We start from the raw sequence: 137,178 nt of genomic DNA on the forward strand, positions 1-137,178 counted from the left end.
TAGCCTTAGTCGGACATTTCTATGGTTACTGACAGAGAATTTTACTAAATAGAATTATACACATTCCGGACATTATTGTTACGTGTTACAGAACCACTCAGCACCCAGAATATGTTGTGCAGTTATATGTATGTATAATAGGTTCTATGTGAGATGCATGTCCCTAATGCATCAGTTCACAGGCTGTGCCCCTGGCCAGAGGGGACACGATATTCTCCTTTTGTCCACCCCACCCACCTTTGTAATTCCCACAGTAAACATCGGCGGGCTCCGGCCACCTGCGGCTTTTGTAATGCATGTCTGGCCTGCCGCTTTTCTATTGGCTGGCCCTCTGTATCTGTGTGATATATTCTGTGTCCTGTGAGTAAAGTGTTGTCAGACTGGAAATACGTGGAGAAGCAGTGATCTTTTATATACGCCCATGTAACCAAGGAATTCCAGCCAGCGTCATTCATTCAGACTCCAGCCAACGCAGAGCGGACCTCCGAAAACACGGAGTGGTACTGAAAGAGGTACCCCGGCATGGTAGACCCCGTTACACTGGTGGCAGCGGCGGGATATGATACCCCTTCTACAGGAGGAAAGGAATGAATGGAAAACAACTACGAGAAGTTAAAGAGGACTACATTAACAGATCTGGTGGAAGCCCGAGGGTTGATCGCCAGCAACAAAACAAAAGCGGATTTGATAGCAGCCATCATGGAACACGACAGTGCAGCGCCCCCCCAATGTGAACGTAGAGGAGACCGAATTCCAGAGGGAGGTAAAGAACAGATTGGCGTTCTATGGCCCAAACCCTGCGGTAGAGATCGTACGAGAGGTGATGGCTGATGTGCGTACTGATCTGAAGGAAAAGATGGCCGAGCGGACCAGGATAGAGCTAGCCAAGATGGAGATGGCAGAGCGGACCAAAGTGGAGCTGGCCAAAATGGAGATGGCAGAGCGCAGAGAGGAGAGTCAGCGAGCAGGGGGAGCTCTGGCCTTCGACCAGGTACCATCGACAGTAAGCCACAAAAAGATCCAGTATAATGCCTTCCGACAGTTGGGGGAGGCAGAGGAAGACATTGATGGCTTTCTGCAGGACTTTGAGCGGCAGTGTGCCCTTCATCAAGTGAAGCCGGAGGAACGGGTTCAGATTCTGGACATCAAGCTGACAGGCCGGGCAGCGGACGCCTATCGCACGGTACCTGATGAGGACTGTATGGACTATGAGCGGATCAAAGAAGTGATCTTGGCCTGGTATGCGCTGACACCAGAGGCATACCGCCAAAAGTTCCGCAGACTTATAAAACGCGTAACCGATACCCACGCTGAATGGGCCTGTAAATTACGGCAGTCACTGCTACAGTGGGTACAAGGGAGCCAAGCAACCACTAAGGAGGACGTCCTCCTGCTCTTCTTGTTAGAATGATTCTTTAATGGACTAACACCCGAGACACAGGAATGGTTTCGGGACAGGCGGCCATCGACTCTTGAGGAAGCCGCTCATCTGGCCGATGAACATCATGATGCCAGGAGGCCGCAGTTGTCCGGATCAAAGATGGTCACTAGGGGCCCTCCCATGGACCTGGAGGGCCCCAAACCACCGACGATTGTAGGGGGACCAGCTAGAAACCCGGCTTACCACAGTCCCCCTGGGTTGCGATGCCACACCTGCCGTCAGCTGGGCCACCTGCAAAGACAATGCCCCAACCGGACTCAGTATACCCAGTGGCCAAAGGCAGGAACAGCTACCTTCAGCCGGGCTGCTGTACACTGCTACCACGGTGAAGCTGACCCGACATTGAGGGCTACGACTAACTAAGGGGTGGAAGAGATGGAGGAAGTGCTGCATGAAGTAGACCCAGTGCAGGCAGCCCGGGCAGATAATCGACAACAGCATCGACAGGTCGTGTGGGTTAATGGGAAACGTATGCAGGGTCTAAGAGATTCCGGAGCAACTTTTACCCTTGTGAAGTCTCATCTCGTCCGGGACCGAGAGAAGACGAACCGGACAGTGGCAGTCCGTGTAGCAGGGGGAGCCATACATCGACTGCCCACTGCCAGGATTCACCTGAACTGGGGAGTCGGGGATGGCCTTGTTGAGGTCGGCTTGATGGAGGATTTGCCTGCAGACGTCTCGCTGGGAAATGACTTGGGGCCCATGTTGTCTGCATTCTCGGTGGCCCCTCTGGCTGAGACCTATCCTGTGACCACCCAGAGACAAGCTCGAGCTGCGGAGGCGGAATCACACTCAGAGGAGGCCCAGGTAAGACATCCCAGCCCTACACGTATTCCAATAGCCAGACACATTTCTTGTGCCACCCCACATGAATTTAAGAGGGAGTTACTTGAGGATCCTTCATTAGAGGGGTATCGTGGGAAGGCACAGGAGGGGAGAGGGGCACTGGAAGGGGAACAGTTTGTATGGAAGCAGGGACTCCTCTACCGTATCACAGAGCAGCACCACACAGGGATGAGCCCCACTATAAAATGACAGCTGGTAGTTCCCAAGAAGAATAGGCAGGAGCTACTGCGAATCTCTCATGACATACTCTTAGCCGGGCACTTCGGTGTCAGTCGCACCAGGCATCGTCTGACACAAAACGTGTTTTGGATGGGGGTAACCTATGATGTTCGTCAGTACTGCCAGACCTGTGACAGTTGCCAGCGCATTGGCAAGAGGGGGGATCGATGCAAGGCCAAATTGCGCCCACTCCCCATTGTGGAGGACCCATTTAGCCGAGTAGCGTTCGATCTGATAGGGCCGTTAGCCAAACCCAGTCCGTCAGGGAAAAAGTATTTATTGACAGTGGTAGATTATGCCACATGGTATCCAGAGGCGGTTGCGTTACCTAACATACTGGCAGAGACGGTGGCGGCCGCCCTGCTCCATGTGTTCTCACGGGTTGGATTTCCCTGGGAGATTATCTCGGACCAGGGTACCCAGTTTACAGCAGAGGTGACCAACCAACTGTGGAAGCTGTGCGGCGTAAAGTCCATTAGAAGCGCCCCGTACCACCCGCAAACCAATGGGTTGTGTGAACGCTTTAACGGGATATTAAAACAGCTCATTGGGACTCTTACCAGGACATACAGGGACTGGGAGAAATTCTTGCCACACCTCCTGTTTGCCTATTGGGAGGTGCCCCAAGAATCCACGGGGTTCTCCCTGTTCGAGCTGGTATACGGGAGACGGGTAAGGGGACCCCTTGACTTAGTGCTGGAACACTGGGAGAGGGAGGGCCTCATAGAAGGGGCACCTATTGTACTCTATGTGCTGGAATTCCGGGACCGCCTACAGGAGCTGACCTAGGTTGTACGTGAGAACCTGCAGGCGACCCAGCGGCGCCAGCGCGTATGGTACGATCGGAGCGCCAGAGAGCGTACTTTGTAAATAGGACAGAAGGTCCTGGTGTTAGATCCCACTAAGCAGAATAAGCTTCAAGCTGCATGGCAGGGGCCCTACCAGGTAGTGGGGAAAATAGCCGACACAACCTATAATGTCGCCGATTGTGACGACCCCAGGGTTATCCGCATGTTCCACGTGAATATGCTGAAGCCCTACCGGGAGCACCCTGAAGAGGTAGTGGCCATCTGTGCACCTGAAGCAGAGGATTTAGCCAGACTTCCCTTGCCGGATGTCTTAGGGGAAAGGACTCTAAAACATGGGACCAGGTACACTTGGGTGAAGACCTAGGCCCCCGGGAGAGACAGCAGGCGGAGGAGTTGTTGAGGCAGCGACAGAGCATGTTTTCGGGGAGACCAGGGTACACTCGCCTGGCACAACACAAGGTTGAGACCCAGGATCAGACCCCCCTGCGACCAAACCCCTTCCGCGTCTCTGAGTCTGTACGAGAGGGGATGCGACAAGAGATACAAGAGATGCTGCGTTTAGGGGTCATTGAAGAGTCAGATATTCCCTGGGCATCCCCCGTAGTGTTAGTGCCCAAGAAGGATGGGACTACACGGTTTTGTGTAGACTATCGTAGGCTCAATGAGAAAACAGTGACCGATGCATACCCCATGCCGCGTGTGGATGAGTTGTTAGACCGGCTGGCGGGGGCAAAGTATTTGACCACCATCGATCTATGCAAAGGCTACTGGCAGATTCCCCTTAGTCCTGACGCTATTCCCAAGTCGGCATTTGTCACCCCGTTCGGCTTATTTCAGTTTTGAGTTATGCCATTCGGGATGAAGAATGCCCCGGCGACCTTCCAAAGGCTGGCTGACCGGCTTCTGGATGGTCTCCAGGACTATGCTTGTGCCTACCTGGACGACATCGCCATCTACAGTGCGACATGGGAAGAGCATCTAGTTCACCTAGAGACAGTATTGAACAGGATCCACCAGGCCGGAATAACCCTGAGCCCAAACAAGTGTCACGTGGGAAAGCAGAGGTTCAGTATTTAGGGCATTGGGTGGGAAGTGGGAAACAGCGACCAGAACCAGCCAAGATTGAGGCCATAGCCAAGTGGCCCATCCCACGCACTAAAACCCAGGTCATGGTATTTCTAGAGACAGCGGGGTATTACAGGAAATTTGTTCCCAATTACAGCAGCGTAGCCAAGACCCTCACTGATCTGACCCGTAGGAACCAACCCCGCCAGGTAACCTGGACCTCAGAGTGTGAGCAAGCCTTCCGCCAACTAAAGGATGCCCTCACCAATACCCCTGTATTGGCCGCACCCGATCCAACTAAACGTTTCCTTGTTCACACAGACGCTTCTATGTTTGGATTGGGGGCAGTACTGAGCCAAGTCGGGCCGGACGGCCAAGAACACCCGGTAGCTTACCTGAGTCGGAAACTACTGCCCCATGAAGTAAGCTATGCGGCCATCGAGAAGGAGTGCCTGGCGGTAGTATGGGCACTCAATAAGTTGCAACCATATTTGTATGGACGACAGTTTTCCCTCCTAACGGACCATAATCCCCTAGTCTGGCTTAATCGGGTCTCCGGAGACAACGCCAGATTGCTGCCGTGGAGTTTAGCCCTACAACCTCTGGACTTCACCATCCACCACAGACCCGCCAAACAAAACGGTAACGCCGATGGACAAAGTCAACAAACGGAACTTGTACCAACCCCATAAACTTCGGTCATCCCCAAACCGATCCGTTGAGGATCAGACTGTGTATGCCGATCGCGTCGCTGAAAAGGGGGAGCCGTGCTACGTGCTACAGAACCACTCAGCACCCAGAATATGTTGTGCAGTTATATGTATGTATAATAGGTTCCATGTGAGATGCATGTCCCTAATGCATCAGTTCACAGGCTGCGCCCCTGGGCAGAGGGGACACGATATTCTCCTTTTGTCCGCCCTCCCCCCACCTTTGTAATTCCCACAGTAAACATCGGCAGGCTCCGGCCACCTACGGCTTTTGTAATGTATGTCTGGCCTGCCGCTTTTCTATTGGCCGGCCCTCTGTATCTGTGTGTTATATTCTGTGTCCTGTGAGTAAAGTGTTGTCAGACTGGAAATACATGGAGAAGCAGTGATCTTTTATATGCGCCCATGTAACCAAGGAATTCCAGCCAGCGTCATTCAGTCAGACTCCAGCCAACGCCAGCTTGGTAGACCCCGTTACAATTATTACATAATATTGACAAATCCATGAAGTTTCTGTGAAGCCTCAATATTTCCACACTCCTGCCCCTTATCCTCCACACTCCTGCCTCTTATTCCCCACACTCCTGCCCCTTATTCTCCACACTCCTGCCCCTTATTCATCACACTCCTGCCCCTTATTCTACACGCTCCTGCCCCTTATTCTCCACACTCCTGACCCTTATTCTCCACGCCCCTTATCCTCCGCACTCCTGCCCCTTATCCTCCGCACTCCTGCCCCTTATTCCCCACACTCCTGCCCCTTATTCTCCACACTCCTGCCCCCTATTCCCCACACTTCTGCCCCTTATTCTCCACATTCCTGCCCCTTATTCTCCGCACTCCTGCCCCTTATCCTCCGCACTCCTGCCCACTCCTGCCCCTTATCCTCCTCACTCCTGCCCCTTATCCTCCGCACTCCTGCCCCTTATTCTCCACACTCATGCCCCTTATCTTCCGCACTCCTGCCCCTTATTCTCCACACTCCTGCCCTTTATCCTCAGCACTCCTGCCCCTTATCCTCCTCACTCCTGCCCCTTATCCTCCGCACTCCTGCCCCTTATTCTCCACACTCATGCCCCTTATCTTCCGCACTCCTGCCCCTTATTCTCCACACTCCTGTCCTTTATCCTCCGCACTCCTGCCCCTTATTCTCCACACTCCTGCCCCTTATTCTCCACACTCCTGCCCCTTATCCTTCACACTCCTGCCCCTTATCCTCCACACTCCTGCCCCTTATCCTCCACACTCCTACCCCTTATTCTCCACACTCCTGCCCCTTATTCTCCACACTTCTGCCCCTTATTCTCCACACTCCTGCCCCTTATTCTCCACACTCCTGCCCCATATTCTCCGCTCTCCTGCCCCTTATCCTCCACACTCCTGCCCCTTATCCTCCACACTCCTGCCCCTTATTCTCCACACTCCTGCCCCTTATTCTCCGCACTCCTGCCCTTTATCCTCTGCATTCCTGCCCCTTATTCACCACACTCCTGCCCCTTATTCTCCACACTCCTGCCCCTTATTCTCCACACTCCTGCCCCTTATTCTCCACACTCCTGCCCCTTATCCTCCACATTCCTGCCCCTTATTCCCCACACTCCTGCCCCTTATCCTCCACACTCCTGCCCCTTATTCCCCACACTCCTGCCCCTTATTCTCCACACTCCTGCCCCTTATTCTCCACACTCCTGCCCCTTATCCTCCACACTCCTGCTCCTTATTCTCCACGCTCCTGCCCCTTATCCTCCGCGCTCCTGCCCCTTATCCTCCGCGCTCCTGCCCCTTATTCTCCGCACTCCTGCCCCTTATTCCCCACACTCCTGCCCCTTATTCTCCACACTCCTGCCCCCTTTTTCCCACACTTCTGCCCCCTTTTCCCCACACTTCTGCCCCTTATTCACCACACTCCTGCCCCTTATTGTCCACACTCCTGCCCCTTATTCTCCACACTCCTGCCCTTATTCTCCACACTCCTGCCCCTTATTCTCCACACTCCTGCCCCTTATTCCCCACACTCCTGCCCCTTATTCCCCACACTCCTGCCCCTTATTCCCCACACTCCTGCCCCTTATTCTCCACACTCCTGCCCCTTATTCTCCACACTCCTGCCCCTTATCCTCCACACTCCTGCCCCTTATTCACCACACTCCTACCCCGTATTCCCCACGCTCCTGCCCCGTATTCTCCACGCTCCTGCCCCGTATTCTCCACGTTCCTGCCCTGTATTCTCCACGCTCCTGCCCCTTATTCTCCACGCGCCTGCCCCTTATTCTCCACGCTACTGGCCCTTATTCTCCACACTCCTGCCCCTTATTCTCCGCACTCCTGCCCCTTATTCTCAGCACTCCTGCCCCTTATCCTCCGCACTCCAGCCCCTTATTCACCACACTCCTGCCCCTTATTCTCCACACTCCTGCCCTTTATTCTCCGCACTCCTGTCCCTTATCCTCCGCACTCCTGCCCACTCCTGCCCCTTATCCTCCTCACTCCTGCCCCTTATCCTCCTCACTCCTGCCCCTTATCCTCCTCACTCCTGCCCCTTATCCTCCGCACTCTTGCCCCTTATTCTCCACATTCATGCCCCTTATCCTCCGCACTCCTGCCCCTTATTCTCCGCACTCCTGCCCCTTATTCTCCGCACTCCTGCCCACTCCTGCCCCTTATCCTCCGCACTCCTGCCCCTTATTCTCCACACTCCTGCCCCTTATTCTCCAAACTCCTTCCCATTATTCTCCGCACTCCTGCCCCTTATTCTCCGCACTCCTGCCCCTTATCCTCCGCACTCCTGCCCACTCCTGCCCCTTATCCTCCTCATTCCTGCCCCTTATCCTCCGCACTCCTGCCCCTTATTCTCCACACTCCTGCCCCTTATCCTCCGCACTCCTGCCCCTTATTCTCCACACTCCTGCCCTTTATCCTCCACACTCCTGCCCCTTATCCTCCGCACTCCTGCCCCTTATCCTCCACACTCCTGCCCCTTATTTTCCCCACTCCTGCCCCTTATTCTCCTCATTCCTGCCCCTTATTCTCCGTACTCCTGCCCCTTATCCTCCACACTCCTGCCCCTTATTCTCCGTACTCCTGCCCCTTATTCTCCGTACTCCTGCCCCTTATTCTCCGTACTCCTGCCCCTTATTCTCCGTACTCCTGCCCCTTATCCTCCACACTCCTGCCCCTTATTCTCCCCACTCCTGCCCCTTTTTCTCCCCACTTCTGCCCCTTATTCTCCACATTCCTGCCCCTTATTCTCCACACTCCTGCCCCTTTTTCTCCGCACTCCTGCCCCTTTTTCTCCGCACTCCTGCCCCTTTTTCTCCGCACTCCTGCCCCTTTTTCTCCACACTTCTACCCCTTATTCTCCACATTCCTGCCCCTTATCCTCCACACTCCTGCCCCTTATCCTCCACACTCCTGCCCCTTATTCTCCGTACTCCTGCCCCTTATTCTCCGTACTCCTGCCCCTTATTCTCCGTACTCCTGCCCCTTATCCTCCACACTCCTGCCCCTTATTCTCCCCAATCCTGCCCCTTTTTCTCCACACTTCTGCCCCTTATTCTCCACATTCCTGCCCCTTATTCTCCACACTCCTGCCCCTTATCCTCCACACTCCTGCCCCTTATTGTCCACTCTCCTGCCCCTTATTCTCCACACTCCTGCCCCTTATCCTCCTCACTCCTGCCCCTTATCCTCCGCACTCCTGCCCCTTATCCTCCGCACTCCTGCCCCTTATCCTCCACACTCCTGCCCCTTATCCTCCGCACTCCTGCCCCTTATCCTCCGCACTCCTGCCCCTTATCCTCCGCACTCCTGCCCCTTATTCTCCACACTCCTGCTGCCTGGGCATAATCCTATATAAGTCCTTCTTTAACTCAGATTTACCGAGTTGTATTAAGTTATAATCGGTCATACTACTAATATGTGTAGTTGAACTCTGACTTTTGGTGCGGGGTTTAAGCTGACTCTTTTTATACTAAGACTTGTCCAAGTTTGTTGACATTATTTTCGTTAATTTGGGACAGTCCCTGTAAATTAAATTTAGGACTGTTGGCAACTATGTGATGATAAACTATAAAGCTACAACGTATCCTTGTTGACTATTGATTGTGCATCAATTAATGAAGATCATCTGCTATCTACAATATATGTTCTGCTCCGATCACAAAGTGACATCAGCAGGATGACATGACGGACATGGGATCGCTCAGTGATGATGTAAGTCCTTGCGTGCGACTGATATTTCAATGTGAGTATCTTTATGTGATCCCTGTATAACCGGTCTGCAGGATGAGGATGGTCATGTCAAAAAAGTCTGCAGAAACTGCCCAGATCAGGAGAAAAGACAATTTCTTGCTCCTTTGATCTTTTGTGTATTTGTTTTTCTGTTTTGCTTTTACCAATACGTTATTTCTACTTTTCATAAATGTCAGACTAAGCCCCGGGGCAGATTGTACTCAGTATGAGGCATCCATAAAAAGCTGAGAGGAATATTAATGAAAGTCAGTTATAGCTCCTTTACCACAAAGTGGTCTCCAGGTATCTCTATGGATGTAAGGTTGGGTCCATCAATATGAGGACTTCTGGTTGTGGAAGGCAGATTCACCCAGGGGCACAACGATCACGGTTGTAGGATCTGCGACTGCAACTGGGCCCATGGTGGTAGAGTCCAGCTGATGCCAGCACCGTTTTCCGCTGAATGTTCGTCCTTGGTTGGACATTTTGCTGTAATGTATTGAGATGCAGTGAATCATCAGCTCCCAGCACCACCATCACTATACCGCCCCCCGACCAATAGTAGACCGGCAGCTGCCGTTGGCGTATCAGTCGCAGAAGAGCACAAAATGGAAGACATTATTCATAGGATAGTGGTCAGGACGGGAGACATTATAGCAGGATGGGGGCCAGGATGAGGGACATGATTATAGGATGGGGACATTACTACAGTAAGGTGCCAATATGAGGACATTACTACAGGATGATGGACATTATTACAGGAAGGTACCAATAAGGAGGACATTACTACAGGATGGGGACATTATTACAGGAAGGTACCAATAAGGAGGACATTACTACAGGATGGGGACATTACTACAGGAAGGTGCCAATATGAGGACATTACTACAGGATGATGGACATTATTACAGGAAGTTGCCAATAAGGAGGACATTACTACAGGATGGGGGACATTATTACAGGAAGGTGCCAATATGAGGACATTACTTCAGGATGATGGACATTATTACAGGAAGTTGCCAATAAGGAGGACATTACTACAGGATGGGGACATTATTACAGGAAGGTACCAATAAGGAGGACATTACTACAGGATGGGGACATTACTACAGGAAGGTGCCAATATGAGGACATTACTTCAGGATGATGGACATTATTACAGGAAGTTGCCAATAAGGAGGACATTACTACAGGATGGGGGACATTATTACAGGAAGGTGCCAATATGAGGACATTACTTCAGGATGATGGACATTATTACAGGAAGTTGCCAATAAGGAGGACATTACTACAGGATGGGGACATTATTACAGGAAGGTACCAATAAGGAGGACATTACTACAGGATGGGGACATTACTACAGGAAGGTGCCAATATGAGGACATTACTACAGGATGATGGACATTATTACAGGAAGGTACCAATAAGGAGGACATTACTACAGGATGGGGGACATTATTACAGGAAGGTACCAATAAGGAGGACATTACTACAGGATGGGGACATTATTACAGGAAGGTGCCAATAAGGATGACTTTACTACAGGATGGGGGACATTATTAGAGGAACGCACCATTGAGGAGGACATTACTACAGGATGGGGACATTACTACAGGAAGGTGACAATAAGGAGGACATTACTACAGGATGGGGGACATTATTACAGGAAGGTGCCTGCCAATAAGGAGGACATTACTAGAGCATGAGGGACATTATTACAGGAAGATGCCAATAAGGAGGACATTACTCCAGGATGGGGACATTATTACAGGAAGGTGCCAATAAGGAGGACATTACTACAGGATGGCGATATTACTACAGGAAGTTGCCAATAAGGAGGACATTACTACAGGATGTGTACATTACTACAAGAAGGTGTCAATAAGGAGGACATTACTACAGGATGAGGGACATTACTACAGGATGGGGGACATTATTACGGGAAGGTGCCAATAAGGAGGACATTACTACAGGATGGGGACATTATTACAGGAAGGTACCAATAAGGAGGACCTTACTACAGGATGGGGTCATTACTACAGGAAGGTGCCAATAAGGAGGACATTACTACAGGATGGGGGACATTATTACAGGAAGGTACCAATAAGGAGGACATTACTACAGGATGGGAGGCAATATTACAGGGAGGTGCCAATAAGGAGGACATTACTACAGGATGGAGAAATTATTATAGGAATGTGCCAATAAGGAGGACATTACTACAGGATGAGGGACATTATTACAGGAAGTTGCCAATAAGGAGGACATTACTACAGGATTGGGACCATATTGCAGGAAGGGGCCAATATGGAGGACATTACTACAGGATGGTGGACATTATTACAGGAAGGTGCCAATAAGCAGGACATTACTAGAGGATGGGGGACATTATTACAGGAAGGGGTCAATATGGAGTATATTAATACAGGATGGGGACAATATTACAGGAAGGGGCAAATATGGAGGACATTACTACAGGATGAGGGACATTATTACAGGAAGTTGCCAATAAGGAGGACATTACTACAGGATGGTGATATTATTACAGGAAGTTGCCAATAAGGAGGACATTACTACAGGATGGGGACATTACTACAGGAAGATGCCAATAAGGAGGACATTACTACAGGATGGGGGACATTATTACAGGAAGGTACCAATAAGGAGGACATTTCTACAGGATGGGGACATTATTACAGGAAGGTGCCAATAAGGAGGATATTACTACAGTATGAGGGACATTATTAAAGGAAGTTGCCAATAAGGAGGGCATTACTACAGGATGGGCACATTATTACAGGAAGGTGCCAATAACGAGGACACTACTACAGGATGGCGATATTATTACAGGAAGTTACCAATAAGGAGGACATTACTACAGGATGTGGACATTACTACAGGAAGGTGCCAATAAGGAGGACATTACTACAGGATGGGGGACATTATTACAGGAAGGTGCCATTAAGGAGGACATTACTACAGGATGGGGACATTATTACAGGAAGTTGCCAATAAGGAGGACATTACTACAGGATGGGGACATTATTACAGGAAGGTACCAATAATGAGGACATTACTACAGGATGGGGGACATTATTACAGGAAGGTGCCATTAAGGAGTACATTACTACTATATGGAGGACATTATTACAGGATGGGGGACATTATTACAGGAAGGTGCCAATAATGAGGACATTACTACAGGATGAGGGACATTATTATTAGAAGGTACCAATAAGGAGGACATTACTACAGGATGAAGACATTACTACAGGAAGGTACCAATAAGGAGGACATTACTACAGGATGAGGGACATTATTACAGGAAAGTGCCAATAAGGAGGACATTACTACAGGATGGAGGATTGTGTGCAATTTTGGACGCCGGTGCTCAAGAAAGACATTACTGAACTTGAAAGGGTTCAAAGGCGGGCTACTAAAATGATAAATGGAGTTGCTTCACTACAATACCCAGAAAGGTTATCAAACTTAGGTCTATTTACTCTAGAAAAGAGAAGACTTAGGGGAGACCTAATATATATGTACAAGTATATCAGAGGGCAATACAGAGATCTCTCCAATGAACTGTTTGTACCAAGGACTGTGACAAGAACAAGGGGGCATTCTCTTCGTTTGGAGGAAAGACAATTTCTGCACCAGCATAGAAGAGGGTTCTTCACGGTAAGAGCAGTGAGGCTCTGGAATTCTCTTCCTGAGGAAGTGGTGATGGCCAACTCACTGAATGAATGTAAGAAAGAAATGGAGGCTTTTCTTGTGAGTAACAGTATAGAAGGTTACGAATAACAGAATATTATAGGTAGATGGGTGACCCAGCTTAGGGGAAGGAATTTTTTTCCCTATGGAGAAAATTGGCTTCTACTCTGTGGGTTTTTTGCCTTCCCCAGGATCAACAATGCAGAACAGCTGCACTAACAATAGACTGAACTAGATGGACATAAGGTCTTCCTTCAGCCTTCAAAACTATGTTACTGTGTTACTATTAATTTGGGGTTCAAAAGGCAAACAACAGAGTGCATTTCTCTTGCACTAGTTCTTTTTAGCGGTGTACCTATGGTACCTACCCAGCATTTCTTATCATGTCATTTCTAGGGAAAAAAAATAAGTTATGTAAAAAAAAAAAGTTGAAAAAAATAATTTTAAAAATGGTAGACATTCTGTGTGGATGTATGTTTTTGCTCGCCTGTTTTAGGCTGGTTTCACATTAGCGCATTTTCAGCGCGCGCATGGCCGGGGGGTAGCTCCGCCCCCGAGCCGGCTCTCCGCCCGGCGTGCCCGCCCCTTGCTTGTAGCGCCGCCTACTAGCGGACAGCGGCGCCTGCGATCGGCGCACCCTATCTTTAGCATAGGGTGCGCAGATCGTGCGCAGGCCGTGCGCTAGTTGCGCTTTGACCTGCGCTGCGCACTTTTGACGGTGCGCCGTGCGCGCCAAAATCCGAAAAGTTTGATTTTGGCGCGCACGGCGCACCGTCAAAAGTGCGCAGCGCAGGTCAAAGCGCAACTAGCGCACGGCCTGCGCACGATCTGCGCACCCTATGCTAAAGATAGGGTGCGCCGATCGCAGGCGCCGCTGTCCGCTAGGAGGCGGCGCTACAAGGAAGGGGCGGGCACGCCGGGCAGAGAGCCGGATCGGGGGCGGAGCTACCCCCGGCCGTGCGCGCGCTGAAAATGCGCTAATGTGAAACCAGCCTTACAAGGCCAATTTGACAAATGCATTAACCACCCCTAGACCACAGCCCGCTGCCACATTTTGTCTTCTGTTCATGTAATAACCCAGCTAGCATTTTTTGTTCTATCCTCTTGGCAAGGGTTGAATAAGGGGGTTGAAAAGATTGTCAAAAGTTAATTATAATGTACAAAACGTACTGTATGAAAAGGCAAAAAATTGCAATAGATGGGGAAGTGTACAAGATATTTGTAAAACATACCCCGGCTAGGAATCCGGGAGCCACTAGCAGCAGCAGAGACGCCACCAGCCGTCCGAGAAGGCATTTTTTCCCATTGGCAATTTTATTAGTGGGGAAGAAGTGGAAAATATGGAACGTGTGTCACATGTGTCTCCAACAGCAGGGTAAAGTTACCTCTGACAGCAACACCATCAGCTTCGGCCACAACAGTGTGGATCTACCTTATCCCAAATGACAAACAGGAAAAGATTTTAGACAGATTTTTTAAAGCAAAAAAAAAATATAAAGAGTCCGTCTGTGCAATGTGTTATTAAATATGCTGTTGGCTCCACTTTTCCACCCTTTGTGCACTGAGGCCACTTTCACAGTACTGTGCTTGTGTTAAGGTGTTTGTCTTGGGTTTGATGGAGTCCCAGGAGACCAGAGGATGTTACACATGGCGAACTCTACCAGTGACTGAATTCTATAGTCATCCATTTACGGAAGAATAACTCTGTGCAATGGCTGATGAAAGCCATCTGTAAAAAATAATTCGATCCAGGGCATCCGGTAATGTCTTGTCTGATTCGGCCTCCATGACAGCTTCCTCTGGCCACAATTTCTCAGAGTCTGTTCACATTGCATTTCTGCTCCCATTCAGTGGCCCCGTCTGGGTTTGAATCAGAACCCCCCCCCCCCGCAAAATGGGACGTATGTGCCGACAGGGCCGTAGACTATGATGGTGCCGGGAGAGTGAACGGGCGCTCTGATGTGCCTCATTTTCAGGATTGTGTGCCTACAGGAGAGAGACAGCCAGATGCAGTCTAGTGTGTCCGAGTGTTCACCTCCAGCAGGCGCACACTCCCGAAGACGATGCACGATCGCTCTGGTCCACGGCCCTGGCCCACACATATGCCCAAATCCCACTTCACCCGAGTCAGACTTAACCCTCGGTGGGGCCAAGGAACAGGTGCAGAAACAATGTGAAAGCATCCGAATAAATACTGTGCATGGACTATCTTATGAAACAGCAGGGTCATGCGTGAAGCACCCCAATAATGATAGCACCGAGAGGAGTTCCCCAAAATCAGAGTGCTAACAATGAGTGTGGCGCATAGTTCTAACATAAAAGAGCCCCCAACAATAATGATGTACTGAGCAATGCCGACCTACACCAGCACATATAACGCTGACGTCCTGTCGCCTGCAGGAGAGCGGCGGGGACAAGGTCAGGGACAAGGTCAGGGACGTGCCCCCGATGGCCGCACGGCTGCTTTTAGAATAATTGCGGCACTTGTAGCCTCTGTTTTGTGTTTGCCACTATGCTCCGCCAGTCCTGTCCGGTGGGATGCCGTCATGTGTCTCTTCCGAGACTGTCATCTTCCCTGATAGAAGTATCATGGCCTCATGTAATGGAGCTGCACTCAGCCAGGAACTGAGGGGGCCCCAAATTCACATGTGACCCCCAACATGAAAACCAAATGCGTGCAGGACCCCACAGAACTCGCTGACCTCCCCCAGATCGCCACTCAGGGGCTTCTGAAGCCGTAGACACTAAATTGTGACAGATGTCAATCATCATAAATAAAGATGATGAGACAATGATTGCGGAGTCGTGACCTCCCAGTGAGACGATGGCTACGGGGGGGGAATGGGTCCAATTACTTTTATTAGGTGTAAACACATTCGCTTAGTCAGTGAGTTCAGTGGAACATCCCCATAATAAGGGCAGATATAGGGCGGGACGGGAGCATAATAAGCTATAAATGTCCGGCTCTGAGGCCACGCCGGTCATAGACCGCAGGACCTGATCACGTGAGTACTGCACTGTATACGAGGGAACTGCAGGAATTAGTCGCTGACCGTGAGAAGGTCTCCATTATTCAGGGACACAGGCAAGCTATTATCCTCTGTTATCAGTCACTCCAGACTGAGAACATGATAACATTACATCAGGAGAATACAGACTATTGCTCCCTGTTATCAGCCAGAGGGTTAATGCAAGATGGGGCCACAAGCGGAGACATTATAGGGTTCACACTTTTCTCTCATTGGTTTCTTGCTGTTTTTGGTCAATAAATCTGATGTTATCGGCTCTTTTAGCACGACATAGAATCATAGAATTGTAGAGTTGGAAGGGACCTCCTGGGCCATCTGGTCCAACCCCCTGCTCAAAGCAGGATTCGCTAAATCATCCCAGTCAGATGTCTGTCCAGCCTCTGTTTGAAGACTTCCATTGAAGGAGAACTCACCACTTCTCGTGGCAGCCTGTTCCACTCATTGATCACTCTAACTGTCAAAAAGTTTTTTCTAATATCTAATCTGTGTCTCCTCCCATTCAGTTTCATCCCATTGCTTCTAGTCTTTCCTTGTGCAAATGAGAATAAAGTTGATCCTTCTACAATGTGACAGCCCTTTAGATATTTGTAGACAGCTATTAAGTCTCCTCTCAGTCTTCTCTTTTGCAAACTAAACATTCCCAAATCCTGCAACCTTTCCTCATAAGACAGGGTTTGCAGACCGGTCACCATTCTGGTCGCTCTTTTCTGAACTTGCTCCAGTTTGTTGATGTCTTTTTTGAAATGTGGTGCCCAAAACTGGACACAGTATTCCAGATGAGGTCTGACCAAAGAGGAGTAGAGGGGTGGTAGTAGTGCTCTCCCTCAGGGGCGGACACTGACAGCTTGGGCCCCTGTGCTCAGTGCACTCCCTCAGGGGCGGACACTGACAGCTTGGGGCCCCTGTGATCAGTGCGCTCCCTCAGGGGTGGACACTGACAGCTTGGGGCCCCTGTGATCAGTGCGCTCCCTCAGGGGTGGACACTGACAGCTTGGGGCCCCTGTGATCAGTGCGCTCCCTCAGGGGTGGACACTGGCAGCTTGGGCCCCTGTGATCAGTGCGCTCCCTCATGGGTGGACACTGGCAGCTTGGGCCCCTGTGATCAGTGCGCTCCCTCATGGGTGGACACTGACAGCTTGGGGCCCCTGTGATCAGTGCGCTCCCTCAGGGGTGGACACTGACAGCTTGGGGCCCCTGTGATCAGTGCGCTCCCTCAGGGGTGGACACTGGCAGCTTGGGCCCCTGTGATCAGTGCGCTCCCTCATGGGTGGACACTGACAGCTTGGGGCCCCTGTGATCAGTGCGCTCCCTCAGGGGTGGACACTGACAGCTTGGGGCCCCTGTGATCAGTGCGCTCCCTCAGGGGTGGACACTGGCAGCTTGGGCCCCTGTGATCAGTGCGCTCCCTCATGGGTGGACACTGACAGCTTGGGGCCCCTGTGATCAGTGCGCTCCCTCAGGGGTGGACACTGACAGCTTGGGGCCCCTGTGATCTGTGTGCTCCCTCAGGGGTGGACACTGGCAGCTTGGGCCCCTGTGATCAGTGCGCTCCCTCATGGGTGGACACTGACAGCTTGGGGCCCCTGTGATCAGTGCGCTCCCTCAGGGGTGGACACTGACAGCTTGGGGCCCCTGTGATCAGTGTGCTCCATCAGGGGCGGACACTGACAGCTTGGGGCCCCTGTGATCAGTGCGCTCCCTCAGGGGTGGACACTGACAGCTTGGGGCCCCTGTGATCAGTGCGCTCCATCAGGGGCGGACACTGACAGCTTGGGGCCCCTGTGATCAGTGCGCTCCCTCAGGGGTGGACACTGACAGCTTGGGGCCCCTGTGATCAGTGCGCTCCATCAGGGGCGGACACTGACAGCTTGGGCCCCTGTGATCAGTGCGCTCCCTCATGGGTGGACACTGACAGCTTGGGGCCCCTGTGATCAGTGCGCTCCCTCAGGGGTGGACACTGACAGCTTGGGGCCCCTGTGATCAGTGCGCTCCCTCAGGGGTGGACACTGACAGCTTGGGGCCCCTGTGATCAGTGCGCTCCCTCATGGGTGGACACTGACAGCTTGAGGCCCCTGTGATCAGTGCGCTCCATCAGGGGCGGACACTGACAGCTTGGGGCCCCTGTGATCAGTGCGCTCCCTCAGGGGTGGACACTGACAGCTTGGGGCCCCTGTGATCAGTGCGCTCCCTCAGGGGTGGACACTGACAGCTTGGGGCCCCTGTGATCAGTGCGCTCCCTCAGGGGTGGACACTGACAGCTTGGGGCCCCTGTGATCAGTGCCCTCCCTCAGGGGTGGACACTGACAGCTTGGGGCCCCTGTGATCAGTGCGCTCCCTCAGGGGTGGACACTGACAGCTTGGGGCCCCTGTGATCAGTGCGCTCCCTCAGGGGTGGACACTGGCAGCTTGGGCCCCTGTGATCAGTGCGCTCCATCAGGGGCGGACACTGACAGCTTGGGGCCCCTGTGATCAGTGCGCTCCATCAGGGGTGGACACTGACAGCTTGAGGCCCCTGTGATCAGTGCGCTCCCTCAGGGGTGGACACTGACAGCTTGGGGCCCCTGAGGAAGAAATGTGTCTGTGCCCCCTCCCTGCCCGGTATGCTGGTTATGATGATGGCAATCTGGCATTGGGACCCTGGAGCCTCGAGAAACAAGGCACATCGCCCTCATTATTACTGCCCTGCAAGCGGGGGCGCACACAGCAGTCACAGGGCCCCATAATAAAAGTTCTATTTGGGCCCCAACCCTCGAAATCACATATTTATTAATGCTTTTCACTGAGATGGAGATATATATCCTGTGTCTGTAATGTATATATATACTGTATGTATGTGTGTAATATATATAGATATAGAATCATAGAATCATAGAATCATAGAATCGTAGAGTTGGAAGGGACCTCCTGGGCCATCTGGTCCAACCCCCTGCTCAAAGCAGGATTCGCTAAATCATCCCAGTCAGATGTCTGTCCAGCCTCTGTTTGAAGACTTCCATTGAAGGAGAACTCACCACTTCTCGTGGCAGCCTGTTCCACTCATTGATCACTCTAACTGTCAAAAAGTTTTTTCTAATATCTAATCTGTGTCTCCTCCCATTCAGTTTCATCCCATTGCTTCTAGTCTTTCCTTGTGCAAATGAGAATAAAGTTGATCCTTCTACAATGTGACAGCCCTTTAGATATTTGTAGACAGCTATTAAGTCTCCTCTCAGTCTTCTCTTTTGCAAACTAAACATTCCCAAATCCTGCAACCTTTCCTCATAAGACAGGGTTTGCAGACCGGTCACCATTCTGGTCGCTCTTTTCTGAACTTGCTCCAGTTTGTTGATGTCTTTTTTGAAATGTGGTGCCCAAAACTGGACACAGTATTCCAGATGAGGTCTGACCAAAGAGGAGTAGAGGGGTGGTAGTAGTGCTCTCCCTCAGGGGCGGACACTGACAGCTTGGGCCCCTGTGCTCAGTGCACTCCCTCAGGGGCGGACACTGACAGCTTGGGGCCCCTGTGATCAGTGCGCTCCCTCAGGGGTGGACACTGACAGCTTGGGGCCCCTGTGATCAGTGCGCTCCCTCAGGGGTGGACACTGACAGCTTGGGGCCCCTGTGATCAGTGCGCTCCCTCAGGGGTGGACACTGGCAGCTTGGGCCCCTGTGATCAGTGCGCTCCCTCATGGGTGGACACTGGCAGCTTGGGCCCCTGTGATCAGTGCGCTCCCTCATGGGTGGACACTGACAGCTTGGGGCCCCTGTGATCAGTGCGCTCCCTCAGGGGTGGACACTGACAGCTTGGGGCCCCTGTGATCAGTGCGCTCCCTCAGGGGTGGACACTGGCAGCTTGGGCCCCTGTGATCAGTGCGCTCCCTCATGGGTGGACACTGACAGCTTGGGGCCCCTGTGATCAGTGCGCTCCCTCAGGGGTGGACACTGACAGCTTGGGGCCCCTGTGATCAGTGCGCTCCCTCAGGGGTGGACACTGGCAGCTTGGGCCCCTGTGATCAGTGCGCTCCCTCATGGGTGGACACTGACAGCTTGGGGCCCCTGTGATCAGTGCGCTCCCTCAGGGGTGGACACTGACAGCTTGGGGCCCCTGTGATCTGTGTGCTCCCTCAGGGGTGGACACTGGCAGCTTGGGCCCCTGTGATCAGTGCGCTCCCTCATGGGTGGACACTGACAGCTTGGGGCCCCTGTGATCAGTGCGCTCCCTCAGGGGTGGACACTGACAGCTTGGGGCCCCTGTGATCAGTGTGCTCCATCAGGGGCGGACACTGACAGCTTGGGGCCCCTGTGATCAGTGCGCTCCCTCAGGGGTGGACACTGACAGCTTGGGGCCCCTGTGATCAGTGCGCTCCATCAGGGGCGGACACTGACAGCTTGGGGCCCCTGTGATCAGTGCGCTCCCTCAGGGGTGGACACTGACAGCTTGGGGCCCCTGTGATCAGTGCGCTCCATCAGGGGCGGACACTGACAGCTTGGGCCCCTGTGATCAGTGCGCTCCCTCATGGGTGGACACTGACAGCTTGGGGCCCCTGTGATCAGTGCGCTCCCTCAGGGGTGGACACTGACAGCTTGGGGCCCCTGTGATCAGTGCGCTCCCTCAGGGGTGGACACTGACAGCTTGGGGCCCCTGTGATCAGTGCGCTCCCTCATGGGTGGACACTGACAGCTTGAGGCCCCTGTGATCAGTGCGCTCCATCAGGGGCGGACACTGACAGCTTGGGGCCCCTGTGATCAGTGCGCTCCCTCAGGGGTGGACACTGACAGCTTGGGGCCCCTGTGATCAGTGCGCTCCCTCAGGGGTGGACACTGACAGCTTGGGGCCCCTGTGATCAGTGCGCTCCCTCAGGGGTGGACACTGACAGCTTGGGGCCCCTGTGATCAGTGCCCTCCCTCAGGGGTGGACACTGACAGCTTGGGGCCCCTGTGATCAGTGCGCTCCCTCAGGGGTGGACACTGACAGCTTGGGGCCCCTGTGATCAGTGCGCTCCATCAGGGGCGGACACTGACAGCTTGGGGCCCCTGTGATCAGTGCGCTCCCTCAGGGGTGGACACTGGCAGCTTGGGCCCCTGTGATCAGTGCGCTCCATCAGGGGCGGACACTGACAGCTTGGGGCCCCTGTGATCAGTGCGCTCCATCAGGGGTGGACACTGACAGCTTGAGGCCCCTGTGATCAGTGCGCTCCCTCAGGGGTGGACACTGACAGCTTGGGGCCCCTGAGGAAGAAATGTGTCTGTGCCCCCTCCCTGCCCGGTATGCTGGTTATGATGATGGCAATCTGGCATTGGGACCCTGGAGCCTCGAGAAACAAGGCACATCGCCCTCATTATTACTGCCCTGCAAGCGGGGGCGCACACAGCAGTCACAGGGCCCCATAATAAAAGTTCTATTTGGGCCCCAACCCTCGAAATCACATATTTATTAATGCTTTTCACTGAGATGGAGATATATATCCTGTGTCTGTAATGTATATATATACTGTATGTATGTGTGTAATATATATAGATATAGAATCATAGAATCATAGAATCATAGAATCGTAGAGTTGGAAGGGACCTCCTGGGCCATCTGGTCCAACCCCCTGCTCAAAGCAGGATTCGCTAAATCATCCCAGTCAGATGTCTGTCCAGCCTCTGTTTGAAGACTTCCATTGAAGGAGAACTCACCACTTCTCGTGGCAGCCTGTTCCACTCATTGATCACTCTAACTGTCAAAAAGTTTTTTCTAATATCTAATCTGTGTCTCCTCCCATTCAGTTTCATCCCATTGCTTCTAGTCTTTCCTTGTGCAAATGAGAATAAAGTTGATCCTTCTACAATGTGACAGCCCTTTAGATATTTGTAGACAGCTATTAAGTCTCCTCTCAGTCTTCTCTTTTGCAAACTAAACATTCCCAAATCCTGCAACCTTTCCTCATAAGACAGGGTTTGCAGACCGGTCACCATTCTGGTCGCTCTTTTCTGAACTTGCTCCAGTTTGTTGATGTCTTTTTTAAAATGTGGTGCCCAAAACTGGACACAATATTCCAGATGAGGTCTGACCAAAGAGGAGTAGAGGGAAATAATGACTTCACGTGATCTAGACTGTATGCTTCTGTTAATACATCCTAGAATTGCATTTGCCTTTTTTGCTGCTGCATCACACTGTTGACTCATATTCAGTCTGTGATCTATTAGTATACCCAAGTCTTTTTCACATGTGCTGTCACTTAGCCCTATTCCTCCCATTCTATATATGCTTTTTCCATTTTTATTGCCCAGATGTAGTACTTTGCATTTCTCCCTGTTAAAAACCATTCTGTTAGTTGCTGCCCACTTCTCCAGTTTATTTAAATCTTTTTGAATCCTCTCTCTCTCTTCTCTAGTATTAGCTATCCCTCCTAGCTTTGTGTCATCAGCAAATTTAATCAGTTTACCCTCAATTCCTTCATCTAAATCGTTGATAAAGATGTTGAACAATACAGGGCCCAGGACAGAGCCCTGTGGTACCCCACTTGAGACATTCTTCCAACTGGATGTGCAGCCATTTACGACCACTCTTTGGGTCCGATCACTAAGCCAGTTATGAATCCACCTAACAGTTGCCTTGTCCATTCCATACTTACTCATTTTTTCAATAAGGATTGTATGAGAGACTTTGTCAAATGCTTTGCTGAAGTCAAGATATACTATATCTACAGCATTTCCTTGATCCACCCAATCAGTGATACCGTCATAGAAGGAAATTAAGTTAGTCTGACATGACTTATTAGTTACAAACCCATGCTGACTCTGTTTAATCACTTCATTCTTATCCAGGTATTGACATACATGTTGTTTAATAATTTGTTCAAAGATCTTTCCTGGTATAGAAGTCAGACTCACCGGCCTATAGTTGCCTGGGTCCACCTTCTTCCCCTTTTTGAAGATAGGAACAACATTTGCTCTTCTCCAGTCTTCTCGCACTTCTCCTGTTCTCCAAGAATTTTCAAAGATTATAGAGAGGGGTTCAAAAATTTCTTCTGCTATCTCCTTCAGTACTCTGGGGTGTAATTCATCTGGACCTGGAGACTTGAATTCATTTAGGCTAGCTAAGTGTTTCCTCACTATCTTTCTGTTTATAGATATCCTGGATTCTTCTATTCCCTTAATAGGACAGTGAATAACAGTTGATGTTACATTTCCTTTCTGAGAGAAAACAGATGCAAAATAGGAATTTAAAAGTTCAGCCTTCTCAACATCCTGTCTTACCATTTCATCATTTTCATCCTGTAAAAATCCTATAGCATCTTTGACTTTTCTTTTACTTTTGACATATCCCCAAAATCCTTTATTATTGCTTTTGACATCTCTTGCAAGCCTCAATTCATTTTCAGCTTTAGATAATCTGATTTGTGCCCTGCAGGTTCTGCAGACAGCATTATATTCTTCTTTAGATATGCCTCCCTCTTTCCATTTTATAAACATTTTTTATAAAAAATACGCTTCTTCATGTAATGACATATAACACAACATGACAATGCTCCCGGATTAGACAACACGTGGTTCGGCCTTTTATACTGTGGTATCAATTATACAGAGGTTTTCAGGACACAATTCTCCTCTCATAAAGTCGCCCTTTAGAAATTATCCACATCAATTAATAGAAGGACAGGCCATGTGCGTCTTATAAACATCTCTAGTTATTTACATAGTTTTATTAAAAATTATTTGATGAAATGCACCATATTAGTGTTCTATATATTCTTTACTGTTATGCTGCCACCTAGTGGTACAAAAATACATTATCCTTCTACAAAGTCATGAGTATCCATCTTCATTTTATTTCCTACTATTCCTCATACATGAAATCAAAAACCCTTTAATCATCATATGGCGTATGAAGGAACAGCAAGTCTATCCTCCAACTCCAAAAAAATGCATAAACTCAAACAATTCAATAAATACCAGGAGAAAACACAGAGCATGCAATAAAAATTGTAACAAATTTTATTCAAGTAAAGTACTAGAAAAGACATGTATATAATAGTATGCATTTATTGTATAAAAAACAGACAGTATCCACCCACAGTGCCCCACACCTCCATGTTGATGGAAAATAATCCCAGACTATGTCCCCGGGGAATACTTCAACCCCACAAGCAATGTTAATACATAGTACCCAGGCACAGTGGCCTAAATGTAATTACAATAAAGTGAACATCACTCAAGGGCATAAGTGTGAGAAAATAAACCGCAGTGTAAAATTGCGGTCTAAACATGGGGAAATGAAGTCCCAGGGGCACTTACCGGGAGTGGAGGCAAAGGGGAACCAGGCTGTACCACCCCCGACGCGCGTTTCGCGGCGTCTCAGGCCGCTTTCTCAAGAGGGATAAGAAGTATTCCCCGGGGACGTAATATTTTCGCCCAAATTATCAGATATTTATATATATATATATATATATATATATATATACAGTAGTACTCGGCTCTGCTATTCCCAGCGCAGTCAGACCTGCTGTCAGGTGACAACTAGCGTCCGCTATCTCAGTGACTAGAGCACTGCAGACGCGGCTGACATTCTAGTCGGCAAATGTCAGCAAGTCTGCAGAGTGCCCCCTTGTGGTTACATGATTACTGCTGGAACCGGCAGAGGCAGACTATATGTATACTATATTACATTATATGTCTGGTATCTGTATCATCTGGTATCTGCTCTATTCATTGTCTACAGAACTGATGGAAATAGCCGAGTGCAGCACTCAGCAGCTCTCCAGAGCAGAGCCTGGCCATGTATATTTTACATTACATTATATGTCTGGCGTCTGTATCTTCTGGTATCTGCTCTATTCATTGTCTATAGGACTGATGGAAATAGCCGAGTGCAGCGCTCAGCAGCTCTCTAGGTAATGGAGAGAGCAGATCCCGACCATGTATATATTATAATACATTATATGTCTGGTATCTGTATCATCTGGTATCTGCTCTATTCTTTGTCTATAGGACTGATGGAAATAGCCGAGTGCAGCGCTCAGCAGCTCTCTAGGTAATGGACAGAGCAGATCCTGACCATGTATATATTATAATACATTATATGTCTGGTATCTGTATCATCTGGTATCTGCTCTATTCTTTGTCTATAGGACTGATGGAAATAGCTGAGTGCAGCGCTCAGCAGCTCTCTAGGTAATGGAGAGAGCAGATCCCAACCATGTATATATTATAATACATTATATGTCTGGTATCTATATTATCTGGTATCTGCTCTATTCATTGTCTATAGGACTGATGGAAATAGCTGAGTGCAGCGCTCAGCAGCTCTCTAGGTAATGGAGAGAGCAGATCCCAACCATGTATATATTATAATACATTATATGTCTGGTATCTATATTATCTGGTACCTGCTCTATTCATTGTCTATAGGACTGATGGAAAAAGCCGAGTGCAGCGCTCAGCAGCTCTCTAGGTAATGGAGAGAGCAGATCCCGACCATGTATATATTATAATACATTATATGTCTGGTATCTGTATCATCTGGTAGCTGCTCTAAAAAAATATTCAGGATTGAGAGTCCTCAGTGGTTGATGCCTTTCAATAGATAAGACAAGTGGCAGGAAGCAGAAATGTATCATTGCGAGTGATAAACAGTTGTGGCATAATTATTGGAACAGATCATAGATAAGGAGTCGATGTTTTATTGTCCTCTGATTGGGGTCTGGTTCTGGGTTGTGTGATGACCCCATAAGGTCCGAGGGGCAAATTCCTTAATTGATGTAGAAAGGCATAAATCCATGTGACACATTCATTCCTTTGAGTGTGTCACAGGTCGTCATAAGTTTATACTCCCAGACCCTTCTCTCTCTCTGAGATGTGAAGTTACCTTTCAATACCAGTAATTTCATGTCCTTGGTGCTATGACCGGGGATGCAAAAATGTTTTGCCACAGGTAGATCCATTCTTTTTTCTCTTATTGTGTGACGATGAGCATTCATCCTTGTTCTAAGCTTTTGCCCTGTCTCCCCCACATACAGACCCCCAGTTGGACATTTAGTACAAATAATTAAGTACACCCCATTAGATGTGATGCAGCTGAGAGTACCTGGGATCTTGCAGTCCTGATGTGAGTTGGGGATCTTTATCTTGTCCGTGGTCATTATAAATGGACAGGTTTTACATTTTTTCTGGTTGCACGGAAAGGTTCCTGCAGCTGTTGAGGACAGGGAGCTTCTGACAATGATGCTTCTTAGATTTGGGGGCTGCCTAAAGCACAGCAGTGGGGGGTCTGGAAATATGGATTGTAATCGGGCATCTTTTTGTAGTAAAGGTTGTAATTTCCGTGCAGCTCCAGATTTGGGTTGTAGGTGACCACTAGAGGCACTCGGTTATTTTCATCTTTAGCTTTGTAATGTAGCAGGTGATTCCTTGATATTCTGGTGGCTTCTCCTTGGCAATCTGGAACATGGGGATCTTCCAGTACCCCTTTGTCAGATCGAGGGTTGTGATGTACCTTGCAGGCTCAATGAATTCATCCACGCAGGGCATCAGGTATGCCTCGAAAATAGTCACCTCTTTGATCCTGCAGTAGTCATTACAAAATCGCCACTCACCACTGGCTTCTGTACGAGGACAATGGGACTTGACCAGCCACTTCTTGACTCCTCTATCACCCCAAGGTCCAGCATTCTTTTCACCTCCTTGGAGATTATCTCCCGGCGTACTTTGGGGATTCTGTAGGGTTTGAGATTTACCCTTACATGCGGCTCTTTTAGCACGTGATAGAATCATAGAATCATAGAATCGTAGAGTTGGAAGGGACCTCCTGGGCTATCTGGTCCAACCCCCTGCTCAAAGCAGGATTCGCTAAATCATCCCAGTCAGATGTCTGTCCAGCCTCTGTTTGAAGACTTCCATTGAAGGAGAACTCACCACTTCTCGTGGCAGCTTGTTCCACTCATTGATCACTCTAACTGTCAAAAAGTTTTTTCTAATATCTAATCTGTGTCTCCTCCCATTCAGTTTCATCCCATTGCTTCTAGTCTTTCCTTGTGCAAATGAGAATAAAGTTGATCCTTCTACAATGTGACAGCCCTTTAGATATTTGTAGACAGCTATTAAGTCTCCTCTCAGTCTTCTCTTTTGCAAACTAAACATTCCCAAATCCTGCAACCTTTCCTCATAAGACAGGGTTTGCAGACCGGTCACCATTCTGGTCACTCTTTTCTGAACTTGCTCCAGTTTGTTGATGTCTTTTTTAAAATGTGGTGCCCAAAACTGGACACAATATTCCAGATGAGGTCTGACCAAAGAGGAGTAGAGGTTCAACGACCTGTGTGCGCCCGACATCATTGCTTCTGGGCCGGTGTTAGCGTCTCAGAAATCTCGACTCCTCAATCTTGACTTCAGGACAGGCCCCCAGGCAAGGAGTTTCCAGCAGTTCACGGTCCCGCCAAGGTTTGAGTAAGTTGACCTGGTATATGGTGTGGCTTCCTGTGACCGGGCTGGTGTACCTTTTTATTCACATCCCCGCGTTTTTCCACAATCTCATATTGGTCTTGCCACTTGGCCAAGAACCTGCCCTTCACCATAGTGATAAGTACTAGCACGTGGTCCCTGGGATGGAATTGCCTTAGCCACGCTGATCAGTTACACACCCTCACTGGGGCCTCCTGTGCCTAGAGAAGGTGTTCCTGTACGATAGGCATTACGCGTGCCATCTTTTCCTGCAGCTGGGTAATGTGCTCAATTACACTCTGGTGCGGCGTGACCTCGACTTCTCAGGTTTTTTTGGCGATATCCAGGAGCCCTCGTGGATGTAGGCCATATAAGAGCTCGAACGACAAGAAGCCAGTGGAGTCCTGTTGGAGTTCTCTGATAGAAAAGAGCAGGAACGGGAGCAGATAATCCCAGTCTTGACCATGTTTCTCCTTGACTCTCTTGAGCAATGCCATCAAGGTCTTGTTGAAGTGCTCCACCAAGCCATCGGTCTGCGGATGGTACACGGAGGTTCGCAGCTGGGCGATCTGGAGGACTCTGCACAGCTCCCGCATTAATTTGCTTATAAAGGGGGTACCCTGGTCCATTAAGATCTCCTTGGGCAAATGGGTCCGGGCAAAAATACGGACAAGCTCCCGGGCGTTACTTTTAGCCGAAGAGTTCCTCAGTGGCACCGCTTCTGGGTACTGGGCCGCTAATCCATTTCCACTAAGACATACAGATGGCCGTGTGAAAATTTAACAAAGGGACCTATGCGGACAACATATATATCCCAGAGAGCTACCAACTTGGGATATATATGGTAACTCTCTGGGATATATATGTAGTCTGCATTGTGTCTGTTTTTCTATTTTTCTATGCTGGAGTCACTTTTTTTCTTCATTCTTTGAAGAATGACAGGATGGATAAAGTTTTTTACTACCCCAACCTCATGGGACATCACCACAGTCTGTTCCCATGGTTACTTTGGCTTTGGTAGTCCTTGGCGTCTCCATGTATGCAGTGATGCCCAGAATCTTGATAGGGATTAACTGGTGGGGCAGTGCTGCGCAGAACAGGGTCTCCAGACTTTCAGAGTCCAACAGTCCCAGAACCATCATCACATTGATGGACGCGGCACATGACTGAGGCCCATCAACAGGCTAGCAGTTCGCGCTGCAGACCAGATAGGCTTAATAGGAGCAGCGTCTGCTTAGGCTATAGTCCATGGGTTCAGGGGACATATGACCCCGGGCAGCTACGTGTCCCGGATTGCAACACAGCCAAAAGACCACATCCATCATAAGCGCCTTAGATGACCCCTTAGCAAGGTTGGGACGCCCAGAATTTGTGGGTCTAGCCATCCTCCAACCTGCCCCATGATCCTGAAACATGCGTCTCCATCCTGCCCCAAGTTCCCCCCCATTTGTCTCCATCCTGCCCCATGATCCTGCACCACGTGTCTCGATCCTGCACCACATTTCTCCATCCTGCCCCAAGTTCCTCCCCATTTGTCTCCATCCTGCCCCATGATCCTGCACCACGTGTCTCCATCCTGCACCACGTTTCTCCATCCTGCCCCAAGTTCCTCCCCATTTGTCTCCATCCTGCCCCATGATCCTGCCCAATCTATCTCCATCCTGCCCCATGATTCTGCACCACGTGACTCCATCCTGCCCCAAGTTCCTCCCCATTTGTCTCCATCCTGCCCCATGATCCTGCCCCATCTATCTCCATCCTGCCCCATGATTCTGCACCACGTGACTCCATCCTGCCCCAAGTTCCTCCCCATTTGTCTCCATCCTGCCCCATGATCCTGCCCCATCTATCTCCATCCTGGCCCATGATTATGCACCATGTGTCTCAATCCTGCCCCATATGTCCCATGATGTTGCCCAATCTGCATATATATTGCAGCTTGCCACTTTCAATTAAAAAAAACACTTTCTCCCTACCTGGCCACGATCCAGCGTTGTCATCTCTACCATCCATTTGAAGCGTGGACTCGCCGGCATATGACAGTGCCGTCATATGCCGGCGACGTGTGCGCTGACGTCCGTGCTTTTGTGCCTTACATATAAAATTATATAGGGATGCAAAGGGATTAGTAGCACACTGTCTATTCTTAACATAGCTAAGCCCCTGATAATAAATAATAATAATAAATTTTATTTTTATAGCGCCAACATATTCCGCAGCACTTTACATTTCAGAGGGGATTTGTACAGACAATAGACATTACAGCATAACAATAATCACATACAGTAGATTATAACAAATACCAAGAGGAGTGAGGGCCCTGCTCGCAAGCTTACAGTCTATGAGGAAAGAGGTAGACACGAAAGGTGGGTGGTAACAGTTGCCCTGATTGTATGGACCAGCCATAATGTTAAGTGTGTAACAGTACAGACACAGAGGGCTAATGGATGCATAAAGCATGTGGGAGAATGATGCGGGGAACCTGGTTATGGTAAGACTTTTGGCTCTGCCACACAGGGATAGATTAGGTTAATGTGTTGAGGCGATAGGCCAGTCTGAATAAATGCGTTTTCAGGACAAGCTTAAAATTGTGGGGATTGGGGACTAATCGTATTGACCTGGGAAGTGCATTCCAAAGAATTGGCGCGGCACGTGTAAAGTCTTGGAGATGGGAGTGGGAGGTTCTGACTATTGAGGATGCTAACCTCAGGTCATCAGCAGAACGGAGGGCGCGGGTAGGGTGGTATACTGAAACAAGGGAGGAGATGTAGGGTGGTGCTGAGCCATGGAGGGCTTTGTGGGTGAGGGCAATAAGTTTATACTGAATTCTGGAGTGGATGGGTAGCCAGTGTAATGACTGGCACAAGGTAGAGGCATCGGTGTAACGATTGGTGAGGAATATGATCCTGGCTGCAGCATTCAAGACAGATTGGAGAGGGGAGAGTTTGGTAAGAGGGAGACCGATTAGAAGAGAGTTACAATAGTCCAGACGAGAATGAATAAGAGAAACAGTAAGAGTTTTTGCAGAGTCAAAGGTAATGAATGAAGCCCTGATGAAGCCAACACGAAACACGCTTTGGGGCCATTGGCACTGTGTCTCCTTTGGGCAATAATGGGTTAGAGCTCCTTGTAACTATATTTATAGATGCAATTGGTATGTTAATTAGGATTTGCTCTTTTGACTTGCTGTGTTGAAAAGTTTACATACCCCGGCAGAACTTTTGCTTTCTTGGCCTTTTTGTCAGAGAATATGAATGATAACACCAAAACTAATTCTCCACTCATGGTTAGTGGTTGGGTGAAGCCATTTTTTGTCAAATTACTGTGATTTCTCTTTTTAAATCATAATGACAACCCAAAACATCCAAATGACCTTGATCAAAAGTTCACATACCCTGGTGATTTTGGCCTGATAACATGCACAAAAGTTGATACAAATGGGTGTGAATGGCTACAAAAGGTAACATCCTCACCTGTGACCTGTTCACTTGTAATCAGTGTGTGTGCATAAAAGCTGAGAGAGTTATCCAGACAGACTCTTGCATCTTTCATCCAGCCACTGATGTTTTGGGGAAGTGTGAGCTACAAAGGCACAGGAAACTTGGTCAAAGTTGAAGGAAGGATGAATGCAAGACGTTACAGCAAATACTGGAGGCAAATTGGCACTCATCAGCCCAGAAGCCGCACATGGGACATACTTGGACGTTCCAACATGACGACGATCCAAAACACAAGGCCAAGTTGACCTGTCATTGGCTACAGGAGAACAAAGTGAAGGTTCTGGAGTGGTCATCTCATTCTCCTGACTCTGGGGAGATCTCAAGCGTGCAGTTCATGCTAGACAGCCCAGGAATTTACAGGAACTGGAGGCTTTTTGCCATGAAGAGTGGGAAGCTTTACCATCTAAGAAAATAAAGAACCTCATCCACAACTACCACAAAAGACATCAAGCTGTCATTGATGTTAGAGAGGGCAATACACAATATTAAGAAATGGGGTATGTGAACTTTTGATCAGGGTCATTTGGATGTTTTGGGTTGTCATTATGATTTAAAAAGAGAAAACACAGTAGTTTGACAATAAATGGCTTAAACCAAAAACTAACCATGAGTGGGGAAAAAGGTTTGGTGTTACCATTCATATTCTCTGAAAAAAGGCCAAGAAAGCAAAATTTCTGGCGGGGTATGTAAACTTTTGAGCACAACTGCAGAGGTGTATCTAGGCTTTCTGGCTCCCGGGGCAAGAATTCGGTTCGGCGCCCCCCCCCCCCCCCGCCCAAGTACATATGCGACTTGCACACTTAGCCATGTACCTGCGAGCTGCTCCTCCTAATGCTCTCAATGTTCAGTAAAAAACTGAAAGCAGGATGAGAAGCTCGTTGTCAAGTATGAAAATCGCATATGAGTGAAGTGTCCGTGTGATGACTACTGGAACCTGCAGAGCTGAATCCTGACATTGCAGCTTCTGAATTCTCACACCTATTGCACTGCACACTTTTAGGATTCTCCCTTGCCGATGTACAGTCATGTCAGCACAAGTATGTGATTTATATACTTCTGGCCACATTCCGACTAGACGTGCCCGGCCTCGCTCTGTTCATTATCATTGAGTGAGGCCACACATGTCTAGTCAGCATGTGACCGTATGTATGTAAATTACCGGCACGAGAGAATCCTGACAGCGTTCAGTGAGCACTGTGAGAATTCAGAAGTCTGCAGTCACATAGAATGTCTGCAGACTCCGTACAAACACCTGGACAAACCCTGTAATGTTCCTAACAAATAAAAACATGAGAATTAGTGTCACAAATAACATTTACATCCAAGTACCTTATAGATGACGTCGTCTCTGCAGTCGTTCTCCTTTTCTTCTAGACCCCATGATGAGTTTTCTCATCACCAGCCGTCTCTGCAGACTTCCATCTTCTCCGATCTTCTGCAGCAAATCTCCACACGACGCCCTTAAAGATAGAAGTGTCATTATAATGCTCCTGAATAAAAATGTCTGCAATATACTGTCACCTCACACTATTCCCCTCCCTCCTCATACTGTCTCCTCTAACATCCCACCTGTTCACCATACTGTCTCCTCATATATTTACCCCCTCACTGTCTATACTGTCTGCTCACACATATCCCCGACTCCCCATACTGTGTCCATCCACATACATTAACCGATTCGCTCCCCATACTGTCTGCACCAATCCCCCATACTGTTTCCTCATACATACTCTTTATTTTGTGTCCTCAAATCTCCCCACACATTAAATCCCCCCATCCCCAATCCCCAACACACATTAAGTACCCCCATCCCCATTCCAAATCCCCCCCACACATTAAATAACCCCCCATCCCCACTCCAAATCCCCCCACACATTAACCCAATCCCCACTCATTAACCCCCATCAGCACTCCAAATCCCCCCACCCCCACTCCAAATACCCCCACACATTAACCCCAACCCCACTCATTAACGCCCCCATACATTAACCCCCATCCCCATTCATTAACCCCCGCACACATTAACCCAATCCCCACTCCAAATCCCCCCACACATTAAATAACCATCTCCACTCCAAATACCCCCACACATTAACCGCCATCCCCTCTACAAATCCCCCCCATCTCCACTCATTAACTCCCCCTCATCTCCCATCTTCGGTGGTTTTTTCAGCTCCACAGAGGAGCACGCTTACCACCAGCGTTTGCTTTTGGCGCCGGGGAGTGACATCAGCAGCGTGATCACATGACCTGATCACGCTGCTGACGTCGCTCTGGCCCGGCGGTCAAAGCTTCAATTGTACTGGCTTCTGTATAGACACCAGTACAATTGTTCCCTGGGAGCCGGCACACGCTCCTTCTCTGCGCCGGCTGTCAGCTTGACAGCTGACACAGAGAACCGCCGACTCTCAGGCCGGGGGGGCGGCAGAACGCAGCCGCCAGGGAGGACATTGCGGACCGCTGCATTAGGCGGCCCGGACTGCGCCCCCCTGCTGGCTGCGCCCGGGGCAACTGCCCCGGCTGCCCCCCCCTAGATACGCCCCTGCACAACTGTATACTTTTCCATGAAAGGCACAAAAGCACTAGCACTTTATATACTGCTCAAAAAATAAAGGGAACACTATTCCATTTTCAACAGGTTTTTTGTGTTCCCTTTATTTCTTTGAGCAGTATATTTGATATATACTATCTGCTGCTGCTCTTCTCGCTCCTTCTTTATATGAGATATCTGCGTTTATTTACCTGGTCTTTGCTTTAATAATGACTTTGTATTGATATGTTTTTATCTCTATATATGGACTTTTAAGTCCATGTTTATTGTATTTATTCTAGCAACTAAGTTATATCATCTGCAGTGTCTGGTCTAATTAACTTGTGTCAGAACAGAACTGACCATTATAAAGCATAGCATGCTCCTGCTCTGGTTCCTGATCTGGCTCCTGCTCTGGCTCCGCCCCTGCTCCGCCTCCTGCTCATGCTGTCTCCGCCTCCTGCTCTGGCTCCGCCTCCTGCTCTGGCTCCACCTCCTGCTCTGGCCCTGGCTCCTGCTCTGGCTCCTGCTCTGGCTCCTGCTCTGCCTCCTGCTCAGGCTCCTGCTCTGGATCTGCCTCCTGCTCAGGCTCTTGCTCTGGTTCCTGCTCCACCTCCTGCTCTGGCTCCTGCTCCACCTCCTGCTCCGGGTCCTGCTCTGCCTCCTGCTTCGGGTCCTGCCCTGGCTCCGCCTCCTGCTCTGGCTCCTGCTCCACCTCCTGCTCTGGCTCCTGCTCCAGCTCCTGCTCTGCCTCCTGCTCTGGCTCCGCCTTCTGCTCTGGCTTCGACTCCTGCTCTGGCTCCTACTCCAGCTTCTTCTCCAGCTCTGGCTCCTGTTTCTGGATTGCTTTGCCTTATGAAACTCCCATAGTGGGGCTAAGTAAAAATGTGTAAATAAAAAAGGTAGAAAAGTTGTAAAAATATCTTTTTTTTAAATCACAAAATAATAAAGACAAAAATTAATATAGCGTAGCCATAAATAAATATTTTTATAAAATAAAAAAATACACATTTGGTATCGCTGCGTCCGGAAAGACCCACCCTACAAAAATGTCCCACTACTTAACCCCTTCAGTGTCATTAGATTGGTAACATATTCCAAGAATCACTTATCAGCCAAGTGAATGCTGCCCCGGTTGCGATCAAGATCAGCAAAGTAAATGATTTACAAATCTTCTCTTCTATGGATATTTTGTAGCTTTTATTCCATGTCTGTTCCTCTTCTTCCCCAGAATGAACCCTCTGCTGTCTCTGATTCTGCTGGGATCTGTGGTTCTGGCTCTGGGATGCGCTCCTGCACCTGGAGGTGAGATCCTGTCCACATCGCGGACTACAGGGCGGTCATATGTCTGTACACGGCAGGATTGTATCTGTACCACAGAGCAGTAATATATATATACACAGGGTGGGGTTATATCATGAGCAGAGGGGTCAGAGGCTCTGGAGCTGCTGATACTGAGATCTCCATCACATGCACCAACGACGGATAAACTTTGTAATATATTAGTAATTCTACATCCTTAGTATTTGGCAGCTTTGGGCTAGTTGTCCCCTGTTTGACACTGTTACGCTGATACAATATAGTTTACTCCTTTGGTTTTTGGAAGAATGTAGAGCCGCTGAAGGCACCATGTCATCCTGGAGCCAACATCTCCACCTTTATCATCCATTTCCTGGTCTATATTCCTTGTCCTTCTGACTTTTCTGGGATTGAATAAGTGATGGGACTATGGACTATGGACTCACATATCACCTCCATATACTGAAACACTTTTCTGGTCTTATTTCCTCAGGCCTCAATATAGCAAGAAATGGAGATGCCTCACAGGTGTCGGTTTTACAATCTCGGATAATGGGATATGCCAAGAATGCCATCGATGGCGTCAAAGCTGTCCGTTACGACAATGGCTCTTGCACTTTCACCACGAAAGTAAACAATCCCTGGTGGAGGCTGGACCTGATGCAGACCTACAAGATAATGAATGTCGTCCTGACAAACAGGATGGACTGTTGTTCGGAGCGACTGATGGGGGCCGAGGTCCGAATCGGGAACTCCCTCGACAACAAGAACCCAGTGTAAGTTCATGTCTGCTGCCAATAATTCACTATCCTCTGACATTGCATCAAACATCCACAATCACCATCTTGCCCTTCCGCGTTGTCCTGTTTCAACATAAGCCTCATCTTTTATTTTTACTTAAAGTTCTGTCTCGTTTTCCTCTAGAATGTGACATGTTACGTATCTCCAGAACATTTGTGGAATGCTTGTCCACACTCCTCCATCTAGTTTCCTCTACATTGTCCTTTCTCTGTTGCAGTTTTTGTCTTTTTTATGTATACAGTGGGGCAAAAAAGTATTTAGTCAGTCAGCAATAGTGCAAGTTCCACCACTTAAAAAGATGAGAGACGTCTGTAATTTACATCATAGGTAGACCTCAACTATGGGAGACAAACTGAGAAAAAAAAATCCAGAAAATCACATTGTCTGTTTTTTTTTCATTTTATTTGCATATTATGGTGGAAAATAAGTATTTGGTCAGAAACAAGCAATCAAGATTTCTGGCTCTCACAGACCTGTAACTTCTTCTTTAAGAGTCTCCTCTTTCCTCCACTCATTACCTGTAGTAATGGCACCTGTTTAAACTTGTTATCAGTATAAAAAGACACCTGTGCACACCCTCAAACAGTCTGACTCCAAACTCCACTATGGTGAAGACCAAAGAGCTGTCAAAGGACACCAGAAACAAAATTGTAGCCCTGCACCAGGCTGGGAAGACTGAATCTGCAATAGCCAACCAGCTTGGAGTGAAGAAATCAACAGTGGGAGCAATAATTAGAAAATGGAAGACATACAAGACCACTGATAATCTCCCTCGATCTGGTGCTCCACGCAAAATCCCACCCCGTGGGGTCAGAATGATCACAAGAACGGTGAACAAAAATCCCAGAACCACGCGGGGGGACCTAGAGAATGAACTGCACAGAGCTGGGACCAATGTAACAAGGCCTACCATAAGTAACACACTACGCCACCATGGACTCAGATCCTGCAGTGCCAGACGTGTCCCACTGCTTAAGCCTGTACATGTCCGGGCCCGTCTGAAGTCTGCTAGAGAGCATTTGGATGATCCAGAGGAGTTTTCGGAGAATATCCTATGGTCTGATGAAACCAAACTGGAACTGTTTGGTAGAAACACAACTTGTCGTGTTTGGAGGAAAAAGAATACTGAGTTGCATCCAGGATTAATGAGGGTGATGGATCCTAGGAATGCTCTATCCTCCATACTCCTGCAGTGGAGGAACAGTGAGGGTCCAGGATTAATGTGGGTGACATCTCCTAGGAATGCTCTATCCACCATACTCCTGCAGTGGAGGAAGAGTGAGGGGCCAGGAGTAATGTGGGTGATGGCTCCTAGGAATGCTCTATCCACCATACTCCTGCAGTGGAGGAACAGTGAGGGTCCAGGATTAATGTGGGTGATGGCTCCTAGGAATGCTCTATCCACCATACTCCTGCAGTGGAGGAACAGTGAGGGTCCAGGATTAATGTGGGTGACATCTCCTAGGAATGCTCTATCCACCATACTCCTGCAGTGGAGGAAGAGTGAGGGGCCAGGATTAATGTGGGTGATGGCTCCTAGGAATGCTCTATCCACCATACTCCTGCAGTGGAGGAACAGTGAGGGTCCAGGATTAATGTGGGTGATGGCTCCTAGGAATGCTCTATCCACCATACTCCTGCAGTGGAGGAACAGTGAGGGTCCAGGATTAATGTGGGTGACATCTCCTAGGAATGCTCTATCCACCATACTCCTGCAGTGGAGGAAGAGTGAGGGGCCAGGATTAATGTGGGTGATGGCTCCTAGGAATGCTCTATCCACCATACTCCTGCAGTGGAGGAACAGTGAGGGTCCAGGATTAATGTAGGTGACGGCTCCTAGGAATGCTCTATCCACCATTCTCCTGCAGTGGAGGAACAGTGAGGGTCCAGGATTAATGTGGGTGACATCTCCTAGGAATGCTTTATCCACCATACTCCTGCAGTGGAGGAACAGTGAGGGTCCAGGAGTAATGTAGGTGACGGCTCCTAGGAATGCTCTATCCACCATACTCCTGCAGTGGAGGAACAGTGAGGGTCCAGGATTAATGTGGGTGACATCTCCTAGGAATGCTTTATCCACCATACTCCTGCAGTGGAGGAACAGTGAGGGTCCAGGATTAATGTGGGTGATGGCTCCTAGGAATGCTCTATCCACCATACTCCTGCAGTGGAGGAACAGTGAGGGTCCAGGATTAATGTGGGTGACATCTCCTAGGAATGCTCTATCCACCATACTCCTGCAGTGGAGGAAGAGTGAGGGGCCAGGATTAATGTGGGTGATGGCTCCTAGGAATGCTCTATCCACCATACTCCTGCAGTGGAGGAACAGTGAGGGTCCAGGATTAATGTAGGTGACGGCTCCTAGGAATGCTCTATCCACCATACTCCTGCAGTGGAGGAACAGTGAGGTTCCAGGATTAATGTAGGTGACGACTCCTAGGAATGCTCTATCCACCATACTCCTGCAGTGGAGGAACAGTAAGGCCGGGGTCACACTGGCGAGGAATACGGCCGAGTGAGAGGCGCTAAAAGCCCGCATTAGACACGGACCAATGATTCTCTATGGGGTCCCTCGCACCAGCCGTATATTTCTCATCCGTACTCTACGGTCCGTGTCAATCGCAGCATGCTGGGACTGTCAGCGTACTACGCCAATGCAAGTCTATGGGTGCGCAAAAAATACGGATTACACACGGACCACACGTGTGACTTGCGAGAAATACGCACCCGGTGTCTTTTAGCAAAGCCGGCAATTCAGTGCGCTATACAGTAATCTCACACTGACAGGTTTAATAAAGAAACAAAAGAATAGATATAGACACATAGAATATATATATATATGCATTCTATGTGTCTATATCTATTCTTTGGTTTCTGTTAGAAACCCTGTCAGAAAATCTCGCCATACGGATGCTGACATGCGCAAAATACGCGACCACACCTTGATTACGGATGACATGCGGAGCAGTGTTTAGGGGCCATTCATCCGTATTACGCATGTAAAATACTGAACATATTTTGCGTCGGTTAGTGTGAACCCGGCCTAAGGGTATGTGCACACGTTGCTGATTAGCCGCAGATCCGCAAGAGATTTACAGTACAATGATAACCTATGGGGAAAAAAATTGGCTGTGCACATGCTGCGGAAAATTCCGCTTGGAATCCGCAGTGGTTTATTTTCCGCAGCATGTCGATTCTTTGTGTGGATTCCGCAGCGTTTTTACACCCATTCCATTGTGGTGTTTGCAGGTACGCAGGATGCAGTGACGAGTCACGAGACAATTTGGTGCTTTCCATAATAACGTTTATAAGACTAGAGGGAACTTTCCTCAGTCCCGGCCTGATCACCAAAAGGGGTAACACGGGTTGCCCTCGCAGGGGGTCTATACAAGCAAACACAAGCGGGTAGAACACGACTATTTCCAGCAACAGCCGGTCACTATAGGGCCGCGGTATGGCCGACTACGGGTCCTTAATTATAAAGTCAACTTAGCCGTCCAGACGTCCCTCACCGTTCGGGTTGGTGGTCTTTCGGCGTAGTAGTTTCTGGGCCCAGTTGCTGAGGCGTTGATGAAGTCTTTGCGCACTCCGGCGCGCTGATGACACTGGAGCCCCACAGGCTCCGGCGGAGTCCTTGGAAGGTTGGGCCGCAGCCCCTGGCCTGGGGCAAGTGGCAGCGATGTGTGGGGGCGAATGACAGGCCACCTGCGCAGCTAATAGCTGCAATGGGGGGTCCGCAGTCAGCCGAGGCCCGACCCTGCTGCGCACCGGAGCGGGACAGTGGTGGACGCCGGCGGTGCTGTACTTGTCACGGCCTCTGGTGAGAACAGGGTGGCTGCAGGTGGCGGGGAACAGGCTGCAGCCGCGGGCTGGGGCGAGACGGCAGCGGACACGGGTGACCACGTGTAGGCCACAGCCGTGGGCTGAGGGGAGGTGGCAGCGGCCGCGGGTTGAACTGGGGCCGCAGTGGCCGTGGGCTGGAGCGGGGCAGCAAGTCCCGGATAATCGCCTCGGAACCGTACTTCTGGAGTCCTCGGTGAGCGTCCTCCCTGGCACTGGTGAGTCGCTCTCGCTTTCAGCCGCTCCCACGGTCTCCTGCTGTCTCTGTGTCGGTCTGCTGACTCATCGTCCCGGGAATTCCCCGCCTCCTTTATACTGGTCCCTTCCCCAGCCCATCTGTCTGTCACAACGGTCCGCCCCTGAATTCTGCCACCCAGGGAGAGTTTCCTCCGGTACCCAGATGACAGCTCCCTTGGTTCCGGCCCGGACACTCGACGGGGGTCGTTCCTCCCACACCATTATAGAAATCCGCAGGTGTAAAATCGCAGGGGAAATCCACACAAAATCTGCAGGTAAAACACACAAAAAAGCACGGATTTTAACCTGCGGATTCTGCCAAAAGATGCAGATTCTGCGTGGAAAAATCTGCTCAGCAATCCGCAACGTGTGCACGTACCCTTACAATCCAGGATTACTGTGGGTGACGGCTCCTAGGAATGCAAATCAACAGATAAATGAGCACAAAATGTAGTCGTTCTCAGCAGCGCGACGTCCTGTGTAAACAGCACCAATGCTGTCGCGAGCCATGGCAGCCTATGTGCACTGCATGATGTATTGTTACTCGTGGCTGTCTGGTTATTCAGGCTGTGTGCCCACGTAGCGTTTTTTTCAGCGTTTTTCGGGGTCAAACTGCATCAAAAACGCTTAAAAGAAGCATCCCATTCATTTAAATGCATTTTGGCCTTTTTGTGCTAATGGATGCGTTTTTTACCGCTAAGGAAACGCTTAGCAGTAAAACACGCAGCATGTTGATTAATTTCCGCTTAGGTCCGTGTTTTTGGCTATTTCCTATAGTTCAAAAGACGCACGAAAAAACGCATCAAAAACGCGCTAAAAAAACCCCGCGTTTTCAGGGAAGGAGAACCCGTTTCCTGAGCGTTTAAAAAACGCTACGTGGGCACATAGCCTAAATGTCTGCCGATCGGTAAATATTTACTGACCAACCGTCAATGAATGCCCTCAGTTGGGTCAGTGAGGATGGGAATACAATGACATGTTGGATTCTCATTTCTGTGCAGATGAGGAGGAGAGACATGGAATGTTTAGGCGGTGATATTGCAGATAAGTAGGAAGCTGCGCTAATATTATTTTGGGTGCCATTGATTGGTCTCAGAAGGTCTTTTAGTTCCGTCTGTGCGGCACATTCTGGTCTCTTTCCTTTACTCAAAATTAAGAGCAGTCAGTTGTCTTTCCACTGGTTTACACGGGACCAAAACAATTTTGTCTATTGATTTCTATAATACGTTGGGTGATCATTTGTAAAGCTGTAAATGTGTATTTTCTTAATTAATTAAGGGCTCCAAATTCATTGGTATGCTATATATATATATATAAAGCTCAAGTGTGTATGTGTGTATGTCCGGAATTGGCTTCCGCACCATCGCAGCTACAGCCACAAAATTTGGCACAGTCACACGTCTGGACCCCGAGAGCGTCCTAAGCTATGTTGTGAGGCGAAATTTTAACCCTGCGCGTTCCAATCCACCAAACAATTTTTCCTCTGTCTACATAATGAGGAAAAAGTGTGTGCGTATCAAGCCCTGCCCCTCATTATGATGTCATATGGTTGCCATGGCGATGCTGATGTAATCATATTGCACTATGGGATGGAGGATATGTATGATGGGTATATGGGCACGGGACTATGGGATGGAGGATATGTATGATGGGTATATGGGCACGGGACTATGGGATGGAGGATGTGTGATGGGTATATGGGCACGGGACTATGGGATGGAGGATGTATGATGGGTATATGGGCACGGGACTATGGGATGGACGATATGTGATGGGTATATGGGCACGGGGCTATGGGATGGTGGATATGTATGATGGGTATATGGGCACGGGGCTATGGGATGGAGGATGTGTGATGGGTATATGGGCACGGGACTATGGGATGGAGGATATGTATGATGGGTATATGGGCACGGGACTATGGGATGGACGATATGTGATGGGTATATGGGCACAGGACTATGGGATGGAGGATATGTATGATGGGTATATGGGCACGGGACTATGGGATGGAGGATGTGTGATGGGTATATGGGCACGGGACTATGGGATGGAGGATATGTATGATGGGTATATGGGCACGGGGCTATGGGATGGTGGATATGTATGATGGGTATATGGGCACGGGACTATGGGATGGAGGATGTGTGATGGGTATATGGGCACGGGACTATGGGATGGAGGATATGTATGATGGGTATATGGGCACGGGACTATGGGATGGAGGATATGTGATGGGTATATGGGCACAGGACTATGGGATGGAGGATATGTATGATGGGTATATGGGCACGGGACTATGGGATGGAGGATATGTGATGGGTATATGGGCACAGGACTATGGGATGGAGGATATGTATGATGGGTATATGGGCACGGGGCTATGGGATGGTGGATATGTATGATGGGTATATGGGCACGGGACTATGGGATGGAGGATGTGTGATGGGTATATGGGCACGGGACTATGGGATGGAGGATATGTATGATGGGTATATGGGCACGGGACTATGGGATGGTGGATATGTATGATGGGTATATGGGCACGGGACTATGGGATGGAGGATGTGTGATGGGTATATGGGCACGGGACTATGGGATGGAGGATGTGTGATGAGTATATGGGCACGGGACTATGGGATGGAGGATATGTGATGGGTATATGGGCACGGGCCTATGGGATGGAGGATATGTATGATGGGTATATGGGCACAGGACTATGGGATGGAGGATGTGTGATGGGTATATGGGCACGGGACTATGGGATGGAGGATGTGTGATGGGTATATGGGCACGGGCCTATGGGATGGAGGATGTGTGATGGGTATATGGGCATGGGACTATGGGATGGAGGATGTGTGATGGGTATATGGGCATGGGACTATGGGATGGAGGATATGTATGATGGGTATATGGGCACGGGACTATGGGATGGAGGATGTGTGATGGGTATATGGGCACGGGACTATGGGATGGAGGATGTGTGATGGGTATATGGGCACGGGCCTATGGGATGGAGGATATGTATGATGGGTATATGGGCACAGGACTATGGGATGGAGGATGTGTGATGGGTATATGGGCACGGGACTATGGGATGGAGGATGTGTGATGGGTATATGGGCACGGGCCTATGGGATGGAGGATGTGTGATGGGTATATGGGCATGGGACTATGGGATGGAGGATGTGTGATGGGTATAAGGGCATGGGACTATGGGATGGAGGATGTGTGATGGGTATATGGGCACGGGACTATGAGATGGAGGATGTGTGATGGGTATATGGGCATGGGACTATGGGATGGAGGATGTGTGATGGGTATATGGGCACGGGACTATGAGATGGAGGATGTGTGATGGGTATATGGGCATGGGACTATGGGATGGAGGATATGTGTGATGGGTATATGGGCACGGGACTATGAGATGGAGGATGTGTGATGGGTATATAAGCATGGGACTATGGGATGCAGGATATGTGATGGGTATATGGGCACGGGACTATGAGATGGAGGATGTGTGATGGGTATATGGGCACGGGACTATGAGATGGAGGATGTGTGATGGGTATATGGGCATGGGACTATGGGATGGAGGATGTGTGATGGGTATATGGGCACGGGACTATGAGATGGAGGATGTGTGATGGTGATGGGTATATGGGCATGGGACTATGGGATGGAGGATATGTATGATGGGTATATGGGCACAGGGCTATGGGATGGAGGATGTGTGATGGGTATATGGGCATGGGACTATGGGATGGAGGATATGTGATGGGTATATGGGCACGGGGCTATGGGATGGAGGATGTGTGATGGGTATATGGGCACGGGACTATGGGATGGAGGATGTGTGATGGGTATATGGGCACGGGACTATGGGATGGAGGATATGTGTGATGGGTATATGGGCACGGGACTATGAGATGGTGGATATGTATGATGGGTATATGGGCACGGGGCTATGGGATGGAGGATATGTGATGGGTATATGGGCACGGGGCTATGGGATGGAGGATGTGTGATGGGTATATGGGCACGGGACTATGGGATGGAGGATGTGTGATGGGTATATGGGCACGGGGCTATGGGATGGAGGATATGTGATGGGTATATGGGCACGGGGCTATGGGATGGAGGATGTGTGATGGGTATATGGGCACGGGACTATGGGATGGAGGATGTGTGATGGGTATATGGGCACGGGACTATGGGATGGAGGATATGTGTGATGGGTATATGGGCACGGGACTATGAGATGGTGGATATGTATGATGGGTATATGGGCACGGGGCTAGGGGATGGAGGATATGTGATGGGTATATGGGCACGGGGCTATGGGATGGAGGATGTGTGATGGGTATATGGGCACGGGACTATGGGATGGAGGATGTGTGATGGGTATATGGGCACGGGACTATGGGATGGAGGATGTGTGATGGGTATATGGGCACGGGCCTATGGGATGAAGGATATGTATGATGGGTATATGGGCACGGGACTATGGGATGGAGGATATGTGTGATGGGTATATGGGCACGGGACTATGAGATGGTGGATATGTATGATGGGTATATGGGCACGGGGCTATGGGATGGAGGATATGTGATGGGTATATGGGCACGGGGCTATGGGATGGAGGATGTGTGATGGGTATATGGGCACAGGACTATGGGATGGAGGATGTGTGATGGGTATATGGGCACGGGACTATGGGATGGAGGATGTGTGATGGGTATATGGGCACGGGACTATGGGATGGAGGATGTGTGATGGGTATATGGTCACGGGCCTATGGGATGGAGGATATGTATGATGGGTATATGGGCACGGGACTATGAGATGGAGGATGTGTGATGGGTATATGGGCATGGGACTATGGGATGGAGGATGTGTGATGGGTATATGGGCACGGGACTATGAGATGGAGGATGTGTGATGGGTATATGGGCATGGGACTATGGGATGGAGGATATGTGTGATGGGTATATGGGCACGGGACTATGAGATGGAGGATGTGTGATGGGTATATAAGCATGGGACTATGGGATGCAGGATATGTGATGGGTATATGGGCACGGGACTATGAGATGGAGGATGTGTGATGGGTATATGGGCACGGGACTATGAGATGGAGGATGTGTGATGGGTATATGGGCATGGGACTATGGGATGGAGGATGTGTGATGGGTATATGGGCACGGGACTATGAGATGGAGGATGTGTGATGGGTATATGGGCATGGGACTATGGGATGGAGGATATGTATGATGGGTATATGGGCACAGGGCTATGGGATGGAGGATGTATGATGGGTATATGGGCATGGGACTATGGGATGGAGGATATGTATGATGGGTATATAAGCATGGGACTATGGGATGGAGGATATGTGATGAGTATATGGGCACGGGACTATGGGATGGAGGATGTGTGATGGGTATATGGGCACGGGACTATGAGATGGAGGATGTGTGATGGGTATATGGGCACGGGACTATGGGATGGAGGATATGTATGATGGGTATATGGGCACGGGGCTATGGGATGGAGGATGTGTGATGGGTATATGGGCATGGGACTATGGGATGGAGGATATGTATGATGGGTATATAAGCATGGGACTATGGGATGGAGGATATGTGATGGGTATATGGGCACGGGACTATGGGATGGAGGATGTGTGATGGGTATATGGGCACGGGACTATGAGATGGAGGATGTGTGATGGGTATATAAGCATGGGACTATGAGATGGAGGATATGTGATGGGTATATGGGCACGGGGCTATGGGATGGAGGATGTGTGATGGGTATATGGGCACGGGACTATGAGATGGAGGATGTGTGATGGGTATATGGGCATGGGACTATGGGATGGAGGATATGTATGATGGGTATATGGGCATGGGACTATGGGATGGAGAATATGTATGATGGGTATATAAGCATGGGACTATGAGATGGAGGATATGTTATGGGTATATGGGCACGGGGCTATGGGATGGAGGATGTGTGATGGGTATATGGGCACGGGACTATGGGATGGAGGATGTGTGATGGGTATATGGGCACGGGACTATGGGATGGAGGATATGTGATGGGTATATGGGCATGGGACTATGGGATGGAGAATATGTATGATGGGTATATGGGCACGGGACTATGAGATGGAGGATATGTGATGGGTATATGGGCACGGGGCTATGGGATGGAGGATGTGTGATGGGTATATGGGCACAGGACTATGAGATGGAGGATATGTGATGGGTATATGGGCACGGGGCTATGGGATGGAGGATGTGTGATGGGTATATGGGCACGGGACTATGAGATGGAGGATGTGTGATGGGTATATGGGCACGGGGCTATGGGATGGAGGATTTGTATGATGGGTATATGGGCACGGGACTATGGGATGGAGGATGTGTGATGGGTATATGGGCACGGGGCTATGGGATGGAGGATGTGTGATGGGTATATGGGCATGGGACTATGGGATGGACGATATGTGATGGGTATATGGGCACAGGACTATGGGATGGAGGATATGTATGATGGGTATATGGGCACGGGGCTATGGGATGGACGATATGTGATGGGTATATGGGCACAGGACTATGGGATGGAGGATATGTATGATGGGTATATGGGCACGGGGCTATGGGATGGAGGATGTGTATGATGGGTATATGGGCACGGGACTATGGGATGGAGGATGTGTGATGGGTATATGGGCACGGGACTATGGGATGGAGGATATGTATGATGGGTATATGGGCACGGGACTATGGGATGGAGGATATGTGATGGGTATATGGGCACAGGACTATGGGATGGAGGATATGTATGATGGGTATATGGGCACGGGACTATGGGATGGAGGATATGTGATGGGTATATGGGCACAGGACTATGGGATGGAGGATATGTATGATGGGTATATGGGCACGGGGCTATGGGATGGTGGATATGTATGATGGGTATATGGGCACGGGACTATGGGATGGAGGATGTGTGATGGGTATATGGGCACGGGACTATGGGATGGAGGATATGTATGATGGGTATATGGGCACGGGACTATGGGATGGTGGATATGTATGATGGGTATATGGGCACGGGACTATGGGATGGAGGATGTGTGATGGGTATATGGGCACGGGACTATGGGATGGAGGATGTGTGATGAGTATATGGGCACGGGACTATGGGATGGAGGATATGTGATGGGTATATGGGCACGGGCCTATGGGATGGAGGATATGTATGATGGGTATATGGGCACAGGACTATGGGATGGAGGATGTGTGATGGGTATATGGGCACGGGACTATGGGATGGAGGATGTGTGATGGGTATATGGGCACGGGCCTATGGGATGGAGGATGTGTGATGGGTATATGGGCATGGGACTATGGGATGGAGGATGTGTGATGGGTATATGGGCATGGGACTATGGGATGGAGGATATGTATGATGGGTATATGGGCACGGGACTATGGGATGGAGGATGTGTGATGGGTATATGGGCACGGGACTATGGGATGGAGGATGTGTGATGGGTATATGGGCACGGGCCTATGGGATGGAGGATATGTATGATGGGTATATGGGCACAGGACTATGGGATGGAGGATGTGTGATGGGTATATGGGCACGGGACTATGGGATGGAGGATGTGTGATGGGTATATGGGCACGGGCCTATGGGATGGAGGATGTGTGATGGGTATATGGGCATGGGACTATGGGATGGAGGATGTGTGATGGGTATAAGGGCATGGGACTATGGGATGGAGGATGTGTGATGGGTATATGGGCACGGGACTATGAGATGGAGGATGTGTGATGGGTATATGGGCATGGGACTATGGGATGGAGGATGTGTGATGGGTATATGGGCACGGGACTATGAGATGGAGGATGTGTGATGGGTATATGGGCATGGGACTATGGGATGGAGGATATGTGTGATGGGTATATGGGCACGGGACTATGAGATGGAGGATGTGTGATGGGTATATAAGCATGGGACTATGGGATGCAGGATATGTGATGGGTATATGGGCACGGGACTATGAGATGGAGGATGTGTGATGGGTATATGGGCACGGGACTATGAGATGGAGGATGTGTGATGGGTATATGGGCATGGGACTATGGGATGGAGGATGTGTGATGGGTATATGGGCACGGGACTATGAGATGGAGGATGTGTGATGGGTATATGGGCATGGGACTATGGGATGGAGGATATGTATGATGGGTATATGGGCACAGGGCTATGGGATGGAGGATGTATGATGGGTATATGGGCATGGGACTATGGGATGGAGGATATGTATGATGGGTATATAAGCATGGGACTATGGGATGGAGGATATGTGATGAGTATATGGGCACGGGACTATGGGATGGAGGATGTGTGATGGGTATATGGGCACGGGACTATGGGATGGAGGATGTGTGATGGGTATATGGGCACGGGGCTATGGGATGGAGGATGTGTGATGGGTATATGGGCACGGGGCTATGGGATGGAGAATATGTATGATGGGTATATGGACACGGGGCTATGGGATGGAGGATATGTGATGGGTATATGGGCACGGGGCTATGGGATGGAGGATGTGTGATGGGTATATGGGCACGGGGCTATGGGATGGAGAATATGTATGATGGGTATATAAGCATGGGACTATGAGATGGAGGATATGTGATGGGTATATGGGCACGGGGCTATGGGATGGAGGATATGTGATGGGTATATGGGCACGGGGCTATGGGATGGAGGATGTGTGATGGGTATATGGGCACGGGGCTATGGGATGGAGAATATGTATGATGGGTGTATAAGCATGGGACTATGAGATGGAGGATATGTGATGGGTATATGGGCACGGGGCTATGGGATGGAGGATGTGTGATGGGTATATGGGCACGGGGCTATGGGATGGAGGATGTGTGATGGGTAAATGGGCACGGGACTATGGGATGGAGGATGTGTGATGGGTATATGGGCACGGGGCTATGGGATGGAGGATGTGTATGATGGGTATATGGGCACGGGGCTATGGGATGGAGGATATGTGATGGGTATATGGGCAGGGGACTATGGGATGGAGGATATGTATGATGGGTATATGGGCACGGGGCTATGGGATGGAGGATATGTGATGGGTATATGGGCACGGGACTCTGGGATGGAGGATGTGTGATGGGTATATGGGCACGGGACTATGGGATGGAGGATGTGTGATGGGTATATGGGCACGGGGCTATGGGATGGAGGATGTGTATGATGGTATATGGGCACGGGGCTATAGGATGAAGGATATCTGATGGGTATATGGGCACGGGACTATGGGATGGAGGATGTGTATGATGGGTATATGGGCACGGGGCTATGGGATGGAGGATATGTGATGGGTATATGGGCACGGGACTATGGGATGGAGGATGTGTGATGGGTACATGGGCACGGGACTATGGGATGGAGAATATGTATGATGGGTATATAAGCATGGGACTATGAGATGGAGGATATGTGATGGGTATATGGGCACGGGACTATGGGATGGAGGATGTGTGATGGTATATGGGCACGGGACTATGGGATGGAGGATGTGTATGATGGGTATATGGGCACGGGGCTATGGGATGGAGGATATGGGATGGGTATATGGGCACGGGACTATGGGATGGAGGATGTGTGATGGGTATATGGGCATGGGACTATGGGATGGAGAATATGTATGATGGGTATATAAGCATGGGACTATGAGATGGAGGATATGTTATGGGTATATGGGCACGGGGCTATGGGATGGAGGATGTGTGATGGGTATATGGGCACGGGACTATGGGATGGAGGATGTGTGATGGGTATATGGGCACGGGACTATGGGATGGAGGATATGTGATGGGTATATGGGCATGGGACTATGGGATGGAGAATATGTATGATGGGTATATGGGCACGGGACTATGAGATGGAGGATATGTGATGGGTATATGGGCACGGGGCTATGGGATGGAGGATGTGTGATGGGTATATGGGCACAGGACTATGAGATGGAGGATATGTGATGGGTATATGGGCACGGGGCTATGGGATGGAGGATGTGTGATGGGTATATGGGCACGGGACTATGAGATGGAGGATGTGTGATGGGTATATGGGCACGGGGCTATGGGATGGAGGATTTGTATGATGGGTATATGGGCACGGGACTATGGGATGGAGGATGTGTGATGGGTATATGGGCACGGGGCTATGGGATGGAGGATGTGTGATGGGTATATGGGCACGGGACTATGGGATGGAGGATGTGTGATGGGTATATGGGCACGGGACTATGAGATGGAGGATATGTGATGGGTATATGGGCACAAGGCTATGGGATGGAGGATGTGTGATGGGTATATGGGCACGGGACTATGGGATGGAGGATGTGTGATGGGTATATGGGCACGGGACTATAAGATGGAGGATAAGTATGATGGGTATTTGGGCACGGGGCTATGCGATGGAGGATATGTGATGGGTATATGGGCACGGGGCTATGGGATGGAGGATGTGTGATGGGTATATGGGCACGGGGCTATGGGATGGAGAATATGTATGATGGGTATATGGACACGGGGCTATGGGATGGAGGATATGTGATGGGTATATGGGCACGGGGCTATGGGATGGAGGATGTGTGATGGGTATATGGGCACGGGGCTATGGGATGGAGAATATGTATGATGGGTATATAAGCATGGGACTATGAGATGGAGGATATGTGATGGGTATATGGGCACGGGGCTATGGGATGGAGGATATGTGATGGGTATATGGGCACGGGGCTATGGGATGGAGGATGTGTGATGGGTATATGGGCACGGGGCTATGGGATGGAGAATATGTATGATGGGTGTATAAGCATGGGACTATGAGATGGAGGATATGTGATGGGTATATGGGCACGGGGCTATGGGATGGAGGATGTGTGATGGGTATATGGGCACGGGGCTATGGGATGGAGGATGTGTGATGGGTAAATGGGCACGGGACTATGGGATGGAGGATGTGTGATGGGTATATGGGCACGGGGCTATGGGATGGAGGATGTGTATGATGGGTATATGGGCACGGGGCTATGGGATGGAGGATATGTGATGGGTATATGGGCAGGGGACTATGGGATGGAGGATATGTATGATGGGTATATGGGCACGGGGCTATGGGATGGAGGATATGTGATGGGTATATGGGCACGGGACTCTGGGATGGAGGATGTGTGATGGGTATATGGGCACGGGACTATGGGATGGAGGATGTGTGATGGGTATATGGGCACGGGGCTATGGGATGGAGGATGTGTATGATGGTATATGGGCACGGGGCTATAGGATGAAGGATATCTGATGGGTATATGGGCACGGGACTATGGGATGGAGGATGTGTATGATGGGTATATGGGCACGGGGCTATGGGATGGAGGATATGTGATGGGTATATGGGCACGGGACTATGGGATGGAGGATGTGTGATGGGTACATGGGCACGGGACTATGGGATGGAGAATATGTATGATGGGTATATAAGCATGGGACTATGAGATGGAGGATATGTGATGGGTATATGGGCACGGGACTATGGGATGGAGGATGTGTGATGGTATATGGGCACGGGACTATGGGATGGAGGATGTGTATGATGGGTATATGGGCACGGGGCTATGGGATGGAGGATATGGGATGGGTATATGGGCACGGGACTATGGGATGGAGGATGTGTGATGGGTATATGGGCATGGGACTATGGGATGGAGGATGTGTGATGGGTATATGGGCACGGGGCTATGGGATGGAGGATGTGTATGATGGGTATATGGGCACGGGGCTATGGGATGGAGGATATGTGATGGGTATATGGGCACGGGACTATGGGATGGAGGATGTGTATGATGGGTATATGGGCACGGGGCTATGGGATGGAGGATATGTGATGGGTATATGGGCACGGGACTATGGGATGGAGGATGTGTGATGGGTATATGGGCACGGGGCTATGGGATGGAGGATGTGTATGATGGGTATATGGGCACGGGGCTATGGGATGGAGGATATGTATGATGGGTATATGGGCACGGGACTATGGGATGGAGGATATGTATGATGGGTATATGGGCACAGGACTATGGGATGGAGGATGTGTATGATGGGTATATGGGCACGGGACTATGGGATGGAGGATGTGTGATGAGTATATGGGCACGGGGCTATGGGATGGAGGATGTGTATGATGGTTATATCGGCACGGGGCTATGGGATGGAGGATATGTATGATGGGTATATGGGCACGGGCCTATGGGATGGCGAATATGTATGATGATATATGGGCACTCGACTATGGGATGGAGGATGTGTGATGGGCATATGGGCACGGGGCTATGGGATGGAGGATATTTATGATGGGTATATGGGCACGGGACTATGGGATGGAGGATGTGTGATGGGTATATGGGCACGGGGCTATGGGATGGAGGATGTGTATGATGGGTATATGGGCACGGGGCTATGGGATGGAGGATATGTATGATGGGTATATGGGCACGGGGCTATGGGATGGCGGATATGTATGATGGGTATATGGGCACGGGACTATGAGATGAAGGATGTATGATGGGTATATGGGCACGGGGTTATGGGATGGAGGATATGTATGATGGGTATATGAGCACGGGACTATGGGATGGCGGATATGTATGATGGGTATATGGGCACGGGGCTATGGGATGGAGGATATATATGACGGGTATGTGGGCACGGGACTATGGGATGGAGGATATGTATGATGGGTATATGGGCACGGGGCTATGGGATGGCGGATATGTATGATGGGTATATGGGCACGGGGCTATGGGATGGAGGATATGTATGACGGGTATGTGGGCACGGGACTATGGAATGGCGGATATGTATGATGGGTATATGGGCACGGGGCTATGGGATGGCGGATATGTATGATGGGTATATGGGCACGGGACTATGAGACGAAGGATGTATGATGGGTATATGGGCACTTGACTATGGGATGGAGGATATGTATGATGGATATATGGGCACGGGGCTATGGGATGGAGGATATGTATGATGGGTATATGGGCACGTGGCTATGGGATGGCGGATATGTATGATGGGTATATGGGCACGGGGCTATGGGATGGCGGATATGTATGATGGGTATATGGGCACGGGACTATGAGATGAAGGATGTATGATGGGTATATGGGCACTCGACTATGGGATGGAGGATATGTATGATGGGTATATGGGCACGGGGCTATGGGATGGAGGATAATTATAATTTGCTATAACTAACCACAGTTAGTTACTTTGCCCGGGCAGCGCCGGGCTCTTCAGCTAGTATATTATATACTGTATGTTTTGCGGTGTCATAGCTCCCAACTTTAATAAGCCAGGGGATGGACATGTATTGTTATTGTGCTACGTACTGTGAGGCAGTGACCGGCGTTATATTCGAGGGTCGCTATGTGTCCCCCAGGATGCGCATAGAAGTGTATTGAGACCACAGGAGTGCAGTGCAGTCACAATTATAGGTACTATTTGCTTAAGCATCCCAAAGGAATAGATAACCCCCAAACATATATTGCCAGTGAGACAAGATGAGGCATAAAACACAGGCAGAAAATAGAGTAAGCAAATGATGGGGCCCAAACTGTCTAGATAGAGCAGGGCAGGAAAGATACTGTCTGCAATCACGCAAAAAACCCTAAGAAAAATCCAACACGTCTGATATGCAAAAATACTGAGGCCACACGACCTCTCCCCCACTAGATCAGAACTCTGGTGTGAACTGATTAACATATGCTGTGGCATATGGAACAGGGTCCAGCACAGGTCCCAGCAGGGAACCAGGCTGAACACACACCAGCTATGCAACAATCAGAGACAAGCAAAAATGGATCCAATGCAAAAAAAGATTCAAGAAGACAAATAACTTATCTGAAAGATGCAGGACGGAGCAGGAGACAAGCAGACTTCAAAATATGCTCAGGAAGCAAACCAAATCACCGGCAAGAGCTGAGGGATTGTTGTTCACTTAAATATCCCCAGTCTGTAACAGTTGACCTTCAATCATCCTGCTCAGGTGATTGACTTGTGTCAGCCAGACCAGCTCCATTACCAGCAGCAACCTCCAGAGGGAGCCCAAACTGAGAAGCCAGGTCAAAAGTATTCACAACAGTCTTCCAAGTGGCCTATGGCCACAGGTTCCTTTTATAAACCCTGCAGCAGATTGTTGGGTGTGTCAATTTGGTTTGCAAGCGTGCAGAGCAGGAGGCTCTGCAGAGCTCAGCCTGTGTGAAGCAACACAGAGCCAAGTGGAGCCAAAAAGTCTGGCACCCCTCAACGTTCACTGCGGTGCAGTTGCCCACGGCAACCGCTCTTGGTTGCGGACTATCTCATTTCCCGGCTGCGATCCGGAGGATACTATTTTGCTTTCTGTTTGTGAGTCCGCTGATCATTAAGAGACTTTGGTTTTGAACTTTCCTGGGTCACTGCTTGTCTGTCACACTGTACCAACCCACTACACTACAGTACACAGTAATTATGCTCCTACTGAAGCCACTTGTTTCATTTTTATGGCCATTATAAAGTATGATGGTCACAAAATTCCCCGAACCCACACACACACACTGAGTGTGGTATTCCCGCAGTTACTGTATTTCTGCCGCCGCACACAGTTTCACTCCACACATACAGTATAGAACATGGTGACTCCACAGTGCCACCACCACAGAATAAACCCCCCACAACATGATGCACCTAAAGTGCCCCCCTTTATTATAACCCCACACACACATAAAGCCTACACAGTAAGATTGAGAGTCAGTGTGATGCCTCTGTAGCCCCCTAGTCAGTATAAGGGCTCCACAGACCCCTCACTCAGAATGAAGGCCCTCACAGCACCTCTCATAGAATGAGGACCCTCACAGTCCCCCACAGCCCCAGACACAGTACTATAGCTCACACCAGCCCTTCACTCAGTATAATGCCCTCACTAGCCCATCATCAGTATTATGGCCCCAACCGGACCCTCATTTAGTATTATGGCTACCACCAGTCTTCCATTCAGTATGACTGGCCTCTGCTAGCCCCACACTAAGTATGATTCGCCCTCACTAGTCCCCCATTCAATACGATTGGCCTCCACCAGTTCCACATTATGATTGTTCCCATCAGCACTTAATTCAGTGTGATTGGCCCCCATCAGCCACTCAGTCAGTATTATTGGCCCCCACCAGCCTGACATTTTGATTGCACTCATCCAGTCCCCATTCGGTATGACTGGTCCCCACTAGCCCACCATTCAGTATAATTTGCCCCACCAATCCCCATTCATTATCATTGGCTCCCACAAACCCCTAATTTATTATGACTGGCACCTGCCAGCCCCCCATTCAGTATGGTTGGCCCCCACCAGCCACCAACCACCCCTGACAAAGGCGGATTTCCGAAACGCGTGTTGGGATGGTGTATTGTAATTACTTTTATTGTCAGCTGTGCTGCTTAGGTGGACTATCCTGTTTCTGAGGCATATATACTCCTGCACTATACCTATACTCATACACTATTCTCTAGTATTATGGCTACGTATACCAACTATCTGGATCTATAGAAATAGTTTCTCAGATTGTTTTGCACTAGCACTTTATAACTACTTGTACTACCTCTATTAACCCCTTACATCTATCCCGTATGTGTGCCAGATCCATTGTACATTTCAATGCATAGGTCTAAGCAGTTTTTGTTACACTAGTCATTCTATACATTGCCTCTTGCTCCGTCTTGTGGGTCTGGGTGTGCGACCCTGTTTGTAATGCTTTTATTTCTTCATGTACATTGATTATTTTTTCCACTTGTTGTTACCTGATTTAACGTAATAAACTACTACTTTATTCACTACACGTTGTGTACAGACTTTATGGTCAGTTTCTCCCCTTCTTCCTTCTTCAATATATTTCTGACTGTCCATTAGCCGTACCCATGTCCATTCTCTTGGTTGCAGGAATATTACCTTCACTATATTATATACTTCATTATTACAAGTGCACCCTGCACCAAAAACATTCCATTGTTCCCATTCTCTCAGCCCCCATTTCAGTATATTTGGCCCCCAGCAGCCCCCCCATACAGTATGATTGCCCCCACCAGCCCCACATTATGACTGGTCCCAACCAGCCCCCGATTTAGTATGATTCATCATTCTATTCTATGGTATTCACATCCTGTGGATGTAGAACCAGCTAAAATGGGAGGACAATAGGAGGCATAGGGCCTCCCGACTTTGCTTTGAAGACTCGACGTTCTCGGGGTTGTAAGTCTATAACTGGATTGCATGCTTTGTGCCTGACTGCTGTCTTGGGTAAAATCACCCTTAAGTTTGTCTACAATGTGTTTCGATTAGTGTTGAGCGATACCGTTCAATACCCAAAAATATCGTATCGGATGGTATCACCCGATACGAAAAAAATATCGGGTATCGCCGATTCCGATGCCGGAAGTCCCATTCAAGTCAATGGGACTTCCGGTATCGGAATTTAAAAAAGCCCTTTATTTCCTGGTTGGCTAATTCTACATAATTGAAAACAAATAAGAATCATGTAGAATGTATTGTGGGAGGTGGAGGAGACATTAAAGGCATAGAGGTTTATTCAAATCACATGGCATAGCATTAATTCCAATTTTTTTTTTCAAGACGTTCGGAGTTAAAAAGATATTGACTATGTTAACCTTTTTTATATTTTGTCAGATATGTATGTTTCATAACTTCCATGCTCTTCACCTTCTTTTGTACTTCTCCCACACTTTTTCCTTCATGATCCGCAGCAGTAGCATTTTTTTCATCAACTATTTCTTCACCTTATTCATCTTCTTCTTCTTCATCTTCTTCCCATTATTTTTTTTTTCCATTCTTCATATTCTTCTTATTCAGCTATTATTAATTTTCATATGCTATTTCTTCATCTTCTTCCTATTCTTCTTTGTCTTCATTTTCTTATGGTGACAGGCATTCCTGTAGTACTTATCTATAAAAGTTATAAGATTACACCTTACGTTCTGCCTGTCACAAAAGATTTACAACAGGATTTGTCTGCGTTCAGTTTGGCCTGCAGCAGCAGGCATTTTCCAGGGGCACCGCGAGGAGGAATGGACTCACCCCCATTTACTGCTTAGTCTTCTTCTGCTTATAATTCTTGATATCTTCTATGCTGATTTTTAGTCTTATGCTTAATGTTCTTCTGCTTTCTGTTCTTCTGCTTTTGCTTCTTCTGCTTCTTGTTATTCTGTCTTTTGTTCTCTATCTTGGTGGTTGTCTTCATGTTCTTTGTCCTGTTCGTTATATTATTTTGGGTCATATTTCTGGTCTTCTTTGGTGTGGTCTTCAGGGTCATCGTCATCAGGGTCGTCGTCATGGAGATCAATAAGGATTACCAAAGACAATTTCAAAAAGCTTGATCTTAGAAATGTAGCAGAAGGTACAAGAAGGCTGAGAAACTGGCGAGAACCAGATGACAGTATTGGAACCCGTAGTGGCAGCAGAAGGAACAAGAGCCAATGGCACTACTGAGGACCAACTGACGGTGCTGGACCACGGTTACTAAGCAGAAGGTACCTGTGCTAAAAAGCACTACCAAGGACCAGCTGACGTTGCTGGACCTCAGATACCGAGATGGAGGCACCTAGGCCAAAGGCTCTGGCGAGAACCAGCTGACAGTGCTGGAACCCGGATGGGTAGCAGAAGGAACAAGAGCCAATGGCACTACCGAGGACCAACTGACGGTGCTGGACCACGGTTACTAAGCAGAAGGTACCTGTGCTAAAAAGCACTACCAAGGACCAGCTTATGTTGCTGGACCTCGGATACCGAGATGGAGGCACCTAGGCCAAAGGCTCTGGCGAGAACCAGCTGACAGTGCTGGAACCCGGATGGGTAGCAGAAGGAACAAGAGCCAATGGCACTACCGAGGACCAACTGACGGTGCTGGACCACGGTTACAAAGCAGAAGGTACCTGTGCTAAAAAGCACTACCAAGGACCAGCTGACGTTGCTGGACCTCGGATACCGAGATGGAGGCACCTAGGCCAAAGGCTCTGGCGAGAACCAGCTGACAGTGCTGGAACCCGGGTGGGTAGCAGAAGGTACCCATCCAAAGCAAAGTAGCCAGGCCGCAAGCCGGCCGCAGTTACCGAAACCCACAGTCCTACAGGGGGTCCATGTCCGATTGGCACTACGGATCCAGCCTTCAGTGCCAGTTCCCGCAGCCCACATAGGAGTCACCTAAACTGCAGGCACCGTAGAGTCGGCTAACCCGGCCGCAAGACGACAGGACAACGGATTGGTGGCATAGTGACCTTGACACTACCCGGAAACAGCAGGCGTGCTGAAAACAGGTTGGGCAACAGGGAGTACCCGTGCCAAAGACACTGCCGAGAACCAGCTGACGGTGCTGGAACCCAGATGGGTAGCAAAAGCTACAAGAACCAATGGCAGTACCGAGGAACAGCTGACGGTGCTGGACCACGGTTACTAGGCAGGAGGTACCTGTGCTAGAAAGCACTACCAAGGACCAGCTGACAGTGCTGGACCTTCGGATACCGAGATGGAGGCACCTAGGCCAAAGGCTCTGGCGAGAACCAGTTGACAGTGCTGGAACCCGGGTCGGTAGCAGAAGGTACCCATCCAAAGCAAAGTAGCCAGACCGCAAGCCGGCGGCAGTTACCGAAACCCACAGTCCTACAGGGGGTCCATGTCCGATTGGCACTACGGATCCAGCCTTCAGTGCCAGTTCCCGCAGCCCACATAGGAGTCACCTAAACTGCAGGCACCGTAGAGTCGGCTAACCCGGCCGCAAGACGACAGGACAACGGATTGGTGGCATAGTGACCTTGACACTACCCGGAAACAGCAGGTGTGCTGAAAACAGGCTGGGCAACAGGGAGTAGCCATGCCAAAGACACTGCCGAGAACCAGCTGACGGTGCTGGAACCCAGATGGGTAGCAAAAGCTACAAGAGCCAATGGCAGTACCGAGGAACAGCTGACGGTGCTGGACCACGGTTACTAGACAGGAGGTACCTGTGCTAGAAAGCACTACCAAGGACCAGCTGACGGTGCTGGACCTTCGGATACCGAGATGGAGGCACCTAGGCCAAAGGCTCTGGCCAGAACCAGCTGACAGTGCTGGAACCCGGGTGGGTAGCAGAAGGTACCCAACCAAAGCAAAGTAGCCAGGCCGCAAGCCGGCCGCAGTTACCGAAACCCACAGTCCTACAGGGGGTCCATGTCCGATTGGCACTACGGATCCAGCCTTCAGTGCCAGTTCCCGCAGCCCACATAGGAGTCACCTAAACTGCAGGCACCGTAGAGTCGGCTAACCCGGCCGCAAGACGACAGGACAATGGATTGGTGGCAAAGTGGAATTGACACTACCTGGAAACAGCTGGCGTGCTGGAACCAGCCTAGGCAACAGGGAGTACCCGTGCCAAAGACACTGCCGAGCACCAACTGGCGTTGTTGGAGCCCAGGGACAATCATGATGTAGGCCGAAGCCTACTTGATGGTAGTTTTATATCGGTTCTGGACTACAGCTGACTGACAACGTGCTCCAATTACGCATCTGTCTCCACTCTGTTTCAGGATTTAACCTGACCACCAACACCGCCAGTTTATGCGCACAGTAGCCGTCAGCCCAATCCACACGTGTTCCTGTGTTACTGGGGGTCTGTAATGTCAGCAGATCCCCTGATGTGTGTCTGGCAATGTCTCCTGCTCTGTCCACATTCCCACCACTTGTAGTGGGAAGGTGGACAGCGCAGGAGACAGTGCCGGACACACATTGGGGGATCAGCTCACGTAACAGAACACCAGGAACACAGGAACAAGTGTGGAATGTGTGGACGGCAACTGTGAGCAGGAACTGGTGGTGCAGGAGGTCAGGGGAAATACTCGAGACAGAGTGGAGACAGAGGCCAAATCAGAGAATGTTTAAATCAGAAGTAGTTAGAATTTGGAGGCAGCAGCAGTTTGCCGTCAACACAGCAGGGGATCAGCTGACGTTACCGAACCCCACTTACACATGAACAAGTGTTTTTTCTGTGTGGACAGCACTTCCGAGCACCATCTGGCATTGTTGGAGCCCAGGGACAATCATGGAGTAGGCAGAGGCCTACTAGGAGCCAGGTGTAAATTGGAGGTAGTTTGACTTTGGAGGCAGCAGGACACTTTGCCGTCTACACAGCAGGGGATCAGCTGACGTTACCGAACCCCACTTACACATGAACAAGTGTTTTTTCTGTGTGGACAGCACTTCCGAGCACCAACTGGCGTTGTTGGAGCCCAGGGGCCATCATGGTGTAGGCCGAGGCCTACTTGGTGGCAGTTTTATATCGGTTCTGGACTGCAACTGACTGTCAACGTGCTCCAATTAGGCATCTGTCTCCACTCTGTTTCCAGGATTTAACCTGACCACCAACACCGCCAGTTTATGCGCACAGTAGCCGTCAGCCCAATCCACACGTGTTCCTGTGTTACTGGGGGTCTGTAATGTCAGCAGATCCCCTGATGTGTGTCTGGCAATGTCTCCTGCTCTGTCCACATTCCCACCACTTGTAGTGGGAAGGTGGACAGCGCAGGAGACAGTGCTGGACACACATTGGGGGATCAGCTCACGTAACAGAACACCAGTGTTAGGGACGGTGGAACGCACCAAATATAAATAATAGGAGGTGCGTTCGCCGCCCGGGGTCCACCGTGCGGTAGGTGACTAGACCGCTGCTGGACAATGGCAGATGCACCAGAAGGTGCCGTAGTGCGCACGGGTTAACGTCACCCGAACGCTAGGAGCGGCTCTGTTCAGACACAGAGTCACTTGGCAAAATATATATGCAAAGACGCTGGCCCTGTTAACGTCACAGGAGCCGGCGTGTGGTGTCGCAGCCGCAAACACCAATAGCTGCTGGTATTGCAGCGCAGCGGCAGCTGAGGCCGCAAGCGTTGGCGCCGAGTACCGGACGCCGACGGACGCTAGTGTAGGCGTGGAGCAAGTGGCGTGTATCTTGCCACAAACCTGGAGCTGACTATGCACACTCAGTCACCACTCGTAATATCAGAGGATAGGGGTTTCATAATGAGTCAGACACCAGTCCATGCATCCATCACTATACACACACAGAATAATATGCTACACTAGCGCATGGCCGAACCGCCATGCGGGGCTTTTATAGCCATGCGCTTTCAGGACCTTCCAATACTTTAGGAAGGACCAATCAGATCCGACACAGGACCTGCACATGTGACCCCTGCTCTCCAGTGAGAGGGCACGTTGCGGGCATGCCCAGTAGCACGGCACGAGAACTTAGCCTCTGGAGCGGTTCCCTGCAAAGCAGGTTGCGCTACCATTGCTGCACCGGAGGTGGCAGCAACATCCAGGCTCACAGAACGAGTCTGAGGAGAATGCCTGGTTCGCCGTGATTGCTGAGCGGTCGGAGGAGAATGGGAGACCGCAGGATGTCTGGCTCTGGATTCCTGCTGTGCAGTGCCAGGAATCCGACGCCTAAAAACCAGGAACAAGTGTGGAATGTGTGGACGGCAACAGTGAGCAGGAACTGGCGGTGTAGGAGGTCAGGGGAAATACTCGAGACAGAGTGGAGACAGAGGCCAAATCAGAAGTAGTTAGAATTTGGAGGCAGCAGCAGTTTGCCGTCCACACAGCAGGGGATCAGCTGATGTTACCGAACCCCACTTACACATGAACAAGTGTTTTTTCTGTGTGGACAGCACTTCTGAGCACCAACAGGCGTTGTCGGAGCCCAGGGACAATCATGGAGTAGGCAGAGGCCTACTAGGAGCCAGGTGTAAAGTGGAGGTAGTTTGACTTTGGAGGCAGCAGGACACTTTGCCGTCCACACAGCAGCGGATCAGCTGACGTTACCGAACCCCACCCCACTTACACATGAACAAGTGTTTTTTCTGTGTGGACAGCACTTCCGAGCACCAACTGGCATTGTTGGAGCCCAGGGACAATCATGGAGTAGGCAGAGGCCTACTAGGAGCCAGTGTAAATCTGAGGTACATAGAGTTTGGAGGGAGCAGGACACTTTGCCATACACACAGCAGGGGATCAGCTGACGTTACCGAACCCCACTAACACAAGAGCGAGTGTTTTTTCTGTGCACACAGCACTTCTGAGCACCAACTGGCGTTGTCGGAGCCCAGGGAAAATCAGGTAGTAGTTTGAGGCCTACTTGGAGCCAGGTGTAAATCTGAGGTACATAGAGTTTGGAGGGAGCAGGACTAGTGTTGAGCATTCCGATACCGCAAGTATCGGGTATCGGCCGATACTTGCTGTATCGGAATTCCGATACCGACATCCGATATTTTTTCAATATCGGGCATCGGAATCGGAAGTTCAAAGTTGATTGACGGCCGAAATGACGTCATCATGATGCGCGGTGTGTGCGCATCATGATGCGCCGTCATTTCGGGCCTTCCGGGGGTCTCTGCCGGCCTGCCGGGGGGCTGTGCCGGCCTGCCGGGGGGCTGTGTGGACTGCCCAGGGTCTGTACCGGCCTGCCGGGGGGCTGTGCCGGCCTGCCGGTGGTCTGTGCACCCTGTGGGGGTCTGTACCGGCCTGCCGGGGGGCTGTGCTGATGTCCGGGGGTCTGTGCAGGCATCGTCCGATGGGAATACAAGTCCCAACTGGCGATGCCTGCTACCATGACAGTGATTGACACATTAGCCAATGATGGGACAGTAGTAGTCCCATCATCCGGCTAATGTGTTAAATGTTTAAAAAAAAAAAAAATACTACATACATACTACATGCATGCTACATACATACTACATGCTACATACATACCACATATATACTACATGCATGCTACATGCATACTACATGCTACATACATACTACATATATACTACATGCATGCTACATACATACTACATACATACTACATGCATGCTACATACATACTACATGCTACATACATGCTACATACATACTACATACATACTACATGCTACATACATACTACATATATACTACATGCATGCTACATACATACTACATACATACTACATGCATGCTACATACATACTACATGCTACATACATGCTACATACATACTACATACATACTACATACATACTACATGCATGCTACATACATACTACATGCTACATACATACTACATGCTACATACATACTACATACATACTACATGCATGCTACATACATACTACATGCTACATACATACCACATATATACTACATACATACTACTTGCATGCTACATACTACATGCTACATACATACCACATATATACTACATACATACTACATGCATGCTACATACATACTACATGCTACATACATACTACATGCTACATACATACTACATACATACTACATGCATGCTACATACATACTACATGCTACATATATACTACATGCATGCTACATACATACTACATACATACTACATATATACTACATGCATGCTACATGCTACATACATACTACATACATACTACATGCTACATACATACTACATACATACTACATATATGCATCATACATACTACATGCTACATACATACTACATACTACATATATGCATCATACATACTACATGCTACATACATACTACATACATACTACATATATACTACATGCATGCTACATACATACTGCATGCATGCTACATACATACTACATGCATGCTACATACATACTACATGCATGCTACATACATACTACATACATGCTACATACATACTACATGCTACATACATACTACATACATACTATGCTACATATATACTACATACATACTACATATATACTACATGCATGCTACATACATACTACATGCATGCTACATACATACTACATGCTACATATATACTACATACATACTACATATATACTACATGCATGCTACATACATACTACATGCTACATACATACTACATACATACTACATGCATGCTACATACATACTACATACATACTACATGCATGCTACATACATACTACATGCTACATATATACTACATACATACTACATACATACTACATATATACTACATGCTACATGCATGCTACATACATACTACATGCATGCTACATACATACTACATGCATGCTACATACATACTACATGCATGCTACATACATACTACATGCATGCTACATACATACTACATGCTACATGCATGCTACATACATACTACATGCATGCTACATACATACTACATGCATGCTACATACATACTACATGCTACATACATACTACATACATACTACATGCATGCTACATACAATACATTCATACAATACATACATAGACATACAGTACATATAACATAGAGTAACATACTTACCAATACTTGTCACATTGTTCCCCAAAGCCATTGTCATCTACGGAATAAATATTAACATAACAAACCACAAAAATACTCACCCATGATCCGAAGCAGTCCACGAGTGTGTCCCACGACGATCTTGGGGAGAGAACTGCAGCATCAGCTGATGCTGCCGTTCTCTACCGGCTGCAGGAATCCAATGACGGAAGGTAGGTATCCTTCCGCACTGTATTCCTCCGCCACTTAAAAAAAAAAATCCCTAGTCTCACTTTATGGTAAAAGCTTTTACCATAAAGTGAGACTAGGGACTTTTTTTTTTAAGTGGCGGAGGAATACAGTGCGGAAGGATACCTACCTTCCGTCATTGGATTCCTGCAGCCCGTAGAGAGCGGCAGCATCAGCTGATGCTGCAGTTCTCTACCCAAGATCGTTGTGGGACACACTCGTGGACTGCTTCGGATCATGGGTGAGTATTTTTGTGGTTTGTTATGTTAATATTTATTCCGTAGACGACAATGGCTTCGGGGAACAATGTGACAAGTATTGGTAAGTATGTTACTCTATGTTATATGTACTGTATGTCTATGTATGTATTGTATGAATGTATTGTATGTAGCATGCATGTAGTATGTATGTAGTATGTATGTAGCATGTAGTATGTATGTAGCATGCATGTAGTATGTATGTAGCATGCATGTAGCATGTAGTATGTATGTAACATGCATGTAGTATATATGTAGTATGTATGTAGTATATATGTAGCATGTAGTATGTATGTAGCATGCATGTAGTATGTATGTAGTATGTATGTAGCATGCATGTAGTATGTATGTAGTATGTATGTAGCATGTAGTATGTATGTAGCATGCATGTAGTATGTATGTAGCATGCATGTAGTATGCATGTAGCATGCATGTAGTATGTATGTAGCATGCATGTAGTATATATGTAGTATGTATGTAGTATGTATGTAGCATGTAGTATGTATGATGCATATATGTAGTAAGTAGTATGTATGTAGCATGTAGTATGTATGTAGTATGTATGTAGCATGTAGCATGTATGTAGCATGCATGTAGTATATATGTAGTATGTATGTAGTATGTATGTAGTATGTATGTAGCATGTAGCATGTATGTAGCATGCATGTAGTATATATGTAATATGTAGTATGTAGCATGTAGTATGTATGTAGCATGCATGTAGTATATATGTACTATGTATGTAGCATGTAGTATGTATGTAGCATGCATGTAGTATGTATGTATGTAGTATTTTTTTTTTTTTTTTTACATTTAACACATTAGCCGGATGATGGGACTACTACTGTCCCATCATTGGCTAATGTGTCAATCACTGTCATGGTAGCAGGCATCGCCCGATGGGACTTGTAGTCCCATCGGACGATGCCTGCACAGACCCCCGGACATCAGCACAGCCCCCCGGCAGGCCGGCACAGCCCCCCGGCAGGCCGGTACAGACCCCCACAGGGTGCACAGACTCCGGGCAGTCCGCACAGCCCACCGGCAGGCCGGCACAGACCCCCGGCAGGCCGGCAGAGACCCCCAGAAGGCCCGTACAGACCCCCGAGAGGCTGTACAAGGGCAGGAAAGGGTTTTTCCAATTCCGATACCGGAAGTCTCATAGACTTGAATGGGACTTCCGGTATCAGCATCGGCGATACCGATACTTTTTTTAAAGATCGGCCGATCCATTCCGATCCGATATTTTGAAGTATCGGACGGTATTGCTCAACTCTAAGCAGGACACTTCGCCATACACACAGCAGGGGATCAGCTGACGTTACCGAAACCCACTAACACAAGAAAGAGTGTTTTTTCTGTGCGTACAGCACTTCTGAGCACCAATTAGCGTTGTCGGAGCCCAGGAAAAAGCAGGTAGTAGGCTGAGGCCTACTTGGTGGCAGTTTTAGATTGTTTCTAGACTACTACTAACTGTCAACGTACTCCAATTAGGCCTCTGTCTTCACTCTGTTTCGAGTATTTCCTCTGGCTTCCAACCACGCCAGTTGCTGCTCTGAAATGCCATCTGCACAACCCACACTTGTTCCTGTGTTATTGGGGTTCTGTAACAGCAGTTTATCCCTAGAGGTGAGTCAGGCAATGTCTCCTGCTCTGTACACTTTTCCACTACAAGTAGTGGAAATCTAGACAAAACGGGAGACATTGCCGGACTCACCTCTGGAGATGAGCAGATGTTACAGGACCCAGGTAACACAGGAACAAGTGTTGATTGTGCAGACGGCACTTGAGAGCAGAAACAGGCGGTGTTGGAGGCCTGAGAAAATACTCAAAACAGAGTGGAGACAGAGGGCAAATCAGAGAACATATTAAATCAGAGGTAGTCAGAAGTTGTAGGCAGCAGCAGTTTGCCCGCCACACAGCAGGGGATCAGCTGACGTAACCGAACCCCACACATGAGCGAGTGTTTTTTCTGTGCGTACAGCACTTCTGAGCACCAACTGGCGTTGTCGGAGCCCAGGAAAAATCAGGTAGTAGGTTGAGGCCTACTTGGAGCCAGGTGTAAATCTGAGGTACTTAGAGTTTGGAGGGAGCAGGACACTTTGCCATACACACAGCAGGGGATCAGCTGACGTTACCAAACCCCACTTACACATGAGCGAGTGTTTTGTCTGTGCGGACAGCACTTCTGAGCCACAACGGGCGCTGTTGTAGCCCAGGAATTACAGTTCAGGTCATAGAAACATGAATACAACAGGAGACCTGGATCCTGTTGCCAGCCAATTATTTATTCTGGAAGAGGACTGGCAAATTCAGGTGAGATCAAGGCCTTGTTCATTTTCACAAAAGTAAGCCGGTCAACATTATCGGCGGATAGTCGTGTGCGACGGTCTGCTACCACACCACCTGCAGCACTAAAGACACGTTCCGATAATACACTGGCAGCAGGGCAAGCCAGCACCTCCAATGCATACTGGCTAAGCTCTGGCCATGTATCCAGCTTAGAGACCCAAAACTTGAACGGGGAAGAGCCGTCTGGGAGTACACTGAGAGGGCAAGACAAGTAGTCTGTCACCATCTGATGGAAACGTTGCCTCCTGCTGACTGGAGCCGTCTGTGATTTTGTAGCCGTTTGTGGCGGTCCCACAAAACTTTTCCACATTTGGGCCATACTGGCCTTGCCTTGTCCTGCGGCACTGCCTCTGCTACCTCTTTGTGCAGAGCTTCTTCCACTGCCTCTACCCACATGGCTGCTTTGAAAAGCACTACCAGCAACACTCGCGGAGGGAATGGAGAACATGATGGCCTGCACAAGTGTTTCTTGGTACTCCCGCATTTTACGCTCCCGGTTCAACTGTGGTATGAAGCTTTGTATGTTGTCCCGGTAGCGAGGATCTAGGAGGGTGTACACCCAATAATCAGCCGTGTGGAGAATGTTGGCGATGCGGCGGTTATTTAACAAGCACTGCAGCATGAAATCAACCATGTGCTGCTGACTGCCAACTGGACCGGAAACGCTGTCCCCAGCTTGAGGCAGCATCTCAGCCTGCTCAGCATCACCCCACCCTCGCTGTACACACTGACTACTAGAGCCTTGTGTACCTCCCTCCTCTGGAGAGATGTGTTCCTCCTCCTCCATTGACTCCTCGTCATCCTCCTCACTAAGTGTCCCCTGCCTGGGCCTTTGTGTGGAACCACGTTGCGCAGACTTGCCAGAAGCAGATGGCATTTCTGACTCCTCATCCTCGACCTCTTCAAAAACCTCCTCACTTAGTGCTTGTAAGGTTTTTTGAAGCAGACAGATAAGGGGGACAGTCATTCTGACTAGTGCATCATCTGCACTGGCCGTCCGCGTGGAGTTATCGAAGGCACGCAAAACTTGGCAGATGTCCCTCATAGTGGCCCACTCAGTGGTGGTGAAGTGTGACCGGCGCACAGTGCGACTTGTTTGCGCCTGATGCAGCTGGTACTCTATTACTGCTGCCTGCTGCTCACACAAACGCTCCAACATATGTAACGTTGAATTCCACCTGGTGGGGAGGTCACATATGATGCGATGTTCTGGCAGGCGGAATCGGCGTTGCAGAGATGCAATGCGCGATCTTGCCATGCTGGAACGCCGCATGTGACCACACTCTAGGCGAACCTTGTGCAGCAGTGCATCAAGATCCGGATAGTCCCTCAGAAGCTCTGCATGACCAAATTGTCACGTGTGCCAGACATGGTATGTGAGTGAGGTTGCCTAGGCCCAGAGCTGCCACTAGGTTTTGGCCATTGTCACTCACTACCAAACCTGGCTGGAGATTTGCAGGCACAAACCACACATCGCTCTCCTGCTTGATGGCATTCCAGAGCTCCTGTGCAGTGTGGCTCCGATTCCCCAAAGAAATTAATTTAAGTACGGCCTGTTGACGTTTGGCCACACCTGTGCTCATATCTGGCCTAACAGGCTCATGCAGTGCTGATTCCGAGGAACTAGAGTATAAGGAGGACTCAATATGTACAGACTGCATTCCTGCAATCCTTGGAGTTGGCAGAATACGTACAGAGCAACTCTCCAGATCTGTACCCGGCTCCACAATATTGACCCAATGGGCAGTGAGAGAAAGGTATCGTCCCTGTCCATGGCTACTGGTCCACGCATCGGTAGTCAGGTGGACCTTGCTACTGACGGCGTTTAGTAGCGCATTTTTAATTTTTCCCTCCACATGCTTTTGCAGGGCAGGGATGGCTTGCCTGCTGAAATAAAAGTGGCTGGGCACATTGTATTGTGGAACTGCCAATGACATCAAGTTCCGGAAGGTGTCAGTCTCCACCAGCCTGAATGGCAGCATCTCAAGGGCCAGTAGTTTGGCAATGCCGGCATTCAGAGCCAGTGCTCGGGGATGGTTTGCCGAGTATGGCCACTTTTTCTCCCATGCCTGTGCTACCGATTGCTGGTGAGTGGCCTGGGAGTGTGATGATGACTGAGAACGTGGCTCAGTGGGTGGAATTTCACTGGATCTCTGGACAACAGTGGCAGAGGTTCTTCCATGGCGTTCCAGTGAGGAAGCCGAACCAGCTGTGTGTGAGCTGGAGGAAGAGGCCCCAACACGAGCTGAAGAGGTGGTAGGTGCTGCTGAAGGTTGGCCTACATCTTCAGTGTGTCTGTGTAACTCCACCTCGTGCTTGGTACGCACATGTTTCCACATATTTGTGGTATTGAGGTTGCTCACATTTTTCCCTCGTTTAACTTTCTGATGACACAGCTTGCATTTGACAAAGCAAATGTCATCTTCAACTGTGTCAAAAAAAGACCACGCACTGCAAGTTCTGGGAGCGCCCGTTTTGTGTTTTGGAAGAGGATTGCTCCTCACGGGTGCCAAAGTGGAGGCTACAGGCAACCAAGTCTGCCCCCGCCCTCTCCCTCCTGTTTTGGCCATTAGGGGAATCTCTTCCTCAGAGCTGCTCCCACCACCTTCCTGTGGCTGACGCCATGATGGGTCAAGGACCTCATCATCTACACTCCCCTCTTCAAGCACCGGCTGGTCCTGGGTTGTCTCACCAGCACCGTACGCACCAGAAATTGGCAACTGAGTCTCATCATCATCAGATGAGTACTGAGGTGTGCTGTCAATAGGCACTGGCCCACCCGCCTCTTCAGATTCATATTCCAAGCCAACAGATTCTGAGAACAGAAGTAAAGATTGAGATGGCTCCCGTCCAGGGCTCTCAGACTGCCTGGGCAATTTGGCAGGTGGAGAAGAGACAGATGGTTGCTCTTCAGTGCTCTGGCCCTGAGAGGATGTGGAAGTCATTGAAGTGGATGCGTTAGCTGCCATCCATCCGACAACGACTTCAATTTGTTCGTCACGCAGCAGTGGGGTACGGCGAGGTCCTACAAAGCTGCGCATGAAGGACTGTTGCCTGGTAAAAGTGGGGGATGCCGGGTCACTAGTGGCCGCAGCAGGTACCGAATCCCCACGTCTTCTCCCTGCTGAATCCCCATGTCCTCTCCCTGCTGAAACTCTACGGCCATGACCGCGTGCCTTACTCCCTGCCTTCTTCATCTTGGTAGACTGATAAAGATAGGCAGAAAAGTAAAAAAGGGGGGCTTAGTGTTCTTATTCCTGAACACCTGCTAACCAGTATAAGAAACACTAATTTGGCTAAGAGTGTGTGTGCTACACTTTAATATGATCTAATGTGGCCTACACAACTCTAAAGTCGAGTGTTGGGTGAACTTTACTTCCTTTTTTTTTTGGGGGGGGGGGGGAAATAAAAGGATGTGACCAAAGTTTGAAAGCTATAGTATCACAAACTTTTTCGAGTGATTACAATGCAGGAAGCTAGCCTACAATGCAATCGATGAGGCTCCAAAATATAGGGTGATACTAGTCTGGCTGGCCCTGAAGGGCACAAGCCAGCAAAAAGGCTCCTCTATCTAATCCTATATAGTGTTTACAACCAACCAATGACAATGGATGCGGATGGAAGCACACTAATATAGGAGCAAAAATCTGGACAAATTTGCTGCTATAAATAAAAAAAAAGGACTGTGTATGAGGCAGTGACGCACGCTGAGCGGACTACAACCAGTGGTGGCTGTAGAACACACTGCAACGTGAGCTGCACTCACACACAGAGAGACCTATCCGACAGCCAAAAACAGTGCAGAGAAATGGGCTATAGCACTCGAAGGCTGCTGAAAGGCTCCGCTGTCCACTCCTTTAATGTTTGCAACCAACGTATATGGATACGTATGGAAGCACACTATACAGGAGAAAAAAAAAGCAGCAATAAAAGAAAAATGTGTATGAGGCAGAGACACACGCTGGGCGGCCTACAAGCAGACGTGCCTGCAGGACACACTACACAGCCTGGGTCTGCACTCACACAGCCCTTGCAGACAGCTATTACAACAGCGCTGCTGGGCTACAAAAATGCTACAGTGGTGGATTATGTAGCCTGGGTAGAGCAATAGATATTTTTGATGATCGCTATTTCTAACTGTCCCTCACAGTCTTCAACAGCAGCCTGTCCCTAACTGAATTCACAGCAGAGTGAACCCGAAATGGCGGCTGCAGCGGTTATTATAGTGCATCATGACATCATTTCAGCAGCCAATCACAGCCATGCCAGTAGTTAACATGCCTACATGCCTAACAGGATGTGCCCACACTTCTAAGGATCCCCATTGGCTGAATCAAATCGAGCGGGCTCCTAGCATTATGGGAACTTCCGATTCCGGTATTCGATATGAAAAAAGTATCGGAACTAAGTATCGGAATTCCGATACTGCGAATATCGGCCGATACCCGATACTTGCGGTATCGGAATGCTCAACACTAGTTTCGATACTCCAGCATGCGCGAGTCTCTTTCCAGGAGGGAAGCATCTGGCAAAATTTACTTTTGTACCACCCTTGATCTAACAGAGTGGCAACCCAGTGGTCAACAGTAGAGGTGAGCGACTTTGCCTTTTTTTTCGGGTCGAGTCGGGTTTCATGAAACCCGACTTTTGCAAAAGTCAGGTCGAACGAAATCGGTCGATTATTGTGAAAAGTCGAAGGCCGACTGAAACACGAAACCCAATGTAAGTCAATGGGGAAGAAAAGTCGGCAGTGAGTGGAGGACAGGAAACACACCTACAGTGCCCATGTTAATGCCAAAAACATCAGTTCTTATTACTTAAGTGTGTCAACTTTAATTTACTTTATAATAATAGTTAGGCATTGAAAAAAACTGGGGGTTATTTGGCTAAAGTTGTGGGGGGGGGGTAGGGCTGGCTCCAGGTTTTCGTGGGCCCAGGGCCAAAGAGTGTCACTGGGCTCCTATAACACATACCACAACTCATGATGCTCCGATACGGCAGAGAAATAGCGGTATAGTACAATGAAAAATACTTCACTTCTTACATCTCATGACTGATATCCATTTTAAATTCTCCAATAGCTCCAAAAACAGACAGTATATTCCTCCATACAGTATTATGGCCACCGCATAGTGCGCTATACAGAGTAATGAGGCCCATCTATTTCTCCATACAGAATCAATGGTCCCATATAATGTTTGAAACAGTATACCATTGTGGCCAAAAGTATTGACACCCCTGCAATTCTGTCAGATAATACTCAGTTTCTTCCTGAAAATGATTGCAAACACAAATTCTTTGTTATTATTATCTTCATTTAATTTGTCTTAAATGAAAAACACAAAAAGAATTGTCCTAAAGCCAAATTGGATATAATTCCACACCAAAGATAAAAAAGAGGGTGGACAAAAGTATTGGCACTGTTCGAAAAATCCTGTGATGCTTCTCTAATTTGTGTAATTAACAGCACCTGTAACTTACCTGTGGCACCTAACAGGTGTTGGCAATAACTAAATCACACTTGCAGCCAGTTGACATGGATTAAAGTTGACTCAACCTCTGTCTTGTGTCCTTGTGTGTACCACATTGAGCATGGAGAAAAGAAAGAAGACCAAAGAACTGTCTGAGGACTTGAGAAACCAAATCGTGAGGAAGCATGAGCAATCTCAAGGCTACAAGTCCATCTCCAAAGACCTGAATGTTCCTGTGTCTACCGTGCGCAGTGTCATCAAGAAGTTTAAAGCCCATGGCACTGTGGCTAACCTCCCTAGATGTGGACGGAAAAGAAAAATTGACAAGAGATTTCGACGCAAGATTGTGCGGATGTTGGATAAAGAACCTCGACTAACATTAAAACAAGTTCAAGCTGCCCTGCAGTCCAAGGGTACAACAATGTCAACCCGTACTATCCGTCGGCGTCTGAATGAAAAGGGACTGTATGGTGGCTGACCCAGGAAGAGCCCACTTCTTACCCCGAGACATAAAAAACTTACCTGAAAAAGCCTAAAATGTTTTCGAAGAATGTTCTCTATCAGATGAGACAAAAGTAGAGCTTTTTGGGCAAAGGCATCAACATAGAGTTTACAGGAGAAAAAAAGAGGCATTCAAAGAAAAGAACACGGTCCCTACAGTCAAACATGGCGGAGGTTCCCTGATGTTTTGGGGTTGCTTTGCTGCCTCTGGCACTGGACTGCTTGACCGTGTGCATGGCGTTATGAAGTCAGAAGACTACCAACAAAGTTTGCAGCATAATGAAGGGCCCAGTGTGAGAAAGCTGGGTCTCCCTCAGAGGTCATGGGTCTTCCAACAGGACAATGACCCAAAACACACTTCAAAAAGCACTAGAAAATGGTTTGAGAGAAAGCACTGGAGACTTCTAAGGTGGCCAGCAATGAGTCCAGACCTGAATCCCATAGAACACCTGTGGAGAGATCTAAAAATGGCAGTTTGGAGAAGGCACCCTTCAAATATCAGGGACCTGGAGCAGTTTGCCAAAGAAGAATGGTCTAAAATTCCAGCAGAGCATTGTAAGAAACTCATTGATGGTTACCGGAAGCGGTTGGTCGCAGTTATTTTGGCTAAAGTTTATGCAACCAAGTATTAGGCTGAGGGTGCCAATACTTTTGTCTGGCCCATTTTTGGAGTTTTGTGTGAAATGATCAATGTTTTGCTTTTTGCTTCATTCTCTTTTGTGTTTTTTCATTTAAGAAAAATTAAATGAAGATAATAATACCAAAGAATTTGTGTTTGCAATCATTTTCAGGAAGAAACTGAGTATTATCTGACAGAATTGCAGGGGTGTCAATAATTTTGGCCACAACTGTATGATGAGCTCCACATAATGCTACAGTATATGTTGGTCCCCATGGATGAAGCTCCACTGTGCTATGGGCCCAAATAAAGCTCCATATATAATGGGCCCCATTTCTAATGCTCCAGTGTATAATGGGCCCTGTAAATGCTGCTCCAGTGTCTGATGTCCACCTTTGGAATGTTCCAGTGTATGGTGGGCCTCATATATCATTCTCCAGAGTATAGTGCTCCCCAAAAATTGCTGTCCCAACATTGAAAACAATGAAAAAAGTCTCCTCGCTAGGGAATCCCTGTACTATTCTGGACTCCTCGTCGTCCCCATCTTCCATCTCACTGCACTTGGACTGCTTAGGCAGAGGGCGTACAGACGTGATGTCATCTCGCTCTCTGACCAGAATGTCACTGTCAGGAAACGCGGAACACGTCACGGCAGTGGACCAGGGAGAGGTAAGTATTTCAACTTTGCAAGTGCTGTGATCCTGAGCAAGCAGGGGGGGCCCACTCGTTGGCGACGGCACTGGCACAGGGCCCCTCATAGTACGCCGCTATGTCTGATGGCGGGTGTGCACCCCCACCATCAGAGACACCTGATTCTACTATGAGAGACCTTGTGCCAGTGCCGCTGCCACACAGTGTGTCCACCCACCTGTCCAGGGCAACGGCACTCGCACGGGTGCGTGCGCCAGGTGGTGACCCCAGCCCGGTGGGGGGAGAGCAGCCCAGTTAGGGAGGTGGAAAAATTGGCATATGTTGATGTTGGACATTCAGCAGCTGCAAATGGAGTAATTGCAGAAGTCCGCGGAAGAGGAGGACAAAAGCAAGCCATTTTTCTGGCAACCTACGTGTCACCAGGGGAGGGTGGGACAAAATCCTTTGAAACCCATGCATGGTTCATTTTAATGAAGGTTAGATCATCAACATTTTGGGTCGACAGACGGGTCCTTTTTTTCTGTCAGGATTGATCCAGCAGCACTGTAGACTCGTTCAGATAACACACTAGCAGCTGGGCAAGCGAGCTCCTGTAAGGCATATTGTGCCAGTTAAGGCCAGGTGTCAAGTTTACTGGCCCAATAATGTAGTCAAAGGGGAATGACCGGTGCAGGAGAACATCGATATGGGAGGAGAAGTAGTTTGTTACCATAATTGACAACTGGTGTCTCCTGTCACTTTCGATCGATGCAGTATTACCAGTTGTGTGAGCGGTACTTGAAAAATCAGTCCACAACATGGTCATGAAACCCCTGTGTCCAATGCCACTTCGGCTGTGTGCACCACGAACACCTCTTCCATGTTGCTCCCTACGGCTTGTTGGAAAAACATCACCGCCGCTGTGTGCTGGGAATGCCTCAAACAAACGGTTTACCAGAGTTGCTTGTTTGTTAGCCAATATTAGCTCTAGGTTCTCCTGTGGCATGATTTTTTGGAATTTGCCTTTATAGCGTGGATCTAGGATGCTGGCCAACCAGTAGTCGTCATCGTTCATCATTTTGGCAATGCGGGGGTCCCTTTTTAGGATCTGCAAGGCATAATCAGATATGTGGACCAATGTTCCAGGTGTCAATGATGCACGGTGAGTCCTGGGTGGAGGAGCACTTTCAGGCAAATCCACATCCCTCCAGTCACGCACAAACCCTGTACCTGACCTTGCCACGCCAACATTTTTTCTTGCCCCCTGAGAAGCATCCTCCTCCCCAAAATAATCATCTCCATCATCCTCCTCCTCTTCCTCTTCTTCCTCCACCTCGTCCACGAGACTTACCTGACCAGACAATGGCTGACTCTCATCAAGGCTTCCCTCCTCCTCTTCCTCCTCGGCTGAAGATGCCTGCTCCTTAATGTGCGTCAAAGTTTGCATGAGCAGACGCATAAGTGGGATGCTCATGCTTATGATGGCGTCTTCTGTGCTTACCAGCCGTGTGCATTCCTCAAAACACTGAAGGACTTTACAGAGGTTTTTCAGCTTCGACCACTGCACACCAGACAACTCCATGTTGCCTGACAACTGCCTGCCCGTGTATCCTCCTACAAATGAATTACAGCCTGCCTGTGTTCGCACAGCCTCTGAACCATATGCAGTGTGGAGTTCCACCTTGTTGCAACGTCGATAATTAGGCGGTGCTTGGGAAGGTGGAGAAATCACTGCAGCTTCTGCATACGACTGGAGTGTATGGGCGACCGGCGGATGTGCGAGCACAGTCTTCGAACCTTATGGAGCAGGGGTGTTAACTCTGGATAATTATTGAAGAAGCACTGCACCACCAGGTTCAAGGTGTGAGCGAGGCAAGGTATGTGTCTCAGTTTTGAAAGGGCTATGGCTACCACAAAATTCTGGCAGTTATCACTAACTACCTTGCCTGCCTCAAGATGTGGACTACCCAGCCATGACTCAGTTTGCCGCTGCAAGTAGTCGGCCAGTACCTCCGCGGTGTGTCTGTCGCCCAAACACATCATCTTCAACACAGCCTGCTGACGCTTACCACTAGCTGTTCGATAGTGGGACACCTCGGGTGCAACACTGGCAGCTGCGGATGGAGTGCTCGTGCGACTGCGCTCTGTGGACGAGCTTTCACTTCTGGAGGAGGAGGGTCGAACGCCTACAGCCAACTGTTTCCTATACCATGGGCTAGGCAGCACTGTCCCACCGCCGCTGTCCCCTGTGGATCCTGACCATGCCTACTGGACCATGCATCTGTTGTGAGGTGCACCTTTCCACTCACTGATTGCTTGAGTGCATGGACAATGCAGTCTTTCACATGCACGTGGAGGGCTGGGATGGCTTTTCATGAAAAGAAGTGCCGACTGGGTAGGTCATAGCGTGGTACTGCGTAGGCCATGGTCTCGCGGAAAGCTTTGCTTTCAACCAACCGGTAGGGCATCATCTCTAACGAGATTAGTTTGGCAATGTGGGCGTTCAAAGCCAGTGTACGCGAATGAGAGGATGAGTACTTTCTTGTCCTACTCAGAGTCTCTGGTAGGGTGAGCTGGACTTGAGAGCTGCATATGGTGGAACTAGCGGTGGACATGGCGGACTGAGAGAGGGTTGGTGATGGTGTTGGTGGTGTTGCTGATGGCCTAGATTCAGTCTTTCGTAGAAATAACATTGTGATTCCATGGCTGCTTTGCCCTTGCGACGACACCTCGACATTTGCTGCTGGTGGTGTGCTACCCGGTGGGCTTACAGTGGGGGATGCGATGTGGCGTTGCTGACTACCTTCATTCGGAGCAGGAGCACATGTGGTACGTGAGGTTTGGTAGTCCATCCACGCTTGCAAGTGCATGGTGGTTAAATGTCTAAGCATGCAACTGGTATTCAAATTTCTCAGATTTTTCCCTCAGCTAAAGGTCTTTGCGCACTTCTTACAGATAACTTTTGCCTGATCATTAGGATTTTGTTCAAAAAAGTGCCACACTGCACTCTTCCTACTATGGAAGACATTTTGAGACCTTGCACGCTGTGCTAATTTGACTGTCTGGCAAAGCTGTCCTGCAACTCTTTTGGTTTTTGTAACATGTTTTTAGACTGCTACGGTCCTGCCAGATAACAGCTGTTGCAATGTCGTTGCCTGTTGCGGATCCTCCTCCTCCTCTTCTGAGCTATTGGCAGTGGCACCCTCTTCCCCCAATGGATGCCAATCTGGGTCAACAACTGGGTCATCCATCACCTCCTCTTCAATTTCATGTGCACCTTCCTCTGTCTCACCATGTAAGGTGGTATAGTATGCGGGAAGGGGCACCTGAGTTTCATCAGGGTCAGATTCTGGCTCAGTACACTGCGAGGACAATGTAGTTCTCTGAGTGAATATACCAGCAGAATCATCTATCAGTGGCTGTGCATCAGTGCACTCCATGTCAGATTCATCTTGGCCTGGGTAATTCACCATTTGACTTGATAACCCAGGCATGGTATGTGAAAAGAGCTCCATGGAGTAATCGGTAGTGTGGCCTGCCACATCCTTCACTTTTGGTAGGGGTGAAGGACACAAGGAAAGTTGTTGTTCCTGACCAGGAGCCTCCAATGACGACTGAGTGCTTTTATTTTTTGAAACTTCAGAAGAGGAGGCGATAGAGCTGGAGGCTGAGTCAGCAATGTAAGCCAAAACTTGTTCATGAAGCTCTGGCTTTAAAGTAGTTTACCTACTTCCAGAAAAGAGAGCCTTCGAGGCCTTGTGGAGCCAGACGATGGCTCAGGCTCAACACCTCCTGCCTTAGGTGCTATTGTTCTTTTGCCACTACCAAGAGATGCAACACCACCAACACCACCACCATCGAGACCAGCTGTCAACCCCCACCCACTTCCACCATACTTGACCATTTTTGTGAAAATGTACCCACAATACCACCAGCTATATGGTACTGTAAAACAAGGTAGACGGTGTATATAGTATTGTGGAGAATTTGAATCTCACTATAGATTTGAGGACACAGAACTATTGTCTCAGGCCCAGTAGAGATTACACCTCAATGTAACAGGCTGAAATTGGATGGTGAATGACAAGGTGGAGAGTGTCTATAGGATTGGTGAGAATTTGAATCTCACTATAGATTTGAGGACGCTGAACTATTGTCTCAGGCCCAGGAGAGATTACACCTCAATGTAACAGGCTGAAATTGGATGTTGTATGACAAGGTGGAGGGTGTCTATAGGATTGGTGAGAATTTGAATCTCACTATAGATTTGAGGATGCTGAACTATTGTCTCAGGCCCAGTAGATATTACACCTCAATGTAACAGACTGAAATTGGATGGTGTATGACAAGGTGGAGAGTGTCTATAGGATTGGTGAGAATTTGAATCTCACTATAGATTTGAGGACGCTGAACTATTGTCTCAGGCCCAGGAGAGATTACACCTCAATGTAACAGACTGAAATTGGATTTTGTATGACAAGGTGGAGGGTGTTATGATTGAGTCACCGTAGGAGGCAAAAACAGAAATGCTAGCTAAGTCCAGAAAACCAGAGATGTCGGCAGCTATCGGATTGCAGACCCCTGAACCTATCAACAACAACTAGCAGTAGCCGTGGGGGGTTCCTACGATGCCCTAGACCCCTCGATCACAGTCGGAAAACTGACTAGCCTAAAGACAGAAACGGAAATCTAAACTGCCCCAGAGCAGACCCCAAAGCAATAGGCAGCCCCCAACATATAATGACGGTGAAGCAAGAAGAAATAACACTAACACAGATAGAAAGATAGACTGAGCAAATGATGGGGCCCAAGCTAACTAGACAGGACAGGATAGGAAAGCTGCTGTCTGCAATCCGTGAAAAACCCTATGAAAATAAGAGCCAACAGACTGACAGGGAAAAAAGGCCCTGAAGACGCTAGGCTTCAAAAAGACTATGTCAGTACTCAGGTAATTTCTGAAGACAGAGCAACCGACAAAAAAGGATTTCAGCTCACCCCAGCAGGGAATGACAGAATCCAGAAAAGCAAGGCAAACTAAAACCAAAACACAAAAGCAAAAAGGCAAAGCAGAAAACTTAGCTTTTGAGGAGCAGGAATCAGACTGGTCTCCTAGAATTCCACAGAGAAATCACCAGCGAGGAGGAAGGGCGTCGGCTGCCTTATATCCAGTCAGAGATCCCCGTTGCCCAGTCATCCTCTCCCAGCTCAGGTGCTTGGTAATCAGCCTCACTACCTTCCTTCACCAGAAGAGGGAGTTCATCAGACCTCAATGGTGAAGGGGAAAATGAACTCATAACAGGAGGGTTTCTATAGAATTGGTGAGAATTTGGATCTCACTAGAGATTTGAGGACGCTGAACTATTGTCTCAGGCCCAGGAGAGATTACACCTCAATGTAACAGGCTGAAATTGGATGGTGTATGACAAGGTGGAGGGTGTCTGTAGGATTGGTGAGAATTTGAATCTTACTATATATTTGAGGACGCTGAACTATTGTCTCTGGCCCAGGAGAGATTACACCTCAATGTAACAGACTGAAATTGGATGGTGTATGACAAGTTGGAGGGTGTCTATAGGATTGGTGAGATTTTGGATCTCACTAGAGATTTGAGGACGCTGCCAATGATGCTCTCAGTCCAAGTATGGATGCAGGCAGCCTAATAAGCAGGACTGCTGCACAGTGCACATGTGGCGCTCCTGAGGCTCAGTTGCCACAGAGGTACTGCACCTTCTCCTAAGGTGTAGTGCCCCAACGTCTGGGTAAATTGGGAGCTCCTTTCCACACTCCAACACTCGCACCCCACACAACAGGGTAGTTCTGCACAACCACATTGCGGCTCAGTGCTTAGAGAGTAGCAGAGTACCTCTGGTGGTTCCCTGCTTGGAACACTGGATGTGTTGGGAGGTGGGTGGAGTTTAGATCCATATAAAAGATTGGGAAGGTTTAGAATTACAGGTTCAGTCTGACAGAAGTTCGGCGGAGTAGGAAGTCACTCAGAGAGGAGTGGGGATCCCTGGAAGAAGCGATGGAGGAAGGAGTGCTGCAGCTGCCTCAGTGACCTGAGCCAGCTGGCACGGGAAAGTAAGGAAGGTGGAAAGACATAGAACTGTAACCTAAGTTTCCATAAGAAAGAGAGTCAAGTACGGAACGAAGGAGTAGAGAACAGAGAGTTGTGAGTTCATTTTCCCCTTCGTCACTGAGGTCTGGTGAACTCCCTATTCTGGTAAAGGAAGGTAATGAGCCTGATTATCAGGCACCTGAGCCTAATGAGGATGACTGGCTGAGTGGAGTCACGGACTGGATATAAGGCTGCCGACGCCCTTCTGCCCTGCGGGTGATTTCTCTGTGGACTTCTAGGACACCAGTCTGATTCCTGCTCCTCTAAAGCTAAGTTTTCTGTTTTGCCTGTTTGCATTTTTGTTTTGTTTTTTGTTTTCCTTGCTTTTCTGTATTCTGCCATTCCCTGCTGGGGTGAGCTGAATCTCCTTTTGCCTGTAGCTCTGTCTTCAGAATATTCCTGAGTACTGACATAGCTTTTTTGAAGCCTAGCGTCTTCAGGGCCTTTTTTACTGTCAGTCTGTTGGCTCTTATTTTCATAGGGTTTTTCACGGATTGCAGACAGCTGCCTTCCTGTCCTTTTCTAGCTAGTTAGTTTGGGCCCCGTCTTTGCTCAGTCTATCTTTCTATCTGTGTTAGTATTTTCATCTTGCTTCACCGTCATTATATGTTGGGGGCTGCCTATTGCTTTGGGGTCTGCTCTGGGGCAGTTTAGATTTCCCCTTTCTTTCTTTAGGCCTATTTAATTCTCTGGCTGTGATCGAGGGGTCTAGGGCATCGTAGGAACCCCCCACGGCTACTGCTAGTTGTGTTGATAGGTTCAGGGGTCTGCAATCCGATAGTTGCCAACTTCTCTGGTTTTCTGGACTTAGCTAGCATTTCTGTTTTTGCCTCCTACGGTGACTCAATCATAACAAGAGAGGAGACGTGGGTTGGAAGAGGAACCCTGCCTATAGGTTCTCAGCGCAAGGCCGGGGCCCGGTCCCCGAGGTTGTATGGACATTTATGGTTCTGCAGCAGACACCGCTGCAGTAGTTGGCTGTAGATGCATTACTCCCATCCAAGACTTGAGGAACAACAGCAACACAGATAGAGAGCCGGGAGTGAGGCGTCCCTGAAGCAGGCTACAGCTGTCTGCCGTGCAAGTAGAGTTCTAGAAACATCTCTTAGGAGGCATTCCAGGGTTACTAAGTACTGGAGTGCTTCACACCACAAGGCGCATTGGCGGAGTCGTTCAGGAAGATACATGTTGGCGGAGTGTTGGAGAGGAGAGCCCTGACTTGCCCGGGAGGTTGGTTGAGTCTTTACCGCGGAGGACACGGCATGGAGGCAGGCACCAGTGTGTACCACGAACTGTGAGTAAAGCTTTGAAACTGCAGCTCTGGTGTCCTCCAGTCATTTGTGCACTAACACCTACAGCACTGCTACATCTGGGTACCAGCATCCATACCATCCTGCGCCTCTCCTCATCCATAGCACCTACACTGCCCTGAGACTACAGCTCCACCTGTGGGGAGCTACACCATCTTTGCTGCACCACGCCATCGGTCCCAGCGGATCTGCCTGCAGCGTCGGCTTAACACCTCCCTTGCCGAACACCACATGTGGCATCACAAACTACTCTATTAACGACCAAAAACAACCCTTAATTTGGGGCGCCCAGGGCCACGGACCGGGTCACCGCTGCCGCGACGCATCCCCCGGACGCCGGACCGGTACCCAGTACCCCACAGCCCTGGGATGGCGACCCACACACACAAAAGGGTGGAAAAATGAACGCTTGGTAACTGTGCAGAAAAGAGGAAGAAAAGTATTTTTGCTTTTAATAAAGCAGTTTGCACAGCAGTGTGAAAACAGCAATGCAGCTATCAGGGAGCCTTATAAGGCAGCCTAATAACCAACAGAGCTGATGCACAAAAATATATCCTCCCCTGTCACTGCACACAAACAGTTGTGTTGTAAGTGGAAATCGCTACCAGCAGAAGCAGTTTTTTTGGTTCTTCTTCCCTGCCTAACGCTCTCCCTTATTCTGAATCAGCAGCTGCAACCTCTCCCTAATGCTAATATCGGCAGAAGTAAGATGGCGGTCGGCGTTCACGCCCTTTTATAGCCCCTGTGACGCCACACAAAGCAAGCCAATCATTTGCGTGCCCTTCTCAAAGATGGTGGTGACCGATGCCCACGTCATTGCGTTGCCCACAGTGTGCGTCCTCCATCATTGGCTGAAAAAGGGCGCTGGAAGCATCTTTTGAAACGCGACTTTGACACTCTGGTCGCCGACCTCGTGGCCGACCTCACGCTATGGTCGGGTTTCGTTTCATGAAACCCGACGTCATGGAAAGTCGCCGACTTTTGAATATGACCGAGCCGTTTCGCTCAACTCTAGTCAACAGTATTTATAATCCTAACAATCCTTTACTGACTCCACATTACCCAGAGACTCCAGTTCAAAACCCAAATCATGACATACAAAGCCATCCACAACCTGAGTCCTCCATACATCTGTGACCTCGTCTCCCGGTACTTACCTGCACGCCACCTCCAATTCTCACAAGATCTCCTTCTCTACTCCCCTCTTATCTCCTCTTCCCACAATTGCATACAAGATTTCTCCCGCGCATCCCCCCTACTCTGGAACTCTCTACCCCAACATATCAGACTCTCGCCTGGAAACCTTCAAAATGATCCTGAAGACCTACCTCTTCGGACAAGCCTACAGCCTGCAGTAACCACCGATCCACCAAACCGCTGCACGACCAGTTCTACCCTCGCCTACTGTATCCTCACCCATCCCGCTGTAGATTGTGAGCCCTCGCGGGCAGGGTCCTCTCTCCTCCTGGACCAGTTATGACTTGTATTGTGTAAGATTACTGTACTTGTATGTATTATGTATACCCCTCCTCACATGTAAAGCGCCATGGAATAAATGGCGCTATAAAAATAAATAATAATAATAATAATTCCACTGTGTTGCTGCCAAAGAAAGGGAGTCGAGTAGCTGGTCCAGTAACAGAAGTTGTCAAAAAGCTGCACAATTATTCTATTTCTACTCTGGGGAAATTGAAGCCACTTTAGTGATGTGTGGCAATCATTTTTTGAAATGTGGAGACTCCAAGTTAGTTCTCCTTCATGTGTGTTGCCTGTAGCAGTAGGGCTCCCAGCCCGGCAGGCCTCTATTTACTTTCAGTTAACTACCTGTGTTACTTTCTTACATTTTTCTACCAATATTACTGTATGACACTGATATTTGTGCCATCTGAGTGTGGCTGAGTAGAAAGGCAGTTTGAGCTGTTGCATGAGGTATCAGGGCTCCCAGCACAGGAGGCCTACACCAATCCCTCACCCAATTAAATTAAAAGCTGTAAATGCTGAGCCAGACCCCGATACCTCATGCATTACCCATGGCTGACTGCTGCTGGGCCATCAGATGTTCCACTGTGGATCCATTGATGCCACTTTTTCTGATCTGCCTCTAATTTTTGGAAATGTTTGGACTCCAAGTTGGTCTCCTTCATGTGTGTTGCCTGAATTTGGCAGACCTCTCAGAGCACCAGGCCTACACCTGTCACTCATCCACCTGTTACTGATCAATGTTTCATGTAGAAATGCTGGTCCAAGCCTTGTCCCATGCATCCATGCTGCGCCATTATACTACTTGTACTCTGGGTCAATTGATGCCACTTTTCCTAGTGTTTGCCCCTAATTTGATCTGTTTTGACAGCTTTATGCCCCCCTGAAGGTGATGTATATGCGTTTGGTTCTGCCTTCCTTTGAATTCTATGGGGTTTGGGTATGTTCTACAAACTGTTCGGAGAACATCGGGCAGAAATGAACCGAAACAAACCTTGAAAGGTTCGATCATCTCTACTACTCACGAGTGTGAGCGAGCTGTAATATGGGTAATGGCCGGTCTGATGGTAATATAGGCCAATTCAGGCACTGTTGATCTATGAGATCGGTTCTTAGTAGGCTGCCACCTGAGCTGCACCGCGCCGTTATGTGAGACAGCGGGTTCAAGCCTTCAGGCTGTGATTAATTCATCCTGACAAAAATGGAATATCATTCATCTCACCAAGAGCTAATGAGTCGGTGTGAGCTGCTGTAGGAGGTGCTCATCACTTTTATTTGTGCAATTTGCAATTTTTTCTATTCTTATTTAACTACTTGAACTATGCGTGATAAATGTGGTGGAACCTGCAGTTGATCATCACAATCTTTTGCTGGTTTTCTCCTCTAGGTGCGGCACAGTCACAAATATTACCTCTGCCACCTTGTCCTTCTCCTGTAACGGGATGGAGGGTCGGTACGTCAGCGTGGTGATCCCAGGACGCTCCGAGTACCTGACACTGTGCGAGGTCGAGGTTTATGGAGATCTGGTCTGCACCCCAACAGGTCTGAATTTTGTATTAAAATAGTAACTAATACTAGCTTGGCCCGTGCAAAATTTTCGCACATTGGTTGTCGGGGGCGCTGGCAATTTCAGAAAAAGCAAGCTGGTCAAATGTATTTCACGAGCTGATGAACACAGACAGGTATTTATACAGTCATATGTTAAAGTTTGGGCACCCCTATTAATGTTAACCATTTTTCTTTATAACAATTTTGGTTTTTGCAACAGCTATTTCAGTTTCATATATCTAATAACTGATGGACTCAGTTATATTTCTGGATTCAAATGAGGTTTATTGTACTAACAGAAAATGTGCAATCTGCATTTAACCAAACTTTGACCAGTGCAAAAGTATGGGCACCCTTATCATTTTCTTGATTTGAACACTCCTAACTACTTTTTACTGACTTCCTGAAGCACTAAATTGGTTTTGTAACCTCATTAAACCTTTGAACTTCATAGCCAGGTGTATCAAATCATGAGAAAAGGTATTTAAGGTGGCCACTTGCAAGTAGTTCTCCTATGTGATTCTCCTATGAAGAGTGGCATCATGGGCTCCTCAAAACAACTCTCAAATGATCTGAAAACAAAGATTATTCAGCATAGCTTTTCAGGGGAAGGATACAAAAAGTTGTCTCAGAGATTTAACCTGTCAGTTTCCACTGTGAGGAACATAGTAAGGAAATGGAAGAACACAGGTACAGTTCTTGTTAAGCCCAGAAGAGGCAGGCCAAGAAAAATATCAGAAAGGCAGAGAAGAAGAATGGTGAGAACAGTCAAGGACAATCCACAGACCACCTCCAAAGACCTGCAGCATCATCTTGCTGCAGATGGTGTCACTGTGCATCGGTCAACAATACAGCGCACTTTGCACAAGGAGAAGCTGTATGGGAGAGTGATGCGAAAGAAGCCGTTTCTGCAAGCACGCCACAAACAGAGTCGCCTGAGGTCTGCAAAAGCACATTGGGACAAGCCAGTTACATTTTGGAAGAAGGTCCTGTGGACTGAGGAAACAAAGATTGAGTTGTTTGGTCATAGAAAAAGGCGTTATGCATGGAGGCTAAAAAACACAGCATTCCAAGAAAAACACTTGCTACCCACAGTAAAACTTGGTGGAGGTTCCATCATGCTTTGGGGCTGTGTGGCCAATGCCGGCACCGGGAATCTTGTTAAAGTTGAGGGTCGCATGGATTCAACTCAGTATCAGCAGATTCTTGACAATAATGTGCAAGAATCAGTGACGAAGTTGAAGTTACGCAGGGGATGGATATTTCAGCAAGACAATGATCCAAAACACCGCTCCAAATCTACTCAGCCATTCATGCAGAGGAACAATTACAATGTTCTGGAATGGCCATCCCAGTCCCCAGACCTGAATATCATTGAACATCTGTGGGATGATTTGAAGCGGGCTGTCCATGCTCGGCGACCATCAAACTTAACTGAACTGGAATTGTTTTGTAAAGAGGAATGGTCACAAATACCTTCATCCAGGATCCAGGAACTCATTAATAGCTACAGGAAGCGACTAGAGGCTGTTATTTTTGCAAAAGGAGGATCTACGAAATATTAATGTCACTTTTATGTTGAGGTGCCCATACTTTTGCACCGGTCAAATTTTGTTTAAATGCAGATTGCACATTTTCTGTTAGTACATTAAACCTCATTTGAATCCAGAAATATAACTGAGTCCATCAGTTATTAGATATATGAAACTGAAATAGCTGCTGCAAAAAACAAAATTGTTATAAAGAAAAAAGGTTAACATTAATAGGGGTGCCCAAACTTTTACATATGACTGTATATGGAGATTGGTAATACAATAAATTATTTTGATACGCAGAGGCCAAAAAATGTTTTCCGACTGAGATGCCATCTGCAGGTCATTGTGTCTTTCTGTGGGTTTATGAAAATGAATGTTTAAGCTGTATTAAGTGATAAAATCGTGGATGTGTAGTTTGTTTGGCTGTTTTCTTGCTGAAGGGAGCAAGTTTATGGAGTGCCCCACAGGGCCATAGGTTACTCGGTATCGGGTCAGTCAGGTTCTTTAAAGGGGATGTCACGGTGGCAGTGACCCGGTCCGTGGCCCTAGGCATCCAGTAAAGATGGATGTTCAATGGGGGGGAGATGATAGTAAAATGGTAGGGAAATGGGAAAGTTTGTTGTGGTGCCACCTGTGGTTTCCAGTCAGAGGTGACCGACGCTGCAATGCAGATCCTCTGGGACGGTGTTAGAACAGCAGAGATGGTGAAGGTCTCCACGGGTAGAGCTGTGTCCCAGGGCAGTTAAGATGGTAACAGGTGAGCCTGTGACGGTGATGGTGAATGCGGTGTGAAGCAGGTGAGACGCAAATGACACGAAGGACACCGTTGGGTGCTTACTCACAATTTCTGCGTGCGGTAGCCCACTTGGCACTGTGTCCTCCGGGGGACGGGCCCAGCAAACTTTCAGGTAGATTAGTGATGCCGTTTCAGGACTCCTCTTTATGTTCTCCTTTCTAGGCCACCTCTCTGGGCTGATCTTTACTTTCTATCCTGCCCTGCGCCTTCACCAACAGTGTCCACGAGCCGGCAGCCACGGATCTCGCCGAGCGACATGGGTCAGGCCCCGGGATCCTCTATAGCTACCTTTTAGGGAATAACGGTGGTTGCGGCTGAGGCACCTGAAATTACCTCAGCCTCCGGCTTGCTAGCTGAGCCTTTGATATTATCTACTAGTCTCAGGGGCCGGCTCCCCCACTGCAGCCTGGTCCCCCCACTCTGGATACGGGCCCCAAGGGTGGCTTTCTGCACTACCTGTGCCCCAAGGACACCTTCTGTCTATCGTGTGGGCAGCACGGTGGCTCAGTGGATAGCACTGCAGCCTTGCAGCGCTGGGGTCCTGGGTTCAAATCCCACCAAGGACAACATCTGCAAGGAGTTTGTATGTTCTCCCCGTGTTTGCGTGGGTTTCCTCCGGGTACTCCGGTTTCCTCCCACACTCCAAAGACATACTGATAGGGAATTTAGATTGTGAGCCCCATCGGGGACAGTGATGAAAAATGTGTGCAAACTGTAAAGCGCTGCGGAATATGTTAGCGCTATATAAAAATAAAGATTATTTTATTATTATTCTATTCTCCTAGGAGCTTCTTTCCTTCTACAGTAGATGTTTCTCTCTGACCCTTACTCTCCCCACGTCAGTCCTGCTCTCTCGCTGGTCCGTCCCTGACTGACTGGATCTTTCCAGAATTATCCATTTACCTCCCACTCACTAACTGTCACCTCTCTGTCACTGATTGGATGTTCTTCACTCACACCACCTCCTAAGCTCCTTCCCCTCTACCTACCTTTCCCACTCACATACCAATACCCTTTCCTGGCCAGTCAGGTGTGTGTTGGGTGCAACTGATAGGAGTCCTGGGTGGTGCTCCCTCCTTACCTGAGGGTGACGTGCAGTACCACTGTGGTGACTGGATCCTCAGGGGCGCTACATTTACCTTTTAAATGGTGTATCATGTGTGTGTGGGGCAAAGCAATGAGCGAAAAAGCAGTGCATGTTTACAAATCTGTTGGTAGTGTGCTTTGGGGTACTGTGGTGCCACCTGCAGGTCATTTTTCCTTACTGCAGGTTTATGAAAATTAATGTTTAAACTGTATTTTGTGATCAAATACTGGATGTGTGGTTTGTTTGGCTGTTTTCTTTCTGAAGGGGGCAAGTTTACCTTTCAAGTGGTGTATCACTTGTGTATGTGGGTGCAGTGTGAACGGGGATACAAAGGAATCACCGAAAAACAGTGTTTATAAATAATAGAATAGATTACTATTATTATTTAACGGCCGTTGGCTCGCTCTCAAGCCATGGCATCTTGATGGCTGAACAATCTTTAGGAAGATCCATCTTGTGCAAGCCAAGATAGGTCCACCAGGGTCTTCTCCGGCATTACCTTGATTCTCTCAAGCCATCGGGTTGCTAGTCTTCTTCTTCTTCGCCTTGGTCCTTCTATTCTTCCAATCATGATGTTCTTCTCCAGTGATTGCTCTCTTTGTGTGAGGTGTCCACACTCAAGTCTTAGCTTAGTGATCCTTGCTTCCAGTGACTTGTCTGGCGTGATTTGCTCTTCTTGCCATCCATGGTATTGATAAGATCCTTCTCCAGCACCACATTTCGAAGGAGTTGATTCTTCTGTCTTGTTTCTTTATCGTCCAGGTTTCACATCCATATGTTACTAGAGAAAAGATCACACTATGTACAAGCCGTGTCTTAGTTGCCCGTGAAATGTTCCTCAAGCTGAAGATCTTGTCCAGTGTCTATATAACAGAATATAGTTATGACATACAGTTTATATTTGGACACACAGCCTCTGTTTTGGCACTGATTGTTCAGTTTTGTGTTAGCAGGATCTATAGTAATATTTTAGTTTTGGTTATGAGGCATCACCATTCCTTCTTACATCTGAAAGAGGATTATGTTTTATGTCAAAACCGCTGCAGCGTTTTGTATCAGTTTCTTAGCTCATTTGCCATATTTTGGATTTAAACGAAAATTGGAAAATAAGGAACGTCTGGACTCGCATTTATGCCTCACTCAACTGAAGCTCTTCTGGTTTTATCTCCTCAGGCCCCAATATAGCAAAATATGGAGAAGCCTCCCAGGTGTCTGTTTATCAGCAGAAGATAATGGGATACGCCAAAAATGCCATAGATGGTGGTAAAGCCACGAATTTCTACAAGGGCTCCTGCACTCACACCAACCTGGCGAAAGATCCTTGGTGGAAGCTGGACATCAAGCAGAACTATAAGATATCAAATGTCATCCTGACAAACAGGATGGATTGTTGTGAGAGACGTCTGCTTGGAGCCGAGGTCCGAATTGGGAACTCTCCCGACAACAACAACCCGGTGTAAGTTCAGTTTAGGAGCCAATAATTCACTTTCCACTCTCATATGAAACAACCACAAAGTCTCATTGCGTGTATTTCCAAGGTGTCCTCTGCTTTCCTGTCTTGTGTTTCACCAGAAAGTGCTCACTTAGGTCCCCACAACTTTCCATCTTACATTTCTCCAGAATGTCTCATCTTGTGTCTCTGCAGGACACCAGCAGGACATGTGTCCACAGTACTGTGTGTGCATTCTTGCAATTTGTCCACTATGTCGGGGGGTTGAGTGTTTTACATTCATTAATGTAATTGGCATTTTTAGGGGGGGTTTATATTAAAATTTGACCTAATAAACTTGCAGTTGATCCTTACAAGGTTTTGTTGGTTTTACTCCAGGTGCGGCACAGTCACAAATATTACCTCTGCCACCTTGTCCTTCTCCTGTAACTGGATGGAGGGTCGGTACATCAGCGTGGTGATCCCAGGACGCTCCGAGTACCTGACACTGTGCGAGGTCCAGGTTTACGGAGACCCGGTGTGCAACTCAACAGGTCTGAACTTTGAATTAAAATAGTAACTATTATTACTATTATTATTTAACGGCCTTCGGCTCGCTCTCGAGCCATGGCATCATAATGGCTGAACAATCTAACAATCTGTAGGAAGATCCATCTTGTGGAAGCCTAGAGAGGTCACCAGGGTCTTCTCCAGCATTATCTTGATTCTCTCAAGCCATTGGGTTGCTAGTCTTCCTCTTCGCCTTGTTCCTTCTATTCTTCCGACCAAGATGTCCTTCTCCAGTGATTGCTCTCTTCGTATGATGTGTCGAGAGTAGGCAAGTCTTAGCTTAGTGATCCTTCCTTCCAGTGACTTGTCTGGCGTGATTTGTTCTTCTTGCCATCCATGGTATTGAAAACATCCTTCTTCAGCACCACATGTCGAATGAATTGATTCTTCTGTCTTGTTACTTTATCGTCCTGGTTTCACATCCATATGTTACTACAGAAAGATCACACTATGTACAAGCCGTGTCTTAGTTGCTAGTGAAATGTTTCCCAAGTTGAAGATCTTGTCCAGTGTCTATATAACAGACTATAGCTACGATATACAGTTTGTATTTGGACACACAGCCTCTGTTTTGCAACTGATTGTTCACTTTTGTGTTGGCAGGATGTATAGTTTTTGCTATGAGGCATCACCATTCCTTGGGGATTATGTTTTATGTTAAAACCACTGCAGCGTTTTGCTTCCATTTCTCAGCTCATTTGCCTTTTCAACTTATTTTGGATTTAACCCCTTAAAGACCAAGGGTATTTCCATTTTTGCGTTTCCATTTTTTTGCTCCCCTTCTTCCCACAGCCATAACGTTCTGATTTTTCAATCAATATGGCAATGTGAGGGCTTTTTTTTTGCGGAACAAGTTTTAAATGGCACCATTGATTTTACTATATCTTGTACTGGAAAACAGGAAAAAAATTCAAAGTGCAGTGGAATTGCAAAAAAAAGTGAAATTTCACAATTGTTTTTTGGATTTTTTTTTTTACCTTATTCTCTAAATGCTAAAACTGACCTCCAGGTCATTACGAGTTCATAGACACCAAACATGTCTAGGTTGTTTTTATCAGAGTGGTGAAAAAAAAAATTGAAAGTTTGTAAAAAAAAAAAAAAAAAAGTTGACATTTTCAGAGACCCGTAGCCTCTCCATTATTTGTGATATCGGGTTGGATGGGGGCTTGTTTTTTGCATGCCAAACTGACATATTTAGTGATACCGTTTTGATGTAGATGTGATCTTTTGCTCGCCTGTTATTGCATTTTATTGCAATGTTGAAGAGATAAAAGAAAATGCAATTCTGGCATTTTGACTTTTTTTCTTGTTACACAGTTTACCGATCAGGCTAATTCATTTTATATATTGATAGATCGGGCGATTCTGAAAGCGGCGATACTAAATACGTGTATTTTTTCATTTTTTGTTTTATTTTGAATGGGGTGAAAGGGGGGTGATTTGAACTTTACATATTTTTTATTTTTTTTTATGTTTTTAAAAATACATTTTTTTTTTTACTTTTTACTTGCTTCAATAGTCTCCATGGAAGACTAGTCCGATCACTTGAGCTACATTGGACGTTAAGAGGTTACAAGGAAAATTGGAAAATAAGGGACGTCAGGACTCATATTTATGCCATCATATTTATATCTACTCTTCTGGTCTTATTTCCTCAGGCTCCAATAAAACTATTTACGGAGAAGCGTCCCAGGTGTCTGATTTACACCAAACGTTATTTGGATCCGCCATTAAGGCCATAGATGGTGGTAAAACTGCAAGTATCTACGGGGCCTCCTGCACTCACACCAACCTGGCGAAAGATCCTTGGTGGAAGCTGGACCTGAAACAGGCCCACAAGATACAGAATGTCGTCCTGACAAACAGGATGGACTACTGTTGTCTGAAACGTCTGCTTGGAGCCGAGGTCCGAATCGGGAACTCTCCCAACAACAACAACCCGGTGTAAGTTCAGTTTAGGAGCCAATAATTCACTTTCTGCTCTCGTGTATGAAACAACCACAAAGTCTCAATGTGTGTATTTCCATGGTGTCCTCTGCTTTCTTGTCTTCTGTTTCTCTAGAAAATCCTCACTTGTTTCCCTACAACTTCCCATCTTACATTTCTCCAGAATCTGCCATCTTGTTTTTCTCCACAATGTCTCATCTTCTGTTTCTCCACAATGTCCCATCTTGTGTTCCTCCACAATGTTTCATCTTCTGTTTCTCCTCAATGTCTCATCTTCTGTTTCTCCACAATGTCCAATCTTATGTTTCTCCACAATATCCCATCTTATGTTTCTCCACAATGTCCCATCGTGTTTCTCCACAATGTCCCATCTTGTGTTTCTCCACAATGTCCCATCTTGTGTTCCTCCACAATGTCTCATCTTCTGTTTCTCCTCAATGTCTCATCTTCTGTTTCTCCACAATGTCTCATCTTCTGTTTCTCCACAATGTCTCATCTTCTGTTTTCCACAATGTCCCATCTTGTTTTTCTCCACAATGTCCCATCTTGTGTTTCTCCACAATGTCTCATCTTGTGTCTCTATTGGACACCTTCAGGACATATGTCTTGAGTGTGTATTCTTGCAATACGTCCACTATGTCGGAGTATTGGGTGTTTTACTTTCGTTAATGTAATTGCCATTTTTAGGGGGTTTATATTAAAATTTGACCTAATGGAACCTGCAGTTGATCATCACAAGGCTTTGCTGGTTTTCTCTTCCAGGTGTGGCACAGTCACCAGTGTTACCTCTGCCACCTTGTCCTTCTGCTGTAATGGCATGGAGGGTCAGTACATCAGCGTGGTGATCCCCGGACGCTCTGAGTACCTGACACTGTGCGAGGTTGAGGTTTATGGAGACCCAGTCAGAGACACTAAGTGACAACTTCAGAAGTCTCAGATCTTTCCTTCATTATTGTCCGGTTCTTCTGCATTTTCTACTCATTATTTCATAGGGGGCTTTCCATTGTGTAAACACTTTTTTGGATATTGGAAGGAACGTATTATACAAGGAGGCCTTCTACTTTTGGGAAAACTCAAAAATAAACACATTTTCTTTAACAAATCCTCCATGTCTGTAATTTGTAATCAGCAGCCAAAGAGAAGGATAAAATTCAGCAGGTCTGCCTGAATGTTTATGTCACAACTAGGTCAATATATCTTAAATGTGTAACAGTTCAGTCACAAGGTGCTCACACTAAAGTCGTCACTAGTGATGAGCGAGCATACTCACCTGGGTATCACTATACTTGCGGTACTCGGCGAATGCCAAGCATTTCCAAGATTGCTCGGTGGGAAATCTGGTCCCATCCTTGCATGTTTGGGGCTCTTTAGAGAGCAAATCAACATGCAGGGATTATGTGCCATGCAATCTAATGCCGCAGCCATCTTTATTGTAGTATTACAGTGATTGGCTGGCCGCACAGCATCATCAGGACTAGAAGAGACCTGCTGCCGCCATGCTCAGCGCATTCAGCTCTGGATTCAGACAGTGTATGGAGAGATGCTGCCGAGATAGGGTCAGATTTGGGGATCTATTAGTTAGTGTGTCTATACCATGATAGAATACACAAATCCAGCTATACCAACAGTCGTCCTAAGGACTAATTACATAGTATCTAGATTTCAGTGATCGCTAGGCAGGGGAGTGTATGTGGCTATATATATATATATACTAGATTATGGCCCGATGCTATCGCATCGGGAGGATGCGATAGCATCACACCTCTTGCCATGTTAACCCTCAACACACACACTCCTCAACACACACTCCTCTCACCTTTCACCATCTCCACTCACTCTTTCACTCCACATACGACCCCTTCTCTCACTCCGTCTCTCATACTCACGCCGTCATCGCCGCTGCTCCACGATCCCCGACATCTTCTTCCGCCAGCGCCATCCTGGATCCAGACGTTGTCCACGCCGGCGACATGTTCTTGCGGCGACGCCATCTTGAGTATCGTGAAATCCCGCGATAGTCAAGATAGCGTCGCCGGAAGAACATGTCGCCGGCGTGGACGACGTCGGGATCCAAAATGGCGTCGGCGAAATCTCGCGAGTTTTCGCCGACGCCATTTTGGATCCCGACGTCGTCCTCGCCGGCGACATGTTCTTGCGGCGACGCCATCTTGACTATCGCGGGATTTCGCCGATCCAAAATGGCATCGCCGCAAGAACATGTCGCCGGCGTGGACGACATCGGGATCCAAAATGGCGTCGGCGTAATCTCGCGAGATTTCGCCGACGCCATCTTTTTGGATCCCGAGTCGTCCACGCCAGCGACATGTTCTTGCGGCGACGCCATCTTGAATCTCGCGGGATTTCACGAAATCCAAGATGGCGTCGCCGCAAGAACATGTCGACGGCCTGGAGAACGTCTGGATCCAGGATCGCGGCGGCGGAGGAAGATGTCGGGGCAGCGACGATGACGGTGTGAGTATGAGAAACGGAGTGAGAGAAAGGAACGTATGTGGAGTGAAAGAGTGAGTGGACGTGAGTGGAGGTGAAAGGTGAGAGGAGTGTGTGTTGAGGCGGTGTGGTGTGTTGAGGGTTAATGTGCGTGTGTGTGTGGTGACGTCACCGGTTACAACTGGACGGAAGTTGTTACAACCGGAAGCTGGTTAGGGCATTTATTATTATAGATGATGAGGAAGAAGCCGTCTGTTGTTGGCGGTGATGGCGTGTAGAGGCTTCTTCAGCCAATGTAATAGATTTAGAGTTAGGGGATTCGTGTGTGAGACGACGGCGTTTATAAGCCTTAATCTTGTCAAGTCGATGCTGTTTTTCCTCAGGAGTCTCATTAGCACGGCGTTGTTTTTGTCGTAGTGCTAAAGCTGCTTTCCTTTCACTGGCATTGGCATACTGTGCATCGGTATTGAATGGTGGTATTGATAGGGCAGAAACAGATTGCTGATTAGTTATGTCAGTGAACGGCATATGGGATGAAGTGTAGCAGTAAATTGTTCCACATGCTGATGTGGAAGCATCCTGTTGTGAGTCTAATAATAATGATGAGGAAGAGGCAGTCTGTTGTCGGCGGTGACGGCATGCAGAGGCTTCTTCAGCCAATCTTATGGATTTAGAGTTAGGGGATTCGTGTGTGAGGCGACGGCGTTTATAAGCCTTAATCTTCTCAAGGCGATGGTGTTTTTCCTCAGGAGTCTCATTAGCACGGCGTTGTTTTTGTCGTAGTGCTAAAGCTGCTTTCCTTTCACTGGCATTGGCATACTTTTTGTTATGACTCATGTTGGCACAGGTAAAGGAGTCTATTTGGCAGTTATCTGGCAGTGAAGAAGGTGTCCTGGAGTATTGTAGAGTAAACAGATACTAATTGACCCTGTAATTGCCCAGCAGTAGTTATGAAGTGGTAGTGGCAAATTGGCCCTGTAGTTAGACACCGGCAGAGGAGCAAGGCAGCAGTAGTTATGGCGGTAGAGGCAAATTGGCCCTGTAATTAGACACCGGCAGAGGAGCAAGGCAGCAGTAGTTAATAATATAATAATAATAATAAATTTTATTTTTATAGCGCCGACATATTCCGCAGCACTTTACATTTCAGAGGGGATTTGTACAGACAATAGACATTACAGCATAACAATAATCACATACAGTAGATTATAACAAATACCAAGAGGAGTGAGGGCCCTGCTCGCAAGCTTACAGTCTATGAGGAAAGAGGTAGACACGAAAGGTGGGTGGTAACAGTTGCCCTGATTGTATGGACCAGCCATAATGTTAAGTGTGTAACAGTACAGACACAGAGGGCTAATGGATGCATAAAGCATGTGGGAACATGATGCTGGGAACCTGGTTATGGTAAAACTTTTGGCTCTGCCACACAGGGATAGGTTAGGTTAATGTGTTGAGGCGATAGGCCAGTCTGAATAAATGCGTTTTCAGGACACGCTTAAAATTGTGGGGATTGGGGACTAATCGTATTGACCTGGGAAGTGCATTCCAAAGAATTGGCACGGCACGTGTAAAGTCTTGGAGACGGGAGTGGGAGGTTCTGACTATTGAGGATGCTAACCTCAGGTCATCAGCAGAACGGAGGGCGCGGGTAGGGTGGTATACTGAAACAAGGGAGGAGATGTAGGGTGGTGCTGAGCCATGGAGGGCTTTGTGGGTGAGGGTAATAAGTTTATACTGAATTCTGGAGTGGATAGGTAGCCAGTGTAATGACTGGCACAAGGTAGAGGCATCGGTGTAACGATTGGTGAGGAATATGATCCTGGCTGCAGCATTCAAGACAGATTGGAGAGGGGAGAGTTTTGTAAGAGGGAGACCGATTAGAAGAGAGTTACAATAGTCGAGACGAGAATGAATAAGAGAAACAGTAAGAGTTTTTGCAGAATCAAAAGTAAGAAAAGGTCGAATTCTAGAAATGTTTTTGAGGTGCAGATGACAAGAGCGAGCCAGTGATCGAATGTGGGGGGCAAAGGAAAGCTCGGAATCAAGTATGACCCCAAGACAGCGGGCATGTTGCTGGGGAGTAATAGTGGAACCACAGACGGAAATGGCAATGTCGGGTGTAGGTACATTAGTAGCAGGAGGAAACACAAGGAGTTCAGTCTTTGACAGGTTCAGTTTCAGATATAGTGAGGACATGATATTAGACACAGCGTTTAGACAATCGCCGGTGTTTTCTAGAAAGGCTGGCGTGATGTCAGGAGAAGAGTCGTATAATTGGGTGTCATCAGCATAGAGATGGTACTGGAAACCAAATCTACTGATTGTTTGACCAATAGGGGCAGTGTACAAGGAGAAGAGGAGGGGGCCTAGAACCGATCCTTGAGGGACCCCAACAGTAAGGGGAAGATGAGAGGAGGAGGAACCGGCAAAAGAAACTGTAAAGGAGCGGTCGGAGAGATAGGAGGAGAACCAGGAGAGAACGGTGTCCTTGAGGCCAATGGAATGGAGCATAGTGAGGAGGAGCTGATGATCCACAGTGTCGAATGCTGCAGAGAGATCCAAGAGAATTAGCATGGAGTAATGACCATTTGATTTAGCTGTTAGCAGATCATTAGAGACTTTAGTGAGGGCAGTTTCAGTGGAGTGTAAAGAGCGGAAACCGGATTGGAGAGGGAGAGTAGTTATGGCGGTAGAGGCAAATTGGCCCTGTAATTAGACACAGGCAGTGAACAGTCAGAGGAGCAAGGCAGCAGTAGTTATGGCGGTATTGGCAAATTGGCCCTGTAATTAGGCACCAGCAGAGGAGCAATGCAGCAGTAGTTATGGCGGTAGAGGCAAATTAGCCCTGTAATTAGACACCGGCAGAGGAGCAAGGCAGCAGTAGTTATGGCGGTATTGGCAAATTGGCCCTGTAATTAGACACCGGCAGAGGAGCAAGGCAGCAGTAGTTATGGCGGTATTGGCAAATTGGCCCTGTAATTAGACACCGGCAGAGGAGCAATGCAGCAGTAGTTATGGCGGTAGAGGCAAATTAGCCCTGTAATTAGACACCGGCAGAGGAGCAAGGCAGCAGTAGTTATGGCGGTAGAGGCAAATTGGCCCTGTAATTAGACACCGGCAGAGGAGCAATGCAGCAGTAGTTATGGCGGTAGAGGCAAATTAGCCCTGTAATTAGACACCGGCAGAGGAGCAAGGCAGCAGTAGTTATGGCGGTAGAGGCAAATTAGCCCTGTAATTAGACACCGGCAGAGGAGCAATGCAGCAGTAGTTATGGCGGTAGAGGCAAATTGGCCCTGTAATTAGACACCGGCAGAGGAGCAAGGCAGCAGTAGTTATGGCGGTATAGGCAAATTGATCCTGTAATTAGACACCGGCAGAGGAGCAAGGCAGCAGTAGTTATGGCGGTATTGGCAAATTGGCCCTGTAATTAGACACCGGCAGAGGAGCAATGCAGCAGTAGTTATGGCGGTAGAGGCAAATTAGCCCTGTAATTAGACACCGGCAGAGGAGCAAGGCAGCAGTAGTTATGGCGGTAGAGGCAAATTAGCCCTGTAATTAGACACCGGCAGAGGAGCAAGGCAGCAGTAGTTATGGCGGTAGAGGCAAATTAGCCCTGTAATTAGACACCGGCAGAGGAGCAAGGCAGCAGTAGTTATGGCGGTAGAGGCAAATTAGCCCTGTAATTAGACACCGGCAGAGGAGCAAGGCAGCAGTAGTTATGGCGGTATTGGCAAATTGGCCCTGTAATTAGACACCGGCAGAGGAGCAATGCAGCAGTAGTTATGGCGGTAGAGGCAAATTAGCCCTGTAATTAGACACCGGCAGAGGAGCAAGGCAGCAGTAGTTATGGCGGTAGAGGCAAATTGGCCCTGTAATTAGACACCGGCAGAGGAGCAATGCAGCAGTAGTTATGGCGGTAGAGGCAAATTAGCCCTGTAATTAGACACCGGCAGAGGAGCAAGGCAGCAGTAGTTATGGCGGTAGAGGCAAATTAGCCCTGTAATTAGACACCGGCAGAGGAGCAATGCAGCAGTAGTTATGGCGGTAGAGGCAAATTGGCCCTGTAATTAGACACCGGCAGAGGAGCAAGGCAGCAGTAGTTATGGCGGTATAGGCAAATTGATCCTGTAATTAGACACCGGCAGAGGAGCAAGGCAGCAGTAGTTATGGCGGTATAGGCAAATTGGCCCTGTAATTAGACACCGGCAGAGGAGCAATGCAGCAGTAGTTATGGCGGTATAGGCAAATTGATCCTGTAATTAGACACCGGCAGAGGAGCAAGGCAGCAGTAGTTATGGCGGTAGAGGCAAATTAGCCCTGTAATTAGACACCGGCAGAGGAGCAAGGCAGCAGTAGTTATGGCGGTAGAGGCAAATTAGCCCTGTAATTAGACACCGGCAGAGGAGCAAGGCAGCAGTAGTTATGGCGGTATAGGCAAATTGATCCTGTAATTAGACACCGGCAGAGGAGCAAGGCAGCAGTAGTTATGGCGGTAGAGGCAAATTAGCCCTGTAATTAGACACCGGCAGAGGAGCAATGCAGCAGTAGTTATGGCGGTAGAGGCAAATTGGCCCTGTAATTAGACACCGGCAGAGGAGCAAGGCAGCAGTAGTTATGGCGGTATAGGCAAATTGATCCTGTAATTAGACACCGGCAGAGGAGCAAGGCAGCAGTAGTTATGGCGGTATTGGCAAATTGGCCCTGTAATTAGACACCGGCAGAGGAGCAATGCAGCAGTAGTTATGGCGGTAGAGGCAAATTAGCCCTGTAATTAGACACCGGCAGAGGAGCAAGGCAGCAGTAGTTATGGCGGTAGAGGCAAATTAGCCCTGTAATTAGACACCGGCAGAGGAGCAAGGCAGCAGTAGTTATGGCGGTAGAGGCAAATTAGCCCTGTAATTAGACACCGGCAGAGGAGCAAGGCAGCAGTAGTTATGGCGGTAGAGGCAAATTGGCCTTGTAATTAGACACCGGCAGTAAACAGGCATAGGACCAAGGCAGCAGTAGTTATGGTGGTACAGGCAATGCCAAGCGTCCGCACAGCAAGTCGGCGTGAGGTAAATGACGCAATTTCACGAATGCAAGATGGCGTCGGCGGACGTCGTTAACACCTCTTGCCATGTTAACCCTCAACACACCACACCGCCTCAACACACACTCCTCTCACCTTTCACCTCCACTCATGTCCACTCACTCTTTCACTCCACATACGTTCCTTTCTCTCACTCCATTTCTCATACTCACACCGTCATCGTCGCTGCCCCGACAGCTTCCTCCGCCGCCGCGATCCAGGATCCAGACGTTCTCCAGGCCGCCGACATGTTCTTGCGGGACGCCATCTTGGATTTCGTGAAATCCCGCGATATTCAAGATAGCGTCGCCGCAACAACATGTCGCTGGCGTGGACGACATCGGGATCCAAAAAGATGGCGTCGGCGAAATCTCGCGAGATTAAGCCGACGCCATTTTGGATCCCGATGTCGCCCACGCCAGCGACATATTCTTGCGGGATGCCATCTTGGATGTCGTGAAGTCCCGCGATATTCAAGATGGCGTCGCCGCAACAACATGTCGCTGGCATGGGCGACATAGGGATCCAAAATGGCGTCGGCGTAATCTCGTGAGATTTCGCCGACGCCATCTTTTTGGATCCCGATGTCGTGCACGCCAGCGACATATTGTTGCGGCGACGCCATCTTGAATCTCGCGGGATTTCACGACATCCAAGATGGCGTCCCGCAAGAACATGTCGGCGGCCTGGAGAACGTCTGGATCCTGGATCGCGGCGGCGGAGGAAGATGTCGGGGCAGCGACGATGACGGTGTGAGTATGAGAAACGGAGTGAGAGAAAGGAACGTATGTGGAGTGAAAGAGTGAGTGGACGTGAGTGGAGGTGAAAGGTGAGAGGAGTGTGTGTTGAGGCGGTGTGGTGTGTTGAGGGTTAACGTGCGTGTGTGTGTGGTGACGTCACCGGTTACAACTGGACGGAAGTTGTTACAACCGGAAGCTGGTTAGGGCATTTATTATTATAGATATATATATATATATATATGTATATCAGTGCAAGGCATGCAGGTGTAGGCTCATGTGCCGACTGGGGGGCTGGTCCCTTCTCATGCAGGAGAAGACTGGAGTCAGACGCAGATGAGCGTTCAATCAGGTCCTCTTTATTGGTTGTCTTCTCCGACATCCACAGCAATACGACAGCTCCTGCACACTGGCCTGGGTACCTGTCACCTCCTCCTTCTCCTTTCTGATGCGACGGCTCTCTAGGTTCTGGAAAAAGAATGTAAGGGCGCACTGCAAATACTCAATGAAATAATTAATGTTGGGGGTGCAAATGGTCACATGAAGAGTTAATGCAACAAAAAAGGAAAGAAGACCACATAAAAATGCACACCACCGATATATATAATAACAATAAAAGCTTTATTGACAACAATATAAATTTAAAAACATGTAAAAACAAGAGGGGAATACAATCCCCCTGTTAGTCCTGATCAATACAATAATGAATTGAGTCTCATGCATATATCATCAGCATAAATAAAGGAACAAAAAAAGGAAAAACATCCACAATAAGGTGTATCCATATGATAGATGTAAATATATAATTACAGCAAAGAGCACCTAATGGCGCACAATCCTGATCAAATCGCCCTAATGCTGGAGACTCACACAATAAAATAGCCTTCACGTGAAAAAATACCATGGATCACATGTCAATCACAGCTGAAGTGCCACATAGTCTAATAGAATATATAGAATCCACAATACTTGAGATGAAGGTCCAGAAAAAATATATATAGACCAGCGCACAACATGTGCACAAAATGGTTCAATCCCATAAAGATGAATAAATAATCGCACTGGATGCTGAGCTGCGCACATAAAACCACTTAAATGAGTGGTAATAAAGTATCAAACAGGCAGATATTACTCAAGAAGCCATGATAATACCAAGTGAAAACCACACTAATGTGGATCTGCATGAAAGACGCCACAGAAATAAGTGGCCATAAGATATCAGGCAAACAACGCTGTTGAGAAACAGCCAAGCATACCCAGTGAATGGCAGCCCTCTCACGGCTAGAAGCAACAGCTCACATGTGAAACAGGTATAATGAAATGCATGAAAGGTCCATACCAAGGCCACAGTACAGACAGGACGGCAGAAGGGAGGAGACCCAACGCGTGTCGCCGTATCAAGACGGCTTCATCAGGGGAGTATGCTTGACATAAAGCCTTTACATACCTGTATATGAAGAGCTCAGTCCAGCCTCCTGTGAAGGAACATGTCAGACCCAAACCAGAAATAACGAGGAAAGCTGGAAACCTGGCAGATGTCTCTGCTCAAGGTGTCAGCTGCACGCGCGCAGATGACATGAAATGAAGCATAAAGTGCGCATGCGCGGCTCCTGGGAGTCTGAATAGCAGACACAAACAAGAAAAAAAAAAAAAGAAAAGGGTTGTATATCGCACTGTGTGAATGACCAGTCAGGTAATGAAAATACAACTAACACAGGAATTAAACAGCCGTGATATGGCACAGATAATTCATGGCCAAACGTTGAACAAGGACTATAAATGCTAAATATAGAGGTTTTATTTAGCATCAGATCAATATAAATGGTACTTGCATAAATCCTCAATAAGATTTACATATGGGAAGCAACAGCAACCAGATACAGATGGTACACGTTAGAGGATAAGGATATACTAAAGAGATAATATTCTCAGTTCATAATGTAAGAACAATAGGAATGATCCATGAAATGAACCATTCTCCAGAAGGAAGAGATTGTACATGATCATTCATGAACTAAGAAAGGCTTACAGGGGAGGTGGCACCACACTGAAGACCTCAATCTAGTGGCCAAGAGAAGCGGACAAGGAAGAAGGATGTGTACCGCACAATGTGAATGACCAGTAAGGTTATGGAAAAAGGAGGGGGGGGGCCGGGGGAGGGGCACAGAGTAAAAGTAATGAGGTGACAAGGGTCATAACCAACTTAAAACAAGGACTATAGATAACAAATATAGTTATTTTATTTAAGGTCAGATCGGTCAATATAACTGATGCTCACCCATGTCCTCAATAAGGTTTATATATGAAGAGCCACAGTAACCAGATATGGATAATACACATGAAAGGATATTAAAGGATAAGATGGTGCTAGAAAAATAATATCCTCTGTTCATAATGTAAGAACAATAGTCCCTAGAGTGGATCAATCTCCAAAATGAGATGCATGGTCAATCAATAACCCAAGAGGGGATTACCAGGGAGACTGCACCACACTGCTCTCCTGAATCAGCCTGCACCACTGGCAGCCCACTCCCAAATGGCAAACATGCCTGACCCCCACACCCCGGACCCAAAAGACGCTAGGCTACTATAACCATGTGAATCCAATGTGATGCATGCGTGCAGATAAAACACTCAACGTGAAAAAAAACACATGAAAGTGTTAAATGTGGTATATTAAACACATGCAACACTTGCAGAACACCTAGGATGGAATTGTAAATCACAACCAGAAACGCCACACAAAGGGAATATGATGTGAACATGTAAAAAATGAATGCAAAGCAAGCTGAAAAGCTAGTCAAAATCCATACATGCAATAAGGAAAACTTTAGCAATTATCAATACATTTTAAAAGTCCAATAAGAAGATATCAAGACTTTATCCATGTAGTCCATAGCTTGATCAAATTGCATGTAGGTGGGGCAATTCATTGAGGGAAGAAGAAACCAAGGAATCCATCAATGGAGATGTCCAAGGGGATATTGGAAGAAGACAAGGAGTCATCCAAGAAAGCCTGTAAAGAGGAGATCTTCATTAATACCCACAGGTGCCGTGGAATTTAACAGAAAGATCCATCGTGATTGGGCCGGTAATAATTTTCTTTCCACAGGTCCCCCCCTGTCCGATGACCTTATATGTTCCAAACCTAGAACATACGTGTTACGATAACGCCCTGAATGTTTACTTAAGAAATGAGAAGCCACCGAGGAAAGAGTCTTACCTTTGTGGACATCCACTGAAGCAGTATTAATTGAAGAGAAATGTCTCTGAATTCTACGACGTAATTCTTGTGAGGTCTGACCCACATAGATCTGTGGACAGGGACATATGATGGCATAAATAACATGGGTCGTTTACAGTTGATGTATGATTTCAACCTGTGTCACACCTGATCAATGGGGTTACAGAAATTATCCCGAGTGGGGTTCATAAAGGGACAAATATTACAGTCCCCACATGGGAAGGAACCTCGAAGGACAATCCCTCTATTTAATCTAGCAGTAGGTCTCTTATAATGACTGTTAGTGAGTATGTCCTTCAAGTTAGGTGTTCTCTTAGCGGTGACAAGCGGTTGTCAACTCACAACCTGAGAGGTCTGTAGGTCTGTATTTAAAATAGGCCAATGTTTCTGTAGAATCTGTCTCACCTATGTCCAGTGTGTATGAAGTTGGTAATAAACCGGACATTGTTGTCTGTAATCCTTTTAGTTGATGTCAGCAAGGATGCCTGTGACTGTAAATTAGCCCTCTGAAAGGCGCGAGATATAGACTTCTTCGGATAATTCCTCCTCTTGAGTCTTTCTGACAGCTCACGTGCTTCCCTCCAGAAGTCCCGATCATTTGTACAGTTTCTCCTGACCCTCAAAAATTGCCCCACCGGGACTCCGTTCCTGGTATGCAGAGGATGAAAACTTCCATATTCAAGTAAGCTGTTAGTAGCGGTGGGCTTCCGATAAAGACAAGTGGACAAGGCACCGTCACGACAGGTAATACTAAGATCCAGGAAATTCACTGTAGAGGATGAGATAGTGTGGGTCAGATGGATATTGAACGAATCATCATTCAAGATATTTAGAAAGGATAAACATTCGTCTGCATTGCCTGACCAAATACAGAACACATCATCTATGAACCTGGACCAATGTCGTACCCTATCCTGAAAAAGGCTGGAGGTGTACACAATGGTAGCTGTTATGATGAGTCACCGAAGGAGGAAAAAAAACAAAATACTAGCTAAGTCCAGAAAAAACCAGAGAGGTTGGCAGCTATCGGATTGCAGACCCCTGAACCTATCCACAACAACTAGCAGTAGCCGTGGGGGGTTCCTACGGTGCCCTAGACCCCTCGATCACAGTCAGAGAACTACATAGCCTAAAGACAGAAAGGGGAAAACTAAACTGCCCCAGAGCAGACCCCAAAGCAATAGCCAGTCTTCCATTCATCCCCATGCTTAATGCGAATAAGATTATACGCCCCCCTGAGGTCAAGCTTGGTAAACCAGCAAGCACCTTTAACTCTGGAGAATAGATCAGAAATCAGGGGTAACGGATACTGATATTTAACAGTAATTTTGTTGAGGGAACGATAGTCAATACAAGGCCTTAATGAACCATCCTTTTTAGCCACGAAAAAAAAAACAGCACCTAAGGGTGAAGAGGATGGTCTAATATGATCCTTCTCCAACAACTCCTTAATATAGGATCGCATAGCCTCGTGCTCGGGTACAGATAAATTGAAAAGCCGACCCTTGGGAAATTTACACCCCGGGCTCAGCTCAATTGCACAGTCATAACTCCTATGGGGAGGCAAAGACGCAGACTCATTCTCACTAAATACATCATAAAAGTCAGCCAAATAGTCAGGAACATCATGCGACTGAGGAGAGGTGGAGAAAACAGGAGCATCACTAAGAGCACACCGACAACCCCAACTCACCACAGACACAGATTTCCAGTCCAAAACTGGATTATGGATTTGCAACCAGGGAAATCCCAGAACAATGGTATCATGCAAATTATGCAACACCAAAGATCTGCAATTTTCTTGATGGTCTGGGGCGACCCCCATTACCACCTGGGTCCAAAACTGAGGTTTATTCTTCGCCAAAGGAGTAGCATCAATTCCCCTCAAAGGGATAGGCATTCGCAGAGGTGTCAAAGGAAATCCACAACGTTTAGCAAAATCCAAGTCCATCAGGTTCAGAGCTGCTCCTGAATGCACAAAAGCCTTAGCGGAAAATGTGGACAGGGAGCAGATCAGAGTAATAGCCAGAAGAAACTTAGGCTGAACACCACCCACAGAAAACGTGTGTGCACAACGTTTCTCTCGTTTAGGGCAGACAGAAATAATATGCAAGGCATCTTCACAAAAAAAAACACAGCTTATTACGCCTTCTGAACTCCTGACGTTGCGCCCTAGACAAAACTCTATCACATTGCATAGGTTCAGACATTTGTTCAACAGGTGGCAACACCTCTCGTGCAGTCCTGCATTCACGTAAACGCCGATCAACCTGAATGGCTAATGACATAGAATCGTCAAGACCAGAGGGAACAGGAAATCCCACCATAGTATCTTTTACAGTTTCTGACAAACCCTTCCGAAAGAGGGCTGCCAAGGCACCATCATTCCAGGTAGTAAGGACCGCCCACTTTCGGAATTTTTGACAGTACAACTCTGATCAATAGCATTAGGTTTATCATACAACAACTCCAATGCTTGAAAAAATGTGTTCACATTATTCAGAATGGGATCATCAGGTTTCAAAGAAAACGCCCAATCCTGAGGATCGCCGCGCAGCAAAGAGATGACAATTTTAACCTGCTGCGTGGAGTTCCCCGACGAGTTAGGCTTCAAGGCAAAAAATAATTTACAATTATTCTTGAAATTCAAGAATTTAGACCGATCCCCAAAAAACACATCAGGAGTAGGAATCTTTGTTTCAGCAGCATGTGAATGAGCAAGATAGGCGGAAATTCCCCGCACTTCAGCAGCGAGCTGCTCCACACGATCAGACAATTGGTTCATCTCCATTGAGAGAAAAATTCCCCCTACGGCCTTAGAGATATAGAGGAAAAAATATGCAACAAAAAAAAAATTCTGACACACTTTTTTTTTTTCTTTTTTTTTTTACAATTCTCTCCTGCTATTGAGTACCCTAGGATCTGCGGTATGGCGGGTGATTCTGTTATGAATGAGTCACCGAAGGTATTTCACTTGGTATTATCATGGCTTCTTGAATAATATCTGCCTGTTTGATACTTTATTACCACTCATTTCAGTGGTTTTATGTGCGCAGCTCAGCATCCAGTGCGATTATTTATTCATCTTTATGGGATTGAACCATTTTTTGCACATGTTGTGCGCTGGTCTACATATATTTTTTCTGGACCTTCATCTCAAGTATTGTGGATGCTATATATTCTATTAGACTATGTGGCACTTCAGCTGTGATTGACATGTGATCCATGGTATTTTTCCATGTGAAGGCTATTTTATTGTGTGAGTCTCCAGCATTAGGGCGATTTGATCAGGATTGTGCGCCATTAGGTGCTCTTTGCTGTAATTATATATTTACATCTATCATATGGATACACCTTATTGTGGATGTTTTTCCTTTTTTTGTTCCTTTATTTATGCTGATATATGCATGAGACTCAATTTATTATTGTATTGATCAGGACTAACAGGGGGACTGTATTCCCTTTTTGTTTTTACATGTTTTTAAATTTATATTGTTGTCAATAAAGCTTTTCCTGTTATTACTATATATATCGGTGGTGTGCATTTTTATGTGGTCTTCTTTCCTTTTTTGTTGCATTGGCTCTCTAGGTTCTTTCACTGTGCCTGTCTAAGTCACCGGCCACAGCGCTTCCCCTGGTCGAGCCCGTCCGTCCGCCGCAACACTTAGTACCTCTTCGGTGTCCAGACGTCCAGTACCCCAGGTGTCCTCTGTCTGCAGCTGTCCTGTCAGGGCCACCCCCACCTCTGGGACCCTCCCTCCTTTTATTTCCTTACTTGGAATTCCCCTTCTCAGTCCCCGTAACTCCGACCACCATGACTTTACATTTCCTAGCTTCAGCTGCTGTTAGGACCTTTTCTCACTGTCCCATGTCTCCCTCTAGTGAGGAAAACTCAGTATTACACGTCTCTAACTAATTCTTGCTTTTTTCCCCACACGTATATACAAGTTATAATAAAGTATTGTACACAGCACATTTTACATTTTGTCTTTCTTCCATCAGACAGGTCACACATCAGTCCATACCCCTACATACTCCCTTCCTTTGACCATTGTCATCCCCGACAACTTTTGTTTTTTAGTACCTCCCCACTTTCTTTTTCATCTGTGGGAGCGGTTGTCGAGCAGAGCCCGGAGACCTCTAGCTCTACACAGGATGCTGGGCAGAGCCGGGAGCAATTAAGCTCCGAGCAGCTGACGGCTACCCACAGGCGCTTAAACTCCAAATGCCCATCTTTGATTGGAGTAGGACCACCCGGACTTCTCAACAGGTGCCTTCCTCCACTTTTCCATGCTTTCAGAACTGTGTTTTAGTTCTAGGGGCAAAATGACCGAGGCTGTCATGGAGCGTACCAGGTGACCATTTCCCCCCCTCCTTCTTTTTGAGTATTTCCCACCGAGAACCTGACCTGTGGACCACTGTCTGTTCCAAACCACAAGCTGTCATATACCTTCTTTTCATTTTTATCATGGCAGGCATTTTCCTACATATTCGCGTCTTAGACCTGTTTGAACATTTTTTCTGTGTAACACTTTTAACTCTTGCAATATTTAAATATACATGGTTTCAACATTTTACCACCTTTAATAATTACAACACTTAAACTGTTTTTTCCCTTTTGTTCACCATATTTTTGACATTTCAAGCTTTTATGTCCTCAACTATTTATTAAACATTTTCAAACAATATGAGCAAAAAGGAGAAAAAAAGGAGTAATGGATTCATTGACTCCCTTGAGAAAGCGCCCGCAGTAGGCACGAAATGCACGTCGGGGGTTGCCGCTTTGCACCTGGTCTCCCGTGCCTTTTTGGTAAGCAACCTGCCCCTACTTTATATCTAGACACTCCAACTCTGGGGCCATTTTGGTCATGTTGGCAGGGTTTCTTGCTTATCTCTATTATCATGTAGCACTTTAGTTCATTTATGCAGGGCATCATGTCATGTCTGACTACTTGAAAATTTGTATATGGTCATGGTTATTCCTGTATGTATTATTTATATCTCTTGTGCTGGTATACTGTGAAGCACGGGTTGTTTATGTTGTAGTCCCTGTTCAGGTCTGCCCTGGCTGTGTCTGATTTTATGTAACTCTGATTAATTCTGAGTTTCTACTCATTACTCTACTGTGCATGTGTAAATTAATACATTTTGTACTTTTCTAATTACTATTGAATCCATTACTCCCTTTTTTCTCCTTTTTTGCTCATAAGATTTATGGAGTGGAATTTTAAATGTAATGGCGGTTGATTTATTATGGTTACCGCATATGTTTTGTTATAGAGTACTGGGCGTTTTCGTATGCATTTTCAAACATTATTAAAACATTTGCAAACACCAGAGCTCCCCCTTCCTTTGCGGAAAGTACCCCCATTGCATCCCTGCTGCGTCATGAGACAGGGTTTCTTACCCCGAGGGTATGCGGAACAGTCCCCATGCTGTGCAACAGTGCACAGCAGTCCCGGTAGTCCGTGTATGTCAGCAGTGCTCCGGGCCATCTCCCAATGGCTGATTTTCTCCACCTGCAGAAGGGAACTCCACAGCCGTTGAGCCTCCGGGATGTCTGGCAGCCCTTGGTCCATGAGTGTCCTTGGTGCCCGAGACCCAGGAGTCCGCCTCCCCTTTACGGGGTTCCGTACTCTTCGGGGTATACGATCACGACCACCGCATAGTAGCCGAGGGGAAAGTACTCTTTATAAAAGGATACCCAGTCCCCCATCCGCAGGGCCCACCCATGCTTGATGGAGGCCGCTTTGAGGTAGATTTTATGGCCGGTCTCTGTTTCCTTGATGAACCCGTTGCCCCGTTCAATGTTGGTATAGACGAGCCACCCATGGTTCTGGGGGACAGACATGGCGTTTTCCCCCTTCTCATGGAGGACTGCCCAGATCTCCTGCTCCTTGGACTTCTTCTGGGCAATAATGTCAGAGATCCAGACAGATGGAACCGTATAGGCCGTGGAATCGCTCCGCGCCGGTGACGCGGGACGGGGAGAAGCTGGGCGGGTAGGCTGGGGGTCGATGGCACGGACGTCAGCCGGCCCAGCGTAGGCTGCAGATCCATCGGGAGCCGGTGACGTTGGGTGAGGGGAGGCGGGAGGGGGAGGCTGAGGCTCAGGAGCATGGACCTTAGGCCTGGCACCCCCCTGGGCTGGTGAAGTAGGACAGGGTGGAGCTGGGCAGGGAGGCTGGGGATTGATATAAGGGATCTTGGGCCCAGTGCTCGTATGGGGCGGGGAGGCAGGGGATGTCTGTGGTGCCGCCGGCCAGGGCGGGGAGACGCTCACCTTCCTTGAAGCCACGGCTTCCTTCTGGCTGGTCCACAGCTCCTCCGGGAACTGGGGCACCTGAGCGACCAGAGTTTCCGAGATGTCACCGGCCTCCTCCTGCTGGGTGGGCTTGATGTCACCAGCCTCCACCCGCAGACAAGGCCCCGCCGTTCCTCTGCTGCTTCCGGTCCTGTCGCCTGGAGTCCGCTGCGGTTCTTCATCCCGCTGTCTGGCAAGACCAGCCTCCAGGTCCAATGGTTCCACAGGGAGCGACAGTGATGGCTTCTCCAATAGCTGCCTCGGCACGGCCTGTGCTGCAGGTGGGCATGCCTCCACCCTCAGCTTCGCAGGTCGGCAGCTCCAGCTGGGTCCGGGGTTTTTCTTTACAGGTAAGTGCCCGGTATGCCGGCAGGGACTCCCAGGGGAAGATGACTCGACGGGCTTCGATCTCCTGCCATCTCCACGCCACACGTCCAAGGCCACGGTAGCTGCAGCGTCTCATCTTGTCCGATGTCCCGGAGCTCAATGGCGCTAGACAGCCGCACCCAGCCTGGTTATCAGTGTCACTCCCGTTACAGAGTGGGGCTTCCGTCAGTCCCCCCACCCCTTTCCCAATGTTCAGAGGGAAGGGGCGATTGTCACTCGATGTACACCGCTCCCCATAGGGGAGGACCCGACTTAGTTGACCCAGGCAGTCCATTTTGGCACCAAACTCCTCCATCCTGACGGCCGCCATTTTCTTGTTTTTCAAAAGTCATTGTTGTTATTTCTTCTTGTCTAACCCGGTTGTTTTTAGTCACAGTCCAAAGTTCCAATTTACTCCAGCAAAGTCTTCAACCAGCTCAGCTCGGGTCCTTTGCATCTTCCGGCGTGGACTCACCTCCTGTGTTGGGCAGTGATGATCCTGCCGACTACACCACTTGTAGGATCGTGTTGTGGGAAGAAAGGCCCCCGCCGAGTGTCTGGGCCGGAACCAAGGGGACCGTCACCTAGGTTCCAGGGGAAACTGTTCCTGGGGGGCAGAATTCAGGGTCGGACCGTTAAGATGGACAGATGGGCTGGGGGAGGAGCCAGTATAAAAGGGGCGGCGAGCGCTAGTCATGATGAGTCAGCAGACCGGGACAGCAGCAGCAGGAGACTGTGAGAGCGAATTAGAGCCAAAGCGACTTACCAGAGCCAGGAGAGACGTTCACCTAGGACATCAGAGGGACGGCGCCCAGACGACAATCCGAGAGCCGCTGCCCCGCTTCAACCTGCGGCCGCTGCCGCCTCCCTCCAGCCCGCGGCTGCAGCCTGCCCATGGTCGCTCGTGGCCGTTGCCGTCTTGCTCCAGCCCTACCCGCGGTCGCTCGTGGCCGTTGCCGCCTCGCTCCAGCCCGCGGCTGCAGCCCGTCTCCCACCACCTGCAACCACCCTGCTGTCACAGTGCCGTCGGCAGCCACAACTGTCCCGCTCCAGTCCGTGGCAAGGGCTGGGCCATTGCTCGCCGCGGATTCCCTGTCGCAGTTGTTAGCTACACAGGTGGCCTGCCAATTGCCACCCCGCATCGCTGCCGCTTGCCCCAGTCCGGGGGCTGCGGCCCATCCGTCCAAGGACTCCTCCAGGGCCTGTGGTGCCCCGGTGTCACCGGAGCGTCGGAATGCTTGAAGACTATGTCAACTCTTCAGCAGCTGGGCCCAGCGGCTGCTACGCCGAAGAACCACCATCCAGAACACCGAGGGATGTCAGGACGACCAAGTTGACTATATCGTTAAGGACCCGTAGTCTCCCATACCGCGGCCCTATAGTGACTGGCTTCCGCTGGACGTAGTCGTGTTCTACTCTGTTCGTGTTTTCTTGTATTGAGCCCCTGCGAGGGCAACGCTTGTTACCCCTTTGGTTGGTCAGGTTATGAGCGAGGACAGTTACCTATAGGCCTATAAACATTATTACTAAAAGCACTAATCCGTCTCGCGCCTCGTCACTGCATGCTGCGCACCTGATAGTACCACATTTGGCGTAGTCGGCATAATGCAGTCTCCAAGCGCAGACGGTGGTGCGCCCGACCAGTGCTGCCGATAATGGAGGCCCCCGCTCCAGCATCTCTACGGGCACCATGCTAAGTAACTTGCCCCGGTTTTCTGGCTCCAATGCACTGCTGTGGAGCTGGACAGAGCGCATGTGGGGCCTCTTCCGCATGCATCCGATGACCCCCGATTTAGAGGCTGAGGTGGCCCTCATGGCGCTAGATGGGGAGGCCCGGAGGTCAGTGATGTTGAGACCCCCGGGACACCGCAACACCTTTGCCAGGGTCTTGCAGATTGTGGAAGAAACCCATGGGGACCCAACAAACGTGGGAGAGTTGAGGACCCGGTTGTTCAGTCGGATGCAGGGGGAGCGAGAGACCATCATCCAGTATATGAACGCCCTCCAGCAGCTATACACAGCCATAGAGCGGAAGGACGGAGTAGGGGTAGGGCCAATCGACATTGACCTGTTAGTGACTGGACTCCGGGACCCGTTAATCAAGCAAGCATTGCGGGAGCAGATCCGACTGAACCCAGGCATAGCTTTCTCTGAGGTGGGGAGTCAGGCCCGGGTGCGAGAGCAGGAGCAGGGGATGATGGTTCCTGTGGGGAAGGCCTGGAGAATGGAGGTTTCCGTAAACGTTGTCGGAGAGCCTCAGTGGATTGAGGAAGTGAGACAAGAGCTGAAGAGTATCCGGGGTGAGCTGGCCGAAATGAAGACGATAACGGAGCCCGTGCCCGGCCGGCTTGGCTACAATCCCAGGCCCTGGGGGCCTCGCAATACCCGGGGTGGCCGAGCCTCACCGCCCCAGTGTTATGAGTGTGGAGAGCTGGGCCAATTCGCACGAGAGTGTCCGTGGCATGGGAGATACCCATCCAGGCGGACATTAAACTAGAGGGCTCTGGGCATGGGGGATGCCGCTCGGAGCCGGAAGCCACAACAAGGGGTGGTGGAAGTCCTGAAGATCTGGTCGCTAAGTGACCAATAGTGTGGGCCGAAGTTGAGGGTCGTGCCTGCAACTTACTTCCGGAAGCATTTCCCGGAAGCGGCAAGGCCCCAGTGGGGGCCCACGATACGACTAGTAGCCGCGAACCAACTGCCGGTACCTGTCGCCGGAGTGGTTTGGCTCCAGATGACGCTGTGTGGTAAATCCCTCGGCCGCCGAGGAGTGGTCCTAACTCAAGGAGAAACTAACGACCATCATCCAGTTATCTTGGGCATACTACGGGAGTTCGGCAATCTACTCCTCAACAATCCAACGCAGGAGACCCTGAGCCAGTGGGGTTCTCGCATGGCCCAAGGGCAGGTCTTCCAGCGGTTGGTGCGGGAGGCGCAAGTGCCCAAGGAGTGCCAGGAGGGTGAGGCGCTGGGCAAAGTCATCGTGCCGGCGGCTCCCCCGCTCGTGTTTCCTCCAGGGCAGACTATGCTGGCCCTGCCGATCTGCGCCCAGATGCCACTGGAGAGCATGGAGGTGCAGGTGGAACCATGCTACTCAGAGTGCCTGCACCCTGGCATACTGGTAGCCCGCTCCCTTGCCACGGTGCAGGAGGGGGCCGTCCTGGTGCATTGTGTGAATCTAGAAGACCAAGATATCACCTTGAAGCCCCGGGCCGAAATGGCCAAACTAGTGAGGCCTTTGGAGGAGATACTGCCAGACCCCTCGGTCCAGTTGAAGGTGCAGCCCGAAGATCCTTGGGCAGTAATGGTACGCACCCTACAGACTGCCGTATCCTCGACCCAGGAGAAAGGTCGAGCCATCCTGGAGAGAATGCGGGCTGAACTTGCCGGCCTGGCACCAGCCCAACTTCTCCAGGTAGAGACACTTCTCGGACAATATTACAGTGTTTTCGCCAGTCATGAGGATGACTTTGGATGTACCACGGCCATCACGCATGGGATCCCCACGGCAGGAGCAGCCCCCATCCGGGAGCGATATCGGCAAATACCACCGCAGCTATACCAGGAAGTGAAAACCCTATTAGCTCAAATGCCTTGGAAGGGGGTCATACGAGAAAGCCAGAGCCCCTGGGCCCCCACTGTACTGGTTTGCAAAAAAGATGGCACTCTGCGCTTTTGTGTGGATTACCGAAAGTTGAACGCCTGCACCATCAAGGACTCGTACCCGCTGCCCCGCATAGAAGAGTCTCTGTCCGCCTTGGGGAACGCAACGTACTTCTCGACTCTAGACCTGGCCAGTGGGTACTGGCAGGTGCTGATGTCGGAGGAAGACAGCATTTATCCTTCGCATGGGACTGTTCGAGCTTAATCGGATGCCGTTCGGGCTGGCCAACGCCCCGGGAACCTTCCAGCGGTTGATGGAGCGATGTCTAGGAGACCTCATCTTTGAAGCCACGTTGATATACCTGGACGATATCATCATCTATTCCGCCACGTTCAAGGACCACCTGCGGCGGTTGGGGCAGGTGCTCGGCCGGCTGCAGAAGTACGGGTTGAAGGTAAAGCCCCAGAAATGCCACCTGTTCCGCAGGGCCCACGGCAAGTGTCCGGGCCGGAATCAAGGGGACCGTCACCTAGGTTCGGGGGAAACTGTTCCCGGGGGACAGAGTTCAGGGACGGACCGTTAAGATGGACAGATGGGCTGGGGGAGGATCCAGTAAAAAAGGGGCAGGGAGCGCTAGTCACGATGAGTCAGCAGACCGGGACAGCAGCAGCAGGAGACCGTGGGAGCGACTGAGAGCCAAAGGGACTTACCAAAGCCAGGAGAGGCGTTCACCTAGGACATCAGAGGGATGGCGCCCAGACGACCGTCCTATAGCCGCTGCCCCGCTTCAACCCGTGGCAGCTGCCGCCTCCCTCCAGCCCACGCCTGCAGCCTGCCCGCTGTCGCTCGTGGCCGTTGACTCCTCGCTCCAGCCCGCGGCTGTGGCCCATCTCCTGCCACCTGCAGCCGCCCTGCTCTCACCCATGGCCGCGGCAAGTCCAGTGCCGTCGGCAGCCACTACTGTCCCGCTCCAGTCCGCGGCAAGGGCTGAGCCGTTGCTCGCCGAGGATTCCCCATCGCAGCTGATAGCTGCACAGGTGGCCTACCAATCGCCACCCCGCATCACTTGCCCCAGTCTGGGGGCTGCAGCCCATCTGTCCAAGGATTCCTCCGGGGCCTGTACTGCCCTGGTGTCACCGGAGCGTCGGAACGCTTGAATACTACGTCAACTCTTCAGCAGCTGCGCCCAGCGGCTGCTACGCCAAAGAACCAGTGTCCAGAACGCTGAGGGACGTCAGGACGGCTAAGTTGACTATATAGTTAAGGACCCGTAGTCGGCCATACCGCGGCCCTATAGTGACTGGCTTCCGCCGGACGTAGTCGTGTTCTACTCTGTTCGTGTTTGCTCGTATTGGGCTCCTGCAAGGGCAATTCTTGTTACCCCTTTGGTTGGTCAGGCTGCGACCGAGGACAGTTACTTCTAGGCCTATAAACGTTATTACTAAAAGCACTATACCGTCTTGCGCCTCGTCACTGCGTCCTGCGTACCTGCTAGTACTACAGTGTTCCAACTCGGGGTGGTCCCTTCTCATGCATGAAAAGACTGGAGTCAGACGCAGATGAACGTTCAATCAGGTCCTCTTTATTGGTAGTCTTCTCTGACATCCACAGCAATTTGGCAGCTCCTGTACACTGGCCTGGGTACCTGTCACCTCCTACTTCTTCTTTCTGTTATGATGGCCCTCTAGGTTCTTTCACTGTGCTTGTCTAAGTCACCGGCCACAGCGCTTCCCCTGGTCGAGCCTGTCTGTCCGCAGCGACACTTACTACCTCTTCGGTGTCCAGCCGTCCTGTACCCCAGGTGTCCTCTGTCTGCAGCTGTCCTGTCAGGACCACCCCCCCTGAGTGTCAGACTGTCTCTGGGACTCTCCCTCCTTTTATTCCCTTACTTTGGAATTCCCCTTTTCAGTCCCGTCCCCGTAACTCCGCCCACCATGACTTTGCGTTTCCTAGCTTCAGCTGCTGTTGGGTCCTTTTCTCACTGTGCTGTGTCAACCTCTAGTGACCAAAACTCAGTACTACACCGTCCCTAACTAATTCTTGCTGTTTTCCTCACGCGTATATACCAGTTATAATAAAGCATTGTACACAGCACATTTTACATTTTGTCTTTCTTCCATCAGACAGGTTAACACATCAATCCATCCCCCCTACACAGGTACTGTATGTGGGTACATAGATATCATTGCATACATCAAAAGGGTCCTTTTCATTACTGTCTGCTGCTGCTGGCTATTACATATATACCTAGCCCCAGGTATCAGTGGCTAGGAATATTTTTTTTTTGCATCTTAATCCTGATTATTTTATTCCAAAGCAATCCAGAGTCCCCTTTTTTTCTCCATTTGCTTGTTGACACTGCAGACTACATCCAAATCCTTTTACTAGTACAGCGTGAAAATCCAGAAATTTTAAATGGGTTTGCCTATCCCAGCCACCACATCTGAGTGCGCAAAAAATTCTGCCATTTTTTGTGGTACTGCAGTATTTTTTGGAGTGTCTTAAAGTACAGACCAAAAGTTTGGACACACATTCAAATTCAAAGAGTTTTCTTTATTTTCATGACTGAAAATTGTAGATGCCCTCTGAAGGCATCAAAACTATGAATTAACACATGTGGAATTATATAATTAACAAAGAAGTGTGAAACAACTGAAAATATGTCTTATATTCTAGGTTCTTCAAAGTAGCCACCTTTTGCTTTGATTTCTGCTTTGCACACTCTTGGCATTCTATTGATGAGCTTCAAGAGGTAGTCATCGGAAATGGTTTTCACTTCACAGGTGTGCCCTGTCAGGTTTAATAGAAATATAATGTGATGAGGGCTTGAGTGTGACTTGGGGCATGGAGAACACGTTTGTTAAATAAAGCTTCCCAAGGGTTTTTGTTAGGTTAATATTTGTTATCGAGAAGATCAGGTGGTATATTCTGATCCAAAATCTGCATACTATCGGACATAACCACCATATATTATTATTATTATTTATTGTTATAGCGCCATTTATTCCATGGCGCTTTACATGTAAGGAGGAGTATACATAAAAACAAGTACAATAATCTTAAACAATACAAGTCATAACTGGTACAGGAGGACAGAGGACCCTGCCCGCGAGGGCTCACAATCTTCAAGGGATGCGTGATAATACAGTAGGCGAGGGTAGAGCTGGTCGTGCAGCGGTTTGGTCGATCGGTGGTTACTGCAGGTTGTAGGCTTGTCGGAAGAGGTGGGTCTTCAGGCTCTCTTTGAAGGTTTCGATGGTAGGTGAGAGTCTGATATGTTGTGGTAGAGAGTTCCAGAGTAGGGGTGATGCGCGAGAGAAATCTTGTATGCGATTGTGGGAAGAGGAGATAAGAGGGGAGTAGAGAAGGAGATCTTGTGAGGATCGGAGGTTGCGTGCGGGAAAGTACCGGGAGACGAGGTCACAGATGTATGGAGGAGACAGGTTGTGGATGGCTTTGTATGTCATGGTTAGGGTTTTGTAATGGAGTCTCTGGGCAATTGGGAGCCAGTGAAGGGATTGACAGAGGGGAGAAGCTGGGGAATAGCGGGGGGACAGGTGGATTAGTCGGGCAGCAGAGTTTAGAATAGATTGGAGGGGTGCGAGAGTGTTTGAGGGGAGGCCACAGAGCATGAGGTTGCAGTAGTCAAGGAGAGAGATGATGAGGGCATGGACTAGGGTTTTTGCAGATTCTTGGGTGAGGAATGAACGGATTCGTGAAATATTTTTGAGTTGAAGTCGGCAGGAAGTGGAAAGGGCTTGGATATGTGGTTTGAAGGAGAGATCAGCGTCAAGGATTACTCCGAGGCAGCGAGCTTGTGGGACTGGGGAGAGTGGGCAGTCATTTACTGTAATTGATAGGTTCGTAGGGGGGGTCACGTGAGATGGGGGAAAGATGATGAATTCTGTTTTGTCCATGTTGAGTTTCAGAAATCTAGCGGAGAAGAAGGATGAAATAGTGGACAGACATTGAGGGATTCTGTTTAGTAGGGAGGTGATATCTGGTCCAGAGATGTAGATCTGTGTGTCATCAGCGTAAAGATGATACTGAAAGCCATGAGATTCTATGAGCTGTCCCAGGCCAAAGGTGTAAATAGACAACAGCAGGGGCCCAAGGACTGAATCTTGTGGGACTCTGACAGATAGGGGGCGAGGTGAGGAGGTGGTGTGTGAGTGGGAGACGCTGAATGTCCGGTCTGTTAGGTATGATGAGATCCAGGATAAGGCCAAGTCTGTGATGCCGAGGGATGAGAGGGTCTGTAATAATAGGGAATGGTCCACTGTGTCAAAGGCAGCCGACAGGTCCAGGAGGAGGAGGACAGAGTAGTGTTGCTTGCTCTTGGCGGTTAAGAGGTCATTGGTGACCTTAGTAAGGGCAGTTTCAGTGGAGTGGTGTGACCGGAAGCCAGATTGTAAGCGGTCGAAGAGGGAGCAAGAAGAGAGATGGGAGGACAGTTCAAGGTAGACGTGTTGTTCCAGTAGCTTGGAGGCGTAGAGGAGAAGTAATATAGGGCGATAGCTAGATACAGAGGATGGGTCAAGAGAGGGCTTTTTGAGGATAGGTGTGATGGAGGCATGTTTAAAGCTTGAGGGGAAAACACCAGTTGTTAGTGATAGGTTGAAGAGATGGGTTAGGGTTGGGATGAAGACTGTGGTGAGGTTTGCAATAAAAAAAGAGAAGAGCCAGCACTGCCAGTGGTCAGAACGCATAACATGAGGTGCATATGCACATATCTTACTGCATTCAAAATGAGACATTTAGCAAAATATTGATCAATATATTGAGCCACCCCGCCACGCCAAGGCAATCTTAGATGTGGTGAGGTTTGGTATGAAGTGGGATGGGATTGGGTCGAGTGCACAGGTGGTGAGATGTGATCTTGAGAGTAGAGTGGAGAGTCGATCTTCTGTAATGGTGGAGAAGTTGGTTTTGAAGGTGGAGGGCTGGGAAGTCAGGAGGAAGGGCTCTGGGGGTTGTTGACCAAAACTGTCCCTGATGTTATCAATTTTCTGCTTGAAAAATGAGGCAAAGTCTTCAGCTGAGATGAGTGGGGAGGGAGGAGGTGCTGGGGGGCGGAGGAGAGAATTGAAGGTGTTGAATAACTGTTTAGGGTTGTGAGACAGGGAGGATATGAGAGATGAGAAGTAGGTTTGTTTAGCTGTGGCGAGTGTGGTCTTGAAAGTAGTGAGGGACTGTTTGAATACGATGAAGTGCTCGTCGGAGTGGGATCTTTTCCATCTGCGCTCAGCAGCCCTGGAAGCTCGCCTCAGCTTTTTGGTCAGGCTGGTGTGCCAGGGCTGTCTGTTGATTTTGCGAGTTTTGGTATGTGTAAGTGGGGCAGCGGATTCCAAAGCTACAGCTATTGTGGTGTTATATAGAGCAGCAGCGTCATCTGCATTGTGTAAGGAACTTTTATCTGTGAGAGGGAGGAGGGATTCAGAGAATGAGTGTAGGTCAAGGTGTTTAAGATTCCAGCGAGGGTGTGAAAGTTTGTGGGGTGGGGATTGTAGACATGGAGTGAAGAGGGAAGAGAATGTGAGCAGGTTGTGGTCAGAGAGAGGAAGAGGTGAGTTAGAGAGGTTAGATAGGGAGCAGAGGCGGGTGAAGATGAGGTCCAGTGTGTGGCCATCTTTATGGGTGGATGTAGAAGACCATTGAGTGAGGCCGAAGGAGGAAGTGAGAGATAGAAGTTTAGTGGAAGCTGAGAGGGAAGTGTCAATGGGGATGTTGAAGTCGCCCATGATGATAGTAGGGATGTCCGCGGAAAGGAAATGAAGTAACCAGGTGGTGAAGTGGTCAAAGAAAGTGGTGGCTGGCCCTGGGGGGCGGTAGATGACAGCCAGTTGGAGGTTGGAGGGGGAGTAGATGCGCACAGAGTGCACCTCAAAGGAAGGGAGGGTAACAGAGGGTGGCAGTGGGATTGGGGTGAAGGAGCAGGTATCTGACAGGAGAAAACCAACTCCTCCGCCATGTTTGCTGCTGGGGCGGGGGGTGTGAGAAAGGTGGAAGCCGCCATACGAAAGTGCAGCAGGAGAGGCTGTGTCAGAAGGGGTGAGCCAGGTTTCGGTGATGGCGAGGAAGGAAAGTTTGGTAGTGACAAAAAGATCATGGATGTAGGAAAGCTTGTTGCAGACAGAGCGAGCGTTCCACAGAGCTCCTGTTAGTGGGACTGGGGAAGCGGGGGCTGGCTGAATGGGTGTAAGGTTGGAGAGGTTACGGAAGGTTGTGATAGAGCGTGGATGGGAGGTAGAAATGACTGTGGGAATGTGGTGAGGAGGACCAGGATTTGGAGAGATATCACCAGCAGTGAGAAGGAGCAGAGAAAGTGTTAGCAGGTGGGAGCAGGAGAGGGCATGAGGGGGCTGTCTGTGTTTGGAGACAGAGGATTGTATGTTAAGGAACAGTTTTGAGGCGGAGGTGAGGTGGATGGGGAGGATTGAAGAAGAGATGAACAGTTCCTTACTAGGAGTAGGGATTAGGGGAATTAGCAGAAAGTGAAGGATTATTGGGGTGAAAATGAAAACAAACAGAAACATTGTTTACAGTGACTGTACAGTTACCTTCAGTTCCCTTCTGGTTCAATTCTGGTTTTAATTCTTAAATTAATCTTCACACTTCTAGAACACACTTATAGGAAATCACACTGCAGACTGAAGTCTTTATGCAGACTTGTGCTCTGCAATATATGTACAACTAAGTGCAGTCAGGTGTGAAGCAGAGAGGAGTGGTCTCTGCTCATCTTGGCCAGACAATTAAGAGTGGACCAGATGTATATGATCAAGCCAGAGTAAACAAGGTCATAAATAACACTGGGGTAAGCTGGGGTTAGCTGAAAGGCATACCATGTGAATGCTAAGTGCAGAGGCAAGTCTGTGTGCAAAGCTGGGTGATGTACTATGTGCACTTCATAGACAGACAGCAGGAGAGCAGGAGAGCTGGGTGGATGACCATACCATGTGAATGCTAGGTGCAGAGGCAAGTCTATGTGCAAAGCTGGGTGATGCACTGTGTGCCCTTCATAGACAGAGAGCAGGAGAGCAGGAGAGCTGGGTGGATGGACATACCTGTCGGAAGAATAGAGATGCTTGTTAAAGTGCGATGGTGGCAGGTAGCAGGGCACAGTCTGTATACATCCTTCTGGTTTTAATTCTTAAATGAATCTTCACACTTCTAGAACACACTTATAGGAAATCACACTGCAGACTGAAGACTGAATATATGGAACATACCTTCTGTAGAGTTACACCCTCTAAAGCCATTGGGGGAGTACTTGGCGACTGCCTTGGCCACTCTGGCTGGGGTCAGGTACCACCAGCACCGTATAATTTGTTTCCAGCAATAAGGTGTTTAGTATTCCTCCAGTAGAGGAGGACCAAATTTGGGACCACTCCGAATCAGTGAGAGTGGAGCCAATGTTGGACTCCCAACGAGAAGTGAAGTTTCAGCAACGCCTATGTGAGGGGAGTTAATGTGGGAATAAAGAAGTGATACAGTACCTGGGGCGCGTGGATTTTGGCAGCATCTTTGCTCGAAAGGAGCAAAGGTATAAGGTGGAATAAAGTTTTTTAGTAATGAATTGACAAAGTTTTTAAGTTAACATTAAAGAAATGGTGGACTCTAGTAATCCCTGCTGCGACCCATAAACGAAAGTTCCCAAGGGACTCCATACTTGGGGGAAACTGAGGATTACCCCAGAGGGGGGCAAGGGGCAAAAATGGCGAGATTAACTGTGAGGAATATTTCACTGAGTCCCAAACCCTAAGGGAGTGTGCTATGATGGGATTTGAGATTTGCTTACTCTGAGCTGGGAGGATCCCGAGTAATACATCGAGGGTATCTGGGTGACATTCAGGAGCCTTCAATCCACAGGAGGTTCTCAATAGCCGTGATACAAGGTTAATTGGGCTGCTTGGTAGTATTTAGAAAGGTTGGGAACTCCCAGACATCGCTTTAAACAATGTCGATAAAGAGTAACTCTGTTAACCCTCCGTCAGAAACAATGGATCTGACAGGCGCAGCTCTTCTACTTTCATTTCTCCCTTCTCACCAGATTTTCAGGAAACCCCCTCCCTCTAGATAGTCTCCTGGCTCTAGCTGCTGTGTGAAACCTGATACCACAGTTGGTCTGCAGAGCTTCAGGAAGGAAGATATAGCTGTGCTGGCTTCTCAGGCTCATTGGTCCCGAACACATCACACTTTATAAGGTTGGTATGTAATGTTTTTAGTCATTACTATTGTTTATTTAGCTTGTTTTATGAATGGATAGAGAAAGGTTTGTGGATATTTCATATAAATAAGGCAGATTTTCTTACAAATGAAAGTGTACTTCTCAGGAGTTTTGAAATTTGTGTATATCAAAGTTATTACTTTTATGTTGAGTAAATGGGTTTGTTTTGCACCTGATAATGTGTAGTCTCTTTTATTACATCCCTATGAAGGTCTCTGATCACTTTTAGATCACTGAAATTGAGAAAATTAGATATTCTAGGCATTTTTCTAGCCTGCGCTTGACAGGCACATTGTTCCATTACGAGTTAGTGCGAATGTTGATCCTGACGGAGGGTTAACCCTAGGGAGGCCACCCCTCCAAATAAAAGTATTAACTAATCATTGGGCTATCTTGAAGTAGTGCAAAGAGACAGGGACTGGCAGGACTCAAAATAGGTAGAGCAGTTTGGGGAGTATGGTCATCTTAAGTGCACGCACACGGCCGAGCCAGGAGAGGTGTAGATTCTCCCATGTCTGGAGTAGCGAGCCAATTTTACGAAGCATTTGAGAGTAATTGACTGAAAAGAGGCTGAGTCCGGATTAGCTGTCAGTTTCACTCCCAAGTATTCTAGGTGGTTAGTGGCCCATTGAAAAGGGAAGTCTTGTTGGAGCTGTGGGATAATAGTGGAGGAAGGGATACAGTATGTTCATGGCGTACGATTTTGATTGGTCAATCTGTAATCCAGAAATGTATTCAAAGTTACTGAAGGATTGGAGTAGGGCTGGCAAAGAGGTCTGCGGAGCGGATAGAAGTAATGTGTCATCTGCAAACATAAAACGTTTGTGGGAAACTGATGCGATTTCTACACCTTGTATATTATCGTTAAGACGAAGATGGGTAGCTAATGGCTCAATTGTGAAGAGGAATAGTAGTGGTGATAGGGGACACCCCTGACCATAAGGGACACCCCTGACCATAAGGGACACCCCTGACGATAGGGGGCACCCCTGACGATAGGGGACACCCCTGACCATAGGTGACACTCCTTATGATAGGAGACACCACTGATGGTAGGGGACAACCCTGACCAAAAGGGACACCCCTGACGATAGGGGACACCCCTGACCATAGGGGACACCCCTGACCAAAAGGGACACCCCTGACAATAGGGGACACCCCTGACCATAGGGGACACCCTTGATGATAGGGGACACCCCTGACCATAGGGGACACCCCTGTAGATAGGGGACACGCCTGACCATAGGGGATACCCCTGACGATAGGGGATACCCCTGACCATAGGGGATACCCCTGACGATAAGAGACACCCCTGACCATAGAGGACACCCCTGACCATAGGGGACACCCCTGACGATAGGAGACACCCATGACCATAGGGGACACCCCTGATGATAGGGGACACCCATGACCATAGGGGACACCTCTGATGATAGAAGACATCACTGACGATAGGGGACACCCCTGACCATAGAGGACACCCCTGATGATAGGAGACATGCCTGATCATAGGGGACACCCCTGATGATAGGAGACATGCCTGATCATAGGGGACACCCCTGATGATAGGAGACACCCATGACCATAGGGGACACCCCTGACGATAGGGGACAACCCTGACCATAGGGGACACCCCTGATGAGTGCTGCTATAGCGAACATGAGCCAAATGGGAACTGTAAAGAGCACGGGTCCATGAAAGAAAATGATCAGGGAACTTTCATTTCCGCAAGACTGCAAACCAGTATGACCAAGAGATCGAGTCAAAGGCTTTTTTAATATTAAGCTATAATAACATACTTGCTAGGTTTCGATGTTTGCAGAGGTGCAGCAGATGGGAGATTCTACATATGATATCTGAGGCTTGTCTGCGTGGAACAAAGCCAATCTGGTCTCTGCGTATTAGAAGTCCTAGGTCTGAGTTTAAGCGCAGAGACAGTATTTTTGCTAGGATCTTGAGGCCTATATTGATAAGGGATATGGGTCTGTCGTTAGACCGCAGTAAGTGCTCTGAGTTCTATTCAGTATCATGGATATTGCTGCCATTAGAGAGGCTGCTCCTGGTTTGCTACCTTCCCTTAAAGAGTTAAAATAGCTGGTAAGGTGAGGGTCTAGAACAGACGCATCCTTTTTATAGTAAAGGGCAGTGAATCCATCTGGACCTGTTTTTTTTTGAGTTTCAGCTGTTGGATTGCTGTTTCTATTTCACAGGGAGTGATGGCCTGGTGTACGAGTTCCATCATATTAGAGCTAAGGGCTGGGAGAGGAAGAGTCTAGGAAAGCTTCCATCATTTCTGTATTTATAGTCGTTGTATAGGTGTTCAAGTTGTTGTTGAAACATATGGGTAATCTGCAGTGATGGGGCGAGCACTAAAATGCTCAGGTGCTCGTTGCTTGGGTCGAGCTTATTGGAATACTCGGGTGCTCGACCCAAGCAATGAGCGCAATGTAAGTCTATAGGAAACTTGAGTACCGTATGCTTCCGGCGGCCCCCCGGAGGTCTGCAGAGGGGCTAGAAATAGTGGAAATCGATAGGAACAGTGCTCAAAAGCCACGGGAACATCATGGAGAAGACCCCTGGAAGCATTTCAGACTCCCAGGTCACTGCTGTGAACAATGTTGTCAGAGTCTTACGCCATTTTACAGGCGCACAATAAAACATACAAAAACGAAACCAAAATGGATTTTCCAGGGAAATATGTTAAGGATCATCCTTTCCAGGGTAATGACTTTTATATAAGGCAAAATAAAGAACCTAAAACCAAAATGTTCCTCCCCCACTTGGGCTATGTTCACACGTAGCGTTTTTGATGCATTTTTCCACTTTAGCATTGCTTTCAACCAAAACAGATGCATTCACTGGGAAATGTCATTGTAATGCCACTGACAAGATAGCGCTTCATTGACGACTAGGGATGAGCGAGTATACCCGTTAGGGTTCGGTACTCGGCGTGTAATGCCGTACTCTTGATACTCGAATCCTAGCAAGTTAATTTCACTACTCGCCTCACAATATTCAGATGTCCCGCCCGCCATGTGTCAGTCAATCACAGTAGAGCTGCTGCCTTCTTTGTTGCGGCATTACTGTGATTGGCTGGCCGTGCAGCATCATAGCCTATGAGTCATAGGCTATGACTATGTATGCGGGGGTCTGTGCGTGGCTGTGCCAGGCTCTGTGCAGCCTGTGCCGGGCTGTGTGGGGCCTCTGTGCCAGCTCTGCCAAGCTGATCGGGGCTCTGTGCCGGCTCTGCCGGGCTGATTGGGGCCTGTGCCGGCTCTGCCGGGCTGATTGGGGCCTGTGCGGGCTCTGCCGGGCTGATCGACAAACAATTCTATTTTAAATCCTATTTGAAATTTTTAATTCTAAGTGCAATTCTCAGTTCAATGTGCTATTCTCTGTAACACATTTTCTCTAATTTTTCGCTCTCTCTAGTACACATTTATTTTTCTACTTTCACTGTCTCTTCTAGACGCAAGACGCTGACCACAAGTACCTGGTCCGTCACCTGTCTACTTTCAATTCTTTATTCATATCACTCATCTCTATATCAGACATTCCTAATTCTTCTATAAAAGCCATTTCTCAGTTACTAATACTCAATAAACACATTATCAAATACTTCACAGTAAAACATTCAACAGTTATTCTTGTAAGGTGCTGGACACTGCTCCCAGCCGGGATCTCTTGCAGTGTCCTTTGAGGTAGACATCATCTTCGAAAAGTGTCCATGCAAAAACATTATCTTCGCAAAGAGTCTCTAAATGTAAAACCAAGAAAGGGCACCTAAAGAGGTGCAACTATTTACAAGTAAGAATTTTTGGATCACTCCAAGTTCATGATCGCTAGTTCAAATTGTGAAAACGCTGCCATTGCAAAAACTAGGCAACAAAAGTGCTACCAGAAAAACAAAACATGATAGCAAAAACAACAAAGCACAACTGGTGCAAACAAACCCTCCTGGGTAACGAGATTTGAAAAGTGTAATTCTTAGTGCTGATCCCCTCCTGGGGTTCTGGAAGCTGAACTGGAACTGTTCTCAGAGGTGGTAGCATTGTGATTCTGGCTTCTTGCCAAAGGGTCTTGAAGCTGTGGCAAATGGAACCCATGATGTATCTCAATGCCCATCAACTGTTCTTCCTCAATAGGTGGTTCCACTGTTCTGGTACGAGGTCTAGCTCCTTGGGCCTCTGCAGCTTGCCGGCTCTGACAGGCCACTACCTGGGGACTCGGCAGTGAAGGAATCCCAAAATCACCATCCCAAAACGATCCAAACCCCCTTCTGGCCTGTAGATGTGGAATCGGGCACGCCGGCTCCCACCGTACCCCCACCAGCATGGTCCTCCTCCTCCCCATCAACCATTTAGGAAGGCCTTTCGGACTTTCATGCGCTGCTTGACATAATGCACAATCCAGTTATATTAAAAGATCAATCATTTATTCCCATTTAACCCCAACGCGTTTCGAAGTGGAAAACACTTCTTCAGGGGATGACAAAAAAAAGAAATACGTCCCAGCTTCCACTATGTTGACCCAGTGTGCCGTCAGCGAGATGTACTGGCCCTGCCCACAAGCACTTGTCCACGGGTCTGTAACAGCACTGTTATGGGACACGTGCTTGTGTAATGCCGGGACAGCAAACCGAGAGAAATAGTGGGGGATTGGGACCAAGAACCTTGGGACGGCCGCCCCCATCAGGTTGCGGAAAACTTCTGTGGTGCCCTTGAGGCTCAGTCACCACAGAGGTACTGCACCTTCTCCAAAGGTGTAGTGCCCCACCAACTAGGTAAGTTGGGAACTCCTTTCCACACTCCACACCTGCATCCCACACACAGGATAGTTCAGTAGGCCCACCTAGCAGCTTCAGGCTGGGGGTAGCAGAGCACCCTTCGTGGAACCCTGCTTCGTAACACGAGATGTGCTGGGAGGTGGGTGGAGTTAGTATAAAAGAGGGGGAAAGTGGAGAATTGTAAGTCAGTCTGACAGGAGGTCAGTCTGACAGAAGGTCAGTCTGACAGAAGGTCAGCCTGGGGTGAGTCCCAGAGAAGTTCAGTTCTGAAGTTAGTTTTGAGTTCAGTTTAGAAAGAGTGCTGCAGCTGCCTCAGTGATCTGAGCCAGCTGGCACAGGAAAGAGAAGAGAAGGAGAAAGAGAACCTGCGACCTAAGCTTCCATAAGAGAGAGAAGGAACAGCGTGGAACAAAGGAGTAGGAGAGCAGAGAGGAGTTGTGGGTTGGAAGAGGAACCCTGCCTACTGTATAGGTTCTCAGCGCAAGGCCGGGGCCCGGTCCCCGAGGTTGTATGTAAGTGTCTTAAGGGTTCTGCAGCAGACACCGGTGGAGTAATTGGCTGTAAATGCACTACTCACATCAAAGACTTGGGACACAACAGCAACTGGATAGAGTGCCAGGACTTCTGAGAGGGAGTCCCCGATAGAGGCTACAGCTGTCTGTCATACAAGTAAGGTTCTAGGAACATCTGACAGGAGGAATTCCAGAGAACTATGGTACTGGAGCTCTTCACACTAAACGGCACAATAGAGGAGTCGTTCGTGAAAGGCACACGTTGGTGGAGTGTTGAAGAGGAGAACCCTGACATACCCGGGAGGTTGATTGAGTCTCTACCCCGGAGGACACGGCACAGAGACAGGCACCAGTGGGTACCATGAACTGTGAGTAAAGCTTTGAAACTGGTGTCCTCCATTCTTTCGCCGTTAACACCTTCAGCACCGTTACATCTGGGTACCAGCATCTATACCATTCTGCACTTCTCCTCATCCATTGCACCTACACTGCCCTGGGACTACAGCTCCACCTGTGGGGAGCTATACCATCTTTGCTGCACCACACCATCAGTCCCAGCGGATCTGCATGCAGCGTTGGCTTACTATCTACCTTGCCAAACACCACAGGTGGCGTCACAAACTATTCCATAAACTATTACACTAGTAACATCACCGCCATTGATATTGGGCGCCCAGGGCCACGGACCGGGTCACCGCTGCTGTGACACCTTCCCCCTGACACCGGCCCGGGACTGAGTACCCCGCTGCCCTTGGTGTGAGGGCGCCCCACTACAGACTGTGAGTAAAGCTTTGGAACTACATGCCCTGGTGTCCTCCATTCCTTCCTGCGTCTGTCCGCCTGGCACTGCTATATTCCCTGCGCCAAACACTACACCATCTAAGTGTCTCTTCACCTATCCTGCCCTGGGACAACAGTCCTGCCTGTGGAGGGCTATAACATAATTGCTGCACCACACCATCAGTCCCAGCGGTTCTGCATGCAGCGTCGGCTTAACACCTCCCTTGCCGAGCACCACAGGTGGCGTCATGAACTATTCATCTAACTACATTCCACCATTCACATCTTCCTATTACTTGGGCGCCCAGGGCCACGGTCCAGGCCACTGCTGCTGTGATACATCCCACTGATACCGGCCCAGTACCGAGTACCCCGCTGCCTTGGGAGGGCGACCCAATTTGGCGTCACAAACAGGATGACGAGACCCGATGCCATCGGGTTCTATACGCCTAAGATTTGTTGGACTTAAAACTTTTGAGAATGTGCAGAGGACCCAATTTAATAGACTGTAAAATGAACATCAAAAATGGCCGTTGGCATGGAGAAGAAGGGCGTGACGAGATGGGAGGTCCTAGGAAAAGACCGCAAACAGTCTTGGGCCTCCCCTGCCTGAATTATTATGTGACAGCAACATGGCCCACCTCCCGAGGGGTTCGTATACTGGCTTGGTATGGAGGCGCTGGAAGAAGACGCCGCCCCAAGAAGGAGGGGCAGAACCCAGTGGCGGGAAGGGGGGTCGAGAAAGGAGGGAGAACGCCAGAACGCCATCTTGAAGAGAGACGGGAGCAGGCCTGTGGAGCGCAGGGAAGTGGATCTCCCCGGTGCCATGGCTGAAGGCTCCAACCCAGTATCTGAGACGAACCGCCAGAAGCTGGAGGACGAAATTGCCCAGCTGACGCGCCGCCTTCAACTGAGGCAGGAAGCGCTATGGACATTGAATCTGCAGCGTGCTCAGGAGGGGCCTACACCTGCGTTACCCACGACACCGGTACCCGCTGCTGCTGCACCAGACCTCTTCCAGGCAGACCCTGTGGAGCCTGAAACCGCTGCCATGCCACCGGCAGCGTACCTTGTTCCCTCCCTGCCACTACTACCGGAGGAGTTGTACACAGCACAGGGAGCTGAAGCGGAGGAAGAGGAACCCCTGTCCGGACCTGACGCGGCTGCACAGGTCCCTACAGAGACCCCTGTGGACCCAGAGCCGCTGCTAGCTCCACCACCGTCCCCGGTGTCCCACCGGGCAGCGCCCACTGCCACTACGCCTGCACCGGAGCAGAGACCGCACCGCCGGGAGGTGCCAGGTATATACCCCGGCCCTCCTAATGGGTTGCCCCCCGAATTCACGTTGTCAGAGGCTGGCTTGCGGGAACTCGAAATGGGGCAGTTGGAAGAGTCAGCTGGGGGCACTAGACTGTCGGAAATGGGGAGGTGGAAGAGGTCCTTACTGAGAAGGGTATGTGGCGCCCCCAGGGGTATGGTCACCACACTGGCTTTGCCTTCCTCCAGGGGAGGATAATGCCAGGCTTGGAAGCAGTGATGGGTCTCTCCAGCAGTTAACCTAATGCATGCAACACAGTTCCACTCCGGGCCAGCAGGGGGAACTATGAACCAGGATTCTGGAAAGGGGTGTCCTCTGAGGGCCCGGAGGGAAAGAGATCAGATAGTCTGTGGAGGGTGAAGTGTGCGGACGGGAGGTGCGAAGCTGAGAGGTTGAGCTGCAGAAGGCGAGCTCCCTCAGCTTGAGAGCGCACAGAACTGGAGCCTGGTCTCCACGGTGGTACGGATACTGACGGTCCTACCACAGATACCAGAGGAGTATAAGGCTGTAAATGCCCTGCTCTCACCAAAGACTTGGGACACAACAGTAATTGACTAGTGAGCCAGGACTCAGGAGAGGAGCCCCCGAGAGAGGCTACAGCTGTCTGTCATACAAGTAAAGTTCTAGGAACATCTGAAGAGAGGCATTTCAGAGTAACTAAGTACTGGGGTGCTTCACACTACAAAGCGCTAGGAAGGAAACTGCACAGCCCTTCTGCTGAGAGAGAATCCTGATCTGCTTCCAGGCTAACCTGCTCCAATACCATCTGTAATCAGGACTCTGGACTACATATACTCAGTAAAGGTACAGAAACTTCAACCGCTGTGTCTTGTCTGTTCCCTACTAGTGATGGACGAGTCCTAAATTACTCGGAATCGCTTGACTCTAGCGAGTCCGAGCCCGGGACTCGCTACTCGTTGCGAGTCTAGCGAGTCCAATGTTAATGAATGGGGAAGCGAGTCTTAGCGAGTAATGTGCGATTTACAAATTACAAAGGAACATAACAGATTCTATATTTGCGAGTCCCGAATCCAGTATACAGGACTCGGGATTCGTAGACTCGCTCAGACTCGCTCACAATCGCTGTGTGTTGACATAGGCTGTCTTGGAAACTTGTAGGAACATAACAGATTCTGTAAAAGCGAGTCCCGAATCCAGTATACAAGACTCGGAATCGTAGACTCGCTCAGACTCGCTGTTGACAGCGATGTGATATAGCGAGTCTAGCGAGTGAGAAAAAAAAACTCTGACAAAACTAGGATTGCCATTGACTTGCATTGGACTCGTTACTGTGCGAGTAATCACTGGGAGACTCGCCGAGTAACGAGTCCAGCGAGTCCCTTACTATTCGCCGAGTAATGAGTCCTAGCGAGTAGACTCGCCCATCCCTATTCCCTACGCTTTCGGCACTGCTATATTCCCGTGCCAGCTACATCTATACTGAACTGGGACTACAGCTCCACCTGTGGGGAGCTTTACCATCTAAGCTGCACCATACCATCAGTCCCAGCAGATCTGTATACAGCGTTGGCCTAACACCATATTTGCCAAACACCACGGGTGGCGTCACAAACTATCCTACTATTAACTACATCTCCCCATTGCTTGGGCGCCCAGGGCCACGGACCGGGTCACCGCTGCTGTGACACATCCCCCTGACACCGGCCCGGTACCGAGTACCCCACAGCCCTGGGAGGGCGACCCAGGTACGGTTGGAACAGGCGCGCACGATTCGGCATCTTCGGGGATTGGAGGAGTCTAGGTCGCTTTGAGATAGTGACCTCGGGATCCCTTGGCTGCCGAGTCCCCATGTAGTCGCCTATCAGCGCCAACAAGCTGCGGCATCCCTCGGTGCTAGGCCATGCACCAGAGCACCGGTATTAGCAAGCAACCAGCAACAGGATGATGACACCCAAAGTATCACATCTGGTAGCAGTTCCCAGTCATCAGCTTCCAGAACCCCAGGAGGGGACCACCACTAGTAACCTGCAGTAAACTAACTCTCGTTACCCAGGAGGGTATTTGCACAGTTGTGCTTTGTTTTTCCATTATGTTTTAGTGTCACGTCCGCCATGTCTGCCATGTCTGTTTGTCTCAAGAACTCCTGGAGCGATGTGCATGCGCATGCTTTGTCTGCTGTCCTGAATGTCCCCTAGAGCAGTGTGCACACTCACCTCATGTCTGAGCGACAGGATGCCTGCGTTTCTGCTCTGCCTTCTGTGATCTTCTCGTCATGTCTGGAGTCCTTGATCATGTGACGTTTCCTAAGATCCTGCACTGTCTGGTTCTGCTATCTTCTCGTCATGTCTAGAATCCCGGAAGTTCTCCCCTGGTCCTGACCTGGAGGAGGAGGTGCTATGCCCTACATCAGGCCGCCTCTTCCTATGCTCAGGGCCTGATTATTGTGTTGCTTCCCTGCAAGGCTCTGGGTCTGTGGGGCGCTCCCTCTATTCTGTGCCCTTGCACTTTGCTCTGTAGTGCGTCTCTGCACACACTCTGTGCTCGTATTCCATCTCTTGTCTTGTGCCATGTCTTGTGTTGTCTCTCGTGCCATGTTTGTCTTTGCCTTGCTTTGCCTTGTAGTCCTTCTGCTGTTCTCTGTCTTGGTCTGTTTTGCTATGTCTCGCCTTAGCTATGCTTTGACTTGTAGTCCTCCCGGTGTTCTCTGCCTTGCTATTCCTTGCTTTGTGTTCCTCCCTATGGTCTCAGTCTTTGCTTGCTCTGCCTCACACTCTCTTATGGTGCTCTGTAGTGCTCCCTGGCACACGCACCACTTCTCCTCTCCTTAGTGCTCGTTTCTTTGTCTAGTCCCAAGGTCTTCCCTTGGCCCGGCTCTGGGCTTCTGCCTACGCTCCGCTGCTAGACTCTGTCATCGCTCTGACCTGGCTCTGTTTCTGCTTGTGTTCCTTGCCTTGCTCCCTGCCTTGTCCTTGCATTGAACCCCGGCGTGGGTTCCCCTTGGCCGTCTCCTGTGCCGTGGTAAGTGCCACGTGTTTGTGTACAGCCGTGTGCACTGGCCAGTGTGGCGTGCCCCCTGCGTGGCTCCTAGCACGCAGCCCTTCCTTGTGCCCTGGCATGGCTCCTAGCACGCACCCTGCCTTGAACCCTGGTGTCGCTCCTAGCACGCACCCTGCCTTGAACCTTGGCGTGTCTCTACACGCACTCTGTCTTGTACCTTGGACCCTGGCGTGTCTCTACACGCACCCTGTCTTGTACCTTGTGCCTGGGCGTGTCTCTACACGCACTCTGTCTTATCCTATGCTTTGGCGTGGCTCTACACACGCACCCTGTCTCGTTTGTGAACCTTGGCGTGTCCCCTACACACGCACCTTGCCTTGCACCTAGCCTTGAACCCTGGCATGTCCCCTACACACGCACCTAGCCTTGGACCTTGGCGTGTTCCCTAAACACGCACCCTGCTTGGATATCTGTTGTGCCTCCTTGCCTGAACCCTGGTTTGCCTGCCGGATGCCCGGAACCTGCCGACCGTTGCCAGAGGTCTGGAACCAGATGACTACGGCCTGATGTCCGGAGCTGACGTTCGCAGCCTGATCCCTGGACCCTGTCGGTTTGCCAGCAGTCCGGAGTCTGATGCCATCATGCCATCACCTGTACCTAGGCGTGCCACCTGGCATGTACCATGTTATGGACCTTGGCGTGCCCACGCGCACACCTTGCACATTTTGCTTGTTTACACTGTATGTGATCCTGAGTTATTCTAATGAAGATAACTTGCACCTACGTCTTGTCTCGTCTTGCTTCCTGCTCGTCCTTGTCGTCAGACACTCGTCTAGTGTCCCCTGAGCCAGCTGTCTGGTCCCAGCAGTCGTGGTGGCTCACCCCCTTGGTCTTGCCCCTGACACTCCCTGTATAGGGGGTGGATTCTCACAAGGTCAGCTCGCCCTCGGTGGGTGGGTGCCACGACTCAGAGGGTCCACTGAAAAAATAGGCTCAGCAGGAGCTGAGTCCGTCACATTTAGTTTTGTTTTTCCAATGTTGCCCTGTTTTGTTGGCAGTCTTTCCATTGAACTAAGGAGATCATGAACACTGAATGGTCCAGAACTGCAGTTGTAAATAGTTGCACCTCTTTAGGTGCCCTCTCTTGGGTTTACATAGGACACTTTGCGAAGATGACATCTACCTCATTTGGAGCATGACTCCAATCAAAGGACACTGCGAGAGATCCCGGCTGGGAGCGGTGTCCAGCATTTACAAGAATTGTTGAAAAGTTTTAATGTGAAGTATTTGATAATGATGTGTCTTATGAGAGTAAATGGCTTTTATATATATATTGAATGTTTAAATAAAGAGATAAGAGATTTGGATAGAGAATAATAAAGAATTGAAAATGTAGATGATGAAGCAGGCACCACGGTTGTCACTCAGAGTTGAAAGAAATTAGAAAATGTGCACCAGAGATGGAAAGATGAAGAATACTGAAGTGGTAGTGAGTAACAGACAATAGCACTTTGAATTAGGTATTGTATGGAAAATTGCACTTTGAACTTATGCCTCTCACATTGGGAGAAATGTTTATTCAGCATTACAAAAATTTGTATGTTCCTGTAATGTCAACTTTGTTTACCTTGCAGCCCGCGGACGTGCTGTGTTTAACGGGGGGAGGGGGGGGGTCAGCGGAGAATATCTTACTGAATGCAATGAATCATTCTGGTTTACATCCAGCACAGACCTGACACCTCTGCTCAGTGAGATGAGCCGCCTGGACTCTGGTCTGATAGATTGTAGCAAACTGTCAGAATTTAATGGAGATGTTTGCAGCTGATGTGTCCTGTTGGCGGTGAGTGGACGGCTCGATATACAGGCACCTATGTGGCGGCACTATTATTGCATCATATCACATAGAGCTGCAGGAGCCCACAGTGTGTGATGGACATCTCCAGATGATGATGGATCTCATATGGCGCCTGGAGGATTTATGGCCACAGTAAGGTCACAGATCTCGTCTATCCGGCCTTTTGGTCATCATACAAATCTCACTTCTGGTCAGACGAGTTTGTGGCCTCATTACTGTGACCCGACCCCTCACCTTCCAGAAGAGACATCTGTAAAAGTGAGCGATCGGAGAGTCAGTCATCAACATCAGTGGGCGACTACCTGCCCTCCACAGGACTGAACACGAGTGACCAGATACCGACTGTCTAAATCTGAGAGGAGCTGTAAGAAAGTGCACAAGTCTGCCATGTAGTGCCTGGCAGGAGCGCGGAGGGTTAACGATAGGGACACAGCGCTCCTCGGGGTAGGATACAACCGCCATACAGCCGCAGTTTCACTTGTGACAGTTCAGGTGCCCAGCACAGCTTCTCCCTACAGTGTAACCTGAGATTTAATGTCGCCCCAAAACAATGACTAAATAATTCTGCCATATTTACAGAATAACATTGGCATAGACTAAATATTCTGACCACAGAGAGACTAAATAACACCTCTACGAAACGATTGAAGAATACCGCCATACAGCGCCTAACTGCTACATCCCCATAGTGACTAGTCTACATAATGTCATACACAAGATAGCTTACCATGATTGCCACATACTGCACAGAGCAACTGAATACCACCTCACCGTGAATAAATAATACCACCACACCATGAATAAACAATACCACCCTACGTGAATAAATAATACCACCGCTCATGTGAATAAATAATACAATGAGTTAAAAAATAGAAGTCGCGGACGGCACCGCTATTACCATATATCAGCTGATGGTATGCGTCTGGCAGCAAGCTGTCATCCAATGCTCCTGTGTGCTTGACCTCGCAGTGATCAAATAATTGAATCCATATGAAGAAAAAGGTCGCACTCGACAGGATGAAATATAGCTCCTTTATTGACACGTAGTTACTCTAGCGCTTCCACGGGTCCCTGACAACGGCTGTTTTGCGCTGCTCTAGCGCTTCCTCGGGTCCCGGGGAAGCGCTAGAGCAGCGCGAAACGGCCGTTGTCAGCTTGTGAACACTCTTGCCACTCTACTCTGACCTGACATGTAACTACGTGTCAATAAAGGAGCTATATTTCATCCTGTCGAGTGCGACCTTTTTCTTCATATGGATTGAATAAATAATACCACCACACCGTGAATGAATACCACTGCACCATGAATAAATAATACCACAACACTGTGAATAAATAATACCACCGCTCAGTGAATAATACCACCATACTGTAAATAAATGATACCACCGCACAGTGAATAAATAATACCACAACACTGTGAATAAATAACACCACCACACCATGAATAAATACTACCACCCTACCGTGAATAAATATCACCGCTTAGTGAATAAATAATACCATCACACCGTGAATGAATAATACCATCGCTCAGTGAATAAATAATACCACCATACTGTAAATAAATAATACCACCGCACAGTGAATAAATAATACCACAACACTGTGAATAATACCACCACCCCATGAATAAATAATACCATCGCACCATGAATAAATAATACCACTGCACCATGAATAAATAACACCACTGCACAGTGAATAAATAATACCACCCTACCGTGAAAAAATAATACCACAGAACCATGAATAAATAATACCACCATACCGGAAATAAATAATACCACCACTCAGTGAATAAATAATACCACCATACCATAAATAAATAATACCACCGCACAGTGAATAAATAATACCACAACACTGTGAATAAATAAAACCACCACTCCGTGAATAAATAGTACCACCGCACCATGAATAAATAATACCACCCTACCGTGAAAAAATAATACCACCGCACCATGAATAAATAATACCACCATGCCATGAATAAATAATACCACCATACTGTAAATAAATAATACCACCCTACTGTGAATAAATAATACCACCACTCTGTGAATAAATAATACCACCATACTGAGAATAAATAATACCACTGCTCCGTAAATAAATAACACAACTGAACTGTGAATAAACAATACCACTGCACGTGAATAAATAATACGGCCATACGGCATCTAACTGGGACATCCCTATAGTGACTACTGCATGTAATGTCATACATATGATATCTTACTATGATTGCACAATACTGTACAGAGCAGCTGAATACCACTGCACCATAAATAATACAATCACACCGTGAATAAATAAAACCACAGCACTGTGAATAAATAATACCACCACACCATGAATAAATACCACTGCACCGTGAATAAATAATGCCATCACACCGTGAATAAATAGTACCACAGCACTGTGAATAAATAATACCACCACACCATGAATAAATACCACTGCACCGTGAATAAATAATGCCACCACACTATGAATAAATAATACTGCCATATGGCATGTAACTGGTACATCCATATAGTGACTACATAATGTCATACAGATGATAGCTTACAATGATCGCACAATACTGCACAGAGCAGCTGAATACCACAGCACCATGAATAAATAATACCACCCTACCATGAATAAATAGTATCACCACACCGTGAATAAATAGTATCACCACACCGTGAATAAATATTACCACTATGCAAGGATTTACTAATTATTCCATAAAGTGACTGAATGATCACAATACAGTGACGTATTAATACCTGCACACAGTAATTACTACTGACATACAGTGACTGAATACTACTTCCATTTACCGTCTCAATGTGATCGCCATATAGTGAGTACATAATACTGTGCACAAGCAGATTTATAACAAAACCAAAAATATACAAAATCACAAAACAAGACAACTATCTCTAATCCCCTACACCAATGACAGCACGTATAGT

At 48.6% G+C, this 137,178-nt stretch overlaps 1 protein-coding gene across 1 annotated transcript; it reads left to right on the forward strand.

Moving 5' to 3' along the window:
- The first annotated feature begins 34,725 nt into the window (after positions 1-34,725).
- Positions 34,726-92,915, forward strand: LOC141047973 (uncharacterized). Its single transcript, XM_073543347.1, has 7 exons — positions 34,726-34,798; positions 35,286-35,568; positions 84,472-84,626; positions 89,224-89,506; positions 89,879-90,033; positions 91,708-91,993; positions 92,684-92,915. The coding sequence occupies exons 1-7, from the start codon at positions 34,726-34,728 to the stop codon at positions 92,913-92,915; spliced, it is 1,467 nt and encodes a 488-aa protein (XP_073399448.1).
- Positions 92,916-137,178: the final 44,263 nt, after the last annotated feature.

The sequence above is a fragment of the Dendrobates tinctorius genome, unplaced genomic scaffold (genome assembly GCF_039654945.1).
Source record: "Dendrobates tinctorius isolate UK_male_01 unplaced genomic scaffold, ASM3965494v1 ptg000130l, whole genome shotgun sequence".
Lineage (NCBI taxonomy): Eukaryota > Metazoa > Chordata > Amphibia > Anura > Dendrobatidae > Dendrobates > Dendrobates tinctorius.

Coding starts and splice junctions, on each gene's coding strand:
- LOC141047973 (XM_073543347.1), top strand. CDS start 34,726: ATGAACCCTCTGCTGTCTCTGATTCTGCTGGGATCTGTGGTTCTGGCT. Junction 89,507..89,878: donor CCCGACAACAACAACCCGGT/GTAAGTTCAGTT, acceptor GTTTTACTCCAG/GTGCGGCACAGTCACAAATA. Junction 91,994..92,683: donor CCCAACAACAACAACCCGGT/GTAAGTTCAGTT, acceptor TGCCATTTTTAG/GGGGTTTATATTAAAATTTG.